The following is a 139,048-nucleotide window of genomic DNA, read 5'->3' as shown; positions in this document are numbered from 1 at the left end:
GTCAAACTTACTGGATAGCATTCTTTTGGTAGTTTTAATGATTTCATTATTACTAGCCAGAATGATCATATCATCCACATAGAGGCAAATAATGACATAGGCTTGGCTATCATTTTTGACATAAACATATTTATCACATTCATTGATTTTAAATCCATTTGTGATCATGTGCTTGTCAAATTTCTCATGCCATTGCTTCGGTGCTTGTTTTAATCCATACAGGGATTTAATAAGTTTGCACACTTTCTTCTCTTGTCCTAGAACAATGGTACCTTCAGGTTGTTCCATATAAATCTCCTCATTTAAATCACCATTTAGGAAAGCTGTTTTAACATTCATTTGATGTATTTTAAGGTTATACAATGCTGCAATAGCAATTAGCATACGAATGGATGTTATTCTCGTAACAGGCGAGTAGGTATCGAAATAATCAATACCTTTCTTTTGCTTGTAACCCTTTGCCACAAGTCTAGCCTTGTATTTATCAATTGATCCATTAGCTTTCATTTTTCTCTTGAAAATCCATTTACTACCCAAAGGTTTACTTCCAGGTGGAAGATCTACCAATTCCCAGGTGTGATTTTGCATAATGGATTCAATTTCACTATTAACAGTTTCTTTCCAAAAGGTGCTTCAGGAGTGGACATCGCTTTCTTGAAGCTTTGAGGCTCATTTTCTAATAAATATGTTAGAAAATCAGGACAAAATGACTTTGCAGTCTTTGCCCTCTTACTGCGTCTAATTTTATTGCCTCTTTCTTTTTCAATGGACTCATGATCCATATCACTAGTTGCAACATCATAAGTTCTTTTATGAGAACTTGTATCACTTGTATTTTTGCATGGAAAAATATTCTCAAAAAATAATGCATTTCTAGATTCAATAATTGTATTGACATGTATTTCAGAAATATTAGATTTATGCACAAGAAATCTATAAGCACTACTATTATTTGCATATCCAATAAATATGCAATCAATAGTTTTAGGTCCTATTTTGCTCTTTTTGGGAGTAGGAATCAATACCTTAGCCAAACACCCCCACACTTTTAAATATTTGTAGGAAGGTCTTCTACTTTTCCATGCTTCATAAGAGATTTTGTTTGTTTTCTTATGGGGTAACTTGTTAAGTATGTAATTTGCAGAAAGCAAAGCTTCCCCCCACAAGTTTTGAGGTAATCCTGAACTTATCAACATAGCATTTATCATCTCTTTTAGAGTTCTTTTCTTTCTTTCAGCAACACCGTTTTGCTGAGGTGAATAAGGCGCAGTAGTTTGGTGAATAATGCCATAATCTTGACAGAACTTATTAAGCGGTGCATCATATTCACCACCTCTATCACTTCTAATTGCCTTAATTCTTTTGCTAAGTTGATTTTCAACTTCATCCTTGTATTGGACAAACATATCTAATGCCTCATCTTTGCTTCTAAGTAAATACACATAGCAATACCTTGTGCAATCATCAATAAAAGTAATGAAATACTTTTTTCCTCCTCTAGTTTGAACATTTTTCAAATCACATATGTCAGTATGTATCAATTCTAAAGGTTCAGTACTTCTTTCAATTGAATGAAAAGAGCGTATTGTTAGTTTTGATTCTATACAAGTCTCACATTTATTACTAGTATCAATATCAAATTTAGGCAATAAATCTAAACTTACCAATCTACGCATAGTATCCAAATTAACATGTCCTAATCTACTATGCCACACATTTGAGGACTCAATAATATAAGAAGAAGATAAATTCTTATTATTAATAGATAGTACAATAGTCATTACATTCATCTTAAAGAGCTCTTTGCTCACGTACCCTTTGCCTAAATAAATCCCACCTTTTGTGAGTACAAATTTGTCAGACTCAAAAACCAACTTAAAACCATTTTTGATCAACAATGACCCAGACACGAGGTTCTTTCTAATATCAGGCATGTGTAGCACTTCGTTTAGAGTAAGTTCTTTTTCCAAAGTCATCTTCAATATAACCTTGTCTTTGCCTTCAACTTTTGAAGTAGCAGAATTACCCATGAACAGATTTTCACCACTAACTGTTTCATAGGAGGTGAACATGTTCTTGTCAGAACATATGTGTCGAGTAGCCCCAGTGTCTACCCACCATGTCTTGGTATTGAAAACCAAATTTGCTTCAGATATGACAGCAGAAAAACTCAATTCTGCAACATTCGAAGCTAGCTTATCCACCTCGGTTATATTAGCTTGTGGAGACTTTTTCTTGAAATTCTCGTGTGCCTTTTGGTGGCGACAATCCTTAGCACGATAGCCGGGTTTGTTGCACACATAGCAATTTCCCTTGAACCTCTTTCTGTTGCCACTCTTGGTATCTTGTTGATCATTATTCTTTCTTTTCCTTTTGTTGGTCTTTTGTCCCTCTTCCCATATAAGCCTTGGACTCCATGAAATGGTTTCCAACTTTTTTCTCAGAATTTCAATTGTCTTCTTCAATTCTCAATCTAACAATCAAGTCTTCAAGTTTCATCTCCTTGCACTTATGCTTGAGATAATTTTTGAAATCCTTCCAAAGTGGTCGTAATTTTTCAATAATTGCAGCCACTTGAAAAGACTCACTTAGTATCATCCCTTCAACATGAATGTCATAGATGATCACTTGGAGATCTTGAACTTGACTTATGACATCCTTGGAGTCGACCATTTTGTAGTCTAAGAATTTGCCCACAATGAACTTTTTTGTTCCAACATCTTCCGTTTTGTACTTCTTGTCCACGGATTTCCATAGTTCCTTTGCCGACTTGAGAGGACTATGCACATTATATAATGTGTTGTCCAATCCATTGAGAATGTAGTTCTTGCATAGAAAGTCAGAATGCTTCCATGCTTCTACAACAGCTATAGTTTGAGCATACTCTTCACCCTCGGCAAGAATAGGAACCTCTTCACGAAGAACCTTCACAAGATTCAATGTAGTGAGATAGAACAACATTTTTTGTTACCATCTCTTGAAATCGTTCCCATTAAACTTTTCGGGCTTCTCTCCATGGCTCATATGTGAGGCAATGGGAATGGCGGTAGGCACCATATTACTTGAACTTAAAGCCATCTCTAATTACTAAATAAATGAATAATCTCAAATTAGAATGAGTAATATCAAAATTTAGTTTGTCAAGTTAATGCAAACCAACAATGAACAAATTTTGCAAACAAAATTATAAAGTGTATATATAAAACTATTTGCAAAAAATTAAATAAATACAAAATCACAATATACACAATATAAAAAGTGAAAATCTGTCTTAAGATTGTTGGTTGTATGTATTGTGAATTTGTAAAATAAATTAAGTAATAAATCGATGAATAAATAAATCTGACCTCAAATGAAGATTTATCACAACTATGTAAGATCAAAGCTAGTGTTTGACACTATGTCCTTAAGACAGATTTGGCCCTCCACATAGGTGCTTTGGATCTCTTGAGCGTCTGCCTCCCAAGATACAATGATCTTCACAAACAAAAGGAGCACACCAATTTGTTTGTACGGCGAACCAAAAACTGAGTTTTTGTACTCTCTTTGAATAAACTTACTAATGCTCTCTAAGAACTCTAGAATGAGAGAACTAGATGAATTGGAAAAATTCGGTGTCTTGAATGGTTGGAGGAAAGCTCTATTTATAGAGTTCATGGTGACTTTTTAGAAGAGACACCAAGTGAAGAGACATGTCTTTTTTATTCAAATGAATAGACACATCCCTATGAATAGTCATGTCATTTAAATGAAAAGATGCAATGAAAAGATGCATCCATTTAAATGAATAGATGCATCTCTTTTTATGCAACTCTTTTGAAAAGACACACCTCTTCTAAGAAGCACCCTTTCAAGTGGGTCATTTTGTAACCTATTTTCTCATTCACCTATTATAGTCTAACAAGAACACCTAGGTGCAGTTCAGAGACTTTCTTGAGGAAAAAACCAACTTCAAGAAGAATAAACCTCACCTTCATTTCTTTATAAGAATCAAAGTGCTGGCTTCAATAAAACTCATTGTTTGATAATTTGCGTCAAAAAATGAATAATCTCAGACGTTGAAGATGAGCTTGAGCTTCCACATCAAGTAGGTTGATGGCATCACAAGGGCAAGTAGAACTAGGAGTTATTTTCCATCAAGACCTCTAGAGCACCACTAATGGTTGTTTGTGTCAAACTGCTTGTAAAACTTTTCATCTGTAGTCGTCCTGCTGACATCTTGTAATCCAACAAATTCTTTCCTTTCTTCTTGTTTTATAAGATTTTTTCTAAAGCATCCAACAAGCATATGCCAACACTGGTTTCCTACATCCTATAACCAAGATGTTCTCCATTTTCTTACATTCCATAAGGCTCATAAACATTTTGTTTCATTGGTACTACTTGAATTTTTAACTATTTGGAGATGTCTGCCCAAGCTTCCTTGCATAGATATGTTCTCCCAAGTGCGTTGATCTGAATAATTTTCTAGTTATTACTTTCAAATTGTTGATGGTGCCTATGGGGGCCATTTCTTGAGCTTTCGCGTTCAGTTTGGATGCTGGTATTCTAATAAAAATGATCTGTAAAATCAACCCAATTTGATTCGTTTGGCCCAAACTAGACATAAATGAAATTCCAGTCCTTCTAACCTAGTCTAAGAATACCTAACAGAACCATTTCTAATGGATAAAATTCACACAAGTTAGACTCAGCCTGTAATATTGTACTATGAACTTTATACATGTTAGGCCTGAGCCTAGCTTCTTGACCCATCCCAAAAATTATCTGAAACAAAAGTATATTACTAAGGTATCTACAACATTTTATGAAAAAAGAAAGGTATCTAGAACATTGATAATTGGTGTCAAACAAAAAAGGCTAACTCAAGCCATTATTCTCTGCAACTTTATAATAACTAGCAACCATGGTGTCCAAGAGAAGTCACAAAAATGACCATCCACTCAGATACATAAGCCAACAAAATTAAGGACGAGTTTTCAAGCTCTTCCTCATCCATTTCAGGGAACTTTGCCTTTGTTTCATGCGAAATCAAAGAATTCTGACATAGAGGGCATGTCGACCTCTGGTGCTCGAGCCATTGATTGAAGCAACTTCTATGGAAGAGATGCCTGCATCTTAGTTCTATTATCTCTTCACCTTCCTCGATATCAGACAGGCAGAAGATACACTCTACTTGTTCATTTGATCCTGCTGATTGACACTTGTATTGAGCAATACCAAGTTTTATAACACATAAGGGCAATGCCTGATCCAAAGTTGTAGCATGGCTGGAAGGTTCAAGACGTCGACTGATAAATGGATAGCCCGAATGCCTCATGGAATTGGCTCTTTCTTGGAGATGGATGAACTTCATGATGAGTAGGAGAATGGCAAAAATGATGAGCACTAGCATGCTCAAACAAGATAGTAGGATGGTGAACATGAATAGAAATATCATCAAGTTTGCTAATTCCATATTTGTAGGACCCAAAAGAGGGAGGACGGTATCATGTAGGAGGCTGCTGTAGGCCCCGTCAAAGATGTCCCATTAATGCAGCAACCACTCTTGGTTTATCCACTTCGTATGATGGATGGCAAAGTTGTTGACATGGATATCTTGGACATACAAAAGAGTCCCACATCCGAATACCAACCCACCTTTCTTCATTAATGTCATCCGTTGCATCTTGGAAGAAGTCACACAACGTAGCTCTACAATTAATTGGGTCAATGCATGTGAAAGCCATATGAGCATATTACTCTAAAGTCAGACAACATAAATGGCTATTGTCCACATTTTGGACATAGAGTTCAGATCCTCTGCAGTGCAACTTTTGCACCGTAGAGTGCGGTACTTTTGCGGATTGTCGCCACATCATCCATCTTGGAGATGGATGACTCTCAAGAAATAGGACGAGGCATCGTTAGTATTATACGCAGCACATCGTGGTGATGAAGATATTATTCTCTGAACCAAAAGCATGATAGACATTGCATGCGTGCAGGCGAACCATACAAGCATGCAAGGTTATTGATTAAGTCATAATAACTTTAGAGCAATAATAATAATTCTTCAATCCTCAAATATTAATTTAGGAAGGATCCAATCAAATCATTCTCATAAACAAATATCATAAAATAACAAGAGTCATAATGTTTCAACCAATTATTATCCTCCAAATAAAAAAATTAATATCTAAAACTAAATTAAACAAAGCTAAACTAACTAAACTAGAAGTTTGGATGATACAAATATCTCAAAGCAATCTAGTGCACTCCCTAAGTTTCAAACAATTATGATTCAGAATTTAAAAATAGAAGAAGGAAGAATAATGAGCTACACTAACCTAGTAAGCAATATAACACATCAAAGTGGTGTCTAAACATGCCAAATAAATATATAATCAAATAGCAACCCAAAACATAATATTGACTAGGAAGAAATCAAATCTTGAAGAATACACAATTTTTTTTTTCAAAATTTATTCTTCATAAACTGATATTAGACCCAATATCAAGCAATGGTCATGTAACCTAATAGCATCCTCTAAAAAAAAATAATATCCAAAACTAAATTAAACTAAGCTAAACTAAACTAAACTAGAAGTTCATATGATACAAATATCTCAAAGCAATCTAGTGCACTCTCTCAAGTTTCAAATAGTTATGATTCAGAATCTAAAAATATAAGAAAAAATAATAATAAGCTACACAAGCCTAATAAGCAATATAACACATCAAAGTGGTGTCTAAGCATGCCAAATAAATAAAAAATCAGATAGCAATCCAAAATATAATATTGACTAGGAAGAAATTAAATCTTGAAGAATACATAATTTTTTTCAAAATTTATTGTTCATAAATTGATATTAGACCCAACATTAGGCTATGGTCACGTAACCTAATTGCATGGATTAGACAACAAATACAGGATACACCCAATGCTAGATAATAGATAACAGATACTACTATTCTAATCATTGATGGCTTGGTGTCGAAACTAATTTCTCATATTAAAAGTTGACAGGGCCGACATATAATTCCTATTGGCATGGCCAGATTGCCGAGCATACATAGACATAGAAATAATTTCATAAATCACCCAGTCAACTTTTCAAATCCGATGCTTAGAATAGATTAGGTGCTAAAAAATAAATCATTTATAAAAGTACCAAATATATACCATATTCTTGTTTCATTTTCAAAAACAAAACAACCCATTTTATCAAAAAAGAAAGCATAGATTATAAAACAAATTTAATGAACTATTTGTAATTTTCACGTAGTCATTTCTTACAATAAATTTTGAAGGAAAACACTATGAAGTGTTAAGTTACTTACCTCTTCGCACTTCAGATTTTCACTTCAACTAAATATGTAAGCTTTACCTATTCTAATTAATTTTTATCATCATCTTAGAGGCCCAACAAATAAGAAACCCTGAAAAATCCAAATAGGTTAAAATTGGGGTATTGCTGAGGATATGGCTTTATGCCTAAACTAAGATGGAGGAATGGTGGGATTGACTAAGCAAGGGTGTCTGATGGCTTAGGTCAGTCTAATCAAAATAACTAAATCAGATTTAGGGACCAGGCTTAGATACTAGCTTAATAAGGACCAAATCCTATGGTATTACATAGAGAACAAAAAAGAGACTAGCACGCTATCCAACTACCAAGGCAGTTCAAGGCCCATCTACTAGGGTGGACCAAGGTCACAAAGATGGTCTCTCTGTTAGGTTCCCGGACCAGGTAGAGAGAGAAAAAGGTGCTAGAGAGAGAGAGAAAGGGGTTTTAGGTGTTGGATAATAGTGATCGGAGGGGTTTTAGGTGCTGGATAATAGTGATCGGAGGCCAAGATCGGCGGCCACAATGGACAATAGAATTAGGCTGATAGCTAGCAACAAAAGACTGAACAAAGAAAGCTAGAATAAGAATCACAACAGGGCATAATAAGAGTATTTGATTGGTAATTAGAAGAAGGGGCATCCTAAGGTAGAGAGAGGCAAGTGGTGGCCGGAGGACCGACAATAGGTGTCGGGTGGTGGCATTTGAGATCATAGTCGGCATGTGGTCAGAAGCGAAGAAGAGAAGCAGAATAAGGTCAAATCACATCCTCTCTTTTTTTTAGTAGAAATTAGAGAGGAACAAAAAGAGAGATAAAATGAGAGATAAGAATAGAGAAGAAGACAGGAGGAAGAAGAAGAAGAAGAGAAGGACTGTGGCTAGTGGCCTAGGTGGTGACCAATAGTCAGAGGGCCGCCGATAGGGGGCCACCGGCGACAGTGACAAGGCAGTGAGAGATTAAAGTAAAAAAGAGGAAAAAGCAAGGGTTTTGGACCTATTCATAGATTACAGGAGGCTAGGCTCCAGCGACGACCATGAACTGACAAGGGGGAGTGATCACAATCTCTGGCGACAAACACCAGTGGTGAGGATGGCTAGAAAAAGAAGCAAAAGAAAGAAAACAAGGACAAAACTCAATCCAAAAATAGGGGAACCAACCAAGCATCCCCTTCTCGATAAAATCTGGCAATTTTGCAGGAGAAACCATGATGTAAAAACTAGAAAATATTTTAAAAAAGATGAACTAAAGGTTTAGAGGGTTAATACCTTATCCTGGTGCTGTTCGGTCTCGGCGATGGCAAACAACATTAGGGATGAATGAAGAGGCAATGCTAGCGAATCTCTAACTCAAGACTCAGGTTTTCGATAGGGGATCGAAGGAAAAATGGGACGGGAATTAGATAGGAAGGAGGGAGGTACCAAAATCCCTCTTTCCGTTGGACTCCCTTTGGCAAATTCTAGAAGAAGGCAACTCCCAAGTTTGCCTCCTTCACAACACGTGCGACGTATGTACATCTTATACTCCTCACCTTAGCACGTTCCGAGCATGTGCTAGGAAAAAATCAATATTTTCTTTTTTTTGTTGTTGTTGTTTTGGGCTGGATTATGCTTCAACATTGGTCAGTTGGACTAGGCCTAGTTCACTAAAAGGTCGGGTATTACATACTTCCTCCCTAGAAATTTTGAGAAGTTCTTATCTGTGCTTTCAAAAGGCTGGGTATTCATAGTTCTGGTCTCATCCATAAAGCACTAGATATTCTAATTATCAATGCAGTTCCATCATTAAATCGTATCATAAAGAAAAGGTCCAAGACCTCAAGACTTGATGCTTCTTGTTGATAATCTAAATTAGATATACCTCATCTGTTATAAATGAAATCCACTTCTTAATTTCAAATAAGAATGCCAAGTTTCAAAGACATCAGTTGCTCTTAAATAATTGATCTATCACAGGAATATAAACAACTCCGATCTATTCTCAATAGAAGAACATTTGTGCAGAGAATATTTTCCAAGATTGAAAAATAATCTCAAATTCTTTCAAATAGATAGAGGAATATAAGCTTTAGATCAAGAACTGATGATCCACTAACCCAAGCCTAAAGATGCAAAAAATTCCTTAACATAATATAAGATAGGAGCCTACTTGTGAAAATTGTACAACAACATCCAAATTAGCCAAGAATCAAAAATGTTGCCCTTTCTTTTATCAATAAAATTCTCTATAAGAAAAATCAAATTAGGTCATCCATATAAACTCTCCAAATCAAAGAGTTAATATTACTGATCAGCTAAAAAATAATTCGAACCACCACAATTTTGCTATGCACTTTGATTTTAAACCACCAAAATTATCTAGATTACAAAATAATTTTCAACCAAAGTACAACTCTATATTATAAACTAAAAGCATCCAAAACTTCAAATTCTAGGTAAAGCTAAAGAGGAACTTTTGAATCTCATCTCCGATGTACCTCGAGCATACCCATCTTGACTTACCCTTGAGTCAATTGCCACATGCAAAATCATCATATGAGCTAGTTACTTCAACCTAGATATGAGTTAAATATTAATTCTCATGTAAGCTCAATTAGACAATTCTGAATCAAACTCCAACAAAAGAAATCGATTAGAAAAATTTATCGATGCTTCACCAAGTTAGAAATCTCTAAATCCATATATATATGTGTTGGGGGAAAAATATAAATCGTCACGCTTGCATGAACATCCGAGCAGACCCCCTCCGACCTGGAGGCGACCGAGCAGATCCTTCGACCAGGAGACCCGGAGGCGCCCGAATGGCCTCTCCGACCCGGAGGCGCCCGAGTGGCCTCTCCGACCTGGAAGCGTCCGAGCGGACCCTCCGACCTAGAGGTGCCCGAGTGGCCTCTCCGACCTGGAAGCGTCCGAGCAGCCCTACCGACCCAAAGACGCCCGACTCGCGCGCTGTGGTCACATCCCTCCGCAGCGCGACCGAAAAACTACGCCTTGCCTTCGTCAACAATCAATGCGTATGGCCCCTACAGGCACTCAGCTTACTCAACAATTAAAGTATATGGCTTCTGTTGTCTACGGACATCAAGCCCCCTACGGCAAATCTGCTTGGCTACGAATGATGGCATGACTCCACGATGATTTGAGAGCTTCGGCCTAATCTCCTACAATAACAGCATTGATTCACACGATCGAGTATTAATTTCTACTGCATGCCCAATCGTACGACAGACCGTTTGCCCCGTCACATCACAGGTAACCCAGCCCCCCTCTATAAAAGGAGAACTTCTCCATTTTAAAGGGGGCTGGGAGATGGAAACTCTAAATATTCACTACTCCTCCCGTTCATACACTTGCCCCCTCTGACTTAAGCATCAGAGGGCCGGTGCCGGAAACCCCGGCCACCGGCTTCTTGCAGGTCTCCCGGAGGACGTCGCGCGCCGCCAGACCGCCGCTCGCCGATTCTAACCGGAGCTCCTCCTTCCTAGCCCAGTGGTCGCCCCCGGGTCTAAATTCCAGCAACAGTTGATGCTAGAGGAAGGGCCCGAGTCGCGGCCATGAAGCTGAGAAGCAAAGGAGCTTCTAATGCCTTCCGACGTCTTCCACCTAGCCCTGAACACTCTGTCCAGAACTCACCACCTCCGGCCGATTCGACTCCTCAAGTTCGGCCGGAACAGTTTGATGCCCTGGTGCAGCAGGTTCAGGTCTTAGCTGCTGCTGTCCAAAGCCTGCAAGCTATGGGCATCCCGACAGCACCGTTTCCTCAGGCCCCGGTCCAACTGGTAACCCCTTCAAGTAGATCGGCCCCCCAAGGCCGAGATCTCCACGCCTCTTCAAAGGCCAACGGTGAGGAGCGGTGCCGCTGCCAGGGTTCAGCCCGAGCATCCTCCTGGAGAGAACCCCAGTGAGGGGTCCAGGCGACTGGCCGCAACCGTCAGAGGTCGAGTCAGTCCCAGGGCAACCTACGCCCGAGCAGACCACCGTGGCGATCCCCCAGAGCGACGAACTTAACAAGAAAGTCGAGAAGCTGGAGCGCCATATCGAGGCGCTCCACGACAGGAGGGTGAGACGCGAGGGTGACTTCGAGTTTACCACGAAGTCCCCTTTCTCCCAAAGAATCGAGGATGAGCCGGTCCCGCCGAGGTTCAAGATGCCCTAGGTGGAGCCCTACAACGGCATGACCGACCCCCTCGATCACCTGGAGAGTTACCGGGCCTTGATGGCACTGCAAGGATCCTCGGAGGCCATGCTCTGCAAGGCCTTCCTAGCAACGCTTCGAGGAGCAGCTCGGCTTTGGTTCACCGGGCTGAAACCTAGCACAGTCTCCTCTTTCAAGCAGCTCGGCAGGCAGTTTGCTGCCAACTTTGCTGCCAGCCGACCCCAGCGGCGGACTTCAGACTCCCTCCTCGACATAAAGCAAAGGGAGGGAGAGTCGCTCAGGGAATATCTGGACCGTTTCACTGCCGCAACTTGGGAGGTCCGCGAGCTTGACCAGTCAATAGCCATATCGGCACTCAAGACTGGAGCTCGGTCTTATAGGTTTCTCTTCTCTATCGAGAAGAATTTTCCAGCTGACTTCAACGAGATGCTAGTTCGGGCACGGAAGTACGCAAAAGCCGAGGAAGCCGTTGCTTCTAGACGGGGTGGGGCCGAGCAGACCTCCAAAAAGCAAAAGAGGCGTCATGAGGAGCGCGGCCGTCCCAGAAGCCCGTCTCCGCGCCGAGCTAAGAACCCGCCTCATCTGAAGAGTCCACCCCGGCTGCGGGGACCGCTCCGACCAAGGTCCCCACCTCATCCGAGATCTCCACCGCGGTCCCGCATACCCAACGGGAGGTACGAAAATTACACTCCCCTTAATGCTCCTCGGACTGAGATCCTCATGGAGATCGAGGGTCGGGATTATTTTCGGCCTCCACCCCCGATGCGGGATCCCGGAGCTTGGCGCAATCCCAAAAAGTACTGCCGCTTCCATCGGGACCACGGCCATGATACGGAGGACTGCTTCCAGCTCTGAGATGAGATCGAGGCACTCATCCGCCGAGGAGTGCTCAACCGGTTCGTGCGCAACCGGTGTGAAGAGAAAAGACCAGTGGAGGACGCCGTGCAGCATGGAGAGCCGAATGCTAATAAACCCATCGCTGGCACTATCAACACCATAGATAAGGGGGGCCCAGCCGGAGAACTAGCTGCAAAAAGGCTTCTTCCAAAGTGCCCCCGCACCTCTGAAGTCATCTCTTTCTCGAATGAGGACCTGGAGGGAGTTGAAACTCCCCACGATGATGCTGTGGTCATCTCTATGGTCGTAAACAAATTTGATGTAAAATGCATCCTAGTGGATAATGGAAGTTCGGCGAATATTTTGTACTTTGATGCCTATTCTAGAATGGGGATGACAGAAAAGCAGTTAAGGAGGATGAATGCCCCACTGGTCGGATTTACTGGAGACTCGGTTCCAGTGGAGGGCGAGGTTGATCTCCTTGTTACGGTCGGACTCGCCCTCCGAGAGAGTACCGTGAGGATGGATTTCCTCGTGGTGCGCTTGCCCTCGGCCTATAACGCCATCCTCGGACGACCAGGGCTCAACGCTCTTCGAGCCGTGGTCTCAACCTGCCACCTACTTATGTGGTTCCCCACCAGCCAAGGAGTCGGCGAAGTCTGTGGGGACCAGGCGGTAGCAAGGCGATGCTACATGGCGACCCACGAGGCGAAGCAACCGGCCAAGGTGTCAACTTCGACACCAGATGACAAGCTCTCAGCTGAAACTTTAGAGACACGGGTCGGCCCTCAGAAAAAGCGGGTAGAGCCTGGTGAGCTACTCACCCGAATTTCCTTACGAGAAAATTATCCCGAGCTAACCGTGCAGGTCGGCTCCGGCCATGATGCTCGCAAGAGAGGTCGCCTTGTCAGCTCTTGCGGGCCAACATGGACATCTTCGCCTGGTCGTCCGCTGATATGTCGAGGATAGATCCGGAGGTCACGGTCCACCGACTCCAAGTGAAGCCGACCTGCAAGCCCGTGCGGCAAAAGAAACGAAGTGCCACCCCGAAACAACAATGAGCAGTGGCCGAGAAAGTCGACAAACTCCTCAAGGTCGGCTTCATCCGGAAGATATCCTATCCGGAGTGGCTCGCCAATGTGGTCCTTGTCAGAAAAGCTAGCAGAAAATGGCGCATATGCGTGGACTACACCGACCTGAACAAGGCCTGCCCGAAGGACAGCTTTCCACTCCCTAGTATCGACCAGCTCGTGGACTCCACCTCGGGACATGAGTTGCTGACATTCATGGACGCCTTCTCAAGGTACAACCATATCCAGATGGCACCGGAGGATGAAGAAAAGACGGCCTTCATTACTAACGGGGGCACCTATTGCTACAAAGTGATGCCTTTCGGCTTAAAGAATGCTGGAGCAACTTATCAAAGGCTGGTCAGCCAAATCTTTAAAGACCAAATAGGCCTAAACATGGAGGTCTATATCGATGACATGTTGGTGAAGAGCCGAATGGCGAAGGATCATGTGGCTGACCTCGACGAAGCATTCTCCACGCTTCGAAGGTACCGGATGAAGCTCAATCCTGCAAAATGTGCATTCGGAATCACCTCGGACAAGTTTCTTGGCATCGTGATTACCCAACGGGGAATTGAAGCCAATCCCGAGAAGATCCGAGCGCTCCAAAAGATGGTGCCCCCGAGGACAGTTAAAGAGGTACAGCGGCTCACGGGATGGGTTGCAGCTCTCGAAAGATTTGTTTCTCGGTCGGCCGAGCGCTGTCTCCCGTTCTTCGCAGCTCTCAAGCGGACGAAGAACTTCTTGTGGTCGGCAGAATGCCAGCAAGCCTTTGAAGAGCTTAAGCATTTTCTCGCTTCTCCTCCTTTGCTCACGAAGCCTCAGCAGGGTGAGCTCATTTATCTGTACCTGGCTGTTTTTCCAATTGCAGTAAGCTCGGTCCTGGTCCGAGAGGAGAACAAACTTCAGAGACCGGTATACTACACTAGCCGGGTCTTAAGGGATGCTGAGACCCGATACTCCAAACTGGAAAAGACCATCTTTGCCCTGGTCGTCTCAGCACGGAGACTCCGGCCCTATTTCCAAGCTCACACGGTGGCCGTGTTGACCGACCAGCCGATGAAGCAAATCCTGCAACGATCAGATCGTGCTGGTCGAATTACAAAGTGGGCAGTCGAGCTCGGAAAGTTTGATCTTGAATATCATCCGAGGCCAGCAATTAAAGCTCAGGCGCTCGGCAACTTTATCGTGGAATGTACTGTGCCCGACGAGCCCGAGCCCATACCTATAGCGGAGGAGCCCTCGGAACAGCCGTGGACCTTGCATATGGACGGCTCCTCGACCTCGGGGGGTAGCGGAGCAAGCCTCATCCTCACCAATCCGGATGGGGTGGTTGCGGAACAAGCTCTGCGCTTCGAATTCCCTGCCTCGAACAATGCGGTGGAGTACGAGGCACTTATTGCCGGACTCAAGCTGGCTAAGGAGCTGAAGGTCGAGAACCTGAAGGTTTTCAGTGATTCCCAACTGGTTGTAAGCCAAATTTTGGAAGACTTCGAAGCCAGAAAACCATCAATGCAGAAATATCTCTAGAAAGTGCGATACCTCATCTCGACTCTGAGCTCTTTCCACATCCAACATATTGCCAGGTCGGAGACTCTCAGAGCAGATCAATTGTCGAAGTTAGCATCCTTCCGTATGAGCGAATTTCCCAAAGCAGCAGCGCTGGAGTATCTCCAAATGCCCAGCATGGAGGAACCTGAGCCGGCCCTTTGCATCGAGGTTGAGCCGAGCTGGATGAACAAGCTCATTAGCTACCTGCAGGATGAAATCCTCCCCAGTGATGAGCGCGAGGCTCGCCGAGTCAAGTGTCTAGCCGCTCGGTACATATTGTATGAAGGCAAGCTTTACCGACGATCTTTTATCTCTCCCCTTCTTAGATGCCTCCGCCCGACAGAGGCGGATTATGCAATGCGTGAAGTCTATGAAAGGATTTGCGGAAATCATTTGGGAGGCCGAACACTGGCGCATAAGATTCTACGCCAGGGATATTACTGGCCGACACTCCAGAAGGATACGCTAGACTTCGCCCGGAGATGCGACCGATGCTAGAGGAATGCCAATATTCAACGCCGACCCTCGACCCCGTTGACCTCGATCAGTTCTCCCTGGCCATTCGCCCAATGGGGAATTGATATCCTGGGACCATTCCCCCTAGCAACTGGGCAAAAAAAATTTTTGGTCGTCTCTATTGACTATTTTACTAAATAGGTTGAGGCCGAGCCAGTAGTCCGGATCACCGAGCAGAAGATGCGGAATTTCATTTGGAAGTCAATAATCTGGAGGTTCGGACTTCCCCGCATCCTCATATCAGACAACAGCCGCCAGTTTGACAATGCTCGCTTTAGAGAGTTCTGCTCCGAGCTCGGCATCGACCACCGCTTCATCTCGGTCGTGCATCCTCAGACGAATGGAGAAACCGAGGTAACGAATCGTACTATTTTGCAGGAACTCAAAGCCAAGCTCGACCAGTCCAAGGGACAGTGGGTCGAAAATCTATACAACGTCCTATGGGCTTATCGGGCCACATTCCGTGTACCCACCGGCGAAACTCCCTTCAATTTGACGTATGGAACGGAAGCCGTCATTCCATTGGAGATCGGGCTCCCTTCTCCGAGGGTAGAGCATTATGACGCCAACTCTAGCTCTTCGCAGCTCAGAAACAACCTGCACCTAATCGAGGAGACAAGGAAAGCCGCCCGAGTCCGCATGGCGAGGTACCAACAAAAGATCGCACAATACTACAACGCCAGAGTCAAAGCCAAATCCTTCAAAGTGGGAGACCTCGTCCTCAGAAGAGCTGAAGCCTCTCAGCCGACTGAGAAAGGAAAGTTGGCTCCGAATTGGGAAGGACCTTACCGGATCGCGCGTGTCCAGCGACCCGGGGCGTACAAGCTGGAGTCTCTCGAGGGGACTCCTATTCCACGAAGCTGGAGTTCTGAAAACCTCCGGGTGTATTACCAGTAGGACCCCAAGGGGTTCTCTCTGATCGGAGCATGAGTCTCACCTTTTACAATAATTTATCTGCAATCGTTTAATCGTGTTGCGTTTCTTCTGATGTCTAAATGTTTCGTGATTCTCAGACGACCCGGCCCAGCTCATATATACGACCTCGCTCGGATACTAGAATTAACACCGGGCAACACCGAGCGCCTTAGCCAGAAGTCTGAAGTGCCAATGTCGAGCTTGGTCTCGATTTCCCTCAAATACCTCGGCAAAGGTCAGATGCCCCGAGGTCGACAGTGCGTGCCCAGATCCCTCGGCCTCGGAAAGCGTTGCAGGTCGATAGTGTGTGCCCAGACCCCTCGACCTCGCGTACGATCCCCTGATAATTCGGGATACCCCGAGTGTCGACAACGCATGCCCAGACCCCTCGACACTTCGGGTAGACGGGGTAATACCTTCGTGGTCCTCCGTGGCGCTCAACACCAACAACGGAGTAGTACCTTCGCGGCCCCTCGTAGCGCCTCCTCGACTAAAGTCGAGATGCCCCGACGAGTCGACAGTGAGCTCGAGCTCCCTCGACCTCGGGATGACAGGATAGTACCTTCGCGGCCCTCCTAAACGTTCGTAATTAACAACAAAGCACCCTCAAAATGTTCATGGATGACAACAAAGCAACGCCCACACAGATCTCCAATGGAAACTATTTCTCCTAATGTGCCGGCGTCCCCAAAAAGTGGACCCCGAGCAAAAGAGCGTCCTCAAAAGTTAGCCGGGGAGCAAAGCTGCCGACCTCGGCGTGAGACGCTCGACTCCGACAGTACAAAAGGTACATTTTAATCAGTACTTACATTGTTTCATTCGTTCCTACACCGATTGAATGCTTAAATAAAGTCCCGACCAGCGTCGAGGTGCTTTGCCGGGTCAATCACAGACTGACCTCATTGACCCCGCGCGCACTACTCGTCAGTGAACCCTAGTTCGATTTATACCGGCAGCTCGACGAAATTTGATCCTGAGCTTGGGGACTTGTATCGGGCCTGTACCTAGACCTGTTTAAGTCGAGGGGGCCCGACAATCTGCTTCGGCAACTAGAGGTCCGAGCTCACGGAGTCGATGAAATTTGAGTCAGGTTAGCGACCTCAGGTTCTAGGGCTCAGCAGGATTCAGTGTCGATCTCGGAGGCTTGACGAGCCCGAGGACAAGCGAGTGTCTCCCGGACCTAAATACAGCGATATCGCTGGTCGAGGGTCCGAGCAGCGGAAACTTAGGACCCGAATCCAGGGACTTGGCAAATATGCCAAACCTAAGTCTGACTACATAACGAATGTGGTTGAAACCGCAGAGCCCAAGTCCATGAACTTGAGTGAACCCGAAGAAACTTAGATCTACTGAGAAACGAGACTTAAATCAATTACACAAATTTAGAAAAGAAAGTTCATTTAGAAGAAAAGCCCGAAGGCTGAGTACAAAATTAAGGCTCGGCCGTATAACAGACGTAAAGGCCATCCTCCTTTACAAAAATAACAAAAGAAAAAGAAAACCAAAGAAAAAGAAAACCCTAGGGGACGAGCGCGGCACCAGCAGCCGGGATCCCTTCAGCCCGACTGTCCTCGGTAGCTTCGGGGGCAGCTTCAGGAACTCCCGCCAAGCCCTTGGCAGCGACCGGTTCCTCTGTGGCGAAGGTCTCGGCCCGGCCGTCCTCAGCAACCTCAGGAGCAGCCTCGGATGCTCCCGCCGGGCCTTCCCCGGCAGCGGCCTCTTGAGCGGCTTCTTCAACCGCCCGAGCCTCTGCCTCGACCGACTCATCTGCCTCGGACTCCTCGACTCCTGCTCTCGGTTGAAGCAGGTTGAGGTTGAAATCGGGGCAGAGCCGCCTCAGTTGATTGCGGAAATCGTTGAAGCCCTGGATGAGCCCGTTCACGGCTTCCTCTTCGAGCAGGTCGCGGAACTCTTCTGATTCACGGGAGAGTTGAACGGCGCTCTGGGCCTGCTCTCGGGCCTCCTTTTTCTGAGCTTCAAGTTGCTCGGCCTTCAGCCCCATATTCTTTATTTCCTGCTCGCGGACGATGAGCAGGGACTGCGCCTCGGCCAAACGAGCCTCGGCGGCCCGCACCTCTGATCTAGTTAGAGTGTGAGTGGTCCTTTCTTCCTCGAGCTCCGCGGCCAGGATTTGGACCTCGTCCTCGCTGGCCCCCACTCTAAGCAAAAGCTCCTTCTGTTGGAGCTCGGCCTCGATCAGCTTTTTCTCGGCCTCTTCCTGTGCCCGTAAACACCGACGAGCTCGTTCTTTGTAGTCTGCACCGATCGAGATCAGTGTATCGATCTCGTGGAGGTGCTGTAAGCAAGGCAAAGAGAAATTAGGCCGAGGATAAAATTAGGGCATGAAAGCTAAAAGCTAAAAGCGCAAAGAATAAATAATAGTAAATAATGAATAGACTTACCCGAACAGCAGAGAGGCGAGTTGAGTCCAAGAAATTGTTCAGGCTCATGGCCTGAATTTTCGCCCTGTCAGCTGGGAGAAGTGCGATGCGGAAGATCTGCCGCGCCGTCTCGACATTCTCGAGAGCTGAGTCACCCTCGAACACCGCCCATTCTGGAATATAGGGCCGCCTCTCTTGTTGGCCCTCGTCGTCCAGTGGACCGGGGAGGCTGGGCCTTGTCGCCTTCGGCAAAAGTGGCCTCGCAGCCCCTCGGCTGCTGCCCGGCTCGGACGCCGGGCGCTCGGGTCGGACGGGCGGCCGACCAGGGATCTGCGAGATTGACGCCGGGCATGCGAGCGCCATAGTAGCTCCTGCTAAGCTCGAGCTCCTGGGCTCGGAGCTCGAGCCCCCCCTCCGAGCAGCTTCGGAGGGCCCAGCTCGGGGAGCGCTCCTCTCAGCGGCCCCACCAGCCGAGATCTTGGCCTTCTTCGGCTCGGACAGGACTCCTCTAGTCTCGGCCGCCTTCTTTCGGAACCGAGCGTACATAGCTCTGCTCTTGGTCACCATTTTCGCAATGTCTGCAAGGACGAGCAAAAGAAGTTTGTAAAATATTGTGAGAGGAAAAAGAAGAGAGGAAAATTTTTTAAGTTACTACCTTTACCCTGAGGGCACGCCGAGCTCAGACCAACATTGATTAGAGCATCCTCGCTCACGAGGCCGCTCAGAAGAATATCATCCCCGAGGCCGTGAACGGCGTCAAGGATCCGCTGCTCGCGCGTGGAAAGCCTGGGGAGTTTGTTGGCGGTCTTGAGCCGGCTCTGCCTCCACCTAGGGTCGAACCCCCATGACCGCTCGGAAGCCAAAAAGAAAATTTTTTCTTCCATTCATGAATGGACGTCGGAGCGCCCCGGAAGAGTGGCCGACCCCCCCGAAGGGCGATATAGAGCTACTCTCCATCTTCCGGGTTGGACTTCAACATGAAAAGCCGCCGGAAGACATTCATAGAAGACGGGATCCCGTACGCTATGCACAAGGACAAAAATCCGATAATCGTCCTCCATGCGTTCAGAGCAAGTTGCGCCGGGACGAATTGGTACTCTCCAAGCAACTTATTCACAAACCCATGGAGGGAAAATCGCAGGCCGGCCCAGAGTGCCTCCATATACACTCCGATCCGACCTATAAGGGGGTTCGTTACCTGATCCCCCAACCCAGCGGGTTCCAAACGGAACCCTCGTCGAGGAAAAAACCACTTCTTGGCCATTTCAACCTCCTCCTCACTTATTGTGGACCCGATTTCATCCGGACCAAGACCCATTAGAAAAAAAAAGAAAGAAGAAAAGAGGAGAGGGGAGGAAGAGAGGGTTCCGAGCAGACGAAGAGGAGGACACCTTTGGGAGTTCGCCGGAGGTAATGGAGGATCGGCCGCTTCGGACTGGGAAGGAGAAAGGCTATGGGAAAGAAGTCAGAGACGGCCAAGTAAGGATTTATATAAATCCCTCTGACGGTCCAAATCTGCGAGGCGGAGCACTGCTCCCCGTCCAGATCATAACACGTGTCGACCCCAAAAATTAAAGCGCTGCATTCAATTCGAGCTGACGCTTCGAATATGGAAGCGCCTCGTTAGATCGTGTGGCCCCATCATGAGCCCACGACGCGAGGACGCTTCGAAAAATGAAAAGGTACCCCCCTGATGAAACGTTTCCGAAAAAAGGAGACGCCGCCCATTAAAAGCGCCTTGAAGCGCGCTATAATTCAAAATTCTCCTAATCCATATTAACACGACCAAAGCTACTTCCCGCGCTCGAGCCTATGAGCAGCTCGAGCTTGGAAGTCGGGGGGTAGTATTGGGGAAAAAATATAAGTCGTCACGCTTGCATGAACATCCGAGCAGACCCCCTCCGACCTGGAGGCGACCGAGCAGATCCTTCGACCAGGAGACCCGGAGGCGCCCGAGTGGCGTCTCCGACCCGGAGGCGCCCGAGTGGCCTCTCCGACCTGGAAGCGTCCGAGCGGACCCTTCGACCTGGAGGTGCCCGAGTGGCCTCTCCGACCTGGAAGCGTCCGAGCAGCCTTACCGACCCAAAGACGCCCGACTCGCGCGCTGTGGTCACATCCCCCCGCAGCGCGACCGAAAAACTACGCCTTGCCTTCGTCAACAATCAATGCGTATGGCCCCTACAGGCACTCAGCTTACTCAATAATTAAAGCGTATGGATTCTGCTGTCTACGGACATCAAGCCCCTTACGGCAAACCTGCTTGGCTACGAATGATGGCATGACTCCACGATGATTTGAGAGCTTCGGCCTAATCTCCTACAGTAACAGCATTGATTCACATGATCGAGCATTAATTTCTACTGCATGCCCAATCGTACGACAGACCGTTTGTCCCGTCACATCACAGGTAACCCAGCCCCTCTCTATAAAAGGGGAACTTCTCCATTTTAAAGGAGGCTGGGAGATGGAAACTCTGAATATTCACTACTCCTCCCGGTCATACACTTGCCCCCTCTGACTTAAGCATCGGAGGGCCGGCGCCGGAAATCCCGGCCACTGGCTTCTTGCAGATCTCCCGGAGGGCGTCACGCGCCGCCAGACCGCCTGATGCAGAACAAAATGCAGAAAATTCTATTCCTTTTTAAATTAAGAAAATATGGACCGGTGTCGATTAAGAAATCGACACAAAATTAAGGCACCTCGATCTAACTTTTAAATTATACCGGGTTAAGCATAAAATAGGGCTTTTTGTCACATGATTACCAATAACGATCTACTCCTGATAAAAGTGGAAAGATTCTCACCGACACGACGCTTGGAATCCTAGAAGAGGGAGGAAGGCCCTGAGATCCGGGATCGTCGAACGGGCCGCCTTTCGTCTCGGCACACGGTGGACTCCGAGTAGATCTGAAAACAAGATTTTTTTTAAGGGATTATTTTTTTGTGTGGACTGAAATGGAACAAGACAAATTTAAAATACAAGATAACTAATCCGGACGACGGATCGTCGAATCGGGAAAGAAATCCGGAAGGAGAACAAGAGCCGGTGGATGCGTCGCCTGCGCTAGAAGAACTCGCGGAAGACAGGGAGAAGCCGCGTTCACTTAGGAGAGAAAGATTTTAGAGAAGGAAGAAAGGTAGGTTCTTGGGTTTGGAAACCAAACTCTCTCAGGCAATTTGTCAAACAGCTTCTGTTCTTCATTCATAATATCAAGCCCTTTTTATAGGCATAACAAGGACTCATTCTCGATTTTTACAGCATTCATTCGGGATTCAATTCCTAGATTACTCTTTGGTTTTCAAAGCACAGTTGGCAACGTTGCATGGGAGAACTCGATGGGGATGGGTGACTTGCTGGAAGTGCCTCGGAAAGGGGAAGAGTAGTCCTTGGAATCAGCTTGCTTTGAAGTGTTGGAAGAACCACCTGTGGGAAGAATACCTTGGGAAGAAGCCGGTTGCACATCTTGTGATGGGATTTTAATGAAGACGTGGCTGACTTTGGAATGTTGGGAAGAGCCACCTGGGGAAAAGACTTGGAGCTTGAAATGCTTTGGGAAGAAGAACGGGATGCCTTTTGGGATTCTTCAAGGAACGGCTGGAGGGCTTGGAACCGGGTGGGTTTTCTTCGGTTTGGGAGCTTCTGCGGGAAGGGAAGAACCTGGGAGAAGAACCGGCTGGGTTCTTGCTTCGGGAAAGGAGGAAAAAGGCTGAACTTCCTCTTCATCTTCTTCGGCTGTAACTGCAAGGGAAATCCCGATGGGAAATGGGGACTCTTCACAGCATCATTTCGAATATCCTTCGTTGGCTGAATCGGGGAGAACCGGCTGCAGGCTGGAATGTCTTCAATTGCTTCGGTTGGGCTGTATTGGAGTCCTTTTCGGGAAGAGGAGAACCGGGCTGGGATGCTTTGTTGGGATGAGGAATTCACGATGGAGCTCTTAAATGATGTGAAACCGGGCTGAGGTGCGATAGAGGATACCGTGGGATCCACATGATGGGTGTTCTTTGATGGACACATCGAGATGGGATGGTAGGATCCATAGGGTTGCTGGCATTGGGTTCTTTGGGCTGGTTTCATTATGTAACCCATGTGAACATGACTTAGTCTAGGCTTGACACAAATTCAAACCAAAATTGGACTGGGCTGACATAACTTGAACTGAACTTCAAATTAAAATACTGGATATAAATTAAAAACTCAAGACTCCAAGAAAATAACAGACAAACTACAATTAAATGGCAGACAGGCTGGTGTCCCCACCAATTCTCCCAGGCTGAAAAAAATTCGACTCCGTCGAATGAAATATGGTTTGGACCTGGTAGAATATTAGGGAAAACTGGTGCAGCTCTTCTCGGGTTACTCAGTGTCAAAGATTTTAGCTGACCTTACCAACGAACCAGGTACCTCTGGTATCCATTCCTCCTGGTAGAAATATTTTGCTCGTCCAGAATTCTCAATGCTATCGTGTTTCTTCAAAATTTCTGGCCGTGGACACTCTGGTAAGGGTTCACTCTCAAAGGAAGGATTAGGCTCAAATCTCGCTGGGTATCGTTATTGGCTTTATGCATAACCAGATTAGAAATATTAAAAGGTAGAGATGATGCCATAATTTAATCCACTTTCTTTTTTTTTAAAAAAAAGAAACTCGATTGATATGCATGCAATGGATCTGACTCTAATAACCCTAAATGCAAAGTTACTCTACTGGACTCTTAAAATGCTAACCATCGGTCTGTGGAAGGTATGCAGATGAAAATTTCCATTTTACCCCTAATAAATGCCACAAAGTTTTCTTGACATATTTGGCAAATCGGATATGCTTCCATGGATAGTCAGATAAAGGTATTGGCGAATACAGTCCAGGGTCATATTTTTTTCCACTGAATTTTAAATGGTCATTTCCATTAGCATTTTGATTATACCTTCCTAGGGTTATACTGGCAACATTCCTAGGAGGTACGTCATGCGGCACGTCTTCCTCATATGATTGGAAATAAACTCGTTTAAAGGAGTGGTGCCTAGGTATTAATGCTGTCTCTAGCCAGGTTATCGTGTATGGGCTCGGGTGGTCAACAGCTATTAGCCCATCTTTTAAAATAGCAGAGACTACATGGGTGAAGCTACCTCTATCAATAAAAATTCGGCGAAGATCAATTTCTAAACCTATGAAGGTATTAGAGATAATGATACTCGGCCAATTTATATTTTCTTTTGGTTGGGCCGGGGTGCATTCCAAATTAATTACCTTCGGTTCTAGCTGAACTTCCTTAATTGGACTCGGTTCATCATAGGCTTCAGTTAGGTCTAGGTCCGCTATGTAAATTTCCTCAGGATGTTCTTTTTCGGTTACTCCAAGGTTTAGAAGCTCGGAGGGGCATTGACTTGCAAAGTGACCTTCTCCGGTGCAGTTGAGACATCTAACTTTGGAGCTACATATTTTAGGCTTCTCGACCAGGGTGCTATAATTCTTAGATTTCTCTCGGGGTTGAGAACTCACTGGTGGAGGACAGTTGGGTGCGGCTAAAACAGTTCTGGGTCTGGAAGTCTGACGGAATTCAGATCTAAGGCTCGAGAAGCTCAGACTCGGTGTTTCATGTGGACGGGTCATATGATGTCTATTGAACCCGAGGTGGTATGGCTTTTCCTGATAACCACGTGGGTAAGCCCTATCATAACTGAAATGATGATATCTATTTCTGAGGTTATTTGATATGGAGGGACTGTTCATATCCTCATGTTTTTCAAGGGAATCGAATCGAACACATATCTTGCCTAATTTGTCATTGATCTCCTCAAGAGCTGAAAGAACTGGGGATTTCATTTTTTTTTTTTGAATGCAACTAATGCAGAAAATAAAACTGGTGCCCTAACAGACTGGCTCTGATACCAAACTGATGCGGAACAAAATGCAGAAAATTCTATTCCTTTTTAAATTAAGAAAATATGGACCGGTGTCGATTAAGAAATCGACACAAAATTAAGGCACCTCGATCTAACTTTTAAATTATACCGGGTTAAGCATAAAATAGGGCTTTTTGTCACATGATTACCAATAACGATCTACTCCTGATAAAAGTGGAAAGATTCTCACCGACACGACGCTTGGAATCCTGGAAGAGGGAGGAAGGCCCTGAGATCCGGGATCGTCGAACGGGCCGCCTTTCGTCTCGGCACACGGTGGACTCCGAGTAGATCTGAAAACAAGATTTTTTTTAAGGGATTATTTTTTTGTGTGGACTGAAATGGAACAAGACAAATTTAAAATACAAGATAACTAATCCGGACGACGGATCGTCGGATCGGGAAAGAAATCCGGAAGGAGAACAGGAGCCGGTGGATGCGTCGCCTGCGCTAGAAGAACTCGCGGAAGACAGGGAGAAGCCGCGTTCACTTAGGAGAGAAAGATTTTAGAGAAGGAAGAAAGGTAGGTTCTTGGGTTTGGAAACCAAACTCTCTCAGGCAATTTGTCAAACAGCTTCTGTTCTTCATTCATAATATCAAGCCCTTTTTATAGGCATAACAAGGACTCATTCTCGATTTTTACAGCATTCATTCGGGATTCAATTCCTAGATTACTCTTTGGTTTTCAAAGCACAGTTGGCAACGTTGCATGGGAGAACTCGATGGGGATGGGTGACTTGCTGGAAGTGCCTCGGAAAGGGGAAGAGTAGTCCTTGGAATCAGCTTGCTTTGAAGTGTTGGAAGAACCACCTGTGGGAAGAATACCTTGGGAAGAAGCCGGTTGCACATCTTGTGATGGGATTTTAATGAAGACGTGGCTGACTTTGGAATGTTGGGAAGAGCCACCTGGGGAGAAGACTTGGAGCTTGAAATGCTTTGGGAAGAAGAACGGGATGCCTTTTGGGATTCTTCAAGGAACGGCTGGAGGGCTTGGAACCGGGTGGGTTTTCTTCGGTTTGGGAGCTTCTGCGGGAAGGGAAGAACCTGGGAGAAGAACCGGCTGGGTTCTTGCTTCGGGAAAGGAGGAAAAAGGCTGAACTTCCTCTTCATCTTCTTCGGCTGTAACTGCAAGGGAAATCCCGATGGAAAATGGGGACTCTTCACAGCATCATTTCGAATATCCTTCGTTGGCTGAATCGGGGAGAACCGGCTGCAGGCTGGAATGTCTTCAATTGCTTCGGTTGGGCTGTATTGGAGTCCTTTTCGGGAAGAGGAGAACCGGGCTGGGATGCTTTGTTGGGATGAGGAATTCACGATGGAGCTCTTAAATGATGTGAAACCGGGCTGAGGTGCGATAGAGGATACCGTGGGATCCACATGATGGGTGTTCTTTGATGGACACATCGAGATGGGGTGGTAGGATCCATAGGGTTGCTGGCATTGGGTTCTTTGGGCTGGTTTCATTATGTAACCCATGTGAACATGACTTAGTCTAGGCTTGACACAAATTCAAACCAAAATTGGACTGGGCTGACATAACTTGAACTGAACTTCAAATTAAAATACTGGATGTAAATTAAAAACTCAAGACTCCAAGAAAATAACAGACAAACTACAATTAAATGGCAGACAGGCTGGTGTCCCCACCACCGCCGCTCGCCGATTCTCACCGGAGTTCCTCCTTCCTAGCCCAGTGGTCGCCCTCGGGTCCAAATTCCAGCAACAATATAAGTCAAATCAGCTTAGCTATCGCTCCCTGAATTTTCTTCATCAAGATCCTTGGCATCTATCACAAATTTTCCACGACAATTGTTGTAAGCCTCTAAAAATTAAATTCTACATGCAATACTAAATTTTACCAACGACTTCAACAACAATGACAAAAGAACCCAAGATCAGCTTATAATCCTAGACTTTGAATTTAAGTTTTACACATACCCTATAGTCTCCAACAGACACAAATAAGGTCTATTTCTTTGTTCCAAAAATGGTAATTGAAATTACCAAGGATTCCACCAATTTGAATACTCTAGGACCTCAAAATAAAATCATCTCTTTCAACTACTGGGATAAGCCTGTTTGCAATATCCGCAAACATATTCTCCATCTACATGCCGAGTTCATTATGATCTACATACAGATTCAAACCTCAAAGAATATTCCAATTAGAAATCATAAAAAATCTTGTTTAGCCTATACGTTAAACAACTTCTTATGAATGTATACCCCCATATCAAATTGAGTTTTCAAATTTATTAATGAACAAATAATTACAATGCATGATAATACTCCGTGCCCAATCCTCTTGTGTTTATTGTTTTTGTCAAAATCGTATTAATAACCTAACATACAAATTGCTCCACCTTAAGAACTCCTAACTAGCTCATTTATACTTCACCAATGGGCATGACAGGGTGACATTCAAATTTTATTAAAAATAAAACAAGCATTAAAAATAATATTTAGAAAAGATAATATGAAATTATCAACAAAAAAAAATGCAAACAAAGATGCCTTATAACCTAATTCTATCCAACTCTCAACCTTTTCAATGAGTCCTAAGAATCCTTGTACCTAGGCATTTATGCCACCATTCATAATATTAAATAGCCTCAATATAGTACCCAATAACCATGCGTGTCCAGGCTACCAAATTGCAAGAATGCATCCTCTCAAAAACCTTAGATACCTTTTTATGGCATCCAAACTTATTCTAAATTCCATTATTTTATTTTATTTTATTTTTTACAACAGCGCCTTACACAACATGTGCATGAGTGCGATCAACAAAATTTAAAAAAAAGAAGCTGACAGAAAGACTTTTTTTTTGGTACATCGACGCCTCACACAACATAACACATGCATGAGTGCGACCAATAAATTTTTTTTAAAAAAAAATTGATGGAAAGAATAAAAAACGTCCGCTTGATTTTTCTACGAAAAATCACCAGAGTGATGAGCTGCAAAGAAGGCCATCCAGCCGGTACTGTTTGTGGCTTCGAGAAAACGGGCGGCAAGCCGAAACGGACCTTAATCGGCTCGGATCGAGTTCCATGGCCCAACGAAGACCTGATCCGACCTGACAATAATCGACCTAGGGACAGAGGAATAATTTCATCTCTCCTCCGATCTCCTCTCCTTTCCGCACTCCTCTGCGGCTTCGCCTCCCACTCGCCCCTCTCTTCAGGAAGCACCCTTCGTCTCCGGCAACCACATCCTCCGGCGACCTTCTCCAGCGACGAACACGCCCATTCTGCCCGCGTATCCACCTTCCACTCCTCCGGCCGCTACCTCCTCTGGCTTCGTCGAGCAAGGGAAGGATTTGAAGTAACGGCAAGAGAAGGTACACCAGCCCAATCCTCCTCCTCACAATGTGGTTTTTGTGATTAAATTCTTCTATGACAAGGTAAATGTGGGTGGTTATTTAATTGGTATGGTGGGTGGTGGTTTAATTGGTATGCCGTAAGAAGGATTCGAAGTGTGTTTCTTCTTGTGATTTTGACAAGAATGCTGGGATTTTTTACAATGCCTCGCGGTATAGGTCAGATTTTTGAAAAGGAAATGGATTCAATTAATTAAATGGACTTGGGATTTCTCGCGATGCTCGTATTTTATTTCTATGAGTTCAATCTGTATGCTGTAAGAAGGATTTGAAGTTTATTTCTTTTGTGATTTTGAGAAGAGTGTTGCGATTTTTCACAATACCTTGTGAAATAGGTCAAATTTTTGAAAGCAAATCTATAATTTGAATTAATTGAATCTCATCGGATTTTTCATAATGCTGGTATTTGTTTTTATGAATTTATGCATTAATCGCACAATAAACATGTACTCAGAATACTGAAGTTATGCATGAATAATCTACTGGTTGGATGTTAATCAAATCCAGTGGTCCATGCAGAAGATATCTATAATGGCTTTATAACAAAAGATTGAAAAAAAGAAACTTTAATATTGAAACACTTCTTAACAAGCAATGGCAAGTGAGAATCTTCTTTGGGAAAGTTATTGGAGCAAGGTGTCTCCAATCACCACATGCTATTTGGCAGGTAAGAGTTTTCTTTGTGAAAGTAATTCATGTTGCCACCAGTGGCGATTGCAATTGAGGTTGGAGAGGCATGGATCAGATCAAGACGTCATGCGTCCTCGTGATATGATCTGTTTCCCTCTCATCACTTTTCAAACTTGGACTGCTGTTGCCACCGGGGGCCACAGCACTGCTCCACTTCCAAAGATGGGAATCTTTTGCCAAATGCTGAAGTCCCAATCAGATATAAGAAAGCTTCCCAAACCCTACTGCCCAGTCATGACTTGCCCTGCTATTCCTTATCCTATTTCTCATCCCCTTCACCACCATTGCCACTGCAGCTCTGTTGCCTCTGCTTGTATTTTTCCCTGGAGATAAGATTTCTCTACTTCCTATCTGGCAAAGACTTCTTTTTCTTTCTCCATTTGGTCAGTATGAGGGAGTTTGAGGGATGAATGCATTTCCGATGCTGTTTGTGTTTTAAGAATCTTAGTTACAATGATAATGGTTCATAGGATAATGGTTCTTGTACCCCTTTTTCTTCAACCTTATTTTTTGAGGTATGCTTGAATGCGGGTGATTTGTTGTCATTTGGGATCATTTCTGTCCAAATCATTGGTCATAAATTAATGAAAGAAACTATGAGTCACTTAGAAAGTGTTTTGTCTTTCATCTTCTCGTGAGTCCGTTTAGGAAGCTTCTGATTTTTTGGTTAGCCACAATTTAAGTATGGCTGCTGTTTGACTGTTCTCTTTGGAGGCCCACGAATAGTGGGTGGCTTCATTTGCTGCTGCTCCGTTCCTACTGATTATCAAACTGATAATGAAAGAGCCTTATGTCATCTGTTTGGGATTGGCTTGGAGGGATGAATGTATGATCTGACAAAGTTTAAATGTTGTAACTACTGCAACCTGACATTGACCCTCCTAATTTGTGTTAAATTCCTAGCTGAGGTAGCACTAGACAAAACAAGATCATGCCATGAAACCAAGAGCACAAGTATGTGGGTAGAATCCTAACTTGTTGGTTTTGTAGTTTGTATATGCTACTAAGAGGAAATGGCTCAGCTATTTGTGTTTGCTCATTTTCTGGGTGAACAATTGGGTGTTTATATAAAACCAAGGAAGGCAAACTGGAAACTTGACAACATTATCGCTTATAATCTCAATATAGAGATAGATGCATGAAATGACAAAAAATAAGAAGTCTTATCTTTATTCAAGGAATTGGGTTCTTGAAATCTACAGGTCTTTTGAATGGTCTATTTGTGGATTTATCTTAAAAAATGGGTGAAACTGATCTTTGCCTGTATTTTCTCCATGGAAGGTTGGGATAACTCATCCTCGGTAACTTGTTTCTATTTAGAAAGGTTTTTTGTATAATAGTTGACTTCACATTGTAATTTTGATCATTTATAGAAATTCTGTTAAATTTTCCCGTGTCACATAATTTGAAAGTTCTGAGTGGTGTAACTGAGAACAAATTTTTTTTCTTTGATGCAGTCAATATGGCCACCCTTAGAAATCTGAAAATTAAGACGGCTACTTGCAGACGCATCCTTAAGGAGCTTCATTCTTATGAGAAAGAAGTTCAGAAAGAAGCTGCAAAAACTGCAGACATGAAGGAGAAAGGTGCTGACCCTCACGATCTTAAGCAGCAGGTAGCTGAAATCATGATTTTTTATTTTTGTTTTACGTTTTATTATGAGTAACGTATTTATTCTTTACCTTACATCAGGATCTTGAACCTTAAGCTAACATAGGTTTTGTGGAAGTAGTGATTCATGCATTTGTATTAGCTCTCCCATTTGTTCACCTGCCACTTACATATGGTTATGCACTAAGCTAGAAACCATCCTTTTGATGTAAGATTTATTTAACTAGTCACTAGTTTAGATTTCCTTATTGAGTTGGCAATTGTAACATTCTTTTTATGGCTATTATTAGTGAATAGTTAAATGTGTATTTGCTGACATTTGCATCACATAATTTATGCTTTTTTTAAATAAAAAAAAATTTGACAATCCCCCTTATGTGCCAGCATAGAGTATCTCTCCATGTCCTTTAGTTGTGCCCTCTATCATTTTGTACAGTTTTCTGCTTCTGAGTGTACTCAACGCTTGAGCCTACTTAAGATAAGTCCACATTTTAGTTTAAAGGAAATGTTTAATGGTTGGCATATAAGTGGAAATATAAGTGGATTAGGTGATGTGGCCTTGTTGAGACTTGAAAAGTATACATAATATGATTCTGATGCCACTTTTTGGGTTCAGATCTGATATAGGAGGATTATTGGAACACCAAACAGATGCTAAGATGATCCCTGCAGCAGATTTAACAAATCTGTTTGCCAGCTTTGATAGAACAAGCCAATAGTCTGCTGCATAACAGCATTAATAAATTTCTGAAGAGGAATACAATAGGTAGAAATGAAAATGGGGGGACAATATTAATAGAATTAGTGCAATAAGAAGTAGAAGAGAAAGCAGAAAGAAGAGAGGAAGTGACCTGCAGCTTCATATTTCTTTCAAAGGAACTCAAGTAAAATATAAAAAACACACCATAAGCATCTGATCATAACAGCCTTTTATTTAGTTTAATCAGCTATCTATCCTACTACAGATAGGACTATCCAATTCTGAAATGAAACTAAAGGATCGTCCACTCCTACCTCGCTTAGCATGTTTTGGAAAACATGGGTCTAATTCTAAGGATTTGCTTCCCATATTTTCCTTAGATGTCCCAAAACCTGCCTTTTTCAATATCTAATTGTCATCCAGCACAGACAGATCAAGTAAATGGCTGCAAGAAAATTCTGGAACCACTTAAATTTGCATGCTTCTTTCCAAATTGTAAACCTCAAGTGCCAAGGCTGCCCTCTTTTGGATCTCCAAAATCCAGATCCACTTACAAAGTGGATGTCGGACCTATTTGTGAACTTCCATAGTATTATAGATCCTTACTGAGAATATGGAAGCAGGAGGTCTAGAATGCTTGAATATTTGCAACTTTGATTTTATTAGTTCGACTATGCCAATTAAATGAAGGGAAATAGCAAATATCAAATTCAATCTAAATTCATTTGCTACAGGGAAAGAGTCATGGACAATCAAGCTCCTATGAGCAATCAGAATCCTCAGACATTTGATAAGAAGATGGCTTTCACCAATATCCAAGTAGTTAGACGGAATATACATCAAATGATATGGAGTACTTGCAAAATGAATAGTTCATTTTTCGCCTTACCATAAAATGTGTTGGATCTGAAGCTATCGTCTAGGGAACATTTTCAAGAGTCAATATCAGGCTTAGATCAACCACTAGAGAACATCAGAAAGTCAATGGTGAAGATTTGATATCTTACCAATAAGTTAAAAGCTCTGACAAGCTCCTGAGCAACGATCATGAAGTAACAATGGTTCTACACTTGATAAATCCAGCTTGATTGAATATGATCAATTACCTAATTTATTTTGAATTTTTAAGCAAATTACTGAATTGCATCCCAACATTTCTTTTAACCAAATCTAGAAAAATTGAAATAAAGCCTCATTGAAACGCTCATGCTTAAAAGCTTTATCATGGTTGGTAGAAAAAACCACATTCTCAATTTCTTTAAAACTTACTAATCTAGATAGTCATAGACGGGCTTTAAAACATGGAAATCGAATGCACTTCTTGAAAACTGGGTGGAATGTGGGACTGATTAAAGAGTTTGCTGAAAAATTCAGTTGCTTTACCTTGAACACTCTCTAGCATGCTCCATTATCAAGCCAAATCAGCCGTTAGGGTTCCATAAAGAATCAGCTGCTTTGCCTGCCTTTAGGGTTCCATAAAGAATTTCGTCTTCCAGACTTGGACACTCAAGCCGTACTCTGCCTTAATTGACTTTTCTCCATAGCCAACCAAGATCTATTCATTTGTGTTTGTAGCATGCCTGCTCTTAAAGCTCCATATGGAATTTGAGTTTTTTGTCACCCAAATATAGCTTACCAAGCACTATTGCATATGCAATGGAGCTTAATTCCGACTTAACTTGCTCAATTTTTTAAGCAGGAAAATCTAGCTGATTCTTTTTTTAAGTTTGTTTCTAACTTAACAGCATTCTGCTTCTACATTAACCATGATTGTTTGACTATGTGTTCGTAAATCTTTAAGGTTATTTAGTGTGTACTTGTATACTTGCTTGTGCTAAATTTATATCTTTTATCAACAAAAGCTCTTTATCAAATATTTTTGTTTAAAATTTAATACTTAGTATCCATTTTCTGGTATTTAAGATAATAAATGCTCGTTGCCACATATGTCATACCACTGTGCTTGTCTGCAGCATAAGTGCATGACAGTGTGTAAGCTCTTTGAATTCTATGACCAACATAAAAAATATCATTAAGCCATGAAACTGATGTAGGACCAATTAGGGATGCCTTACAAGGGCCTAAGTGGAACTAATGTAGGGATTTGATAAAGGTTTAGGCCAAGAAACCACCCTGCTGTCCTGTTATGTTCCTAGAAACAAGATAGAAACAATTTCTTTTTGGTGATTGTAAAACTTAAGATGGTTTTTAAATCTACTTTTAGATCGTTAGAGCATGCATAGGTCCAATGAACAAGTTTGTAAAAAAAAGGGAAACTTGTCAAATGGTAGTGGCTCGTGTTAGACATTTGACAGAAATTAAGATCACAGGTTTTAAATTCATGGAAAAAATGATTAAGGTGAGATTTAGAAGAGCAAATATGAAGATGACATTAGTAGAATTGAAAATAATAGAAGATAGATGAAGAGAGAGGAGGAAGAGAAATAGAGAGATAAGAAGGGCCAAACCCAGCCTAAAGTAATTCTACCACTCTCTCAAAACATCTCATGTACAATGCTTTTGCATCCTGCCCTGATAGACCCTTTTATAGACTTGACTCTAGTTTTACAAGTAAACTAGGACTCCTAACCAAGTAAGCTTCTCCAAAATCTTTTCTAAAAAGCAAAACTGGGAATACTAGATAACCCCATATAGAACACCTAAAACAGTTCAAAATCAAAATTTAAAGGTTTATGACTTGTCCAGCCAAGTATATACTTAAAGTGGGACTCTTTCACACCAATCCTACTAAAAGTAGAACTCTAAAACCCACTCTAAATGTCACCTAAATAAGAATTCCGAAAATACAACAAAGTCTTAAGCTAAGCTTTTATTATGCACCATCTGAAATTTTTAGCTTAATGTTGGAAGTCACTGTAACCACTTTTAAATTGTTATCTTAAAATAATTCAATTGGGCAAAGCATAGTGGGATGATGAGATTTAACCAACGTCGGCCGAACCGGACCGAACCGCCCGGTTTGGACCGTACCAAGTGGCCCCAGTGGGGGACTAGGCCGGTTCAGCTATTAAAATCGGGACCGGTCCCAAACTGGCCGAAACTGGTCCCAAATCGGCCGGAAAGGGCCAGAACCGGATCGAACCGACTAGACCTGGTCGGAACCATTTGAAACCGGCCGATTTTGTTCAAACTCAGTGGATCTGGTTCGCACTGAGTCGGGTTGGTTCTAAATCGGCCCTACTCCCCCTTTCCTTCTTTTGTTATAAGAGAATGTTGGAAAATTCCGAGAAGTTTTTCAAGCCTTCCCAACGTTTATTCTCTTCTTTAATCGTCTCCTCTTTTTCCTACAGCGAAAATCACACTGATTCAGTACGATTGAATAAAGATCCAAGCCTAAATAAGGTGTGCTTCCTCTTTCTTATCTCATTTTCTCTTTTTTTGGGGGGGGCTCTAAAAAATAGCTCAAAATTTGCAAAATAAGGGAGATTATGCCAGAATTTTAATTTTGGCTTGATTTTATGATATGTTGTAGATCTATAGATGATCTACATGATAACATAAAATTTTTTAATTTTCAGATGATATATAATTTTTAGATATCAGTAGGTATGTTGTACTTTAAATATGTCTAATTGATTGTATTATTTTATATTTTTTACCTCACTAGCTGATTTTAGAATATTTCACGTTTGTAGCATGCAATATCTTACTAATCTTTTTATATTTTGTATCACTTTAAAACAACATGATGGATCATTTAGATTAAACCGAGATCATAGAAACATCAAAAAATATTAAAATAACATCAAATTAAACTTAAAATTATTCAAAAAGTTGAAAAAGATTGATTACCAATTAATTAAACTTGAAAAACTAGAAAAAAAATTAGGCGTATTAGTTTGAAATTGGCGTGCCCAAGCGTACCGTGTGTCAGTACAATATCGAACCGGTACCGTACCGACCCACCCGCCAACCAGTACAGGTCCCGATACCGCTTCGGCAGACCTTAGATTTATCTCAAACTAATAACTACTTATTTTATTTTATCCAATGCGTAAAGGACCTATTTGAATTTTGAAGCTAAAATCATAATGCTTCTTACCTATCTAAACTTGCCACCTTGTTGCATGGCTATTTTGTCAATTTTGTTAAAATATTCTTTGTTTGGAAGGGGAAATTTCAAACCTTGAATATTAAGGCTAAATTTTATAATTTAGGCATTATCAAATTGTTCTGATGGAATTATGCCAAGGCCGTATATTGTTAAAAAGTAGGCTCATGGTTTATTCCTAGAAACATCAATGACTTTGTTAAAAGGAATATGCAAATTCAACTCATTGTAGTAAGACTCAAGCATGTGGAATAAAATTGATAGTTTGAAACAAAATTGCTTCGACCATACTACCATTCCAAATTCTTCAGTTATGCTGAATGGATATTTCGACTTTATGGCAACTTCCTCTTTGGCCTAATAAATTAGTAGTATATTTCCACCAAACCTTGCCGTATCGGTTAGTACCAGTGTGTACTGACCGTACCATACTATACTGATATTGAATTGATATGCAATACAAGGGACGTATCAATACTCGGTACGTCGAACCGACCCTCATATTAGGTGTACTGACACTATAATAGGATGGTACTATTATGGGGCTCGGTACCAAGATGGCGAATTTTTTCCACCATTAAGATCATGCACATTTGTCAACTATGAATTATGCCTATTACGACCGTATCTATAATAAAGAGCATTGCCTTAAGTAATGTTGTTGAAATCAGTATTTGGTTTCAATTTTCATATATCTTTTTCAATTTGTTCGTCTTCTTTCTCATTAATATTATGCTGATGAATCATAATCTTCTATTTAATCATGCTAGATGGTAGATAAAGCTAACCAATCTTAGGCCATGTTTGGTTACTAGGAATGGAAGTTCAGAATGGTTTCCATTTCATTGGGAAATCCATTATTGGAAATAATCAGAATGATTGATACCGTTCCTATGATTGGATAAGTCTAGGTAATCTCAAGGGAATAATATTACTATAAGTATGCAATTATTAATATAAATTTAATATGTTAATATTAATTATAATGTTATATCTAGATTTATTCAAATTGTGATCATGATTATCAAAATAATGTAGTATATAAATCTATAATGTAATATATACTACATATAATGTTATTTAATTTATGATTGTACAAACTATATAATTAGAGTAGTATTATTATAACATCAATATTATTAACATAGTAGTGTTAGTTTTGATGCTTCAATAATATATTAATGTTATATTATAAATCATATAATTAAAACGATTAATATTAATATTATATTGTATTATGTAATTAATAATTTTGATATTCATATATAATACAATATATTGTGAATAATGATATTGTTAGTTATATAAGATATTTGTAGTAAATTATTAATATAATACTATATAATAATTAATATGAATAATAAATAATAATATAATATTGATATAATAATAATTATAAGGTTATATAATCAATAGAACTAAAATATTATAATATATATCATTATATTATCTAATGGATAATAAATTACTATAATATATTATCGATATACAGTTAATATTAACAATAAAATATATAAAAAAGCTCTTCATCATTACTCATGTATCTAGGATTATGGAAAATGATACCTAAGCCACCCTCCCTGCCAAGAATGGTTTTCTCCCTTTTTATGGGAGTTCAATACCTGCTAGAATAGTATTCCCATGTCCAAATGAGTTACTAGCACATGGGAGGAGGGTGGATAGAAAACTGATTCCCATTCCACCTCCCAATTCCTGATTACCAAATGTGGCCTTAAAATTAGGCAGTGGCTTATGGCTATTTCCATCACATGAAATTGCTATACATTCGATCAGAGATATGGGATGATGCAAAAATGATGTTGAATATAAATTTGATGGGCTATCGGGCTCTAGTGAGGTCACAAAAATGGACAAACCATTTTTAGTTGACCATCTACTAAAAGTAGGCAACTGGAAAATGAAAGGTTGCAGAAGCACCTCTTCATCAATATACCAACAAGTTCACCATGACAAGTTCTTTAAGGCCCAAGCTTTAAAGAAATCAGATAGTGATATTATCTTTTAGTCAGGAAATTATGTTTCAGCCCCCAGCTCACTTTGACAAGAGCTTCAAAAATCAAAACCTTATGTTTTGTATTGATTCTTGAATGTAATCTGGCGGATAACAGTGCTTAAATTTCCCAGATTTCAGTAATGCCTCTGCTAAGAAATTAAACAATGATAGGAGCATGAAGAGGACAACACAAACTTCAATATGATGATAGTAAACTTTAAATGTTCTAATGATGGCAGACTAAATGGTTTGGAAGGGGCCCTGATATGATCTTATTTGGATTCAAGAGGTAGTAGTGGGCCATTCTCATTCAGAAATAGTAGGCATTAAAGCAACATATACTGATTGATGGGATAGCCTAGCACATGTTCTAGGGGTGGTATGGTACCAAGGAAAATAAAATACAATATCAATTTTGCACAATTTATTGAAAGAAATTTGACTAACTTGATAAAACTATTTGATTAAATTATTTAATGTCATACAATATTGCTTGAGTATGATTTCATCTATTATTGATTAAACTAGGAAAAACAAAAAAAGAAAGTTTTTCCCCAACCTGCATAATGTTAATTAAACATAAGAAAGGGGCTCATCCTTGAAGCATCATAGTATATGTGATCAATAATACTCATTATTTTTAATAAATCATGAATTGAGTTCCAATTTTGGAGCAGGAGAACGTGTTGGCAGAGTCAAGGATGATGGTTCCTGATTGCTACAAACGATTGGAAGCTGCACTTGCAGAGTTAAAAGGAACACTGGTATATATACTTTGCCACAGACAAATACCATGACATCGTGAATTAAATCTTACTGATATTATTCTATTGCAGGCTGAAATGAAGGAGTCCAACCTGCAATGTGTTGAAATCGAAGAAGCTGATAGTGTGATTACAGAAGTTGAAGCATCATTTCCAACATCAGAGGATTAGAAGTTAAACGAATTGAGCATTATGACATTCAAAGTTCTGATATATGGGCTGCCCCACATGTACTTATATTTTATGTGGCTTATCATGAATGCTAGTTCCTTCGGGTGTTGGATCTTTGTATTTGTCTAATTTTACCAGGATTGCATTCACTGATAAGTAACTTCCCTTCAAGATCTTTTTATGTTAGTTTTACATTATCCAAATCTTTTTTCATCCTCCTATCTTGCTTCCACTCTAACCCTAACAAGAAGCGGTGGCATCTCACCATCCTTGTGCGCAATCGCTGGATCAAAGACCTACGTGCTGAGTTTGTTTTGCAGGATGCCGGTTGTCATTACTCATTAATATGTCTTCTAATTTTTGATTGTTAGACCATTCCTTCCCTCCAGCATTTTGGCAGCTATATTGCACTGCAGGATATCACTATTTACCTCCCTTTTCTATGCAGATCAAATTTAGGCACTTTCATTCATCATATATCTCGATTCGCCTCAAATATGCTGTTGAAAGGAGTCCATGGTTGGAATTACTTGCTTTTGTTTTGTTCTTGTCAAGCCAGATCCCATATGAGGGATGAGTATATTTGAATTCTATGTCAGACCTGGGTTGAACATTTAGATTTAGACAGCAGGGTACATATTAGATTGTCTGGATGGATGACTTAACCATCATTATAACATGACCTTTTATCAACTTTGAGTAAACTATGCTTTTGTATGTGTGCGTGTGTGCATGTGATGCGAGTTTCGTAATGACAATATATCTCCCATATTTTCTGTTCAAGTTAATATCAGCATTTCATGACTCTTTTGATTGCAAAAATAGTGCCTTCCTAACAACAAAATGACCACCTCTAAAGGGTTTTTTAGTTACTAATAACTAATTATACAAGTAAGCATATTCCACCAACATAATAGTAGAATCTTTATTGTGTATTTATGTCTAAAATGTACAACCATATCAAGTTTATAGATAAATGTCATTTTCAGGTAAGTTGAAATGTATATACAACTAGTATTCATAATAAATCCTCAGAATGTTAATTTTTCATTATTCACGAAATTATCCAAACAAGTACAGCTCGAGCTGTAAGTGTCTTTAACAGCACCGCTGCAAAAGAGAACGCAAATAAAAAAGAAGAGAATTGGGTTGCAGACTGGGTGGCCACCTATATGGCCAACCACACCGGCAGTACCATTTGGATAGGGGTCGAGGAGTTGCCTCGGAAGCTTCATGATATTTTGTTTTCTGATTTTATTTGGTGTATTCGTGCACGTATGTATGAATTATCCATTATAATAAAAATAAAAAATAAAAAAAGAAAGAAAGAGGAGAAACGTTATCCTTTTCACACCGTCATCACCTACGTCAAACCATCAGAGTAGAATATTGAGGAAATGAAGAAATTTGATAACTAACTTTGTTACAAGGTATTAAGTTTATTAGAATTACATCCTATTCTAAATGCAAAAGTTTAAAGTGTCCCCATCTTAACTCAATGACCAAATGACACTTCCTAACATCATATTAGAGGCTAAATTCTAATTATTGGCATCTCAACATAACTTCCCTAAGAGGTTTCAAATCCCAATGCCATGTATATGGTTGCATCCTTAGTAGGAAGCATGGTGCCACTAGGTAATGGGGCTTCCTCTCAGAGGCTTTCTAACACAAGCCAACCCAATCGAAGGTTAATGTGGCTCGTTTATAAGTCAAGCTTGGAATAAGTTTGGTAGGAGATAGGAAACTTTGGTTCCTGAGTAAATTGTTGAATAAATTAGAAGTTTGTTTTGTTTGTTAGATCAAACGATAAGTCCAATTAAGCATATTATGATTGCTCGGCGGAAAAAGCATATTACCAAGTTGATCCCGGGCGTGATAACAATTTCGCTTGCATCCTAGAAATAACATTTTCCTCCAAGAAAAGAAGAAAAATGGACTTGCAACATCTAAAATAAGAAAAAAGAAAACATGTAAAATAAAAAAAAATATGGTCTAAATAATTGCATGATGGCTAGTCTCATTTAGTCATCTTATATTACCTTTCTGCACATCAACCCGTGATTTATAAGACAATTCCATTCAAGCACTTGATTAACAAATGTAGAATTTAAAACACCGCTTCAAGTTGCATGGTGATTGATGACTATATAAATATGAGATGCTATAATAATTTAAATTAATAGCAATAGAATAACTTAAGTAAAGATGGTCCAAGTCAATTCTTACAAATCCTTGCTTGCATGTGTCAATCCATATTTTAAACATTAAAATACTTGAACTTTTAAGCACTTTTATTGACAATTATATCAATAATAGAAAATTTAGGATTAAAGACGAAAAACTTTGTGTCACATATGAACCACATTCAAGATGGAAATACAATTACTTGGTGCCTATTAGCGATCTAATAACCAGATGTTGAATTCAATCATGCTAGATGCCTAAACCAAAATGGTTGGTAGATCGGTCGAGAGGGGAGAAGGGCTACCTGATTTGTACCTGAATCTAAGTAACAATTTATACACATATCAATGGTAGTTGAAGAAAAATGGGTTTCATACTTTCATACCAGTGTCTATCACTTCATGCCAATTCATATCAGCCGATGTTGGTCCATATGTTTGCATTCCGGTTCATAGTAGTTAGCACTATACATGAATTGGAAATTGACATTGTTTTCAAATTAATGACAAGTTGATGAAAATGTTATCATGGTAACAAGGGCATGTCAAGGGCATCCACTTAATCTTTGTTATATTTGACATCATTAATCATTGAAATATGTTGTCTTCTGTAAAGAATTGTAATATCTATAATCCCTCTTTATAAGCAAATAATTATTACAAATAATTATTCATACAAATTCAGTTCCTTTTCCAAATATACTTGATTTTTTTCAAAACAATATTTTACTATGCTTGATTAATTAAAAGGGTTTCACCTTTTTTTTTATTTTTAGAATTACTTTAGTTCTAATTATTGCTCACACTATACAGGTTTGATATCATTTTATAAATAATTAGAAGTACCATGATGTACATGATAAGAAGCATCTCACTCTAAGGCTTTCCTGTTAAAGTATCAATTAATTAAAAAACTAAAATATCTTAAAAATATCATCAAAATTATCCAACTAACTTCTGGTTATAGAATCATACAAAACTTCCCTCAGTCACCAAACTAAAACCTTGCAACGACAATATAAGATCTCCAATATCTTAATCCATTAAATGGAAATTAATTAGCCTTTTAATATTTCATATATGATCCTAATTAAGCATGAGAACACTTGATAGAATTTTCAATTTTGAAGTTGGTTTTCTTCCTATTTTGTAGTGAAGTTACTTAGCAAGACTGCAAAAGTAATCTCAAATACAATTTTGCTTAGCCATGGACGTTGTGAAGAATCTTTGCAAATTTTACCAAAAAAGAAAAATCTTTACACTCCAGGATAGTGGCAGCGGGTGACTGATAGTTATTTGACACATCAGTTCTGGGGGCGGAGTTGCGAGTTGCCTGGGCAGGTCTTCGCCATGCGCAGCAGGTGCTGCAGGCCGGTTCGATCATCCTGAAGGCGACTCGGCCACGGTCATTGGGTGGATTCGGAGGGGGCCGAATGGTGAGAGCACGGACCATCCCCTGATCCGGGACATAAGGATGATGATGAGGGATGGGATGGCCTTCGAGGCCAAGCATGTATTCAGACAGGCTAACAGGACGGCTGACTGGGTGGCTGCCTATGCAGCCCACCACTCAGGACACACCCTGTGGTCAGGAGAGGGGGAGCTGCCACTGACACTCCGCAAGCTTGTGTTTTTTGATTTTCTTGGGTGTATTCGTACGCGCATTGTATGAAAAACCCGTCAAAGCAAAAAAAAAAAAAGGAAAAGAAAAATCTTTGCAACTATTCATTTGCTTGCAAGTCATTTGCAACTTGCAATTCAATTTGCAAAAAAGACCTTGGTAGTTGCATAGGGGATTGAAGTGAAAGATTATAACAATTATTTTTGCAACTTAAGGGGCAAATCTTATCCCACAATCTTGGATCCGATCACTCTCTCACCTTCTTATGTTGCAACTCAAATTTTGAGAAGACAAAATTACAAATACCAATTAACTCCTTTGAAATACTTGACACTAGTTTATCTTTCACATATATTAGAAAGTACTTGATATTTTCTTATAGTAAAATACCACCAGCATCAGATTATTTATTTTTACGAAATAACAGAAACTACAAACTTGAATAAAGAAAAAATAGGCCTCTGGCCTCACACCTGTTGATCATAAGCATTACAAGTTATAACACCCAGGTTTTAGACCCTTGTTTCGTATGCTGTCAAACTCCCTTACCACATAAGGTTCGGAGAAGTTTATACATTCATCTACCTCCAAAGAAAGAGAATTAGTGCAGAGGAAAATCCTCTAATTATAAATTTGAGGCATTAGATTGATTGATTGTTGAAGGGTCTCTTTACAAATTATAAGTTTTACTTATTCATACTAACCGACAATAACTGTACGCTCTGATGGTTGTTCTCCCATCTAGCCTCTACTCTTGGTAGTTGCAGTAACCGACATCAATTATCCCCTACCATGCATGTTCGTTAGCATGGTTTCTTTACGATTGTCAAATTGATCATCATGTCGTTTTTGCCTAACCTGTAGTTTTGTATTTGGACTATCCCTAAGACTGCTTCAGTCATCTTAGTCTATTTCTGCATATGCAGTTGATCACGGTCAAGTCTAGGCTTTTGGCCTGCATTTGACTAAATTCTTCTTCATTGGTCTATGCCTCTATACTTGATGAAATTTATCATAGTTGAACTCTCCGTGGTTTGGCAAGGGTCACATGATTCTCACATGTTCTGATTTCATCACACTTGATCCATGTGGCACTTGATCTTGACTGCCCGCTGGATTGTTGAGACGGAGTGCTGTAAACAGCAGGGATGGGGATTAGACATAAAATACCCATTGATGGGGGAAACATTTGATACCTTGACCTCGGACAGATAGACCTCGGCAACCTTGGTACAAACAAGGTAGGCAACTTCGGCTCCAGCCAAGGAGCCAATAGATCGAGGTGAATAACTTTGCCTTCGACCAAGGAGCCTATCGACACGTACCAATAGGGATTGACAGTCTTGGCAATCGGTTGTCGTGACAGCGACTGGCTATTACGACAGCTCTGCATCTGGCGCACGGTCAGTACTGTACATCGCTATACCGAGATCATACTACTGACTGCTACCTGACCACTGGTTTACGCCGACCTAGATAACGACCAAACCGACTCCCCTATGTAAAAAAAAAGTTTGGGGGACCTCAGATATGGCATGCATAATACAATATCATTCATAAAGAACCACCCTCTGGTGAAATTTCTCTCTTCCATACAATTGTCTCTCTATTCTGACTTAGGCATCGGAGAGTCTCCCGTCAGAAACTCGCCGGCAAGCGAACTTCTTACAGGACACCCTCCGGAGAAAGCCAGCTCGACCACTCCTCGGCCACTTCATTTGCTTGGTTCTTGCCAACCTCAAGCCAGCCAAGCAGCGCTCCGACCTTGATCTAGAATTCAGTGACAACAGATTGGCTCTAGAAGGAGATCCCCCAGCTACATCAACATCAATCAAAGGAAGAGAAAGCCAGCATGTGGTCACGAGGAGCACACGGTGTGTCTCATGTTTTGCAATGCCATGCTCCAACCTCCCGAGGGTCGTTGTAGAGCACGGAACCTGCTCCGCTAGATGAACCCACCGTGCCTATGGGCAATGAGCAGTTCAACTACTCATTCAATAGGTGCAGGAGCTGACCACAGCGGTCTAGGACCTGCAGCAAGTAGTGGCACTACCGGAGCCAGTCCAGCCAAAATTCATTCAGCCCAGCCACAACTCTCTGTCGTCGGTGCACTGCATGCGTCTGGTCAGCCACCACCCTTGAGGCCAAGACTCAAAGTGGTCTCGCTAGAGTCGACACACTTAGAAGAGCAGCCCTGGTCGGGATGGGAAACAACGACTCTAAGCCTCCATTCCGGCAAAAACTCTACTTTGAGCCTCTCACCTCCTCGCCATGTGGAGGCTTCACCCTAGTGGGACGCCTACCTCGATAGGAGAATCGAGGAGATGGGCCGACAGATTCAGGCTCCAAAGGACAGACTCTGAGGGCGATCAATGACCTCAACTTCTTCTCAGAGAGCCCCACTTCAATTCAAGATGCCCAAAGTAGAGCCATACAATGGCATCTCAGATCCGGCACATGGATGGGTCATCAAGCCAGGGGGCAGTGGGGCTGGACTCATACTCACCAGCCCGGATGGATGATCATAGAGTATGCTTTATGGTTTGAATTTTCGAACTTAAATAATGAGGCTGAATACGAAAATAGGGGCTTGATCCCTTAAATCACGAAATCCATGGTATCTAGGTGACTGGAACTTCGGCCATGGATTCAAGCTGTTGTAGGAAATCGAAGAAAGATCCGGACGACGAGTGCCGATGGTAAAAACAACTAGAACAAGAAGAAAAAGAGCTGATTTACCAAAATAGGGGAAATAAGGCATCGCCCTTCTTAGCCAAAATTTGGTGATCACAACTGGAATTAAGGCTCTAAGGAAAACAAAAGAAGGAGAGGAGGATCAACTAAGGGATGTCGAGTTCTTACCTAACTTCTAATGGCGATTAGCCATGGACACGGCTGGTAATGGCCGACAATTGGGGAAGAAAACCAAGAACATCCAACGGTGAGAAGTCCGATCAGCACTGAGGTCACTGGTGGGTTGGAAGAGAGGTTGGGTGGGCATTAAATAGAGCTCAGACAAGGCAGGAATCCGCTCCAAGGTCAGATTCCGTCCAACGAACTTGAGAGGAAGAAGACTCCTACCGAGAGTCCTCTCCCTCTTCGTACATGCCAAACACATGCGCCTCTCTTTTTTTTGGGGGGGGGGCGTTAATGTTTACTGGACTGGTCAAGTGGATCAGGCTCCGCTCTCTAATAGGACTGGGTGTTACAATATATTATCACATAATGAAGTTATGACAAGAAAAAGATAGAGATAATGACAAACTAGTTGTCTTTTTACACATCTCATATCCTTGCACACCTCTTTGCCAACCTTGGTGGTCGGATATTGGAGTCAAGGTTGGTCAGATATTGGAGTCAAGCTGAGCTTCTAGGAAATCTCACCTTGAATTCCATCATAAGTCCCATAAGAACTCTACTAGAGCAGAGGGTATCTTATAAACTCTCATCAGAGTTGTTGGTACAAAAGTCTAGAAAAATGGATTTCCATTGGATTAATCTCCTTATCAAACACTAAAGGAGCCATCAATCAGTCAAGTTATAAAGTTGAGAAAAAGGGAAGGCAACATTAAGGAATTGTCTCTTAGAGCCGTATCATCCGTATGTAAAAGATTGAGATTTTAAAACAATAAGAAAAAGGAGACACTATTTTACATTTCCAATCTTTATAGTTCCTTATAAAAGGTAGCTCCTCTTTCTTTCCATTTTTATTATTTCATAGGAACCCCATTTCATTTATTTCTTTTGCTTTTACAAGCTATGTAGGTGGACCTCCTGCACTTTTGAAGGAGTAAGTGGAATGTAGGCAAGGTCAAAAAAGAATGTCATGGCTTTAGCTGAAGAATGAGAAGAGTGTTGGCATCCGTTCAATTCAAAACTGTAAAAAGTTAGTGGGTGTTATTAGTCATTTATTGTTGGCATCCGTTCAAAACTAATGGGTGATATTAGTCATTAGTATATAGAAGAGAAAGGGTCATCCACTTCCTTCTATTTTATGGCTGAAGGTGGACATTAGTTACCCACTTTGTTTGTTTTAATTGCATTAAATTTAGAGAGGCTTTTCAGCTAGTCCTTGTACCCTATAAAAGAGTGCTTTGTATCTTTGAATTTTATTAAGAAAAATTTGAAGAAAGAAAATTAGTAGAATTCCCATTCTCTTCCTCCTCTTTATATTCTTGAGTGCCTGTTCATCATCTATCAATTCTCTTCTCCACTTTGAAATAGTGAGATTGATTGAGTGCTTCTTTCTTCTTATTTTTATCAGGTATCAGAGTGGGATGAATTCCTTCCAGCAACAAGTTCCTAAGTTATCAAAGGATAACTATGGTTCATGGTGTATCCAAATGAAAGCCTTGTTTGGATCTCAAGATCTTTGGGAGTTAATGGTTTTGTGGAATCCACTGACGAGCAAGAGGCTGCATATACAGCAGATGAGAAGAAGGCTATTAGGGAGCAGAGGAAGAAGGATAAAAAAGCTTTGTTTATACTCTATCAAGGGTTGGACGAAGCTACCTTCGAAAAGGTTGCTGAAGCAACAACAAGCAAAGAAGCATGGGAGATTCTAGTTTCCATCTTCAAAGGAGATGATCGAGTGAAGCGGATTCGCCTCCAAGCATTGCAAGGCGAGTTTGAAGCTCTCCACATGAAGGATGGCGAATCAGTGTCCGATTATTTTTCACAGTTGCTAATAATTGTGAATGGCTTGAAGAGAAATGGTGAGAAGCTAGATGACATTCGTGTCGTCGAGAAGGTACTTCAATCCCTTTCCTCTAACTTTGAGCATGTAGTTGTAGCTATCGAAGAGTCTAAGGACTTAGAGATAGTTACAATTAAAGAATTATTGGGTTCACTACAAGTACATGAGCAAAGGATGTAGAAGAAATCCAATCCAGCTATATTGGAACAAGCATTAGAGTCAAAACTGACTCTAAATGATCAAAGAAAATCTACCTCCAACCGTGGTCGAGGCAGAGGCCAAGGGCGTGGTACTCCTCAACAATCAAGCCAAAGTTAGCAGGGGAATCAAAGCTTTAGAGGTCGAGGACGAGGACGAGGCCGTAACCATGGTAGAGGAAGATCCTATGGACATGGAGCCAATAGGAATGTCCAATGTTATAATTGCAATAATTTTGGACACTACGCCTCCGATTGTCGGTCCAAAATTGATGAACAAGCCAATGTTGCAGAGGCATCACATGATGTAGGTAATGAATCTATCCTACTTCTTGCACATGATGATTCACATACTTCATATGAAAATTGGTATCTTGATTCTGGGGCAAGTAATCATATGTGTGGCAAGAAAGAATTGTTTGTAAAACTCATGAAAGAAGTCCACGGAAAGGTGAACTTGGGAGATTCCTCCAAACTATCAGTTGAAGGCAAAGAAAAAATAAAAATCTATCAGAAGGATGGTAAGAATGGGTATATCTCTGATGTGTATTATGTACCTAATATGAAAAGCAATATTCTTAACATTGGACAGCTTGTAGAAAAGGGACATAACATACAAATGAGAGACAACTCTCTCATTTTGAAAGATACAAGTGGAAGAATCATCGCATATATTCCGATGACCCAAAATCGTATGTTCCCACTTCATCTCAACACAAAGTCAGAGAAATGCTTCTATGGACTCAAAGAAAGTGAGTCATGGAAGTGGCATCATCGTCTTGGGCATCTTCACTTTAGCGGTCTAAAACTGCTATCTTCATCAAGCATGGTGCATGGGTTACCAATGATCAAGCTGCCAAGTAACACTTGTGATGTATGTATACTTGGCAAACAAGCACGGCTTCCTTTTTCCAGCGGCAAATCATGGAGAGCAATGGCACCACTTCAATTGATCCACACTGACATATGTGGACCTATTGAACCTGAGTCTCTAGGAGGTAATAGATACTTTATTACTTTCATTGACGACTTCAGCAGAAAATTATGGGTTTATTTTCTTAAAGAAAAGTCAGCTGCTTTTGTTGTATTCAAAAACTATAAAGCCCATGTAGAAAAAGAAAGTGGTCACAAAATTGTAACTCTCCATTCTGATCGAGGTGGAGAATACACCTCAAAAGTATTTAATGAGTATTGCAAGAAAGAAGGCATAAAACATCAATATACAGTGGCATACACCCCACAGCAAAATGGGATCGCTGAAAGAAAGAATCACACGATTCTTAATATGACAAGAACTATGCTCAAGGAGAAAGAATTGCCACAGCAATTCTGGGCGGAAGCTGTGGCGTGCTCAACATATGTGCTGAACCGATGTCCTACCAAAAGTGTGAAGCACATGACACCTCAAAAGGCGTGGAGCGGCTACAAACCAACTATTGCACACCTAAGAATTTTTGGGTGTATTGCATATTCTCAAGTTCCCAAGCCCAACAGAAAAAAGCTGGATAATCGTGGTGAGAAATGCATCTTTCTTGGCTATAGTGAAGAATCGAAAGCATACAAGCTCTATAATCCACTAACAAAGAAATTAGTGGTTAGTAGAGATGTTATCTTTGATGAAGATAAAGCATGGAGCTGGAATGATGATGAGAAAGCCAAAGAGCAGCAAGTGTTTGAAGAACTTGAAGAACCTCCAACACAAGTTCCACCAAGTATACCACCATCTCCTCAACATGACACACCTTCTCCTAGAAGAAACTCACCATCTTCAACAGAAAGCAGTAGCAACAGATCTTCCATACACCAGAGTCCCATCAAAATGAGAAGTCTCGTGGAGATTTATAATCAAAGAGAAGAAGACGAAGAGACCAACCTCTTCTGTTTATATACTGATCATAAACCTCTCACTTTTCAAGAAGCTGTAGAAGAAGAATGTTGGCAATCAGCAATGGAGGAGGAGATTCATGCTATTCAGAAGAATGACACTTGGGAGTTGACAACACTTCCAATAAATCAAAAAGCTATTGGTGTTAAGATCAAACGTACTGCTGAGGGAGAAGTTTCTCGTTACAAGGCGAGACTAGTTGCTAAAGGCTACAAGCAGAAGTACGACATCGACTACGAAGAGGTTTTTGCACCAGTTGCAAGACTTGACACGGTGAGATTATTGATTGCACTTGCCGCTCATCATAATTTGAAAATATATCAGCTTGATGTCAAATCAGCTTTTCTATATGGCATTCTTGAAGAAGAAGTGTATGTTCACCAGCCAGAAGGCTTTATAATTGAAGGAGAAGAAAGCAAGGTGTACCACCTGAAAAAGGCATTATATGGTTTAAAGTAGGCGCCAAGAGCTTGGAATGCATGTATTGATAGCTATCTTCATCTGAATGGCTTCACCAAATGTCCATATGAGCATGCAGTCTACATGAAGAAAAATCATCAAGGTGAATTTTTGATTATTTGCCTATATATTGATGACCTGTTGTACACAGGAACTAGCAGTGAAATGCTTATGGAATTCAAACTATCAATGTTCAAAGAGTTTGAGATGATAGACAACGGACTGATGACCTATTTCCTTGGGATTGAAGTAAAGCAACAGCAAGATGGGATATTTATATCTCAAACAAAGTACATGAAGGAAATTTTGGAGAAATTCAAGATGAGTAATTGCAACACTGTAAACACTCCAGTACCTACAGGTATGAAACTATCAAGAGAAGGAAATGGAGGATTTGTGGACTCAACTCTTTTCAAAAGTCTGGTTGGAAGCCTAAGGTACTTGACAATTACAAGGCCCGATATTATGTATGGCGTCGGACTTATGAGTCGTTACATGGAGACACCAAAGGAGTCACATTGGCTAGCTGCGAAGAGAATACTAAGGTATATCAAAGGCTCACTTAATCTTGGTCTCTTTTATACTTATGGTGAAAATGCAAAATTAGTAGGATATTCATATAGTGATTGGGGAGGGGACCAAGATGAGAGAAAAAGCACCACTGGCTATGTGTTCTATCTTGGCACAACTGCATTTTCTTGGACCTCCAAGAAACAAAAATTGTGGCTCTATCTTTTTGTGAGGCAGATTATATAGCAGCTTCATCTACTGTTTATGAAGCAATATGGGTACAGAATATTTTGAAGGAGCTGGATCATCTACAAGAGGAGCCAACTGTGATATATGTGGACAACAAGTCAGCTATCCAGCTTGCAAAGAACCCAGTCCATCATGGAAGGAGCAAACACATTGATACTCAGTTTCATTTTCTACGAGATCATGTGAAACAGAAGACTGTAGAGCTCCAGCATTGCAACACTACTGGACAAGTAGCAGATATATTTACTAAGCCACTATCAGGTGAAATTTTCATGAAGCTAAGAGACATGCTGGAAGCAGTTTTGATTTGAGGGGGCAATTGTTGGCATCCGTTCAATTGGCATCCGTTCAATTCAAAACTGTAGAAAGTTAGTGGGTGTTATTAGTCATTTATTGTTGGCATCCGTTCAAAACTAATGGGTGTTATTAATCATTAGTTTATGGAAGAGAAAGGGTCACCCACTCCCTTCTATTTTATGGCTGAAGGTGGGCATTAGTTACCCACTTTGTTTGTTTTAATTGCATTAAATTTAGAGAGGCTTTTCAGCTGATCCTTGTATATTCTTGAGTGCCTGTTCATCCTCTATCAATTCTCTTCTCCACTTTGAAATAGTGAGATTGATTGAGTGCTTCTTTCTTCTTATTTTTATCAAAGAGGCCTGTGATAGCAAAGGATCTTAATGGAAGGTGGATGTTGGTGGCTACTCAAATTCTTAGGATCTTATTATGATTGTCTGAAGTGGAATTTAGCATTTGATCTGGACAATTCCTTGGGCTTTAGAGAGAAGGTGAGTAGAGGAATTCGGGGAAGAGACAAGAGAAGAGAACCTTTAAGACTGTATGGGTCTGCAGAGCCTTATTTAGCTTTGATTCTTCTGGAGAAGTAGATTTTTTTCTATGGTTGCAATATCTTATTTGCCTTTTCAGGATAAAAAATGCCCCATCAAAGAAAGTTATCTTAAACTTGTATCAAAAGAAAGAAAGTTAATTTAATCTGTATTTTTTAGTGAATTGTTTATTCCTTCATTCAGTCATGAATTGTAAATTACCTTTACTTATATATATACAATATTATAATATTCATTTAGCTATACATTTATCGATGATGAATGATTGATGATATTATATAACATGAAGCACAGACATGTATGGCGCATGTGCTTTACTAGTAGTTAACTAGATTGATCCCTGTGTTTATTTGTTGCTTCTTCCTTTATATCTAACCAAAAGGAGCGTAAAATACCATACACTTCTAAAGTTGGAGAAAGCATGCAAGCAACAAATATACAAATTCTGTATCAATTGGTTTCCAAGACTATGGTCCAATGCAAGCAACAAACCAGCAAGTTTGACCAAATCCCATACGCTTCTAAAGTTGGAGAAAGCAGGATAATGGAGTTTGCAATACCAGATCAACAACTAGCTTAGAAACCCATAAACAGATGAATGGAGGAAAATCTTTGGGCAGCCAGGTTAGACCTCGAGCAAAGTGACAAGCCCACTCCCCAGACACAAGCTTTGGAAGAGATGGAGCACAAAGGGGACATTTTAGGTTCTTTTCACAATCCTCGTATTCCCCTACTATCTCCTTTATGACATCTCCAACAGTACACCTCTCACATTGCACCACCTAGGTCCAAAGTCTGCCTCTGAATAACCCCTCCCTAGTTTCAATACGGCAAACTCCTGCCATTATATGAAAGTGGTTTGGCTCATCAGATATCCACCAATGCGGTGGAGAAAATTTTGGGCTGGTGAAGGAAGAAGCAGGATGGTGGGAGTTATTGTTCCTTGCACCTGAATCTTCTTGTCATTTTTCGGGTTTAGACTCGCCTTGTTTTTCAATATTTATTTGTTGTTGTACATTGCATGGCATTTAAAATCTCTTAAAGCCGGATCGGTGCTAACAACTTTATATATCTTATGTGTCCTCTAAGTAAAACCAAATGATATATAATGATACAAGGACCACTGGAATACATCACAATTCCTGAAAGCAGGACCATTCTTCCATTGTTAACAGCATTCCTTTAGGTTGAACCATTCTGAGGTTCTCCTCGATTGAAGAAGAAACAATACCATGGCTGCCGAAACTCTTTATATGAAAACCTGTCAAATGATGATTGACAAACTGACCACAAGTAGTTGGAAAAAGACTTTTTGCTTATAATGATGCTTTGGAGAGAATACAAGGGCGCATGAGCTAGCATCTTGTGTCATGAAGTCTGGATGTTTCTGAATTTTCCCTTTATTCTTTCAAGTGAAGGATGCCTTGGAAATTGCCTTCCGGTTGTGTGCTACATTTGTTTTATAACTGGAAGTTTCTTAAGACTTGTATATAGATGCCTTGAGTTGACGGTGGGTTCTCAAGAGTATGTATCATGATGTTGAAATCAACTTCAACAACATATTCAAGTCATCTTTTGTTCCTCTTTCTTCATGTCCTTGTCCAAGACCATAAACATCCAATTGTATGCATTCTACTGTTCATTAATTATTTCTCCATCTCAGACTTGGCTAGAAGGAATATAACACAAATCCAATTGTCCTCTCCGGCCGGCTTGGCTTGTGCAAGAAAAACCTTGTTTTAAAAACATATAACTTACGGGCCAGCTTTTCAAAGACCGCAATTCAATAGATTGCAACCTACTAGGCTTGAAGTTCAATCAGACGCCATCTGCTTTCAAAGTTCACCAAATCTTGATGATGGAGTGTGCAGCAGGATGCATGCTTGGCAGCCATGTTTGACACCATGCCCAGGGACAAATACATTCCCTATAATTTGCCGTTTAATGCTTGGACGTATCCAACAAGCAGAAGCTTTGGAAGAGACGGACCAAGAAGAGAAATTTCAGCTTCATTTTTGTTTTGCATGACCATATGCTCTTCTTGTCTTCTACAAGTCCTACAACACCTCTTCACATTCCTCTAAGCTGAACCATTCTGGGGCTCTTCTGTTGGATCGAGGGAGAAAGGAAACTATGGCCGCAGAAGCAGTTCTTTCTGCCTTCTTCCAAGTGCTCTTTGACAAATTGGCCACTCCCATGTTAAAGGAATTTGAATCTCTTCTGGGGATCAAGAGAGAGCTAGCTAAGTTACCCATAACTCTTGCAAAGGTTCAAGCAGTCCTCAATGATGCAGAGGAGAAGCAGAACCATGATGAGGCAGTGAAGATATGGCTCAAGGAATTAAAAGACGTGGCTTACGATATGGATGACATCTTGGATGAGCTAACAACTGAATTAGCTCTTCATGCAAATGTGGAATCCGACCCAGGTCAGAGTGGAAGAAACACGGTATGCACTCTCTTCTCTTCTCTTACCATGAATTTATATCAACATGAAGTTGCAAGTAGGATAAATGACATACACAGAAGGTTAGATGAGATTGTTAAGGAAAAAGAAGACCTCAATCTAAGGGGTTTGGGTGGGGCAAGCCAGTCTGACCCATCTCAAGGGCGCGAGTCTACTTCTCTGGTTGATGAGTCAACAGTAATTGGAAGAGGCAGTGCCGTAGAGAAGATTGTGGAGTCACTGGTTTCAGATGAATTTGGTGGAACAACGGTCTCTGTCTTCCCCATTGTTGGCATGGCGGGGATAGGGAAGACAACAGTTGCACAGCTTGTCTTCAACGATGAGAGGGTAAAAAGCTATTTTGAGCCAAGAATATGGATTCATGTATCTGAGATATTTGATGTGAAGAGACTCACAAAAGCAATAATAGAGTCAGCTACAGGAAAGATATTTGAGCTTATGGATTTGAATTCACTTCATCTAAGTCTCAGGGAAAAGTTGAAGGGTAAGAGATTCTTACTTGTCCTCGACGATGTATGGAATGAAAGTCGTAGTGCATGGGAGAGCCTCCGCAAGCCCTTAACGAGTGGTGCGAGAGGGAGTAAGGTCCTGTTGACCACCCAAAGCGAAACAGTTTCAAGAATAATGGGTACATCACCATCTTACTGCTTGACAAGTTTATCCAATGAAGATTGTTGGGTTTTATTCAAAAAAATTGCATTTGCAGAAGGAAATTCTGATGCCCATCCAAGACTAGAAACAGTAGGCAAAGAGATAGCAAAGAAGTTGAAAGGTTTACCTTTAGCAGCGAAGACTCTTGGAGGCCTCTTGTATTCTAAGAAACATGAAGATGACTGGAAAGTTATCTTGAAAAGTGAGATATGGGAATTACCTGCAAATGGAAATGACATTCTGCCAGCCCTACAGTTGAGTTATCGCCATTTGCCTGCACATCTGAAGCAGTGCTTTGTATATTGCTCAGTGTTCACTAAAGGCTCAACCTTTGATAAGACGAAGCTAGTTCAGCACTGGATCGCACAAGGGTACGTAAGACCTTCAAGAATGCGAGAAATGGAAGATATTGGAGGACAGTACTTCGATGATCTGATTTGTAGATCTCTCTTCCAGCACTACAGACTCGACAAATCAAGGTTCACCATGCATGACCTAATCCATGACCTAGCACAGTCTATTTCTGTTGGTGAATCTGTAATAGTGAAAGATGATGAGCAATGCAAGAGCTCCAAATTAACCCGTCACTGTTCAGTTACCTGTGATAATTTGAGCTCATGGGAGTCGCAGTCCTCCCACAACCTTAAGAGCCTAAGGACACTTATACTACGATGTGTACACAGGACTTGCACCAGTCGTATTCCGCATGATTTGGTCTTGAAGTCTACAAATCTACGCGTTCTGGACCTGAGCAAGTCTTGCATCACAGAGTTACCAGATTCTATACATCATCTGAAGCAACTAAGGCTGCTTGACCTCTCGTATTGTAATATTATAATGTTGCCTGAATCAGTGTGCAATCTCTACAATCTGCAGACACTGAAGCTCAAGTCTTGTGATAAGCTCCAAGTTTTGCCCAAAGATATGAATAAGTTGATCAATCTGCGTCATCTTGAGGAAGAACGTGGATTGGTCTGCACCATAAAAGGAATTGGGAGACTGACTAGTCTCCAAGAACTCTATTTGTTCAAGGTGGTCAGGGAGATAGGATACAAATTGGAGGAACTGAAGGATCTGACAGGGCTTAGAGGAAAACTACGCATTTCAAAGCTGGAGATGGTGGTAGATGTGCATGAGGCCAGCGAGGCCAAGCTAAACAACAAGCAAAAGCTCCAGGAATTGGAGCTGGCATGGACTGCTGATAGGCATATCAATTCAATAGATCAAGGAAAAGATGAACATGTACTTCAGGAGCTCCAACCACATGCCAACCTCGAAGTGCTGGTCGTAAGAGGGTATGGAGGACTGAATTTTCCAAGCTGGTTCCAAAGTCCTCCATTGCTTCCTAATTTGGTGAGGATTTCCTTATTTAACTGCAAAAGATGTGAGGTCCTGCCACCTCTTGGGCAGCTACCTTTCCTCAATCATGTAATCATTCGTAAGATGCCTAGACTGAGGAGGTTGGGTCATGAATTTTGTGGCAGTGGTAAGGTCAGTGGGTTCCCATCCCTTGAGAAGTTGCAAATATGCAAGGTACCCGAGCTTGAGGAATGGACTGGGGTTGAGATTGGTGAATTCCCTTGCCTCCATCTACTTTTACTTTCAGAGTGCCCCAAGCTAAAGGTATTACCCAATCTCTCTCCTGCTCTTAGGAAACTGACAGTAATCAAGTGTCCCCAGTTGATGGACTTTGCAGGAAGCTTTCCATCTCTTCACCTATTGAACTTAACAGGATGCAATGAGAGGATATTGAGCTCAGCACGCCTACTTCATCTTAAATCTCTTACGATGCTACAGATTTCTGGGTTCAGAAAGCTCACATCCCTGCAGAATGAATGGCTTCAACACCTTACTGCACTCAAGGATTTGACTATCCGGAATCTTGATGAGCTTGTTTCATTGGAAGAGGTAGGATTTGAGTTCCTTGTCTCTCTCAGACGTTTGAAGGTTGAAAGTTGTCCAAAGCTCAAGTCCCTTCTAGATGGGGCTGCTCCCCAAGCTCTGGAAGAGCTAGAGGTAGACTCATGTCAAGATCTCAAGACATTGATCGAAGGAGTGACGCTACAAGACCTCACTTCCATCCGGCGTCTTCAGATTGTTGGCTGCCACAGCCTCGAGTGCCTGCCGACGGAGCTAAAAAACCTCACCTCCCTCAGTCACTTGTACATCAAAAACTGTCGCCGGATCAGGTCATTGCCAGAACTGCCTAACTCAGTGAAACGTCTAGTTATCTCCCATTGTCAATTGTTGAAGGAATGCTGTCAAAAGGAAATAGGGGAAGATTGGCACAAGATATCTCACATCCCAAACATCTGGATTGATGATCAACAAATTCTAAACACAAGCTCCTCTACCCTATAAATTGAATAACAACATCCTATAGTAAAGCAAATGAAGTTGTAAATCTCTATGTAAAGCCATCAATAGCATGCAATTGTTTGAGAGGTGCTTTTCCATCAAAACCTCCACATTGCCCTCGTTTGTTTGTTGTTTATGGATACAATAAATTATTTTCTCAGCTGAAGAGCTAGTCATGAATGATCCATTGGCCAATCTTATGCCCATATGTTAATTCATACCCCTAATACCTCTGTCAAAAGAATCCAATGCAATGATTCTTGAGACCACATCTTCTGAGGAAGTGAATCAAATTAATAAGACACCAAGCAGGACCAGAACCAACGTAAAGCAGAGCAAAAGAGGGAAGATACCATGACTACTGTTGTTTCTACATGCATTTTTTGTGTCTCAGCCCTGGCAGCAGATGCCAAAAATACTGACTGATATTAGAAGGCAGAAGGGTGTCAATTCAGATTCTAATTCTTTTTATTTTCGTCCAAGAGCATCAATGGGAGCAAGCATATGGAGGTTGGTGACATAATGGAAGAACAACAAAAAGCAATATATGACCGGCCCAATTTTTGGACCTGACCCAGCCCTACGGGTGACGGGTCTAGCCTAAATAGGTCGGTTTAGGTCGGGTCATGAGTAAACCCGACCTATATACAGCCTTAGGTATTTTGATAATTTTTTCTATAAAAATTTATTTTATCTTTTTTTTTTGTTTGTTTTAGAATGCAATGGCCATTCACCACTCACCAGTTAAGGTATTAATGACGAAGATATGTTTGACCATTATTAATTTACCGGTCATGGTCCTAGGTCATTTTCTGTGTGCAGGTATCCAGATTCCGAGCGTATTTGTCTAAGCCTACGTGGTGGATAGCCCACCCCACCAGAATTCCACCATCGAGACACGTTTGCTGCCGGCATCCCCAAAAAACCACCGGCGCCGGCCGCTTCCCGAAACACGGGCTTCTTTCCGTGCCTTCTCCAGCAAGACCAGCGGAGGCCAAACCATCAAACCGAAACAAAGAAAGGCATCAAACAAAACCATGGGCTTGCAGATAAATACCACAAATACCACCCACCCACCATTTCAACCTCTCTGCCCACCTTTTCTATTCACCGAAACCACCTCCCTCTACCGCCATCTTATCCCAATATAATCCTTCAATCATCACATCATTTTTCCAATTGGCTTCTTCTCTTTTCTATCCATCATCAATCCAGTATATTGGAAATCTTCTCTTTGTTCGCATGGCTTCTCTTGTTCTTCTCTTATCCGAGCTTCTTCTTCCGAAGAGAGCTCAGCTTCTCGCCGCCGACTACTCGACGACTGCTCGCTCTTCTTCTGCCGCCATCGCCGCCGCTGCCGCCTCCTTTCGGAATGCGAAGGTCGAAAGCAAATCGTCGAAATCTTCGGAGAGCGACGGCTTGGATGCTATGGAGAATCTAGCGGAGGCGAAGATCTCGGTGGAAGCGATTTGGCCTTAGATCGCGTTGTTACCATGGAATTCATTCATTGAAAGTTATGTGAATATGAACGATACCTTCTCTCTGTTTATGTCACGGATTGGAACAAATTACTATAATTCATCCGCACCTAAGGATCAGCCGATATTTTTCACAAATTTTACGGATAGAGATCTTATTTTCATATTTCTTATTCCTTACCTTAATTCTGGATCCGAGGTACATAAAATACAAATATGAAAAAGAGCAAAACAAAAAAAAAATCCTACGACGAATCTATTTGCACATGTGTACCAGAAGATTATCACCTATGCTGCCCAACATTTTGAAAAAATTCTCTAGGCGCCCCTCCATTACTTTGCCATTTTTCTCTCCTGATTCTACTCTCTTGTTTCTACTCGCTGCGCTTACGCGTGGGCAGCCGTTGTCCAAGAAAAAAAAAAAAAAAACTTTGTTAATATTTCCTTTTTATTAATTTCGATGAAATAGAGCTTTGAGGTTAAATATTGTGGTAATAATTTCACGTGGATTGCACGTGCACTATTAAAAATATTGCATCAACATCTAGACTTGTACGCTTGAAATCGATAACCTATTGATCAATTTAGATGACCTGGAGCTGAGAAGCACAACACAGATGTTGTCAAGAGATCCAAAACCTAAGGGAAAAGGGATTTTGTGGTTAGAATATACTAATTACGAACTATTTTTGGACTTTTGCACTTAAAGTTGGTGAACAAGCTTTCAATAAAAGGCACGAATTGACACAATGCTCTATGGAATAAAAACGGTGACATGTTCACTTCTAAATACAGCAACAAATATTGTGCAATGTCTTATTTCTTGACGCAAACTCATCTTCATCTAGAATAATCAGCTCTTGAGAAATCTGAATCATATTATCATGTATGGTTGGTATTGTTCTATTGCCTACATCTAAAAGAAATTGCGCGTAATCCAGATCATTTTTTGCTCGCATATTTATGGGTAATCTAACTTGTTCTATCTGATTCCACAAACTCGGTTTTATTAGACAGGTTTTAAATTACAATCCATAATGTCCTGTAAACTCCAACGAAGTGCTTCAAATGCCATCTCTTAGCCACCGTAGCTTTATTCTCATAAGAACACTAGCGTTCTGTAACAGTTATGCACAATTTGTTAGATATTGTGCAAGTGTTTGCATCATCTAAATTCAATGGAATTCTTTCGCATTATCTTTCTAGTATTTTCTGATAAGCTCTTTTTTGATCAACATTGTTCAATCTTTTCGCATGATTGTTGGCAGTTCCACGGGGGCACAAATTGGAAATTTGATTCCGGCACCATGCCACAACTATCCTAATGTTCAGGCACTAAAAATTGGCATTGGAAGTATCTGGATTGGAGCCTCAACAATTTCTCTGGAGTTCACGTCCCAAAAATTCATCACTTTCCTTGTGCACTTGGAATATCTTAATTCGGAATATCTTAACCTTTCCAATGCCGAGTTCAGCAGATCTATTCAGCCTGAGCTAAGAAATCCCTCCAGATTGCAATTCCTTGATCTTAATTTGGAATAGATCATCATCATCATCATCATCAGTTACATCCTCGACCCGAGTTCACGCACCGACGGTCGGTGTCAACTGCCGCATACTCATAGAGAACCCTCCCCATAAGCATGCAAGGCACCTCAACATGATAGTATAAATATACAGCGGAACAATTTAAATAATAATATGTAAACTTTATTCCGAAAACTAGCTCAATATTTAAATATTTCATGATTCTAACAATATTTTAGGGTAATAAATCAATTTAAATGAACTATATTTTAAGATAATCTATGCCAAAATTATGTTAATCGCTCTTCCATATTGAAAATCCGATCGGGCTCATTTTTTGAATTTATAAAATAATAAAAAATCATATAATGAGCTAGACAGCCCACTAAGCAATGATCACTTTAGCTAAACAAATCAGACAATCAAATAGATAATAATTTGTAGAAAATAAGCATATATGTAGTATTAATATACAAATCAAATCTTTCTTGAAATATTAAATTTTGTTCATGGATTCAAATTCTTTCAAATATTCAATTCATTTTATCGATCATGAGCTATAACTACATCATCATGTAGCATGATCATAACACCGACTAAACTTCTTGCGGTGAGCTGCGCATCATCTTGCAGCAAACTTCTTTAGGATCGCTGGTCTATTGGCGGTATGTCGTTAATCATCTTGGACACAACCTTTAAGACAAATCAGTGCCAACATATTAGCCTCCATTGGTGGGGTCCTCAACATAGCCAGGTCGAAATTCAAATAGCTCTAGGTTTCATATTTCAATTCTAAAATCATATGGAGTTAAAATCAATCAATCATATCCATAATAAGATCATATATTGTCATAATATTTCAAAATAACAGTTTCTGTAATAATATACTATCCGTCAAATTCATGCATAATGAATAATACCAGTCAAAAGTCATGACTAAAATAATTTAATGATTGCTGATAAATTTAGAAAAAGTGAAACATTACTTACCTTGCAAATGCAGATCCAATTAATCTCGAAAATCTTTCTCAGAGCCTAATATCAAAAAATTATATTTTTCATTAAGTTTTCATCATAATTATTTTGTTAAAAAAAATAACAATCTTAAATTCCAACACCCACACAAGGCTGATCAAGCGAGAGTGCCCAACATCCCGGTCGATCCGATCAAAGTGAAATTCATCGAATCATGCTTGAGCTAGGGTATAGATGGTTCAACAAAGATCGGAGCGATCAAATCTAACAGTATTTGGCAGGGGCCAAGGTGAGGGCTCACATACTGTCTGACAACCCTAGATCATGACCCTTCAATTAGATCGATCCAGAAATCACTAAGAGTCGTGCTTACGAGGTCCAATCAAAGTGAATTCATCTGATCATGCTCGCACTAGGATACAGAGGTTTCGATAGAGATCAAGGTGACCAATTCTAACAATATCTAGGAAGGGCCAAGATGGGGGTTAGCACGCCGCCTGCCGGCTATAGATCAAGGCCCTTCACCAAGGTAGATCCAAAATCATGAAGAGAGGTGTTATGGTAGACCTAACATCTTTATAGAGAGAGTAGAGAGAAAATCAAAGGAGAGAAAAAATGAAAAAGAGAGAGAAAGAGAGAGAACAAGTTTCTCTCGCTAACCAAAGAAGAGGAAGGGAAGGGAGTGGCTGCAGGTGGTGCCCAAGGTCAGAGACCCACAACCGGCCAACAGGCAGTCGACAGCAACTAGCGGTTGGCGGCGACTAAAACTATAAGAAATAGGGGTTCTGCCCCTCCCCCCTAACCAATGAACAGAGGCATCCCGACGGCAGGGACTCTGGCCATGGCTTCCAGCCACTGTGAGGAATTGGAGGAAGGCCCCAATGACAGGCGCCAACAGCGGAACCAGCTGGAAACAAGTGAAGTAAGTGTCAGCTTACTAAAACAAGAAAAACAGGGCATCATCCTTTTTCCACCAAAAATCTAGTGATCACCGGCCGAAATCTTTGATCCATAAATTCAAAAAGAAGTAGAAGAAGGATTAATCAAAGGATTTTGGCTCTCACCTAGCCTCCGGCAATGCTTGGCCATGGCAATGGTGCCAATAACGATCGACGATCGCAGAAAGAATCGGAGAAGAATCCACTGATTAAACTCCGATTGGGACTGGATCTCCGATGCGGGAGGATGGGACGGATAGGAGCTCTAAATAGAGCTCGGCCACGACCAGAATCCGACTCAAAGTCAAATTCTATCCGACGAACTCAGGAGGAAGAAAACTCCCATCGCAAGTCCTCTTCCCTTCTTCACATGTGTGCAGCACGTGCGTTCTCTCTTTTTTGGGGGGGCACAGGGCGGGGGAGGGGGTGTGGAGGGGCGAAGTATACTTCTAAGCCAGTCAAATGGACCTGGCCCAGTACATAATCAGGCTCTAAAAGGGCCTGGGTATCCCATTATCATTTTGATCTTTCTCAAAATGACCACATCAAAACTATTGTATCCCTCTTGCTGTTTAACATTAGCAGCAGCCTCATGCACCTCAATCTAAGAGGATGTGATTTGCTCGATAAACTACCTGTTGCTGTAAGGGATCTATGCAACTTGAAGCATTTAGATTTCTTTTATAATCAAATAATTGGAGAGATTTTTTAGAAGCTGGAAAACCTCAACCACTTGGAATATTTATATTTGTCTAATAATGAAATCACTGCAGATATTCTGAAAATGCTAGAAAACTTGGAGTACTTAGATTTGTCTATGAATAACATCGATGGAGAGATTCCAGAACACCTGTGAAACCTCACCTACTTGGAGAATTTACTTACGGAATGTAATAGAATCAGCAGTGAGATATCAAAGAGCATTGGGACCCTTCTCAACTTGGTGGCATTGGATTTGTTGGAAAATAATTATATAAGTGGTGAGATACCAGATGTTTTCCACATGCTTCGCAACCTACAAGTTTTGATGTTCTCAAGAAATCGCACAAGATGTTTTCCACTTGTCGGCTCCAACTTCTTTACAGGTCGTTTGATTGAAGCCTAATTTGCCGTCCTTATGACATTAGAAGGCTTGGATCTATCTCACAACTCATTTGTCGTGATCCTAAATCATGATTGGGTTCCTCCTTTTAATACCTGATGGATTAGTATATGCTCGCCATTTGAGTTTTCCTACGTTAACTTTGAACCCAAAGAAATTTGGGCAAACTACGACTTCTGAGATATAGCAATTCAGATGACTTTCCTTCTTGGGATCTAATTATGATTTAATTCATCTCCTAATAGGATGACAAGAAAACTTTCATGGTCTAGTACCTGAACTGCATACTTCCCTATGTAGCATAAATCTATCCAACAACTCAGTTTTTGGACCTATTCACTTTGAGCTTTGCTAGAGCCATCGAATTTAACTCCTTTCTTTATCCAAGGATTACATCAATGGTAGCATACGCCCGTTCATTTCTAATATAACTTATCCGGTCATTCTCGACCTTCCAATAATAACTTGTTCAGAGGACATCCAAACTACTGGCACAAATTGCAGCTATGGATCGTTGACTTACAAAAACACAGCATGGTGGCATTCTCAAAGCTCGGGAGAAATAATAGTCTCTCTAGAGATTTTCCTTTATTCCTGAGATATTGTAGATAATCGGCCATTCTTGATAAATAAGTTCTCATCCTACCAATGTGGATAGAAGAAAGCCTCATATCATTGGGAGTTCTTTTTCAATGGTAATATACCAGAACAACTATCATATCTTCTCTTCAAGTTTTGGACCATTTTGCAGATGCTTTGCCTCAATTTTTTGGAAACTTTAGCGCAATGATGGCAATAGAGAATGTGGATAAACCAATGGTTCGAGAAAACTAGACTTAAAGAGCTTGTGCATAACCACAAAGTAAATAGAAATTGAATACACTGGTGTGTTGTCACTTATTAAGTATAGAACTCTCACAAGAAGTTTTTGGAATGATACCTCAAGAAACGATACATCTTCATTTGACTTTTTTTCTTCAACCTCTCTAATAATCACTTTACAAGAAAGATCCTAGAAAATACTGGTGCCTTCAAGCAATGAGAATCTTACCATAAACAATCACTCAAGCATGATTGCCTCAAATATGCCCATGTATTCCTTATGTCAATTGAACTTGTCCAATATCAATTTCTCACGAAGAATTCCATGGGGAAACTAATTGTAAACATTCTACAATTGCTCTATCTACAATCACAATCCTGATCTTTATGGTTGGCCATTGACATGGTGCTTTAATAATGCCCCTTGAAAAAGACCATTTCAAACAAGAGGTCAAGAAGAGGAGCCCAGACGAGTCTAACATGATATGGCTTTACATGAGCTTTGCACCAGGATTTGTTGTGGGTCTCTTGGGGCTCATCTATACACTCATGATCAAATAAGCTACAAGGGTTGCTTATTTCCAATTGATCGACAAGATATTTAATTACAACTACATGCAAGTAGCAACGTACTTTACTAAATTGGAGCTCATTTTGATGAATATCCGAGTTTGAGGCCAAAACTTCATGGAGATTGTATTTGGATTGATATATCCACATAAAAGTTTTTAGTTTGGATGTTTTTTCCCTATGTTTGAATGGTGGATCAATATTTGTAGCAACAACTTAAAAGAGAACTGCCCACTTATGGCATATAATCTAAGCACTCAAGAGTATTACAATTATAAAAAATTTGCAATGCTTTTTGGTTAGTTTTGACATCTTATTCTCGTTATTCGCCTTAAGGGATACCCAAGATCATTTTTGCTCTTGAATTGGTTAGATATTCCTTTTACATTTAGATTTGTGTTAACATATTGGCAGGGGAAATCAGAAACGTCCATCTCGAAATACAAGGATTTCTCAACAAAAAAAAAAGAACAAAAAAGAATCACAATTTTGCTCACATATAGCCCACTAAATACTGGGGGTATACCTATGGCTCTTGCCTTTTTCCTTTTTTAATTGCACATGTTTGCATTTTACATTAGCGCCATAAGAAACCCTAGTTACCATGGAAAAGTGATGCAGGACAGAAGTACGGATTGAAATACAGAGAGGAAGAGGGGAAGAAGAAGGGAAAGAGGAAAAGAGGAGGAGGAAGAAGAAGACCAATTGTTCATTCATTAATTCATTAAACCCTAAACATCAGGATGGACCCATATATATAGGGTCACAAAATAACAAATAACCCCTACAAATAAAATAATTCCAAAAAGCTCCTAAAATGACAATATGCAAATAAACCCAAATAACAATATGCAAATAAACCCAATCAACATAAAATAAATCAATCTAAAATAAAATCAGGCTGGCTGAATCGGCTGGAACCCGCTGAGCTGGCTGGATCCTGTGGCGACCGGCTGACCTGGCACTGGTGTCCGCACCAACTCTCCTCGGGTGGAAAGAAGTCGACCTCGACGAAAGCGGCTTGGTAAAGCCCCGGTAGTACTCCAACAAGTTCGGGTCAATCGGCGGTATCTCCTCACGCTGGATCCAAGTGTAGCCGGACCTTGGTCGTCCTCGCCAACGAACCAGAAAATGTTGGATGCCTCCATCACTGGTAAAAACTATTTGCTCGGCTAAAATAGAATCAATATACTCTTTTTGTGCTCGATGGAGGGTAAAAGGAAACGAAGATCGCATGGAATCAATAATAGGATAAACATCAGGCGCAGGAGAGTGTGCAGCAAAAGAGTCATCAGGGATTGCAACCAAATCTTTAATATTAATAGTAAGGCTATGACCGAAATCAAATGGAAAGTCAATGGCATAGGCGTCAGTGCCATCCTTGTGCAACACCCTGAATGGTCCAATACTAAGAGACTGCAATTCCTTAAGATGGATCATTACGTAACCCCAAGTTTGAAATTCTTTAGCACGGAAATCAGCTTGCATCTTATACTGAGCAGTACATGCATGAATGCCCTTATGGATTTCCTGATACAACTTATGAATGTGTTGTGTAAATGCATATGCAGGCTCAGAAATCCTAACATCAATTTTGATGGGTTGTGCGAGGGCATATCCAACTACACTCATGGTAGACTGGTCAGACTCGTTATCTGACTGTGCAAGCGAGCTAGGTGGAGTGTGGGTGCATCCTAGGGTTTCAGGTTTGTCATCACACTCTTCCTCAATGTCCTGAATGTCATCGAGGTTTGGTTCATAGATTTGCTCCTCTAAGTCATCTATGTCACCTCCCTGCTCTTGCTGAGCAATAACGAAAAATTTGTTCGCACATTGGGAGGTAACGTGACCAAAACCTTGGCATTTGTAACACCGAATTTTGGAATGTGGTTTGGGAGGCTCACCAAGCATTCCCTTGCCATTAGTGTCTCGGCCTGTGACATGGGCAATAGGAGGGGGCCTATGAGTAGTGGACCCTACAGAAGGTTTGGACCCTAAGGAATTAAGGCCGGTGGGAGTGCTCCGTGTGTCAGGGCGCCTTACAAATGTGGACTTAGTATTCCATCGGTTTAGGAGATCGTCTTGGTAGTTAAGGGGCAGGTATTTTTCTTTAAGTCTCTCTTTCATCTCTACCCAATCAGTTATTTCATGTTGATGTCTCCTAGCTAATAGTTGTTCAGTGTTTTGCCAAAACAGCTTAGCTCGACCAAGGAGTTTCATTCTAGCGAATCGAACTTTTTTGTTCTCAGACAGATTGTACCACTCAAAGAAGTGGTCCATTTCGTGTAACCAATCGGAGAAGACTTTCGGGTCAAGACGACCGTCAAAAGTGGGGGCTTCCACCCTAATGCCTCTCATTACGTCTTCATCAGGGTCACGAAGAGCTCTGGGTTCTACGTTATGTCGGTAACCTCTATTCATATTAGGAAAGGGACCTGGTCCTCTAAGGCGAGGGTAGGCATAATGGTGACCTGGAACATGCCTATTATCAAAGTTGTTTGCTTGGACTTGGGCATTGGTATTTTGGACTTGAGCATTAGGTTTTTGGACTTGGGCATTAGTGTTTTGGACTTGAGCATTAGTGTCTTGGATAGCTTTTAATAGGGCTTCGATTTTGGAATCCATGCCTAATTGGGACTCAGGATGAGATGCGTCACGACCACTACGTAGATGCATAAAATGAATGTCAAAATGTATGATCCGACCAACTATAAATGTTCCTAAGTAGACCTAATGCATGAAATGAATTCAAAATTGCAAAGTAGATACTTAATATAATCGGAAGCTAACTCAAGCAATTGAAATTGGCTTTGAATTACATAACAAATTCAGATAAGTAGTTGCGGTCAAATAGTACTAGTTTTCAGCGTGTTGCAGGATTGCACAGAGCCTCAAAGAACTTCCAAAGATTAGGTAGCCCTACAATTAATAACAAAGACAGGCCACTACTAGGGTTTTGGGGTTGTTTGGAGTGGATGTGTTGAATTTTAGGAAGCAATATCAATAGAGCACATAAGAGTTAATTAATTCTAAATTTAGACAAACAAATAAAATTTGCAGTAAGGAAGAAACCTGACCTGGGTTGGGGCGACGATCAGATGCAAATAGCGCGAATCGGGTCTGAGCACAGCAACTCGGTGGACTTGATATCAGCAACTTGGGGGCCAGAGCTGATTGAGGCCTGTGCTTGCCGAAGATGTTCCAGCTGAGATGATGCTGGGAAGAAGGTCACGGCGTTGCAGGGTCCGGTGGTGGTGGTCGGAGCAACTGTTGGCAGGGAGGAGCTGATGCAGGACGGTTGGAGCGGTCTGCGGTGATGACTGTCAGAGCCGACAGTGGTGGTGCAGCAGTCGACGGCGGCGACGGCAACGCGGCGGCGCGGCGGTGAGAGCAACCCGGCGGCGCGGCGGTGCGGCAGCAACTTAGCAGCGGCGAGCGGCAGTAAAGAGTTGCAGGGGCAGCGCGCAGTGCAGGGGTGCAGCAGCAGGCGTGGCAGCGGCGGTGGGGAGCGAGCGGGGAGCGCTGACAGCAGTGGAAGGCCTAAGTTGACGGTGGTGGGAGGGCTGAAAACGGTGGTGGTGGTGGACTCGGCCGGGCCGATGAATGCCGGCGGAGTGACACAACTATAGTAGAGGAAAGAGACGGGAGATGTGGTGACGCGGAAGAATTGACGGCGGCAGCGGTGGCGGTGGGCGGAGGTGTTGACGGCGGAGAGGAAACAGTGTGGGGTTGACGGGGGACGGTGGTCGGAAGAGAAGAAGAAAACGAAACCAGGGAATCGGGAAAATAAAAAAGGAAGGAGGAAACCTCCCGCACGTGCGCGACTTACGCGTCACGTGCGTCAACCAGTTTTTTTTTTTTTTTTTTTTTAACTCAAGTCGGGTTGTCGGGTTATCGGGTTAACAGACCCAACCCACTAGGACAGTCCGACCCGCATTTTTTTTTTTTTGAAATGACTCGGGTTAATGGATAATGGGTTAACGGGCTAACGGGTGCAGACCTTACCCGTACTGTAGATCATCTTCAACCTTCAACCGTCCGCTCGCTTCCGCCAGATCTCGCCTGATTTTGCGGCGGTGGTTGCGGGGAGGTGTTGCGCCGGCGGAAGAGGGTGCTGGTGCAGCAGTGATCGGGGCGGCGACGTCCTTCACTTGGATCCGGCCACGGTCGGTGGCAGCAAAATGCTTTCGAGACCTCCGGGAAGCACGGCGGCGACCGAAGGCGAATCGGCGGCGATCAAAGGTAAATCGGCGGCGCGGCGAAACGGTGGCGGTGGATGATGCTTTCACAGTGATAGGAGGCCGGCTTATTTGCCTCTCGGGCTGCCTTGGGGGTTTCCGGCGACCGAGCCTTCCTTCTCTGCGTGAGATCCGACAGAGGAGGACGGCCAAGAAAGGGTGAGAGCGTCGGAGGCAGCGGCGGAGGGAAATGAAGGCGGCGACGGCGTCTTGCGAAGGAGCTCTGTGGATCGACGCCGGGTAGCAGCCGACCGACGGGAGGGTTTCACTTCTTTTTTTCTTCACAGCGGGTGAGGTGATGAATAGGGAAGAGAATAAGGAAGAAATGGAGTGACCCTTCTTCTTCGGGGTGCGTGCCGTGCGACGACCTTCCGTGCGTTCCGGCGTTTGCGGTGCAAATGATCTAGCAAAATACAGGTGAGGAAAAGGCCGAAAAGAAATCGGCGGGGGTCCGTCCATAAACCGGATCCTTCGACTTCAGCAACAGAGGCAACGTCAGCCCTGCTCTAATACCAAAGCTGATGCAGGACAGAAGTACGGATTGAAATACAGAGAGAAAGAGGAGAGGAAGAGGGGAAGAAGAAGGGAAAGAGGAAAAGAGGAGGAGGAAGAAGAAGACTAATTGTTCATTCATTAATTCATTAAACCCTAAACATCAGGATGGACCCATATATATAGGGTCACAAAATAACAAATAACCCCTACAAATAAAATAATTCCAAAAAGCTCCTAAAATGACAATATGCAAATAAACCCAAATAACAATATGCAAATAAACCCAATCAACATAAAATAAATCAATCTAAAATAAAATCAGGCTGGCTGAATCGGCTGGAACCCGCTGAGCTGGCTGGATCCTGTGGCGACCGGCTGACCTGGCACCGGTGTCCGCACCAACTTTACCAAAGCTGATGCAGGACAGAAGTACGGATTGAAATACAGAGAGAAAGAGGAGAGGAAGAGGGGAAGAAGAAGGGAAAGAGGAAAAGAGGAGGAGGAAGAAGAAGACCAATTGTTCATTCATTAATTCATTAAACCCTAAACATCAGGATGGACCCATATATATAGGGTCACAAAATAACAAATAACCCCTACAAATAAAATAATTCCAAAAAGCTCCTAAAATGACAATATGTAAATAAACCCAAATAACAATATGCAAATAAACCCAATCAACATAAAATAAATCAATCTAAAATAAAATCAGGCTGGCTGAATCGGCTGGAACCCGCTGAGCTGGCTGGATCCTGTGGCGACCGGCTGACCTGGCACTGGTGTCCGCACCAAAAAGTACCTTGCTTTTCCATGGAAACTTAAGATCTTTCTAACAAAATTTTGGCTTTCCATTATCAACATTTTTAAGAGTAACAGAGATGGAGATCTCAAGGTATATAACCATTAACAACATTTTTTAGAGTAACAGAGATGGAGATGTCAAGGTACTTCGACCCCACACCATTTGTAGGACCAACTGCTCTAAATATTTGACCACTACATTACATTTGATGCACAAATATTGTATCTATACGTAAAGACAATCATGCTAAGTTATTTCTGAAGCAGTAGCTGTGCTTCATGCATGGTTGAAATTCATCATGCCAGATTAAACTTTTGATCCTCAAAGACAGAATGTAGATCATTCAACTAGCATGCATCATGCCTTGGCCACCTTCAACATAATGAACTTCTCAATTAAATAAGGACTTGATGAGACATTTGCATGAGCATGAGTTTTCCAATTCAAAAGACACTGGCACCAGAGCAATTATGAACTAGACCCAGAGGAAAGCCTAGAAGAGAAGCTCAGCCCATGATGCTAATGCTATGGTACCCATTCCATCAACGCTCAATTTGAGTTCTAAATAGTTTACTTTTTACTCTTGCTTCAACTTGTCCTGGACCCCATTGATTAGTAGCTGATGGGAACAGTATTGTGTCATCATCTTTGAGAACTTAAAAAATTAGTATGCCACCTACAAGCTTAGGAGGCCTCATGCCAAAAAGGAAATTTAATAAGAATATGGTTTCCCTGATGCCATGGCAAGCTCAAACCTTGCACCATGCCTACAGATCATGGACCATCGAGCTAGACGATATGGCATCATATGTGAACTCTACTCTAGGTTGCCAACGAGGGTATCAAAGCCTTGATTCATGCAAGAAATAAGGAGAACACCCTTCGGAAGCTCTCAAGTATCTCAGAATTCTCTGTTTTGTGTTGTAAAAACTTTAAAGGGACAGAACAAGGAACAAAAATTTAACCTAGTCACTGGAGGAATCAATAGAGAGAAGAATATAGTACATGAACAAGAAACACTTTAAGTACATAACAAAGAGAGGTTACTACAAAAAGTTTAACCCCAGCTATGCTATATCAGAAGCTTATGTCTCAGATGTCATGCGCTACCAAAAGACTAAGTTCAAGCGACGATGAAATGGACAACGGGTCTCACTCTAGTGTTTTTTCAATCAATGCATACTTCTCTTAAAGAGGATAGATCACAAAGGATAGAACATTAGAAATGAACAAAGAGATGAGAGGGAACCAGGAAGTCATTCGTTTTCAAATTAAAAATTAAGCTATAAGAGAATTGTTTGGAGAGTCCTTCAGAAGATTGGGTCACACTCTGTACTCATTAACAGACAGACAATGCTCCACCAGAACCAAAACTTAAAGGATGTCTGCACTTTGTTACCATGGCATGACTAGCAGAATGGCAAGTCCATGTCCCTCTAATTTATCCAGAGATCAGTCTCAGCAGGGACTCATCTACTGAAGCATTTGTGCAAGTTCAGTGGATTGAAACCTCCCCTTTTCCCTATCATTCAGAAGATTCAATAGAAAGAACACAAATTACAATGGATGTCTCAGATAATTCAGTAAATTGTCAGGGAACAATATCTTCACAGGAGGGTAGGAGTTTAAGAGCTGCTAAAGACAGTGGCTTGTTTAGTATGTCGTAAAATTCCAATATGAAGAAGTGTAGAAAATTGTGACTAACCGTTGTCCCATCAAAGAATTTAAGCATGTGCTTTCTCTGCGGATTATCTTCCTGTCTAGTATAAATAACTCTTGGTGACTTTGAAAGAAACTGAGGGGTGCTTGGACATGCATGAGCTTAACTTTGAGATGCTCAATACTCGGATGGAAAAGTTGCAAAGGAACCTCCCTGTCACAAAGAGCAAGGGAGTGCCCAATGATGTCAAGAAGGGGAAACCTGTTGTTCATGCGACTGATGCTAGCAAGCAAAAGAAAATTTCTTGTTGGGACTGTGGTGCCTAACCCATCCTCACTTGGTGTTGAAACAAGCAGAAGAGGAGTTAGGCTTGGAGAAAGATGGAGCACTTGTCTTCTCCTGCTACCCTAAAGATCTCCATAAAATCTTGTAATAGCAGGAGAATAATGGGGCTCATGGTGGTGGGATCATTGGAAAAAAGCATCGCAGTTGTATGAAGTATTCACAGCAATCAAACATAACAAACCACCAATAGTGCAATTTTTTAAGGTTGGTATCAGGATATATAGCAATTATGTTATTCTTTTTGCTTTATTTTTTCTTCTGTTTTCTACCACTTTTTCTATCATTTCATTTCTTCATCCTAATGATTTATTTCATTTTCTTTTCCTTATTTTTCCCTTCTCCCTCCACTGACCATTTTGTTCTTTTTCTTTTTCTTTTCATTGTAACTCTTCTTCTTCTTGTCTTTAAACTAAAGTCATGACGATGAACATCTGTTATGAACTTCAAATATGTTTGCTTTTCATGTTTCTCAAACATAATTCCTATAATAAGCAATAACAAAATTCAAATTTAATGCCATCACCAGTTTTCTATGATTGGTTTGTTAACTAACTAGCAAGTAGAGGCTATACTTGAAGTGGGTAAGATCATCTGCTATTGATATACTACTTTTATTTATATTTATTCCACCATCATGATATCTAATTGTGAATTACGAAGTATGCCTTCCAATATTTTAATTTTTTCCAGGATCATAAATTTTTAATTCATTTCTACACTCCTTGGTCGATAGTACATTGTACTCAAAGTACTCTAGTTTCCTCAACAATGTGTTAAAACAAGATGCTTAAAATTAATTCTTTAGATACACATTATATCATTATTTCATAAAATTTTAGTTTCATGATCAATATAATTTTCCTTAAAACATTTGCTTAAGAAAAATAAAAGGACTTCCTGAGTTACAAGTCAGCCTGCCTAGGCTCCTCTCTAGGTTTTTAGAGATTCTCTTCGTCCTGAGTGCCTTGGCAACATTGCATGTCATAGCAACAAATTAAGAGATTTATGTCTAGCGAGATTTAATATTAATCCCCTATTTATATAAATAGAAAGCTCATGGGTGGTGCAGATGGAGAAAGAATGGGACACAAGAAAGCGAACCATGTGCAGTAATGAGAGGTGAATAGGACTACGTAGTATAGTTCATGCATGACACTTGCTAGGGAATATGGCTTTGAGAAGATATTGATGCCTTTCCATAATCAAACACAATGCTCCAAGGCTATGGAATACAGGTCAAAACAAAGCTTGCATCAGCCATTCAAATAAATGTTTAAAACCAACAAAGTTCAAGCAAAGAAGTCAGAATTATGCGAAAATGAGCATCTAAAACTCCATCAGGCATAGGTTAGGCTCTGGAAATGGTAAATCAAGTTCAAGGGAACTCTTTCAGTAAAAAGGATAACTACACCTATTAGTGGCAATTCCATGCTTTAAGCTAGAATGAAACAGCTGACTGACAGACAAAATTGATAGCCTGGTTGGCAGTTACAGATCTAGTGTAGACTAAGACTCATGTTAAGGTGAGAAACTAGTGATCAGATATCATGTGAAGTGTTTGGCACTATAATATTTTATAGTCTTATATTCAGCAATAGTGTGACGCAGTCATACACCAGGTAGTACGAACCCTTGAACTGTTATCATGACAATTGTTTCACAAAGTGTGCCTGCATCTGTGTATGGATATGTACATATATTTAAGATTTTAAACTTTGTAAGACTCACTACTATCTTTTTGATGAAAATGTAAGTCCAAAACAAGTTTTCTCTATTTTCTTCCTTTTCCCTATTGTGCTAATTCTTTCTCTATCATGCTACTTCAAACTGACCTCTCATCCCTCTTTTAATATGGTAGCAAGACATCTAGACAAATACACTAAGTACATGTAAAAAGTGTGCCAACTGCAGCCACTAGGGTCCAATTATATATAATCAATATACAATCGAAACTCTTGAGGATCCATCACCAGTCAGTTGGATGTTCAGTGGTCTCACCTGAAATCAGTGAGAAAAGACACTAGAAAAGTATATTGCAAGCCTCACACTTCCCTAAAACTTAGCAATTCATCCAACTTTCTCTCTTTTAAATCTTTAGAAAATTCGAGAGTTTAAATAAATATTTGATACTTCAAGAAATGAGGACTCTCAAGTTCTACTTCACAAATACAACAGAATCTAAGATCATAACCATCAATTTCATGTGAAAAGAGGAGAAGTGAGGACTCTGAAATAAAAGAGAGATTAATAGGGGGAAAAATGCTTACTGCCACCTTTTAACTTGACAAGAAAAATTAGGAATTTGAAGAGAGAGTGACGTTAGGATAGAAGATGAACTTGGACTAAAAGCTCAAAGAAGAAAGGTATGTCGATGCAACCGATTGTGGCGAGGCAAAAACCCCACGACACAATACAAGGAGGTCGTAACCTAAGCGGCAACAGTGACTTGTAAACCAATAGGCTCTCAACAAGGGCGGACGATAGTTAGAGGAGGAGTAGGGGCTGATACAGCTCCAAGGATAAAAGCACCACCTTGGCCAGCCACTCCAAAGATACAGCTCTCACACACTCACTCGCAAGCTCTAGAAATCTACCAAAAGGAAGGAAAGAGAGAGAATAGAGAGAAGGCAATAACAATTTCCGCAAGATAATTCTTACTAATAATAACTCAAATATGATTACAAAAGAAGCTCCAAGAGGACTCTTTTCTTCTCCTTTCTAATGGTGGATTCCAAATTCTATTCTAACTTGAAGAACCCTAACTACTAGCTTTCCTAATATCTTCAAAAATTTACAAAAATCAAAATTCTGTAGAATTAACTAACATCAAAAACTAACAAGTGTCCTGAGACCCGTGGGCACATGAACCATGACCCATGTGGCCGGCACGTGCGTCCTGCACAGTCCCATGGCCCGTGTGCATTCTAGTCTCACATCCAGGTTGGCTCAAACTCACTCACCTAGCAAGTGAGCCTTAGATGCTCCGACATCAGAGAGAATCTCAAAAAGCAAGAAATTAATTAAAAATAGTGATGCATGTGAATTTCTTGAGGCCTACAATCTTCTTGGACCCCACAAGCATTGCACATGCCAAATCCAGGACTAAATGCCAAGTTAGTTCATGATGACTTTCAAGTGTGTGGCCATGGATCTAATGTCATAGTTGCAGTGAATGAGGCAGATACATTGAACAGGTTGTTATTATAGTGGCGAGTGATATTCTTGTTGGGTAAACAAAAGGAAGCCATACAATTTTTAAGTTCTAATATGGAGGAAAGGTATAAATGTCATCCCAGGTAATTCAATTCTAAAGTTGCCAATGGAAGAATCCAAAGACAGGTCCATTGGATATGTAAGGGCTAGTTACATAAAAGTACAAGATATAGTAAAATTTTACATACACAAGACTCATAGATAGTAGAGGATTAGATAATTGATCATAAGCCTGTATTAGTACAACCTAGTGATTTAGCAAGATCTATTGTAGCTGCCAGGTATAAATTTCTGATGGTTGTTCTGTATATATATCAAGAATTTCACAATTGGTTCTGCTACACGTAAATGGCTGACAGAATACATACAATAGTATGTGCCATACTCACACAGGGTATGATCAGCATAATTGTGGTAGGCTAGCATGCCCTGTCACACAGCCATTTGACTGCAAATTTATTTTTTTTCTTTTTTGCAATTTGTATTGTTTCATTGATTTTTCTAGATAGGTGGAGAATAGTTGATGCACTAATGTTATTTAATGTAGACATTTGGGTTCACTCAACTGTGTGTATGTTTGAATGAGTCTAAACATTTATAAAAGACAAATATTAATGGAATTGCAAGTCAAGCACTATTAGAAAAGACATTTTCATTGGGACTTAATGCACACCAGTTGCACTTTGTCCTCACCTCACTGCCACATCGGGTCTGTAGATGTCCTCGTCAGTTATCAGGTTCACATCAGGTACCTAGTAGAGGCAGTTCCAATATTGTTAGAGCAACATGTAAGGCCTTTTCGGTGGCCGCATTATTCATTGGATAAAGCCCAATTAGAATTTAAAGTAAGAAGGGTAGAAAATGTATGGGCAAGAGAAATTACTGGGATCAAAACCATCCAAAGACCAGATCCCTGAAAATCACGATATGGTAATTTTCCTTATGCAGACAAATAAAAGTTGTTCATCATGGTTCAATACTCCCTCCTCATTGCATAACTTCTCAAAATCCTAACTTTTAGACCATGTATAGATTTAAACACATCTTATTGCCAGATAAGATGCCTTGATGTTCAGCAAGGGTTGTAGTTGCGGTACCATCCATGCATATGTATATACATGCATACATATATTGAAAATATTTTTTAGGTGATTATTTTCATGAATATTAATTTTAAAAACTATATAGCTTGAATTGAAAAAATTAGCCCTTACTCGAGAATGTATCTCTAATCCATGCTCTAGGACACAAATCCAGAGTTCCTACGACAAGAAATCAATCTAACAACTTGTCTTTGCTCATGAATTTAGAAACATATGATTTTGCCATGCAATCTAAAATGAACCATCAATAATAAGTGGAGGGGACCATTACGTAGCTAGAAATGATCCAGTGGCCACTACACAGATGAAAATTCCACCTGCCTGTCAACCTCCCTGCACACAAACAGGGGTTACTGGATGCTGGATCCTAGTCAGTTCAGATTGTACCAGCCAGTACAGGTCAATATGCATTTTGGTATACATTACTTTTTTTTTCACATGCTACAATTTTGAAGCAGTTGGTAGAGACAGCAAGCCAAATTTGAAAAAACAAGGAAATATTTTAATGGCAAGTTCTTGCACCAACTAGGTGTTTCTATTGCTTCATATACCCAACATCACATAGTAATATTTCATACTTTGAATTCCACCTTTGACTTCATGGGCAAAAATTTCACAGACAGAAGAGTACCTTACTTTACATCAGAGCAGTTATTTGGTCCCACAGGTTCTCTCAGGCAATTTGAAATTGCAATTACAGCAGCTTCAACTGATGCATCCTCCCCCTGTTCAACCAGAATTAAGAAAATACAACTTACACAAGATTAGAAGATTATCAGAGTAAATAAAAAATAGATAAACAATAAGGATAATTGTTCTAGAGAGAGGATCATGTAACCCAACTATGATGACTGTATTCAACTCTTTTAAATTATTTTTAGCTTCCAACATGGATACACATGTTACAACTAATTCAACTATCCTTTATGCACATCATTTTTAGTTAACACAAAAGATTATTGAATGTGTAGGGAAGTGGGTGCTCGGCATAGTAGGAAAGAAACCCACGATTGTCACTGGTATCAAATTCTCTGAACCTGATCGGTGTCAATATCTACTCTAGACCTCAAAAGCCGATTCCAGATGCTGCACCATCCCCAAAATCCACTTTTATCTCCAAAAGTGCAAGTTCAGGGACTCACTAAGCCAGGTTATTGCAGTATTTGTGTTACCATATGACTATTATACTGGCATCATGAACGCGGAAAAAAAAAGAGAGAGAGAGGAAGAGGAGGAAGAAGAAAAAGAAGAAGAATAAGCCACTGGAATGAAATTTTAGACATTGGGTTTCACAAAATCTGGCCATTGAAATTAAGGATTAAAGTGTCATTCATCATATCTGTGCAGGTTAAATGCTGGCATAACACATTTATCATATCATATCTTGCCAACACTTGGTGCTACCAAAGAAAAATATGCAAGTCTGTAACACATATTCACAACCAGAATGCTTCTTAGCAAAGGCCATATCCATCTCTTTATATTGGACAAACAAATGTTTTTAACAAAAATAAATTTCTAATTAACAGATATACAATATGTGCTATTCACATATTCAATTAATTTCTTATACAAATCAACATTACCCAGTTATCTAACAATTACTAGCACAAATCCAAATTCATGATGAAATACTCGGGACTAAGTAATGATCCTTGCAATCAAACATATTTGCACCATTATGTGGATATTGCTAAAACTATGAGAAGCTCATATACTTGCACTGGGAAGCTTATATATTATTATATATCATTACATTTATCAATTGTTTTGATCTAAAATAATGATTTTTTATCATTTTAATGTGTGATTTGATCTATAAATGGCCTTCAGTTCATCATAAAAGAAAGAAAAATCACTAGTAAGAGTTATCAAACAACATTCGACTCAACTCAATTAAGCCTTAACCAAACTAGTTGGGGCCCCATCTATTTAGGCTCACACTTTCTAAAAGATTTAATGTTATCAAGTCCTTCCTTACTACTTCATCTAATGGCATTTTCGGTCTATCTCTATCCCTCTTTTCTTCTACATTTATCAAATCACTTCTTAGTATTGGTGTCTTTCTTAGCCTACATTGCACATGTCCAAACCATCTAAGTAGTCATTCCTTCTTTCAATTTGTCCTCAATTGGTGTGACCTCTACATTTTTATGAATGACTTAATTTCTTATTCTATCTCTTATTGTATTACTACACATCCATCTAAAAATTCTCATTTCAACCACACTTATCTTGTGCGCTTGTTGTTTTCTAACTACCCAACATTATGTATTTAAAGATAGTTGGTCATATGATTATCCTATAAAATTTTCTCTTCATCTTGGCAAGTATCTTATGATCATATAATATCCCAGTGGCACTTCTCTATTTTAGCCATGCTGCTTTAATTCTATAGACAACATCCTCTTCAATCTCCCCTTCCATATGAATAATAGATTCTAAATATTGAAAATAACTACTCCTAAGGCCTGTTTGGGAAATCCAACAGGATTGGGCTGGATTTCCTATAGAAATCGGACTTGTTAGCTTGCCCAGCCCTCTTTTTTTAAAAAAAGCTCGCTACAGTCTTGATCTAAATCCCATCTATGGCCTGTTGGACTACAAGAATAAAAAAATAAAAAAAGACCTGTAAAGATCTTTTTTTCCTCTCACAAGATTTGGGCTGGAGAGGGATTGGGTTGCTATGGACCATAGTTAAATAGACCGTCCAGTCCATGATCCTATAGGAAATCCAGCCTAATCCTTTTGGATTTCCTAAACAGACCCTTAGGAACTTCATGATTCTCAGTTTTCACTCCACCTTTATCTCTGTTTATAATTTTTACTAAAACTATATTTCATGTATTTCTTCTTAGTCCTACAAGGTATTTAAGATGCTTGAGTACATGTTCATAATAGGAAAGTAGGGCATAAGCCCATAGCCACTAACAGCTCATGTTGCTGTGTATCAGAGCAGTAAAATTGAGACACATTGATATGCATTAATACAAGTTGGAATATCCAATACAAAGGCATGTGTCCCTGTATCATGCTGATAACTTGCAAGTATGGTATTTATCCAAGATGCAGTAAGGTATGGTTGAGCACTTCAATCCTTGATGGAAATATAGGAGTATCAAGAAGAATGTGCTAATAAATGTCTGAAACTAGTAAAAAAGCCAATGCAGGAACCCATACACAATGAAGGTTACCCCCAAATAAGCAATAATTCTTCCTAGCCAATCAATTGAAGAAGATAAAAGCTGTTCAATATATTTTTGCAAGAATTCGTGATGCTGAGTGAGACATTGTAACTTAAATTGTCTCATGCATTGGTATAACAAGCCTACTCAATTATGAGTTATTATCGAAAAAATACCTTTTCTTTCCAGTAAAACATGTTCCCATACTTCCCTGATAAGCGACTCCAGAAACTTCGAGGTATGTCCAAATCAACCGATGCACCAACATTGAAATTCAAGATATTGCCTGACATATACACCAAGATACACACATTTGGAGGCAATATTTGAAAAATCAAAGTTTGTAAAATTAGAAAAAGCATACGCAAAGTGAATATAGTTTGATTTACCTGCAATCTCTTGGAGTCAAATTGGATGTTATTGAAGATTCTACTTTCAAACATTTCACTACCAAGTACTAATTACAAAAGATGGTAAGAGATATCTTAGAATCTTCTGATGCTAAGATCAAATAGAGCCATAACTTGCAGAGTAAACTCCACACTTCTATATATTTAAGAAGAAAAAAAGAGGATACAACCAAATCAAATTATGTATTTAAATCTCATGTACTCTTGGGATGAATTTATTGCATATGGTCTACAAGGTTTAACTAGTCATGGGAATCTATCAACAATAAATATGAGTCATTTATTTGATTATAGTTCTTTTGTTGATCATCTTATGTCAATCCAGAATAAATGAGTCATAAAGTTTAAATTTCCAATAATTAATAAGATGTCATCTCCCAAACAACTATATGATTGTCATTCATGACAATCAAACAGATATGATATGTTTAGGAGAACTTGATGCACTTATAACTTTTAATACTTAAAAATAAGATAGAAATAATAAGCTTATTTGTGGTAACTTTTTTATGTACAAGGTTTTTGACAAAACTACACTTTCTGATCTTTGACTTCATGACAAAAGTTTCAAGCTGAATGTTTCTAGATCTTACCAAAGGTTGGATCAGCAACAAAAACAATAGTTCTATCATCAACTTGCCAGAAGTCTTTAATAGCCAATCCTGCAAAATAAATAGTCAAATATGAACAAATAGATAAATAAATAAGTCATGAATCAAACAAGGGGGAATCTGCAGTACAGGAAAAAAGAAAAGCAAAAGCAGGAGTCTGCTTGGTCATCTCTCTGTGGAGGTTCATAAAAGATTGTATTGAAACTGTCTACTGGAGAAAGAAATTTTCCAAACATTGGCGATGTCATAAAGAACATTTGGAAAAGAAAAGCGCTAATGCAAATTGACCAAGTATCCTAAAGATGTGCTTTTGTTTGAGGACCCTGGACTTAACTATTTATAAGTAGTGCATCAGTTTAAATTTCAAAGAACTATATCCTGCAGTTTTTAGACTAACTACTGGTAAGGTGTCAAGATCAGCCACGTTGATTGCCTGTGTTAGAAAATGGAAGGCAGTATACTAGAATCCTGTCACAATGCATTCAACATATAACAAACTTAATGATTGTTTATAGTTTACCTGGAGTGTCAGGATAATTCTGTGCGAGAATTCTTAGTTTAAATCCTGTATCCTTCTCAAGATCTTCTATCTCTTGCAAGAGCCGTTTCTCCTAGGAATATTCTAAGACATATCAGAATTTTGTTATTATTAACAACACCAGAAAAATATGAATCTGTCACAAGATTAAAAATGTGCCATATCATCACCTAGAAATATATTTAGAATTTTAGATTGTAATAATTTCTGCAGGTAGACTCCAATAGATGTATTTAATTTTAGAAATGATAAAGAAGAACATGCTATAAACTTTCACATCATACAGCTTAACCCCTTCAGTGCAAATTCAACCACCCAACAATAAATGTGTTGTATTATATCAACTATACACATTATACAGTTCCTTTTTTCCAACCTTTCAGCCTTTAGTAGAGCCTTAATCCTCCTATTAAGTAAATAAAAGAGAACCTACAGCCTAAAGTAGGCACAGGAGAGGATGGAGGAGAAGAACAGTAAGAAAGATGAGGATAGAATAGAAGAATCAAGGATAATTTTGAGCATCCCAAGAGAAGGAAGTATCTTCTCTGAACTATTATTGGAACACCCCTTCAGCCAATCAGCTAAGAAAAGACTGGCATTAGCGATGGCCTGAAGAGAGCTAGTATAAAGAAGATTTGTTCATATCAAATAAAATAGACCAGAACATAAAGGCAATTAGAGCATTCCAATGTGAACTGCATGTCATGAACTCTGCAAAATCCTCCATGCCCCCAAACAAGCCAATCAAAGCATGTACGCCATCCAGCCTACTGTTCCAGGGATAAGGCCGCAAGGATCACTGAAAAGAACATGATGGAGGAACATGGTGACCAGGCAGACACCAGACAAAGCAAAAGAGAGGCCAAGGTTGCAATGAGAGCATAGAAAGGAAAAGTAGCTGGCCTCCATCCACAATAATTGATTGCGAGCCAAAATGATCAAAGATTTCCCCCTAGAAACTCAGAGAGAAAGAAAAGGGGAAACCAACTTGGATGATCTTACCAATTTTTGGGTCCGGCTCGCAACTTATATGTAAAAGATCATCATCATGCACTATTTCCTTTTGTATTTTCTAAATCTATTATTTTTCCCAAAATTTTCTATTTTTCTTACTTCTATGAGGTCCGATTTTGGCCTTAGACTAAAACAAGAGTGGATGAAAATTCTTGAACCTTGTCCATACTTAGACCTGAATCCATAACTTGTTCATATTTGAATCTAGTGAAACTTGACCAATCAATCCAAAATAAAATGTTCAATAAGTAGGTGAGACCCATAAGTTATGAAATCATCATAGACTTAAACCAAAACAAAATTGAACAAATTAAAAATTTGGCTTTGAACACAAAATGTTAATCATGAAAGATTCTATTGCTGCATGTTTTGCTACAGTGGTAGTCAGAATATGAATACAAGCAGTACCCATGAAAGCTAACAACTGTTGGACCTAGAAGTCTCAAAACTTTTAAACAAACTTTGTCATCAATCTCTGACAAACTCATGTTATTGGTGCTAATAATACAATCAGCTGATCACCTTCTTTAACATGGGCTAAATTTCATCATTGGATGTGTTTCCGATTTTGACATAGGATGAAGGGTTCATGCACCAAACCTATTAAAACTGGATGAAGATTATTGCTGATGGTTAAACTCTGGTCAGTCCTGTCTTCTTTTCATATAATCAAAGAAGAAAGCACATGATATCAGACTCACTGTTTTATTTAGTTACAGACTGTACTCCAACAACTCCAAGTCCCAAAAAAAAAAGAACCAGGAATTACGTACCATCTGCTAAAGTGCCTATATTTAAGCAAACATTTATTTGATTGACTTACTAAGCCAAGTCAAAGAAGAAAAATAGAGAAAAGAACACATTAGCAAACCAATATCTTGGCTTTTCAAACCTACCATGATTGACAGCTTGAAATGTGTCAGCACACCTACCAACTTTATGAACCAATATGTTAGCATAACTACCAACTTTATGAATATGGCAAGGTTTGAAATGTTGAGAACGAGAGCATACTGAACCCAGAGGTGGGTAGAGTGTGCATTGTGCCGATGATTGTGCCGACAAACAGTATAGATGGGTATGCATAGATATGGCTAGAATGGCTTGGTATGGCCTTCTTTAGAATAAAAACTTTGCATGTGCACAATTTTTGAGTATAGCTGTATAGGTTTTGGGTTTCAACTCACAATCCCCAAAATCATTGATTTTGAGCCTAGATTCATGCTCTACGTCATGAATTCAATGATCAGTGATCATTCAATCCATATTTGACAAAATTACTCCAACGGTTTTTTTTTTCAATTAAACACAATTTCACTTAGATTTTTGAAGAATAAGAGAAGGGAGGAGGGAGAATACCTAGCTAGAATGAAATTTAGAGTCTTGAAACTCAAAATCCAAGCTTCAATCCTGCAAGCAAATCTCACTCTTCCCTTCTCCCTCATTTCGTTCCCAAATTCAAATGGTGGTAAATGATTGCAAAAAGGTTTGTTTTAGTCATCCCAAGCTGTATCACTCGGTTTAGAGCTGATATGCATTCAATTTAGGGTGAATTGACCACGATCCATGCCAAACTACTCAATCCAGGTTCAGTTCGAGCAGTTCCAGTGTGGTTTAGGCGATATTTGCCCGTACCAATGCCCCCTTGCATCAGAGCCAGTATGGTACTTGTCGATGAGCATGCACTGGATTTATTAGTATTTTAAAATTTGAACCTTGCTTCTCAGCTGTTCAAGTTCACTGCTTCCCAATACATATATCACTACAAATTGCAAACATCAATGCTAAAAGAAGGTAAAAACTAACTTTGCAACAAGGAATTACTCACACCTGGCCTGCAGAGAGAAACCCAGCAACATCAATGACAGGACTAAATTCTTTAGGAAGCAATTCTGGCTTGTTGACCCCAACTTTGGCATCAGCTGCACTAAGTCCTAGACAACCCAATCTTATATCAGAGATAAAACTAAAATGGGCCATGAATTTGCATCATGCATTAAAGAATTATAAGGTGATCACAACAAACAACCTGCTGCCAATGCTTTGCAACAAACTTGAGTAGTTGGAGAAAAGAAGAAAAATATGAAATATAAAATGCAGGGGAAAAATTATCCAAGATTAGATGAATTTGATCAATTTATCATTTTTATGGAGCTTAATGATATAAATTTCATATTTTTTGTACACTAATCAAAATATTGAAATTTATAGAAATATAGATTATAGAGAATCACAAGCTACAAAATTCTATCACAAATTGTTTAATTGTGTAACAGATTAAATTAAGCAAATGACAATTGAAAGCACAAAAATAGCAACATGCAAAATCATATTTAAAACATGGTCTTAAATCGTGTGGAATGGGGGTGTCCCAGTTTCTCCATGGATTTGAATGCCCTGCTGTCATGTCCCATCCCAGCAGCAATCTCGATCATGCATCCCGATAAATACCCTCCGTCTCTCTCCCCTTCTTCTCTCCTTTCTTTTTTTTTATTTCTTTCTTTCTTTCTTTTTTCTTCTTTCTTTCCTTCATTCTTTTCTTTATTTTTCTTCCACCTTCCTTTCTTTCTTTCTTTTTCTCTTATCCCTTCCTTTATTTCTTTTTTCCCTTTTCTTCTTCTTTTTCTTTACTTTCTTCCTTCTTTCCTTTCTTTCTTTTTCTTCTCGCTTCCTCTAATTCATTTCTTCTTCTTCCTCTTTCCTTTTCTTTTTTTCTTTTCTTCATCTTTCCTTTCTTTCTTTCCTCTTTCTTCTTTTCTCCTCACGTGGTTGGGTTTCAGAGTCCCAACCCCGTCCTAGTCCCATTTTCTCACAGGAACGAGAACGAGACAGGACAGTCAGGATGCCTCTCGTCCCGCCAGGAGTTAAAACCTTGATTAAAAGTAGGAAATTGTTTTATAGTTAATGCTAATATGATCATGATGCTAGATAAAAATGTTATGCATAAGAATAGTAATTAAGCATCTATTTCTAAACAGAATCCTTAAGTTCAGACGCATCAATTATAAATAACAACTAGAGCAAGAAGCTTAGTAATTATAATGTCAATGCAGGAGCACATGGACAAGATATAAATCCATTCTAAATGCTGTGCTACAACAGATATGAGTGAAGGATTATGTTTGATGGCCATGGTTCAAAAGTATTCGACACACATGAGTTGCATATTTTCCTTTTAATGGCATGCATTAAATTGGGCAGACTAGCATATTATAAATAAAATCTTTGTCAGTAGAGTTGATTATATAGACAAAATCAAATGGTGGAGATATGCACAAATAGGCATAGATGGGGTACTACATGCAATTGTAAATATTTGATTAGGAGCTTTCTTGGATGCCATCCATCCAATAAGCTAAATAAGATATTCTGGACAGGGCTTCAGTGTCAAAAGTATGCTGAAAAGCTTGAAGCAAAACATAAAGAGATCATGGCAGGCAAGCCAACAGCTAATCCATTTTTCTTAGGGATGAAAAATAACCTTAGCAAAGGAATTAATAGTCCCCGAAAAGTAGTATTAGCTATCGATCTGGCTACCAGATCTCTTTTCCATTTTTTTATAAAAAGGTCCGTACACAATGGGCTATACAATAGGGGGTAGCCCTCCTCCAGACAACCTTAGCCCCAAAACCCTAGTAAAGGCAAGATTTGGCCCCAGACAAGGACTGTCAAACCATCTCAAATTGGGCAATTTGGGACGTACCAAATAGAACCAGCCATAACTGGGATAGTTTGCCTACCCAATTCAGTCCCAGCTGAGAATTAGCCTAAATTGGGCTGAATCATCTGGTTCCACCCAAGTTCAAGCCATTTCAGGCTGTTTTTGACCAAATTGGATAGTTTGATGGTTTATAATTTGAGTAGCGAGTCACGACTCCTCCCAATCCTTCTCCCCCCTTTTTCTAGTCTTCTTTTCCTTTATCCTATCTCCCTCTCTCCAGATCCTGCTCTCCCCTGTACCCTCTCCCCCTCTTTCCTGCTCTCCCCTCTCTCCCAATCATCCTTGCCTCTTGCCAGTCGCGATCCCTTGCTAGGATTAGGGTTCCATTGCCATCATCATTGCCGCTGCCACCACAAATGATAATAATGACGAGGTGCCAAGACAACAATGACGTCAGAGATACATCATCCCCTTCCTTCCTTCCTCACTATAATAAATGCATTTGGGCATTTGGGGGATGGGGCCTTAGGCGACCGTCGCCTAAGGGTTGAGTTGGCCGTGCGTGCAAGGCTATTCTTTCGCAAGCCTTCTTCTCTATAGAGGTAGTCCTGCTACTAGTAAGGAACCTTCTTATAACAGTAAACCATGTGTACAATTTAGACATATAATTTGTTTTAGTGGCATGAAGCTAAAAGATCCAGAGTTTTCCAAGGTCCAAACAACAAGACATAGCAGACACAACAACATCTATGCCTTTACTGAAAAATAAGGGTTAAAAAACCGAAAACTACGGGCAGAGCAGGTGCATACCAGAAAGAGAAATTCCGAGAGCGAAAGTGCCGGCGAGTACGAATTTCAGCGACTTGGACCTAAAATCGTGAGCCCAAGTCTTCAAATCCGGTGGTTTTGGATTCGAAGCGGCGGTTGGAGGGGAAAAAGTTCGTTTGGGGATTTTTGGAGTTGTGGATAGCGCTGCTGGAAAGGGAAGAGGAAAAGGTTGAAGGAGAAACCCCATTTTTTTTATTGATGTTGCTTCTTTAGCTTCTTTCCCCTCTTTATCCTTTAACTCCGTTATATGGCTCTTAAAAAGTATGGGGCTTGCGAACTTTTAGTTCGCATGCGACGGCTTTCGCAGGAAAAGAGACGCAAAAAGGGTGCCCCTCATTCTTTCCACCGGCTCTTCCAGTTTCTGCAACAAACGAGCAGTCCCCCTTCATCCCATTCATGCCCCGTTCTCCTCGGTTACCACCGGCACAGTGGATGGATGTGGTCGATGAGGGTGCCGGCGAGAGGGAGGCGGAGAGGGGAAGAGGGTGGAGACGACGATGTGAGTGCGGCGGAGCCAGACGGGGTAGAACTAGCGGCCTGATCTCGGACTGACGGCGAGGAGGGCGTCGGAACTTGGACAAAAAGGGAGAGCGACAGAGTCGAACATGCTCGAGACGGACACCGGCATCCACGGTGGCGGAGATGAGGAGCAGGAGGAGGTGGAGAGAACGGAGCGGCACAAGACGCTGGGTCGGTGGAGAGGTTGGATGACCCGGGACGTGTTCGATAAGGTCCACATTGTGTGCAACTTCACCGCCGGCGATGGCTACCGGCGAGGGGGAAGAGTGGATCGGGGAGGAGGAGGCAGCCCGGGCGGTCCAGGAGACCGGATGTGTCGGGCGAACGGGGTTCTGTTTTGTTTCAGACAGGTCCGTGAGACACGTGTCTTCTTCATACTGGTTCCTGTCTGTCTGCGAAAGCCGGAACCGGCGAGGATTACAAGTCCCGTGGAGAAGAGGAAGAGGAGAACATCGCCTGCATAAATAATGCTCAAACTTTATACATACGCACACGCACACGTCCAAGAAATGATATCCGAATGATGTGCAGAAAAATAATAAAAGCCAAAATATAATTTAATAATAATAGAAGGACAGCAACAACTTGAAAAAATAAAATAAAAAATATATTTTAAGTAAAATATAATTAATAATTATTGATAATTTCAGTGCCAACAACTCCTAATAAAAAATTCAGCAGAAATAAAAAAATAAATTATTCAACATAACAGTTGAATATTTGTAGAAGAATAAGAAAATGTGTCCTCGTACAGAGACACTTGAATCTTTTTGATTTGATGTAAAAGATTTCAATTCATTCTCTTATAAACTTAAAAAATTATTTTTATTTTAGTTGGAGCATTCATCTTGCAATTGTTTTAACCTATAAAAAAATATAGAAGAAAAAATAGTAATGTGCATAAGATTTAAATAAATAAGTAGAAAACAGTATAGTTAAAATATTTTGTTATATTGACCATACCAGGCAATAAGCTGCAAAAGGGAATGACTTTCTTCAACGGGATTTATTTGAAATATGTCTAACACTGCAAACGGGTTGGGTTGACCCGTAATCCGACCCGACCCAACCCAATTAGACCCGATCCAATCCATTTTAAAGAACCATGGGGCCAAGTTGGGTTCTAAAATTGGACCCCTTCCATTTTCGAGTTTAAGTTTGGATTTTCTGAATTTAGACCTAACCAGACCCAATCCGCTTAAAATTTAAACAATTTTGGATTTCCAACCCTACGACCCAACCCAAATTCGCTAAGCCATTTGGGCCTACGGGCCACAGACGTGCAAGCCTAGCCCCCTAGTGGTGCTTATGGCCTGACGCGAAATCTTAACTCTCTATTCCTAATCGCTGTTCTGAAGTTGACATAGAGCAGAAATGTGGAATAATATAATGATATCGAGCTTCGTGATAGTCTAAAAATGTAGGGTTGCAGTTTTTCATAAAGGTAGGTGGGTTGGGTAGAGATTAGTGCTCGTTAGAAGTATGAATGCGTTCATTGATTACATTTTGCTGGGACAAAATCAAAAGAAAAGAAAACAAAAATATGTATGGAAGAATTTATTTTTTTAAAAAGAAGAGAAAGCAACAAACATAGTAACATGTAGTGGAATTAGTGTTGCAGATCAAATCGACTTTAAAAAAAATAGCAAATGTTATTGATACTGAAAATAGGTGAATGTCCATAAGTTTATTCTATTTGTTTAGCAATGTAGACTTAATCTTTAATGTCATTGGGTTGAGGCTTTGTTTGGTGTTAGCTTCAGTGGTAATGGGGCTTTTGCAAACAGCTTGAGCCTCGTGAGTCTTTGTTCTAAATAAATAATTTCTGGACTCAGTCATGTCAGCTTGTGTTAATAATATCTCAAGCATGTTCTACATATTAAAAATGATAAACATTAACCCATTTTCAAGCAAAACAAATATTTATTCGTTATCTTTATACAACGGTATCTGATTTTTATATCTCTATCAATCTTATTCTGAGAAAGTAATTTTTTTTTAAATACAGTTTATTTGCGGTGTAAGCAAAGTCATTAAAGTATTGGCTTATATTTTTATCTAGATCTGAACCGGACTCAACTCGAACTCGAATTTTTTAGATTAGGGCCGAATTATACATGGACCGAACGCGACTTAAATGACCTGTTGAATCAAAAATTGTAGGCGTGGGCTGATCTAACCCGACCCGATCTTCTGTTGGTTGGGTCTGGGTCCAACATTAGGACCCGAATAAGGAATCAAGTTGCATCGAGGTCACTTAAGAGAAAATTGATACTTAGCAGATAAGCATAGCGGTGTTTTTTTAATTCCCTTTTGGGCCGTGATTGAGAAAGCATTATATTTTAAATATCTGAAAGATGAAAATTATCATTGCTTTTTTTGGAGAAGCTCAAAAATGGAGCTTCTCTCAAAAAGTTATTTTAGCTTTTTAGAAAGGCTAAAATAGTTTTTCAAAAATTTTATCAAACATCTCTATTTTATCTAAAAGTACTTTTGGAGAATTTGAAAATACTTTTTTGCCCTTGAAAATTTCTTCCAAACGGGCCATAATTTGATACGGTTCTTTCTATTGACCAAGATTTGGCCATCATTGAGAAAGCATTATATTTTAAATATCTTAAAGGTGAAAATTATCACTGAGCAATATATTTTAAATTACCTGTTATGATTGACCATTGACTAAATATAACTCTTTTACATGTCTATTATATTTATAAAAAGTATTGCTAGATATATAATTGATTAGAGAGCATTATACGTTCCCAATGCCAGTTGATATAAGGGAAAAAGATTGTATATTTTATAGCTAGGCAAGACTGCTATGTATAATTAGTTTTTGATATGTATAAAATGGTCTTTATGAAGAAAACTTTATGTAAGGAAGAAAATAGTAAGGCAATTCAAATTCAAAACTTTGCTCTATTAAAAAGAGAATCAGAGAAGATTGCTGTTGTCTAAAATGAAACGTTATTGTAGTATAAAAGATTGAAGCTATTAACACTTTTCGTCACATAAATGCAATTTATCCATGGTTGTAAACTTACAATGGCTATCCATAAAGTGTAAAATACTCAGGTCATGTAAATAATAAAAAACATAAAATTCACAGGCATGAATCAGCTATAGTTTGCATAGAAACTCGTTCATGATGGTGGATGGTCCGGATTAATCTTTAAAATTTCTACCAAGAGAGGGCATATAAGTAAATTGATTGAAATAATAGGGTAATTGTGCTGCTCTCTCACACAGTACACCCACCGAGGGGGTGGTTCTATATACACCCCCCCTATTGCTCAGGACACCCCCCAAAAATTAAAAAAAAATTAAATACTCTCTACACCCCCATTTGCTAAGGACACCCCTAAAAAATTAAAAATTCCTAAATTACCCCCCACCCTCCCCACCCCCTCACCTAAATTGCTCTCTACACCCCCCAAACCCCCCCCCCACCCCGCTCTTCCCCTCCAAAACACCTCGCCAACGCCCAAAACCCCCCGTTCCCCCTTCTCCCTCTCGTCGCCGGCATTCTCCCGATCTCCGACCACCTCGCCGGCTTCTCCCGGAACCACCTCGCCGGCTTCTCCCGAAATTTTTTTTTTCACGGTTCGTGCTCCGTTCGGCACTGGATCGCCGAACAAAAGGCTTCTGTTCGGCTGAACAGTGCCGGACAGAAGCCTTCTGTTCGGCACTGTGCAGCGGAACAGATCTGTTCGGCTGCACAGTGCCGAACAGAAGGCTTCTGTCCGGCACTGTTCAGCCGAACAGAAGCCTTTTGTTCGGCGATCCAGTGCCGAACGGAGCACGAACCGTGAAAAAAAAAATTTCGGGAGAAGCCGGCGAGGTGGTTCCGGGAGAAGCCGGCGAGGTGGTCGGAGATCGGGAGAATGCCGGCGACGAGAGGGAGAAGGGGGAACGGGGGAGGAGGGGTTTAAGGGGGGTTTGAGGGGTGTTTTTTTTTTTTCTTTTCAAAACGAAACGGAGGAGGAGGAGGGGGGTGTATGAGAAAATTTCAAGGGCAATATGGTAATTACACTAAAGGTTAGTTTGGATATTTTCTTTTTGGTTTTTGGGGGGTGTCCTGAGCAATAGGGGGGGTGTATATAGAACTACCCCCACCGAGGCGGTCTTCTGGCCCTCACTTTTTTTCAAATCTCTCTCGGGAAAATTTTTTCTCCGTCGTCGCAAAAGCCGAGAGAAAACAGCCGATATTTTCTAGCGAAGGTAGATTCCTTGCAATTAAAGATTTTTATTGAAAATTCCTTGAATTTTAGAATTCAATAATTCCCCAAAGCCCCCAAGAATTTGAAGAGCAGCTTCACTGTAACTTTTTTTTTTGCTTGCCTTTCTCTGCTAGCTTCCATATCCAAACCCAAATTTCCGACATCGTAGAGTAGTTAGAGGGAATTGAATGGTTGTTATCTGGGTAACATTCACAGTTAATTTTGTTATTTTTTTAAATTTAGTTTCTTGTTTCTACTTGCTGTTTCTAAATGGGAAGATAGTAATTCTTGATGTTTTGCGAAAATTTCGGCTTTTCTTTATGTTGGTTTTGCTGCGTTGATTCGTCTTCCATTATTTTGGGTTTACGAATGCCAAATTTTCAGGGTTTTTTCGGTTGCTGTTTTCCATTTTCTTGTCTTAGCAAAAAATTGGGATGCTTTGGTTGTTAATTTTATGTTACAGAAATCTTTCCTAAAGTAGAAGATTAGGGTTTGTAGCCAGTGAGAACTGCTTTCCTTCAAATTTCATGAATTTGGTTTCACTTTGTAGAGGATGCTGTCTCTGAATGAGGATCGGTAAATGTCGATTTGGTTATTAACGATGCCAATTGCTTAAAGGAATAAAATTTCCTGCTTTTCTTTTTGATAGGAATTTCTTGCTAGTTTTTGTTCTGCATGTAATGATTGCAAACGATATTTGTGCGGATGTCAGATTCTCCTTGTTTCCTCTAGTAGATAAAATGTTGGCTGAGATCCCCCCCTCTCTCATTTCCGCTTATCTCTCTGTTGCATTATTCTTTTGCAGTTCAAATTTGAAGCAGGTAGATGAGAACCTCGTTCGATTTTTAGCTCTTTCTTTAGTTTTGTTCTGGATAAAGATAGGCAAGTACTTGGATACCTCAACTCAGCTTTATATTTTAGTCATGTCTTGAAGATTTGCTTGCTTTATTTTGGTTTGAGATTTCTGAGCATGTTCATTCTCTGAACAATCTATTTGAGTATTTCTGTGACCTAAGTTTTATTGTTCACTTGTATGATTTGCATTTACTTCTTTTATGCATCATGCTCGTCCTTTTCATCTCTGTTCAGGAATTATTCTTTTTTAGTGATTTTATACACTATCAAGATAGTTCTGTTGCCATTCTGCAATTTTTATGTGACCTCATGTCTGATTTAGGTTAAGGGTTCTTTGGAAGGCCTACATCTTGGAACTTAAGCCGATACTGAATGCTTAAGAGAGGTTTTCTTGCTTTTGAGCCGAATATCTTATTTGAATATGCTTGTAGGGTTTTTGAAGCTTTTTATACTCATTACGTTCTTTCCTGAGGTTATTCAATGTATGGTAAAGCTTATTCTTTTTGGATTAAGGCTATTAAGAGCCTCCAGATTGGGCAAAGCTTGACGATAAGGTTTTACTAAGGCTGCAAAGATGATTTACATCTCTGATGAGAAGACTTGTATAATGCTTTACAGATGAGGAGGTTCTTTTCCTTAGGATCTTCGATATCCAGCACTGGGAATAGCAATACAACTCCAGCACCTAGAAACAAGAAGAAGGGTGCCAATCCTGCAGGTGAAAAGGTCCATGATGGCTCTCGGAATCCCAAGGGTTCAGTTCTCAAATCGCGAAACCACTACCCACAAAGTGAAGACTCATCCAATTCACATCTCAGAAGGAGCCTTTCATTTTCCTCTCCATCCACTTACAGTGGTTTGGAGGAAGAGAATTTGAATTTTTCAAGTGACATCAATAGATTACCATCCAGCTATGGCAACAGACTACATGATGCAGGCGAATGCCCTATCCAGTAAGTGCTCACAATCTGCAGATCTGTTCAATGATGTTCATCCTGTGATGCTCTAATTTTGCTTAAAGTTCTTTACCCTCCCTTTTATAGATCTTCTAGGTTGTACTGCAGTGATAGCCTACTTCTGAAAGGCCTTTCCATGCTTTTACCAGATTTTTTCTTTCATCTTCATTGCAGTATTTTTTTTCATTAATTGGTTTTTTTCCCAATAATTAGTTAAAACATAAATCTTGTGTTTAGTTTCATTTTAACAATTGGAATCGCATTAAGTGGATCTCTCCAATATAAGCAGTTGTATCAGCTGATGAGTTGGGCTACTAAGATAAATTAATGTTTTCCTTTTAATTTTGTTTAAATAAACTCTTATAGCAAAAAAAAATCAGCAAATTTATATGTTCATCTTTTAAATCTTCTATTGCATATATACTTCAATCAGCTTGCTACCTGATCTCTGCTTTCTTCTAGAACTACATTTTGTTTAGATACATAATAGAGTAGAGAAAAAAAGAAGAGAAAGGAGAGAAGGAAAGAGGAAAGAAAAAAAATGAGCAAGAAATTCTCTTCTCCTGTTTTTTGGATGTAAAAGGAATTGAAGACAAGAAACTTGGACTTGGGAAAAAGTAGAAAATACATATGGGGCAATTCCTTTCCCTTTCTCTTCAAATCTCTTCACTTTAAAATAGATCAGAAATGACTGTTTCTCTTTAAAACATATGAGGAATCTCTTTTCTGTTTCTCTTATATTCTCTCGCTATACCCAAATGAGAGATCTTGAGTTTTGCTCCATGGTTTTTCTTTTTTTCTTTTCTTAGATTTCAATCCAAACAGAGTGCAGATGTGCATCTCTTTCTCTCTCTCTCTCTACACTTAGCATCTTGGAACTAAGGAGCTAGTTTAACCACTGAAGTTCTGGTAGACATCTCTATGCATCCATGTACAACTAACTTAGCTCACTTCATCTAAAATATTGAGATTAAGCTTATATTGTTTTTCTTTATGCAATTCATGTATAGTGTCCTGTTAATCTGTTGAGAAGTGATCCTGCATCGAAAGTTCCATGTAGTAACTCAACAAGAAGGCATATCAACATTGCCATGCATCCACACTATAGATGCGCACAACTAGCACATTGACAGAAGTTTTTTCATGCTGCTTGCATTGTTTCTGATCAATAAGTTAAACTCCTCCATTAGTAATTAGATAAGTGTTAATTCCTTAACTTAGAGGTGGTTGAGTCGTTATGCTTTCAGTCTTAAACTTACATGCTTTTCTTATTCTTCTGGATTCTTTCCTGATATCAAAGAGATTGTTTCCTTTCATGGTCAGTCTGAGCCCCTCCAACAGTCTGGCACTATTCAAATTTCATAGTAGTTCATGAATTAATAGAACTGAGCAAATGTTTAAATCTCAGTACCGGTTCCTCTCTCAGTTTCTCCTGGGATGGTATGAAACCGTGGCAGGAATGAAAAAGTTATTAACAACAGGAATAAAAATGAAGAAAACAAATGCATCGCGATCTGTCCCAATATGTCTTAAGTGTCGAGATGCTACCAGGATGGTCGGGATAGATCATGTTGGTCGGGGATTCTCAGTTCAATGGAGAACCAGTGTCTCCCACCTGTCCAGAGTGCTGTTTTCTTCCTGGAATGGCGTGGTACCAGTGAGAAATGCCAGTACTGTTGAGATATCAGACATGAATCCTTCGAACTGAGCTTCAATGAAGTTGCAGGAAGATATTGAGCTATTGCAAGAATAACCCATCTGATTCAACTTGAAAAGTGTTGATAATTATCAACTTGCATATTGGATGCATTTTCTGATTTTCATTTGTCATTTCATATTGGCACATTCCTTCAATATTCTCATTTCCCATATCATTAGACTTGCTTTTAAAAACTACAACATATGTTCAGTTCTATATACAACATGCCAAGCTAATTTGCAATATCTGTGAGTGCTGCTTCATTTTTTTCCTTGCAGAACTGGCTTGTTTTCTCTATTTTTATGTATGAATGAGCTGTTTGCATGCCAATGCACAATACGGATTGTAGGGGCAGCAATGCATCCATCCATCCATCCATCTATCGATCTATCTATTTCTATATGTATCTTGGTACAGTTATAATACGGGTTGTGAAATTGAGGACTTCAGACCCACTGCAGAATTCGATGTTGGGAGTTTAAACATCCATATTTAAGCCATTGGATTTGATCTATTAAGGCTGAAGTGCTAGTATAGAAAAATTTACATGTTTTGACACCCCCCCCCCCCCCCCCCCCCCCGCGTCTATGCATCAAGTCCTTCCAAAATCAATACACAGTATTGTGCTACTAAAATTATATAAAAGAAAGGTCTTTATGTGTAACCAAGAGGCCTCCAAAACATGTAATTTTTTATGCGTAGGCGTTTTAGGACTTGTAGAACACATTCAATGGTTTATATTTGCATTTTTCAACCCCCAACATTGAAATTCTAGTGATTGTGACCATCTTTACACTCTATGTGTGTTATAACTGTACCATCCATTTTATTATATTATAAAAAAGAAACTATTATGTAGCCTTAAAATTACTCCATTGATAAATAAATAAGTTTTTGCATTGCAATGTCAACTTCTATCTGGAGACTAGTATTTTCAGCCAGAGAAAAAAAAATATATGGAAAATTGAACACATGTTAGTTTTGAACTTCTCAAGTCACTTTTAGCCAATGCTATTAGATGTACGAATCCTGAAAATTCTACTTCATTGATTATCATATCAGCAAGTTTCTATGGGCCCTCTTGCCATATTTTATGCATCCAATGGAAAATAGAATGAATATGTTTGAACAGCTATAAGACATGCGTCCTTGACCTTTCATTTTAACTAATTTTAATTGGATTTTAGTATTTTGGAAAAAAACAAGTCCATTTTAAAGTAATAAGTTATGGCAGGTTGTTAAATTAGAGCTCCCAAAATTGTGTGAGGTACAGAAGTTTGAGATGATGAATATGCAACTGAGGAAGAGGGAAATTGTACAATTCAGTGTTCATTAGTGAAATTCTTTAGCTTCTGTTCTGTGTTTTCATTTTCTAGATTCCTTAGTAATCATCATGGATTCATTTAAGTATTACTAGTGATAGGCTGGTAAGACTCTTACTTTATGATACTAATTGCTATAATTTTTTAAATACGACATGCATTTTTCTGTTTCATTGTTTGCTTCTGCATGAACATTTCACCATTTTATCTCCATTGATGTCTCTGCTCACCATTTATGATCTTCATTTATGAATCCTTTCTTTCTTTAATGACTCTGTGCATAAATGATATGCTCTAGAGCTCTACATGGGTAAAATAGGTGCAATCCTAAGTGCGGTTTTGCACTCAAAGGTGTTTAGCTTATATGTGTGGATTTGTGCTCCAATGAGATGTGAATACACTCCAGCGAATTTCAGTAGCTAATCTTGTACATCGTTTGCCAATTTAGTAAGTGCATTTGTTCAGCTGTCATGATAGTGAAGATTGCTCTGAGCAAGCCTCTTCTTACAGCTAGCTCCTTAAAGTTATGCTGGTTTTGGCTGTACAAACTCATTAACCTATGGTCCTTAGTCTATACTTATATTTCAGTAAGATGTTATCTTCTACACAAGCAGTTTCCTCCACATTACTGTTTTTTAATCAATATGAAATACCACTTCTGTTAGCAGCTTTGCTTGCTTAGTGTTTTTTCCTGACATGTCTCAACTGTTCAACTTATCTTTGTCAAAAGTGAATCAGACTACTTTTAATTTTGATTCCTTGTAGCTGCCATACATTGACCCCAGAAAGGTATAGGAGAAGAAAAGAAGGCGACCAGTCTGTGATTCAAAAGTCAAATGAAGTTGAAGATTTTGACTCTCCAGGTTTAAAATGTGATCACTGTTCATCAGGAAATTCATCTTACAGTTCTATTCCATTAAGATCCAGGGCTACCTGCCTAATAGATACTTCAAATAAGGGAAACATCCTAGACCTTTACATTGATGGAGAGCATCAGGTAGTCAAACCCCACAAAGACTATCATAAGAACTCCTCAGATATTGGAGATGATGGTAGCTTACAAGAGAAAACTGCATTTCCAAGTTCAGGAAGGCCACCACAAGCTCAGTCTACAGCACCATCTTCACCAACTTGTAAGAAAGAGAACCTTAGGAGCTTCTCATTTAGGGAGGCAAAAAGTATCCATCATCACCATTCTGCTCGAGCTTGGACAGCAGATTATCTCAGGCTAGCATCCCTTCAAGGATACACAGGAAGATATGGTGAGAAGCCCTCTCATGCATTTCCTGGAAAATCTTTGAAATCACAAGATTATGACTCTGAAACCACGACCACAATAGAAGATGTTTATGAGGATTCATCGGATGCACAGCCATCTTTGAATTTACATGATGTTCCCAAAGCACATTCTTTTGAGCTTACTTCATCCTCTGAGAATACAAATGACCATTGCCTGGATAAAATAATGGGTATTCAAAGAAATGTTTCTTTTCCTGTAAATGGACCTTTAGGCATTCAGCTTGGTGAGTTGATGAGTTCTGGGCTACACGAACAGGACACAGATGAAGAATTATTTATGAAGCTTAAAGAGGTAGAAGAGAAGAGTATGCTTCTGTCGGAAGAAAATCTTGAGTTGGAGAAGCTTAGGGATCAAAATTTAAGCTTAACAACATTGCAACAGATGATTCAGAACATCAGAGAAGATAGGAAATACCTGGCACTCGAACTCTCTTCACAAATTAAGTGCCGACTTGCAGAGAGGTTTTGTGCTAAAGAGCAGCTGAAAAAATCAAGGGTAGACTTAGATACCCGAATGAGGAGGCTGGAAAAGGAGAAGCATGAACTGCAGTCGACTTTGGAGAAAGAGTTGGACAGAAGGACAAATGACTGGTCATTGAAACTTGGGAAGTTTCAGACTGAAGAGCAGAGGCTACGTGAACGGGTAAGAGAACTGGCAGAGCAGAATGTCTCTCTTCAAAGAGAAGTATGTTCACTTAAAGCAAATGGAGAGGAGACTCAAAGTAGGATAATGAACTCAGAAATGCATTTGAGGGATCTTACAGCTTGTCTAGAAGAAGCAAAAACAGAAAACCACAGTCTCCATGAATCCCTATCAAAGTTGCAAGATTGCTTTAATGGGGTAGAAGAGGACCGTGATAATCTTCAAAGAAGCTACAAGGAGAAAGAGAAGGAAAATAAGGAGTTGCAGAAAGTGGTTGTGAAACTGCAGAGGATATGCAGTGAACAAGAGAAGTCCATTAGTGGATTGAGACAGGGATACAGCGATGAAATTGGTAAGACATCAATGGAGGGAAGTGGAAGTGTCAGTAGGTTGCAAATGGAGCAACTAAGACTTACTGGCGTGGAACAAATGCTGAGGAGGGAGATTGAGTCTTGCAGGCTTGAGCTGGAGTGCCTTAGGCATGAGAACATGTCCCTCTTGGACCGTTTGCAAGGCACTGGAAGTGGATATGGGTTCTTAACAGGGAAGCTTGATCAGCCGCTTCATGCCCGAGTAGAATGCTTGCAGACTCAAGGATTGTCATTACTTGATGACAACAGTCAACTCTGTGGTGTCCTATTAGAATATATAAAACGGAAGCAGTATGAGCATAATCAAGAAGCTAGCAGTGACTTAGGTGGTTATGCAATTCTTGAACACACTTTGAAGCACCAGAGTTTAAAGAGAGGAATTGACAATTTCAGAAGAAGTTTGCAGACAACGTTGGCAATATTGAATGAGAAGTCCAGTATAGAAGCATTGGAACAACAGTTGCAGACAACAAAAGATTGTAGGCTAAGGCAATTAAAGGTTCAGGAATCAGAGGTAATATCTACTTATTTAATTGTTTAAAAAGGGATATAAGTTAATTTCAATATCTGATCTTTGTATTTACATCCCATATATGATACTACATCGAGGCCATAGACATTCCTACATGACATGGATTGGAGATGGCTTTGAATTTGGAAACCATTGGGAAATCTGCATGGCTATTTCTGGGGTAATGAGACAAAAGTACATTAGAGAAGCATATATAGATTTCTAGTTATTAAGAGGTCCTTATTTTCGTCTTCTTTTACTTGTTCTCCTTCTAGAACTAAATCATGCATTAGGTGCTTATTTTGAAGGTAAAATGCTTCTATTAGAAGTCATAATTTGAAAAAAAATTTATATAGAAACAACATAAACATAGTTAAAAAACCTTATCCATGAAATGGAGATGCCTTTTTAGATCCTCCCCTTATTTATCCCTGTCAATAGACACATAGTTAAAAACCCTTATGTTATAAAATTGAGTTGCCTTTTTAGATCCTCCCCTTATTTGTCCCTGTCTAAGTTTGTAGCTTCATGAAAATGCATGATATATGAACACATATGCATTTATCATGTCCGATGCATGTGCCATTCCACAAAAAGACGGAAAAAGAAAAAGAGAGAGATGGGAGGAAACAAAAGGCAAAAGGTAGGGGAGGAACATAAAGGTGAGATGTGCGGGTAGTCACGCTTTCCTTGGAAAATTCAGAGAGAGCAGGAATTGTTTGGAAGATCGTGATTATGGGAAAAAAATGATAAGTGTCCTGTTACATAAGATGAAATGTGTAAATTTAGGAGCCTCTTTACAATCAACCAAGAAAGTTCTCTATATAAAGAACTTTCATAGATTATTGTAAAAGAGGTTCATAAATATACACGTTTCATCTGCTTTATTAGGCTTGTTTTCTTCACTGACATTATTTTTGTATGCTACCTGTTTAGGGAGATATGGAACTCAAATTGAGGACAGAAGCTATGCTAACTAGAGTATTAAGAGAGAAGTTGTGCTCTAGGGAATTGGAATTTGAGCAAGTACAAGCAGACTTAGCATCTTCAATAAGGGCCCGTGATATCCTGCAAACCGAGATTCAGAGGCAGCAGGATGAACTTTCTTGTCTCACCCACAAGATGAAGAATATGGAGCATCAGGTGAACATAAAATTTAAGCACTGTCCAATAAGTAAATTCTGTGAAGTACTATGTTTTAGTTAATCCAAATATTCGATGTATGAGAATACTTCCGTGTCTCTACAACGGGAGATACACTCTATGTTATTGTGGTAAAATTGATATTTGTATATCTAATTGTTATGTTCTGTAATGAAGTATCAACACAAATAGGTGCTGGTTCTTATGCATAAATGTCATTCAATTTAGGCAGTGTCTGCTGTGTACATGTATCCCTATAACTGTCGGGATGTAAAAAAAAAAAAAAACATGTGAACATGAAGATTGTGCTTGAGGTGCTTGTGTGCAGTTGTATTCATGCCAATGAACCAAACCTGAAGAACTAGTGTTTGTAACGACACCTACTTTTGGTTCTCTATTACTATTCAATTTCATAGTAGATACCATTCTATCATTGTCCAGCTGCTTGTCCACATTATGCCTATGTAAACACTGAAGCAGCCGGTTCAAAGTATACTATGCTAGTCTTTTATGTAAGAAAAAATGCTTAAAATCCAGATCTCCAGTGTTATATTGGAATAAAAGGGTTGTCCTCATACTATTCTAGATCTGTGAAGTCCAGATCTAAGATGCAGGCAAACATCATTCAAAGTTTATTCACATTAGTAATCTATTTCAAAGAATTTGTTACCATAAAGTCTTAGTCAGTTAAATAATACAAAAAATAGCAGAACAATTTTTTCCTGTTATCTATTTTTTTTCGGAACTTCATGTTCAAACCACATGCATGGCGTATTGCTATTAACTTGTAATTTAGTTCTTAATTTCTTGTTCTCATAATTATATCTGAGTTGTTATACTTTCTCCACTCTAGTACTAAGTGTTTTATTTTTGAAAAGGGCAATTGTTAGTTATCAGCTTATTCTGTTCTTCCATGAGTAGTACTTGTTACAAATTAGAATTATAATTCAACTCTGTTATTTGCAAAAATATTGTCATTTAATTCTTTTCTGTTTGTTTATATCAACTGACTGTCTTGATAGCTAGAGTGCCTAATATTGTTAAGGGGACAGGGCATGCATGTGCTTCCTAATTGCTTCTAAGATAAGGATTCTTTGCATGGGGAAAGTTGATGGAACATCCTAAATGATGATTCTTTCCTCATATATAAGCGAAAATATGCTGGAATTCCCTTTGTCTCAATAGATATTTTGTTTGATTGGCAACCAGCTATTGGGTATCTGTGTTCATGCCTTTCTGCTTATCTTGCATACTTGCTCTTTTTTCTTTTTTCTCATGACTCTGCCATCTTTTATATTGAATAATTCAGATTTCCATTGCTTGCCATAAGAAATGTCTAGAATGCCTAGAGGATCCATATGCCTATAGTCTAGCGAGCAACAGTTAATTAGCCATAGCAAGAGCGCATCTATTGGAAAACGAGGTATAGATGCCAATCCCAATGCCCAGTAATGTGCAAGTTAAGATGATCCCTTTTTTATTTCAATATGAATATAAAGCTTTGGACTCAATGCAAAAAGAGATTATCTTTAACTACCAATGATCTGAGCTCTATTGGATTGAACTGGTAAATTCTAGGCTTTGAATGTTATTATCTGCCAGCAAAACATTTCTACAATATTCTGGCAAACACCAGTCATCATGTAGCTGGTGACCGGGGTTCTCATTTGGTGTTTTTTGAACACTGAATAAAGGTGGATATAGGTGCATTGGTTGCTAATTAGTAACTAACTTTATTTTATATCCTGTTAGTACTTTGTGTTTGGGATCTAGCTAATGATAGAAGTGTTGGTGATGATAAAGCAGATAGTGAAAAAGGATGAGATCATCAACCAGCTCCAGCAAAACCTTCAAGACCCCATGAAGGAACTAGCAATTCTCCAGGGTATACTTACAAAGGTCTCTGAGGAGAGAGATCAAAAGAGGGAGGAAGTGAAGCAGTTGAGAAAGAGTAACATGCTGATAAATGATGAAGTTAAAACTCTCAGGAAGAAGGTTGAAACCCTCAATGAAGACATACTACTTAAGGAGGGGCAGCTCTCTATACTGAAAAACAGCTTGGACAGGCCATTTGACATCATCAACAGTTTTAATCTGAGGAAAGAATTTTCCCTTGAATGAGCTAGTAATTGTATTGTTAATCTTTTATGATTTTGATCTTCTATCCTTTTATAATGTCTCTCTTTTTGTATCTCAAATGAGGTGAAGGCTCCGATTATTTTTCCTGATTTTCTTTTTTCGTGTACTACTCAACTTGTTCTTTGTTCATTCTCTGTAATGGGTTTAAAGTAAGTTTCAGGAGGCATTTGTCTGAGAAGATACTCCCTTCCTCTCTGTTTGCTCTCTCTCTCTCTCTCTCTCTCTCTCTCTCTCTCTCTCACATACACAAAACATTTGCATTTCTTTAGCTTATCATACTGACAGGTGCTATAAGACTATAAGAGTTGCATTTGATCAATATCATGAGGTTGAAATGCACTTAATAAGATAGGGCTTCTAAAAGACAATTGTTTGGACAAGTTAATTGGCAAAAACTTTAGATGAGGTTTCCAACTGCTTGAGTTGGCAAAGTTTCTTGGTGTGGATATAATAGGGAACCTGAGGTCGTTGCCACTTTCATCCAATGTTTGGCTGGGCTTCAACCTTTCCTACTTCTCAGAAAAAGACAAAGTTCATCACTCTAAGGTATATTTGGAACATTTTGATAAAATTATCCAATTGTACTGCATTTGTAATAAATGGGAAAATAAAAGGCTCATTTAGTTGCCTTTCCTTCCTTGTCACCAAAATATGATCTTCAATATCCGATTGTACTCCTCTGTTTATTGTCTATGATATATTGCTTTTTACCTTGTGCTATCTTCGCTTGCTTTTTCAATAACTTCCAGTACCACTCAAGGAAAAGATTCGAACGAGGTTCATGGTGAATAATTTTTAGTTTTGGAGTGATTTGATGGTTGGATAATTAACTTTATATTGCTGCACTTTTTCAAAAATTTTATAATGCTACATAGTTTGATCAAGCTGAGAAAAGCTCCCTAGACATCATGATCCTATTTAAATAACATGCAGTTTGGGGCTATAGAAATTGTGAAAGCGCCTAAACTATTATATGAATATCCAGATGAAGAGAACCATGCATAAAACTTCAAATCAAAAGATCACCAAACCAGTCAGTATTAAAGAGTGATAGACACTGTGCTCCAAGACATGATAACTTTTTTTCTCTACGAGGGAAATGGGTTGGTTCCTGATTGGCTCCACCATGAAGCATCATGGCTCCATCTCATAAAGTTGCAAGTTAGGTTCCCATACATAAATAGATTTGTTGTAATCTCCTGCCAATGAAACTCGCTATTATGCATTACATTGTGTAGATAACCTCTTTGGTTCTTTGCCATATTTCATTTTAATCATGATGTTTCATGGAAATAAACTAGTTCTATTCTAGATACTGATTCAAGCTTGCATCTGCAGGCTATATATGTTTCAGTGTTGTTCAACCAGTTTCTGTCAGCTTTTTGAAGAAATGTTATTGAAGGATAGCCGATTGCTCTATATCCTATCTAGTATCCGATCTGTATCCTATCTAATTTTAGCCTTATTCTATGTTCATGCTTTTGTATTCTTTTACATACGATGACTGCATACTGGTTGTCAGGTAGGATGTTACTGGGATATAAAATTTGCTTGCTTCCATGCACAGAAAGTTGTCAGGTTATGTGTAATTAAACAAGTACTATATTACTTAGTTCCTAGTTCCTCAGCAGTTTTTGATATATGATTAAATAGGGGATGATTCAACGGCCCGACGTTGCTAATTATTCACGATCGCTTTAGTTTTCACACCGGTCTTCCACAACTGCCTTTTACAGCATTAGTACAAGCATCTTCTTCATCTCACCAATCTGCGCAACTCCGATGTAATGTCTTTGATATTACTCCTACATTTCCTAATAGAATCTTTTCATTTTTCTGTTTTCTGTTTTTTTTTTTTTTCCTGTGGTACCATTGACTGCAAAAAGCCCTTTGTTTGGGTGGTGGAAGCTATCTTATCAGAGTGGTGCTGTCGTACATACATCCATACATACATAGATACATATATCTGCGTGTTACATTTGTGTGTGTATATAACTTGATTGAAATATGTGGATAGTTTTCTGTGTTTAGATTGCCAGATAACTATCAGGAAGCTTGAGGTGTGGACTTGGGTGGAAGCATTATGAAATGGTTTTATTTTGGTTGTCGTGTTCTCAATTCGAGATTGCGAGTTAGAAGCCGCGGCAACCATTGTATATTTATAAAAAAATTTTCTCACAAGTATGCAAGATATCTCAATATGATATCATAAATAAATAGCAGAATAAACCTAAATAATTAACATTCAAATTTTAATTTAAATAATAAAATAAAAAATTGAATGTTTCATAAAATCAATAATATTTTAAAATTTTACATCAGTTCTAATAAAATCTAGGCAAAATAAAGATTCACAAAAAAAGCCCAGCGGGCCGACGCCCAGCGGACCAAACCCAAGTTCTTTCAAAAAGCCCAGCGACATCCCAAAGGGGCGAATGATCGAGTGTGCGTCATCGGCTTCGTGCCGGCCCTTGCTCCCGGAAGCATTTGGTCCGGCAACATCCCGCCCGATGCGAAGGGGGGAAGGGGACCACCGGCGAAGCCGCAGCTCGCCTCCACCTTTGGCGTTAACAGGTGTCCGCCGGACTGGACATGGAAGGCAGCTGTGGACACCCAAGGAGCCGTGGAGGGGTGTGTATCGGGCAGCGCTGGCAGCGGCAGGGTGGCGGAAGAGGACTGCGACGAGGCAGAACTCCGGCGAGTTAGACGAATCCATGGCTGGCCAGGGGAGGTCGACAACGCTGGGTGAAGGAAATGAAGAACCAGGAGTGGGAGAAGGGGATGGTCTTGTTGGGGGTCCGGTGGGCAAGGCGTGCCGGCTGGCACGCTCTAACAGTGATGGAGCTGGGGGAGGGCCTGGGGAGGTAGATGAGGTCCGGCGGCTACTTCTCTTCCCTTCACCGGCTACAGGAACAAATGAGCTTCCCGATCCTGTAGCGTGCCATTTGGCACGGGTAACAGTGAAGGGAGATATTTCTATGGAAGGCACGGTGCAGAGAGGTGAGTCTAGTTGCAGTGACAGGAAGAAGAATGGTAGAGGGCAGCGGGGGGAAGCTGGGTGCTGTGAGGAAGGACCTGTAGACATGGCGTGCCATTTGGCACATGTCAACAGTGAAGGAAGGCACCTTCAGCTGCTACTCCATATGATGAATTCAGTGGGAGCGAATCACAATGGTGTGGTGAGTGAAGGGGGGAGGAATGTGGAGGAAGCTTGTGGTAATGAGTCCGGGGGAGTGGGCCATGCCACATCATCGAGTGCATTATGAAGGTGATCCTATGGAATTGCCGGAGAGCGGGGAAGCCCTCCTTTGCCCCGGTCTTCCGCAGGTTGGTGCATCAGCACAATCTGGACATTTGTATTTTACTAGAGACGCGGTTGTCGGGGAATAGCCTACAGAAGGCTAGGAGGACGGTGCCGAGGTCTTGGGGGTTCTATGCAGTGGAATCGCAAGGCCTATCGGGAGGCATTATCGTTACTTGGGCTCAGAGCAAATGCAGAGTTGACATCTTCAATGTTTGCACTCAAGAGGTGATCATGGTGATCTCGGAGGGTAGTGGTGATCCATGGATCTTTGCGGCTATGTATGCTAGCACAGATTTCAGGGAGAGGAGGATTTTGTGGGAGGAGGCTTCCCAATTGATCAGTCAGGGTCACCCGATGTTGGTGGCGGGTGACTTTAACTGTATTGTCGGCCCCCAGGAGAAGATGGGCGGGAAACCCTTCACTTACACAAGGAAAATCAAGGAGTTTCAGGATTTTCTTGACTCAAATGGATTGGTTGATTTGGGCTTCTTGGGCCCGCAGTTCACGTGGTGCAATAATCAACTGGGACGGACCCGAGTATGGGAGAGACTAGACAGAGTTTGTGCCACTGGTGGGTGGGTCCAGTGTTTTCCAGATCATCGTGTTAGACACCTGCCGAGGATAGCATCGGACCACTGCCCATTACTGGTGAGTACTGAGGCACTTATCCCTGTATCTTCCCCCTTCAGATTTGAGAAGTTTTGGCTTTGCTACCCGAGGTCCTGGGAGATGGTTAGGGAGGCATGGAGAGTACCAGTCCAGGGGGATGCGATGTACCGGATATCCCGGAGGTTGGAACTGACGAGAAGAAGGCTAAGAAGGTGGAACCGTGAGGAGGTAGGGAACATCTTCAGGGGGATTGAGGAGTCAGAGGAGGCCATTACTAGACTACAAGCTCGGGAGGTCCAGAGTGGAGGGTTATTGGAGGAGGAGGTGGGGGAGCTCAGATCGCATTTGGCATTGCATGACTCTCTTCTTAGGCAGCAGGAGATATTTTGGAGACAGAAATCGAGGGTACAGTGGATTCTAGAGGGGGACCGGAACACTAGATTCTTCCATCAGGCGACAGTGATCAGGAGGCATCAGAACAGAATCAGAGTCATCAGAGATGAGGATGGACAGCTGTCAGAGGATCTGGATAGGATTCCGAGGATCTTGGAGAGCTTCTTTAGGGCTAGATGGACTGAGGAGACAGGGGATTTTGGCCTAGTAGACATTCCGATGCCTCTGGCAGGGGTGACGGAGGAGGAGACTGCGGCATTGATCAGGCCAGTATCAGAGAGGGAGATTAGGGAGACAATCTGGTCCCTTGAGGGGGACAAGGCTCCAGGGCCGGATGGTTTTCCTCCGTTGTTCTTTCGGAGGTATTGGACTATTGTGGGACAGGATGTGATAGCCGGATGGTTTCATCTCACCAATCTGCGCAACTCCGATGTAATGTCTTTGATATTACTCCTACATTTCCTAATAGAATCTTTCCATTTTTCTGTTTTCTGTTTTTTTTTTTTTTTCCGTGGTACCATTGACTGCAAAAAGCCCTTTGTTTGGGTGGTGGAAGCTATCTTATCAGAGTGGTGCTGTCGTACATACATCCATACATACATAGATACATATATCTGCGTGTTACATTTGTGTGTGTATATAACTTGATTGAAATATGTGGATAGTTTTCTGTGTTTAGATTGCCAGATAACTATCAGGAAGCTTGAGGTGTGGACTTGGGTGGAAGCATTATGAAATGGTTTTATTTTGGCTGTCATGTCCTCAATTCAAGGTCGCGAGTTAGAAGTCGCGGCAACCATTGTATATTTATAAAATTTTTTTTTCACAAGTATGCAAGATATCTCAATATGATATCATAAACAAGTAGCAGAATAAATCTAAATAATTAACATTCAAATTTTAATTTAAATAATAAAATAAAAAATTGAATGTTTTATAAAATCAATAATATTTTAAAATTTTACATCAGTTCTAATAAAATCTAGGCAAAATAAAGATTCACAATTTTCTCTAGTCGCTCTCTCATATAAATTTCTGGATCAAGCAACTCTCTGAATCTGTAAAAATAATAGAATATAGAATAATGCGATAGACAACTCAGTAAGCAATGAATATTTTAGGTATATAAATTAAGTAATAAAATAATTAATAATATGTTGAAAATAAGTGTGCAAAGTACATCAATTCAAAACCAAATATAAACACTATCCAGTTATTTGAAAATTTAAATTTTGTTTATAAATCATTTTTTTTTCAAAATATCAAGTTTATCTAGATAGTTATTAACTATGATCATATCAAAGTGCCACCTTATAACTGCCAATGACAGAATATCAAAGTGCCAATATACAACCCCCACTAGCAGGGTATCAAAGTGCTAATGTATAACCTGCACTAGCAAGATGTCAAAGTGCCAATATACAACCTCTACTGGTAGGATATCCAAATGCCAACGTACAATCTCCATTGGTAAGATATCGAAATGCCAACATACAACCCCTAATGGCAAAGTATCAAATATACTTTAGTTGCTAGTCCAAATTCGTTTCGAATCAAAACTCTTTTTCTTCAAAATATATATCATGCTCTAAATTGAAAATTCATAAAATTATATGATATCAAAATCAATCGGACATAATCGATATTAAAATTAATGTTTTAGATCATGAGTTATTTAATAGTTAGAAAAAAGACATATTCAATAACTAAAAATACTATACATCAATTTCATAAATTATGAATAATTTTATTTAGGAAATATTTTATAATTTATCGATAAATTTAGGAAAAAGTTATATTACTTATATTGCAAGCGAAACCAACCGACAGATGCAACTAATTTTGAAAATCTCTTTTAAAGTCTAATTTTCAAAAATTATATTTTTATCAAAATTTCACTATAATTATTTTCAAAATAAAATTCTAAATTCCAATACATTTAGAGAGCTGACTAAATAGGTGTGTTGGACATCTTGGTCGGTCCGTTCTAAGTCATCCAATTAATTAACAACTAATTAAGAGTCATGTTAAGATATAAATAACAATATAGAAAGTGTTGATGGTGCAATCTAGCGGTGCCCGATCTAGGCTGGGGTGGAGGGCTGGTATGCTATTCGACGGCATAGACCAGGACCACCTTCTCTAGGATTTAGCAAATCCTAATAGAGAGAATCTAGTAGAGAGAGAAATGAGAGAGAAAAAAAAAAAAAAAAGAAGAGGAGAGAAATCCTTCTCTCTCTCTCTCTCCCTCTCTCTCTCTTTTTTTTTTTTTTTTTTTTTTTGCCTTGTTCCTCTTTGACGAAACAGCGGAGCTCCCCCTAGAATCGAGGAACCTAATGCCGGTGGCTGTGGTGGTGACTGTTGGCCGGAGGACCAATGGCCAGGCTACCATGAATGGCGGCCGGCGGCAATAGACGACCGACGATAAGAAATCAACCGAAAGAATGACCAAAACTAGGCAGATCTCTTTCTCAGCCTAAATCCGGCGATCACCGGCCGGAATCGGGACTCCAAGGACTACGGAAGATAGAGAAGAAGGTAGATCTAATGATTCCGGATCCTTACCTGGTTTCCGACAGCGATTGGCTGCGGCCACGGTGTAGATGACGGCCGATAATTGGAGAGAAAATAAAAAAAAAAATCCGGTAATGAACTCAGATCAGAGTTGGTTACTCCAGTGGGGTGGACGGGAGGTGGGAGAAGTTCTAAATAGAGCTCAAAGGACACCGGAATCCGATCTAGAGTCGGATTCCGTCCGACAAACTTAGGAGGAAGAAGACTCTATCGAGAGTCCTCCCTCCTCGTACGTGCCAAGTGCCATCTCGCTTTACGACTCTGGATTCAAATATCCCAAAAAGAAGTTCTTAAAAATAAATTGTGTACCCCAAGAATCAAACCAATAATATTTAGTTGAATGACAGGTCATCAGCTACAACATGCATTTCTACTTCATACAAAAACTTAATTTTACTTACGTGTATTCAGGTTGTTAAATGATCATTTGATGTGTATTATATTTTAATCATTATTTTTATAATTTTTTTCTAAAAATGAAAAAAATAGTATGCTTTATTTTATTTGTTATGATATTTTCAAAATTTTGTTGCTAAAATATTTGAAAATTAACTTCTATATATTTTTATACTCATATACAATTTTTCTTACAAGCTCTCATAGAACAAACAATTCATGGTTATTTTTACTTATGCTATAAATAAAGAGTAATGATAATATTCGATGAAAACTATTAATATTTTTATATTATATTTTTATTCTTAAATAATCTTTAACTTTTAATATTTTAATACAAATTTGGTCGAACTAGTGACCTAGACCCTTGATTATGTTGGTCTTTGTGTCTATTTAATAACGATGCTCTAAATCTTTAATTACCTGTGTGTTGTGTGTAATTTACATTGCGAATTCTATTCTTATCCTTTATGATTATTTAATTAATATTAATTTTTATCACTAAATTTTGCTGAAAAATTGGTTTCTATCCAAATAATATTTAACTTATATTCATACTCGTTCAATACTAATATGGATATGCTCAAATCCGATTTATATCCGTATCCATTTAGAACAAATATGGATACTAATTTTGGTATCTGTTTAATATTTGTATCCACTTAATATTCATATCCATAACTATATTTATTGAAAAATATGGATATACCATTTTCTGATCTATATCTAATTTGTTTTTAACTCTAATAATGATCTTGTTGGGGGAATAAGATTTTTCCCCCAAGTGACACGAATGCCCCCAAGAAGCCGCACAATCGCCGACCCTGAACAGCCGAAGTCGGCGTCCGACCTCGGAACGCCCGACCTCAAGACATCCGACCTAGAAAAATCTTGATGCTCAAGGTCTACCCTTGTCAGCCACCTACTACGGCCGTACTCCTCCGAGGTCCAACTGAGGACCATACCCTGCCACTGCTTCAGCATTTATTGCGCATGGCCGCTGTAACCCTCCGGTTTACTCTACAATTAATGTGGATCTACTCCTCCGAGGTCCAACTGAGGACCATACCCTGCCACTGCTTCAGCATTTATTGCGCATGGCCGCTGTAACCCTCCGGTTCACTCTACAATTAATGTGGATCTCCGGCTTACTCCACCATTAATGTGGATCTCCGGCTTACTCCACCATTAATGCGGATCTCCGGCTTACTCGACAATTAATGCGGATCTCCGGCTTACTCCCCAATTAATACGCATGGCTCCTGACATCTACGGATCCTCGGCTCTCCACGGCAAGTTAGCCCAGCAGAGTCTAGTCAACCATGATAAGTCCCCGATCTCGGCCATACCTCCGACACCGATGCAATAATTCGCCTGGCAGCGCCCCAATTCAGGTCGTACGACGACCTCACCGCCGACATCGATGCAATAATTCGCCTGGCAGCGCCCCAATTCAGGTCGTACGACGACCTCACCGCCGACATCGATGTAATAATTCGCCTGACCGTGCGCCGACCTGGACAACATGCCAAGCCGTACTACGGCCTCGCCCCGTTACATCACAGGTACACCGACCCCCGCCTATAAAAGGGAACCTTGGCTTCTCAGGCGGGGGGGTGGAAAAATTACACGCTCTACAAACACTTTATCTCCTCTTCAACACTATTTGCCCCCTCCCTGACTTGAGCGTCGGAGGGCCGGCGCCGGAAGACCCGGCCACCGGCTTGTTTGCAGGCACACCAGACGGAGGACGCCGCTCGCCGACGGATCGTCGCCCCGCCGTGAGGACCTCCAGCTCCTTCTCTCCGGCCACTCCAAGCGGAGGACGCCGCCCGCCGACTGGTCGCCGCCCCGCCGTGGTGACCCGCTGCTCCCTCTCACTCGACCGAAGATTGCCCCCGGGTCCAATTTCCAGCAACAGTTGGCGCTAGAGGAAGGGCCCGAGTAGCAGTCATGAAGTTGAGAAGTAAGGGAGCCTCCAACGTCTCCCGGCGTCCCCCGCAAAGTCCTGGACGCTCCGTCCAGAATTCTCCAACTCCGGCTGACCCAATTCCTCAGGTCCAGCCGGAACAGTTCAACGCCTTAGTACAGCAAGTCCAGGCCCTGGCCGCCGCCGTTCAGGGCCTGCGACGCGAGGAAGCTTTACCAACGCTTCCCTCGCGGGCCCAGTTCCCGCCGGAATTTCCTCCCAACGGCCCGGTTCTCCCCGGCCAGAATTTACATGGCTCCTCCAGAGCCAATAACGAGGAGCGGACTTCCCCCCAGGGAGAGCTGCCGGGGGAAGATCTCGACAGAAGACTCCAGCCTTCTGAGGCTGAGTCAGCTCCGGACCGCCGTGAGCCGGTGCAAACCACGGCAACAATTCCGCAGGCAGGGGAGCTCGACCGAAAAGTTGAGCATCTGGAGCGCCAGATCGCGGCACTCCACAGCAAGAAGGCGAGGCAAGAGGGAGACTTTGAGTTCACTACCAAGTCCCCCTTCTCCAGCCAGATCGAGGATGAGCCGGTTCCCGCGAGGTTCAGAATGCCTCAGATGGAGCCCTACAGCGGAATCACCGACCCTCTCGACCACTTGGAGAGCTATCGGGCCCTCATGGCCCTACAAGGGTCCTCGGAGGCCATACTTTGCAAGGCCTTCCCAGCAACCCTCCGAGGGACCGCTCGGCTTTGGTTTTCTGGACTGAAGCCGAACACGGTGTCCTCTTTTGAGCAACTCGGCAGGCAGTTCGCCACCAACTTTGCTGCCAGCCGGCGCCAGCGACGGACGTCAGACTCCCTCCTCGACATCAAACAGAAAGAGGGGGAGTCCCTCAAGGAATACCTGGACCGCTTCACCGCCGCCACATGGGAGGTTCGCGAGCTAGACCAGTCGATAGCCATGTCGGCTCTGAAGACTGGGGTTCGCTCCTACCGATTCCTCTTCTCCATCGAGAAGAGCTTCCCGGCCGACTTCACCGAAATGTTGGCCCGGGCCCGGAAGTATGCCAAGGCCGAGGAGGCAGTTGCCTCTAGGCGGGGAGCAATTGAGCCCGCCTCTAAGAAGCAGAAGAAGCGCCGCGAGGAGCGCGACCGACAAAGGAGCCGATCCCCCCGTCGAAAGAAGAATCTCCCCAGACTGAGGAGCCCGCCCCGTCAGCAGGGGCGACCTCAGCAGAGGACCCCTCCTCGACCGAGGTCCCCGCCACGGCCTCGGACGTACCCGGGGAGATACGAGAACTATACACCCGTCAACGCCCCCCGGGCCGAGATCCTGATGGAAATCGAGGGTCGGGACTTCTTCCGACCCCCGCCGCCTATGCGAGACGCGGGATTTTTCCGTAATCCCAGGAAGTACTGTCGCTTCCACCGAGACCGTGGGCACGACACGGAGGACTGCTTCCAGCTCCGGGACGAGATAGAAGCACTCATCCGTCGAGGAGTACTCAACCGGTTTGTGAGAAACCGGTGCGAGGAAAGGAGGCCGGCGGAGGATGTCGTACCAACCAAAAATCCGGACGACAACAGGCCCATTGCCGGCACCATCAACATGATTGGAAGGGCCTCAGTAGGAGCAGCCGCCCCGGGAGCACCCCCGAAACGCCCACGCACTGATGAAGTCATCTCGTTCTCGGACGAGGACTTAGAAGGGGTCGAGACCCCTCACGATGACGCTGTGGTCATCTCAATGATTGTAAATAAGTTTGATGTAAAGCGTGTCCTAGTTGACAATGGAAGCTCAGCCAACATTTTGTATTATCATGCCTACCAAAAAATGGGGTTGACAGAAGGACATCTCCGGAGGATCAACGCCCCACTGGTCGGGTTCACCGGAGATTCGGTCCCGGTCGAAGGTGAGACCAGCTTCCTTGTCACAGTTGGCCTCGCCCCCCGGGAGAGCACTGTGAGGACGGACTTCCTGGTGGTCCGTCTGCCCTCGGTCTACAACGCCATCCTTGGGCGGCCAGGGCTGAATGCCCTTCGAGCGGTAGTTTCAACCCACCATCTGCTCATGCGGTTCCCCACCGGCCAAGGAGTAGGCGAGGTCCGAGGAGACCAGCTGGTCGCCAAGCAATGCTACACGGCGGCCCACGGAGTAAAGCAACCGACCGAGGCGACAATTCAGCCAACGGGCCCTTCATTGCCCATAGAAACCCTCGATGCGAGGGACACTCTCTGGAAGAAGCAAGTAGAGCCCGGTGAGCTTCTTGTTCAAGTTCCACTAAAAGAAAATTTCTCCGAGCTAACCGTGCAGGTCGGCTCCGGCCTCGGCGCCCGCGAGAGGGATCGCCTCGTCAGCTTCCTGCGGGACAATGCTGACGTCTTCGCCTGGTCGCCTGCGGACGTGCCGGAAATTGACCCTGAGGTCATGGTTCACCGACTCCAGGTGAGGCCAACCAGCAGGCCTGTAAAGCAGAAGAAAAGGGGCTCCGTCCCGGAACGGCAACGTGCTGCGGCCGAGGAGGTGGACAAACTCCTCGGAGCCGGCTTCATCCGGGAGGTCTCCTACCCAGACTGGCTCACCAACGTAGTCCTCGTAAAGAAGGCCAACGGGAAATGGCGTATGTGCGTGGACTACACCGACCTGAACAAGGCCTGCCCGAAAGACAGCTTTCCCCTTCCAAGCATCGACCAGCTCGTCGACTCTACTTCAGGGCACCAACTGCTAACTTTTATGGACGCCTTTTCAGGGTACAATCAAATCTGAATGGCGCCAGAAGACGAGGAGAAGACGGCCTTCATCACCGACAAGGGCACCTACTGCTACAAGGTGATGCCCTTTGGCCTGAAAAACGCTGGGGCCACCTATCAGAGACTGGTCAGCCAAATTTTCAAAGACCAGATCGGCCGAAATATGGAAGTCTACGTGGACGACATGCTGGTGAAAAGCCGAGCGGCGGAGCACCACATAGCCGATCTCGACGAGACATTCGCCAAGCTCAGAAGATACAAAATGAAGCTCAATCCGGCGAAATGTGCGTTCGGGGTCACCTCGGACAAGTTTCTGGGTTTCATAGTGACCCAGCGCGGAATTGAAGCCAACCCGGAGAAAATCCGGGCACTGCAAGAGATGTCGCCTCCGAAGACAGTTAAGGAGGTGCAGCGGCTCGCAGGGCGAGTTGTCGCCTTGGGAAGGTTCGTCTCTCGATCAGCCGAGCGCTGCCTTCCTTTCTTTAAGAGCCTCAAACGGCCGAAAGACTTCCGGTGGTCAGAAGAATGCCAGCGAGCCTTTGAAGAGCTCCGGAGCCTTCTGGCCTCTCCCCCGCTGCTCACCAAGCCCCAGAAGGGCGAGGTCCTTTATTTATACTTGTCCGTCTCCCCAGCTGCAGTGAGCTCAGTCCTCGTCCGGGAAGAGGACAAGCTCCAAAAGCCGGTCTATTACACCAACCGGGTTCTCAGGGATGCTGAGACCCGATATTCTAAACTTGAGAAGACCATCTTCGCTCTCATCATCTCGGCTCGGAGACTCAGGCCTTACTTCCAAGCCCACACAATAGCTATATTGACCGACCAGCCTATGAAGCAAATATTGCAAAGGTCGGATCGTGCGGGGAGGATCGCCAAATGGGCGGTTGAGCTCGGGAAATTTGACCTCGAGTATCGGCCCAGGCCGGCTATCAAGGCCCAAATACTCGCCGACTTCATCGTGGAGTGTACTCTGCCGGACGACCCCGAGTTGCCACCCGTATCCGCGGAGGAAGCCCTGAGGCAGCCATGGGTCCTGCACTCGGACGGGTCTTCAACCTCGGGGGGTAGCGGAGCCGGACTCATCCTCACCAGTCCAGACGGAGTAGTGGCCGAGCAAGCCTTGCGCCTCGAATTCCCGGCCTCGAACAATGAGGCCGAGTATGAGGCTCTCATCGCCGGGCTCAAGCTGGCGAAAGAACTGAAAGTGGAAGACCTGATGGCCTTCAGCGACTCCCAGCTGGTAGTGAACCAGATCCAAGGAGACTTTGAAGCTAAAGAGCCATCCATGCAAAAGTATCTCCAAAAGGTGCGGGAACTTACGTCTGCCCTGAATTCTTTCAATATTCAGTACATTCCCAGGGCGGAAAACTTCAGGGCAGACCAGCTGTCCAAATTGGCAACCTCCCGCATGAGCGAGCTTCCCAAGGGAACAACGCTCGAGTATCTTCAGATCCCCAGCACGGAGGAACCCGAGCCCACCATGTGCATCGACTCCGAGCCAAGCTGGATCGATGGGCTCGTCTGCTACCTCCAAGACGGGACCCTACCTCATGACGAGACGGAGGCTCGCCGAATCAAGCTCCAAGCCCCCCGGTATGTCCTGTACGAGAATAGACTTTATCGTCGATCGTTCACTTCTCCCCTTCTCAGATGCCTCCGCCCCTCCGAGGCGGACTATGCCCTCCGAGAGGTCCATGAAGGGATCTGCGGAAATCACATGGGGAGTCGGGCACTGGCCCACAAGATCCTGCGGCAAGGATATTACTGGCCCACACTCCAGAAGGATGCGACGGATTTCGTCCGAAAATGCGATCGGTGCCAGCGAAACGCCAATATCCAGCGCCGACCTTCGGCCCTGCTGACTTCTATCATCGCCCCCTGGCCATTTGCCCAATGGGGGATCGACATCCTGGGGCCCTTTCTCCTAGCCTCCGGACAAAGAAAGTTCCTGATCGTCTCCATCGACTACTTCACCAAATGGGTCGAGGCCGAACCCGTCGCCCGGATCACCGAGCAAAAGATGCAGGACTTCGTGTGGAAGTCCATAATCTGCAGATTCGGACTACCCCGTATCCTTATATCCGACAATGGTCGACAATTTGACAATGTTCATTTCAGGGAATTTTGCTCCGAGCTCGGCATTGATCACCGCTTCACCTCGGTTGCTCACCCCCAGACAAACGGAGAAACTGAGGTAACTAACCGCACTATTTTGCAGGGACCCAAGGCTAGGCTTGATCGGTCCAAAGGACAGTGGGTCGAGGACTTGTACAATGTCCTTTGGACGTACCGGACCACGTTCCGACTGCCCACGGGAGAGACCCCCTTCAACCTAGCATACGGCACTGAGGCCGTCATCCCGTTGGAGATCGGCCTGCCTTCTCCAAGGGTGGAGCATTATGACCCCGACACCAATTCCTCCCAGCTCAGGAGCAACTTGGACCTCGTCGAAGAGACACGAGAGGTCGCCCGGGTCCGCATGGCAAGATACCAACAGCGAACGGCCCAATACTACAACTCCAGAGTCAAGCCCAAGCTCTTCAAAGTAGGGGACCTCGTCCTCAGGAGAGCCGAGGCTTCTCAACCGACCGAGCAAGAAAAGCTCGCCCCGAATTGGGAAGGGCCGTATAGAATTGCCCGGGTACAATGACCAGGGGCGTACAAATTGAAGTCCCTGGAGGGGACTCTGATCCCGCGAAGCTGGAACTCCGAGAATCTACGAATGTACCACCAATGAAATCCCTAGGGGTTCAAGACAATTAGGACAATGGATTCAGCTTCCTTTTTGCAAATAATTCTCTCATTTTGATGACTGTAATTCTCTTCTAATGTTGGGTCGTCTGTGATCCTCAGATTCTCCGGCCAAAATCGGGATGCCCCGAGGCTCGACCGTAGAGTCCCAAACTCCCTCGACCTCGAGAAGTATCGCAGGACGACGAAACGTCAACCGGCGCAAGATTCCCTCGACTAAGGTCGGGATGCCCCCAGGGTCGACCGTAGAGTCCCAAACTCCCTCGACCTCGGGACGAAGCCGTGAGGGGTGGAAAGGGTGGTTCCACCCGGGGCGCCACAAAGTGGACCCCCGGGAGCGGTCGACGATCCCCGATCCCCTGACGAACGGTTCCTCGACTAAGGTCGGGATGCCTCGAGTGTCGACCGTAGAGAACCAGACTCCCTCGACCTCGGAAAGCGTCGCAGGTTGGTAGAGCGTGCCCAGACCCACCGACCTGACGAACGATCCCTCGACTAAGGTCGGGATGCCCCGAGTGTCGACCGTAGAGAACCAGACTCCCTCGACCTCGGGAAGCGTCGCAGGTTGGTAGAGCGTGCCCAGACCCACCGACCTGACGAACGATCCCTCGACTAAGGTCGGGATGCCCCGAGGGTCGACCGTAGAGTCTCAAACTCTCTCGATCTCGGGACGAAGCCGTGAGGGGTGGAAAGGGTGGTTCCACCCGGGGCGCCACAAAGTGGACCCCCGGGAGCGGTCGACGATCCCCGATCCCCTGACAAACGATTCCTCGACTAAGGTCGGGATGCCCCGAGTGTCGACCGTAGAGAACCAGACTCCCTCGACCTCGAGAAGCGTCGCAGGTCGGTAGAGCGTGCCCAGACCCACCGACCTGACGAACGATCCCTCGACTAAGGTCGGGATGCCCCGAGGGTCGACCGCTGAGTTCCAAACTCCCTCGACCTCGGGACGAAGCCGTGAGGGGTGGAAAGGGTGGTTCCACCCGGGGCGCCACAAAGTGGACCTCCGGGAGCGGTCGACGATCCCCGATCCCCGAAGCGGACAATACTTTCTGAAGCAGAGCCCTGCCATTGAACTAGCGCGCACCCTACTTCGGTAGAGCGCCCACAGGCCCGCCGACCTGACACAAGACTCCTCGACTAAGGTTGGGGCGCCCCGGGGTCCGACCAGAGGGTCTCAAGCTCCCTCGACCTCGAAAAGAACTGTAAATCAATAAAGCCTCCCCAGATCCTCTTAACTTCGGTGGGTGTCGTCGGGTCCGTGAGAAGCCCGAGCCCCCTTACAAGTCAAAAATGACTCCAGAGGACGACGAGGAAGGGAAGCAACCTACTCCGCCATGTGAAACACAACTCCGAGAATACAAGAGGTACATCTAATTCGATGCCCTCCTTGTCAAATTTTATCTACATACCGCTAATCATCTAACGTTGGAGTCCTATCTCGCCCCAAAGTCGGGCTACTCCAATGGGTCGGCTTAAGACCGATCTCCTAACTACATTATGCATGCTCCGTTCGACAAGTCTCCACTCGTCAAGTCTCAACTTGAACAAAGTCTTCATAAGTTAGGGCCCAACTCGGCCCCCATACATAGACTCCGATGTCTAGTTGAGAAAGCGGTCCCGGCCGCAAGTGCACCAGCCGAACACAGATACTAAGGCGATCTTCAGAGATTCCAGCCTTACTTACTGAAATCTCGGCAGAGTCCGAGAACAATAACTATGAAAACCTTCGGCGATAATTCGACTATTAGCCCGCGCTCCCTACAAAGGACCCGGAAGTCAAGTTTGGAAACCCGACTAGACTCCCCCGAATAGCGGCACGAACAGACCTAGCCCGGTCCTACTGGAAGGGCTAAGGCCCGACCTCAATGCCTTGGAATTTCTCTAAAGGCCGAACGTGACGACTTTCGCGATTCTAAGATCCGAGTTATAGGACTTAGAAAAATTTTCTGGAAACCTAAGCTCGGAGCTCCCTTTGCTCGGAATGACTAAGATCCGAGAAGGCTAAGGTATAACTCAGAAAAAGGGCAACTTCGTTAAGTAGCCCGAGAACTAAAATACAGAGTTAGAGGTCGTCGAGGCGGTTAGCTAAGACTCTAGCCTCATTCACGACAAGAAAGGGAAAGACGAGCACAAAATGACAAAAGTATTTTTTATTGACAAAGGGCCGTAAGGCCAATTACAAAATTGGAGGTCGGCCACTCAAGAGCCGACCTCGGATACGATGAAAATGAAAAAATGCGCCAAGCCTCAAGCGGCGGCAGCAACATCCGGGGGATCATCTGGCACTGTGATGACCTCGGGACCTTCAGCCGGCACAGGCTCGGGGTCGGGGGCAGGGGCCTCGGGTGCCGCCTCCAGGACGCCGTCCGTCTCGGCCGCCGGTGCCGCCTCCGGGACGCCGTCCGCCTCGGCTGCCCTCGTCGAAGGCTCGGTGGGGTCTTGTTCGTACAATCCCGCCTCGGATGTCAAAACGGCAGGAATGTCTTCCGTGTCGGACCCGTAGCCCAGGTTCATCTTCGGACGGATCGTCGAAAAATCGTACTGGGGGCAATACCGGATCCATGATCCAGTAATACGAGATCGGAAGCGTCCGATCCTAGGTCATGCCGCGTGTCCGTTTTGAACCCCGTAACGGCACGCTCATTGATGAGCGGGGAATTCCGATTACGGGATCGAGGCGTCGCCTCGTTGAGCCCGAGGACCCTCATCATGGGTCCGCCGCACGAAGCGGTCTTGGCGATCCAAGAGACGCCACCCCCGTTACATCCGCTCCGAGAAACGTAAGGATACGGGCTCCACCATAAGTTCGCTGAATAAAGCAACCTCGAAACGCCCAAGGGCGCGGGTCTCGCCATAAACACTCCGAGAAACACGAGGGCGCGGACGAGATTCGCCCCCTAACTCTAATGACAGACTTTACTTCCCACGTCCGAGCCCGCAAGCCGCTCGAACTCGGAAGTCGGGGGGTAGTGTTGGGGGAATAAGATTTTTCCCCCAAGTGACACGAATGCCCCCAAGAAGCCGCACAATCGCCGACCCTGAACAGCCGAAGTCGGCGTCCGACCTCGGAACGCCCGACCTCAAGACATCCGACCTAGGAAAATCTTGATGCTCAAGGTCTACCCTTGTCAGCCACCTACTACGGCCGTACTCCTCCGAGGTCCAACTGAGGACCATACCCTGCCACTGCTTCAGTATTTATTGCGCATGGCCGCTGTAACCCTCCGGTTCACTCTACAATTAATGTGGATCTACTCCTCCGAGGTCCAACTGAGGACCATACCCTGCCACTGCTTCAGCATTTATTGCGCATGGCCGCTGTAACCCTCCGGTTCACTCTACAATTAATGTGGATCTCCGGCTTACTCCACCATTAATGTGGATCTCCGGCTTACTCCACCATTAATGCGGATCTCCGGCTTACTCGACAATTAATGCGGATCTCCGGCTTACTCCATAATTAATGCGCATGGCTCCTGACATCTACGGATCCTCGGCTCTCCACGGCAAGTTAGCCCAGCAGAGTCTAGTCAACCATGATAAGTCCCCGATCTCGGCCATACCTCCGACACCGATGCAATAATTCGCCTGGCAGCGCCCCAATTCAGGTCGTACGACGACCTCACCGCCGACATCGATGCAATAATTCGCCTGGCAGCGCCCCAATTCAGGTCGTACGACGACCTCACCGCCGACATCGATGTAATAATTCGCCTGACCGTGCACCGACCTGGACAACATGCCAAGCCGTACTACGGCCTCGCCCCGTTACATCACAGGTACACCGACCCCCGCCTATAAAAGGGAACCTTGGCTTCTCAGGCGGGGGGGTGGAAAAATTACACGCTCTACAAACACTTTATCTCCTCTTCAACACTATTTGCCCCCTTCCTGACTTGAGCGTCAGAGGGCCGGCGCCGGAAGATCCGGCCACCGGCTTGTTTGCAGGCACACCAGACGGAGGACGCCGCTCGCCGACGGATCGCCGCCCCGCCGTGAGGACCCCCAGCTCCTTCTCTCCGGCCACCCCAAGCGGAGGACGCCGCCCGCCGACTGGTCGCCGCCCCGCCGTGGTGACCCGCTGCTCCCTCTCACTCGACCGAAGATTGCCCCCGGGTCCAATTTCCAGCAACAGATCTAAACAGCTCATAAGAAGAATATCAAATCCAAAGGAAATGAATTTGTGCATACAGAGGGTTGGGTGTCATTCTGATCTCAAAATCCTTCTACCAAATCTAATAATGATAGGTATTGCATTATCTATCTAATCCAATGGTTGAGATTGACAAAGATTTCATTATTTACAAGGCCATCAAATCCAATGGGGATGGGCTTATCTACCTCAAATCTAAAAGCTGATGTCGATCTAAACTTTATAGCACTAAAACAAACTAGCAAATCCAATTGTGGTACTTCTATAATATCAGATTTGATGAACACTATTATATCTGACCCATCTAACTTCACATAAAGCAATGTACAAGGTATCCCTCTTATCCGCTGGTGTAACAACCTCCTTTTATAGAGTAGGAGGTTGGAAACAAACATAAACAACCAGCTCTTATCCGCTGGAGATTAGGAGTTTGAGATAAATCAAACTCAAACTTTAAACAAAGACTCGCTAACAACTCAACTTTTGAATGAAACAAGCAAACAAACAAAGCCAAACAACGACAGAAAAAAATGTGACTCCAAGTTGGCTTATGCACGCCCCTGGTTCCCGTCAATCCTAAATTCAAACTTTGAATGAGTTAAACAAAAGACTCGCTAACAAATTCAGACTTTGAATGAGTCAACAAATGAAGCAAAATAAAAAGGACTCTCTAACTTCATGGTAGAAAAAGACATGACTCCTAGTTGGCTTCATGCACGCCCTTGGTTGGGCTTTAGCACGCTTGATTCCCATAAAAAACGTGACTCTTGGTTAGCTTCACGTACACCCCTGGTGGGGCTCCACGCATGCCCCTGATTGGGCTCCAGCTGGCTTCACACACGCCCTCTAGTTGGGCTTCATACACACCCCTGTTTGGGCTCCACACACGCCTGATTCCCATCACTCGACCCCTAAATGATCCTAAATCAAAGATGGAGAGCGGCATTGTTCAGTTTGTTGGAGGTCAACTCATGAAGATAACGAGTCGACCCCTGTCAATAGATGAGTCAATTCTTAAATCAAAAGAGTCGACTCCTCAATGGTCATAGGAGAAACATAGAGTGCAGCAAAAACAACAGCTAGTCCTAGTCGACTCCTAAAGATCATGAGTTGACTTCTGAAGATCATGAGTTGATCTTTAAATTTTTGAAAAGCCCAATTAAGTTTTAGTCCGCTGCATTTTAAATCGACTCGCTTGACTCCATTTTAAATAACTCATAGTTATGTACAAGCATATTGATTTTAGATTCTTTAACCTGGTTAGTGCCTTCGTGAATTACTTTTAGCCTATCCCAATCTTTTTTAGTAGATGAGCAAGTTAATATACAATTAAATTTATTTGCATCTAATGAACAATATAAAATGCTCATGGTTTTAACGTTTAGCTGTGCCATCTTCTTGTCTAGTTTATCTCATTTTCCTTCGAGTTTCACACCATTAATGATCTTTGTGGGTGTCTGTGGTCCATTAACTATGACTCTCCACATGTCATAGTCTAGTGCTTGAATAAAAATATGCATGCAAGCTTTCCAAAAAGTATAGTTGGTGCCATTAAGCAGAGAAGGTTTGTTCATGGACTGACTCTCGAGGAGGGAGGTACCAATAGGAACTGCCATAGATGTTTAACTCTTGACTTTTAGTTCAAAGATAGGCTTGAGTACCAAGCTCTGATACCACTTATTGCCTAGCTATGCAGCCCAAGAGGAGGGATGAATTGAAAATTTTAAAATTGAAAGGCAGTGGAATTAAATACTTGATGAAAGAAGATAAACTTTAGCAGTAAACTAATAAGTAGATATGCTAAAGATAAATGCAAGAAAAACAAACGATGCAAGCACAAAAAATTTATATTAGTTCGGTGCCAATCCTGTACTTACATCCACTCTTCAAGACTTTTTGAGAATTTTACTATAATCTATAACCTAAATTATAGCTTAGTTGTTTTTTGGGTTCATAACCAAACCCAGTTGATTTTCTCAGATAATCAACCAAAGCCTTAACTGATTGTTTTTCGTGTTCACAATCAACCCAATTGCTTTTTCAAAAAATCAACCAAAACTTTCTCCGAGTCTATCCTAGGCTCAACACAATTTAATTCAAGGTTTGAAAGGACTTTTTTTTCTAAGTTTCAATTCTTGAAACTTGTTGTAGCAAAGAATATATAGAATTAAATATTGTTACAATGAATGCAACTCCAAAATCGTAAATTCTTTGGAGAAGTATGTTTAGGATGATAGAAATCTAATTATATTGACCCAAAGATTGATTTTGATGATCAAAAAATCTTGAAGTATAATTACTAATGTTTGTTGATGCAAAAATAAAATTGTTCTCCCAAGTGCAGGAGAATCGCACAAGTAGTAAAATCTCGGGAGTCCGAGGTCGAATCCTCAGGGAACGATCTATAGATTATTAGCGTAATTTTTAGATATAATTTTTAGTTGAATAAATATATGGATTAAGATGATGTTTTGATTTTCAGAAATTAAAAACAGAGAATAATAGATCAATGAACAAAGTTCAATCAAATAGAAATGGTTAGGGATCCGGAATCCCCCTTGATAATATTGCATTCAAGAATAAATCCTGCGATTCTTGATTAAGGATGTAAGAGTAGAATAGGTCAAAATATGAAATATATTTTATGGACATATGAACTCTATTTGTAAGCATTCATCGTGCCTATTACATCAACGACAAATCAGTCCATGTACCAATAAACATAAACCATTAAAAATCTATCTACAAAATAGTTATGCAAGAACCCATAACACATCAAAAATATAAATCAATAAGAGCAAAGGTTCAGAATTTACTTCAAAGAAAGCAATACATCAAAGGTTCCTCCATCACCCTTCACCTAAGGAATCAGCCACTCATTTTACAAATTAGTCCCCCTTCCATTTTTTTTCTTTTCTTTGGCCCGAAACAGAGTATCTCTTCTTTATTTCTTTTTTTCTTTTCTAATGGCTCATCCTCTGTTTCTACCGAATGGGAGTGGCTCTGTTTTTTTTTTTCCTTTGAATCTCGCAGAGGGCCTCCTCTTCTCACTCAGCCGAGAGGTCTATTTCAAGCTGGGGTCGATCCCCTTCTCACACGCGGTGGAGATGAGCGGACCCGATGGATCTGGGGCGTGGATCGCGGGATCATGGTTGCTGGGATTCGGATGGAGGTTTGGAGCTGGGATCACGGACGCCTGCGGGATCTGGGAAGGGCTGAAACGTGGAGATGCTGGCGAACGGAAGAGCTGGGAGCTGAACGCGAGAGATTCGCAAACGGACGCGATGGAGAGATTCGTGGATGACTGCTGAATCATATGCAGAGAAGATTGCACGCGGGAGAAGCGGAAGGAAGCTGAGATCTTTGCTGGAATCTTGGATGCGATCTCAGATGGCTGAAATGTAGATGAGATGCTAATCCGAAAGCAGTGGACGCTCGCAAACGGAATGCGGAGATGGAGCCAGCTCTCGGACGGTTGAGGATGACACGCTGGTGGGGAGAAAGATCGCGTGAGAGTGGATCTTGGATGCGGACGGCTGGTCGCAGGAGGATCGGACTGCTGGCGCTTGGATGGAGTTGCTCGCGAACGGACGCTGGGAGGATCCAACGCTGAGAGGAATCTGGAAGATGCGCAGATGGGCGCGGAGATGACGGACGCGGTGGATGCTTCGCAATTCTTCCACGCGGGCGGATGGGCTTCACACGGCTCAGATGCTTGGGCTCACACAGAAGATTGAAGCTGCGATGAAGTGGACGGCTGAACTTGACCTCCTTCTAGTGTGCAACTGGGGTTGACACATGCGGTTGGCTGGTCACCTGCAGTGATGCATATTTTTGAACCCAATGTGCATTTTAGCTTGATTTCCGATCACCTGCACCCCACAAAAATATAATATTAATGCAGCACGTTTATCATTTTTTTGTTAGCAATAATACTAATTTAAGTGATGTGTAGATCGCACTTTTGTGCTCTCATCACACCCCCCAACTAGCTTATTGCTAGTCTCTAGCAATTAACGAGCAGATAATAATATGAGAGTGCAAAACATGTTGGTTGATCCTTTGATGTTTTATTTGAACTAATTGCATAAAATTAAGATAAGCACCCACTTTCGTAGGAATCACGATTGCACTTAGCATGTGCAACAAGCCGTTAAACCTCTAGGTTACCCTAGTGGACGAGTGTTGTCTCGTGAGGGTTTTCAGGGATGTTACCCACAAACATCATGAATTATATGACATGAGATTCTAATAAAAATATGAATTAAATCCTAAGCTAATACACATATAATTAATTGATATATATTTTCAAGCATGGCAACTGTCAAAGCAAGGAAATATAAAAGTGCAGTGTGCATCAAATCGCATGATTTTCTTAGAGTACTAATACCTCCACCACAACCGGGCACCGCCTGAGTTTTAGGTGCACTACTCAAGCTCACAAATATTTTTTTACAATTTGTTAGAACCTGATCCATCAAATTTTCAGAATATCACATGTTGTCTAAATTTGCCAAGAATGGTTCGCATGTAAAGAAAGAGCTATCAATCCCAACTAAACAACCCGGGTACACAGAGGTCCAACACAATGGAGTCAAACCAGTCATTACCACATGTCACTAGGTTCAGCCTAACCAACTCATTCATGCTTATTTTTATTTCATTTCATATATATATATATTTTTTTAATACACATGACAACTACAGCTATCCAACCCCATTAGGCTCTAGTAAGGTCCATGTAGCGAGCTTTCAGTCAATGACCCCCGATCCAGTTGGCTCAAGACATTAGGTGAAACACCCCTCGGACTTAATTACTCGAACCAGACTACGCCACGAGGCCAGACTTGTCATCATAAGTATATTTATTTATTTATTTATTTATTTATTTATTTTTTTGAATAATAATTATGCAAGAAAAGAAATGGTAGACTGAACCATATAAATATTTTTATTATATATGTGACTGCATCGTGACTATAGGTCAACCAAAGTCAGATCATAAGGCACCTAAGTAATCTAGTCGGGATATTCAACCTCTATCTTTATGTGAAAACCAAATCCTGAATCTTATGGTACGAACAAGGATACTCATACTTCTTTTATGGATAAGGCTAACAAAAATGTAGTTAACAAATATGAACTCCTGAGGCCTTCCTATTGTCATTAAGTACACGTGTAGGATCTAATAATAGGTCTCTGATCAGTCATAGTATGTATGTGTTCCTTGCCTTAATAGTTGCACACACTCAATATGAAAATACATGTGCATTTGCTCAGAAAAGAAAGTAATAGAATAAATCAAATGCAAAAACAAGTTTTTTTTTAATATATATATATATATATATATTTTTTCAAAATATTTTCCTCCCCCCAACTTAAACATTGCATTGTCCTCAATGTAAAAAAAATGCAAGAAAATTATATATTAGAGACAATAGAGAAAATAATAGAGAGAAGAAGAATACCTTGAGCTGTTGATTTCCAGAAAAGAAGACCTACAAAATAAGAAGAAAACTAGAAATAAAAGAAAAAATTTAATTCTAACTAATATACACATACCTTGGCCGTCATGCTCAGTCATAAGAAGGCTCCTCCAAGGGAAAGGAGTCCTCTTCATCTGCAAAATTCTCAAGAAAAGGTTTTAATCTTTGTCCATTTACCTTAAAAATTGTGCCATCCTGTGGATTTTCAATTTCAACTGCCCCGTGTGGAAAAACAGTTTTGACAATGAAAGGACTTGTCCATCTTGATCGTAACTTACCAGGAAACAGATGTAAGCGAGAGTCATAACAAAGAACTTTTTGTGCAGGTTCAAAAGATTTTCTTAGAATTAATTTATCATGCCTAATTTTCATTCGTTCTTTACAAAGTCTAGCATTGTCATATGCATCCCGTCGAATTTCATTCAACTCACTTAGTTGTATTTTTCTGGCTAAACCAGCATCTGACAGTTCAAAGTTTAATTTTCTAATGGCCCAATACGATTTATGCTCTATTTCAACAGGTAGATGACATGCTTTTCCATAGACTAGCCGATACGGGGACATACCAAGAATAGTTTTATAAGCAGTACGGTAAGCCCACAATGCGTCAGAAAGTTTTAAAGACCAGTCTTTGCGTGATGGATTCACCGTTTTCTCTAAAATTCGTTTAATCTCCCGATTGGCTAACTCTACTTGGCCACTAGTCTGCGGGTGATAAGGAGTTGCAATTCTATGGATGATACCGTACTTTCGTAACAGAATCTCAAAAGGTTTATTACAGAAATGTTTTTCCCCATCACTAATTATAACCTTGGGCATCCCAAATCTAGAAAATATGTTTTCTTTAAGAAATTTTAAAACTGGTTTGTGGTCATTTGTTCGACAAGGCACAGCTTCTACCCATTTGGACACATACTCAACACCAACTAAAATGTACTCATATCCAAAAGACGGTGGGAATGGGCCCATGAAATCGATGCCCCACATGTCAAAAATTTCAATAGCAGTAATGGGCTGAAGAGGCATCATTTGCCTACGAGTTAGACTTCCAACACGTTGACATGGGTCACATGTCCTACAGAACTCGTGGGCATCTTTAAATAGTGTAGGCCAATAAAAACCACATTGCAACACTTTAGCTGCCGTTTTCTTAGATGCAAAGTGTCCTCCGCAAGCATTGGCATGACAGAAAGAGAGTACACTTTGTATCTCATGATCCGGAATGCATCTTCTAAAGATTTGATCATTGCAATACTTGAACAAATAAGGGGCATCATAATAATAACTCCTTACTTCACGCAAGAAATTATTCTTATCATTCGATCCCCAATGCCCCGGCATCCGGTTCGTGACAAGAAAGTTTACAATATCAGCATACCATGGCATAGTAGAAAGTGTAAACAATTGCTCTTCAGAGAACGAGTCCTTGATGGGCAACTGTGGCACCAAATCATGAACAACTAGCCGTGATAAATGGTCAGCAACCACATTCTCTACTCCCTTTTTATCTTTGATAGTGATGTCAAATTTCTGGAGTAGAAGTATCCATCGTATTAAGCATGGTTTGGCATCTTGCTTATCCAATAAATATTTTAGCGCTGCATGATCTGTAAAGATAACAATAGGAGCACCAAGGATATAAGAGCGAAATTTGTCTAATGCAAATACTACTGCAAGCAATTCCTTCTCGGTGGTGGTGTAATTCATTTGAGCATCATTTAAGGTTTTGCTTGCATAGTAGATGACATATGGCTTATTATCCTTGCGTTGTCCTAGGACAGCTCCTATCGCATAGTCACTAGCATCGCACATGATCTCAAAAGGTAATGACCAATCAGGTGGTCGCACGATGGGTGCAGTGCTAAGTATAGCCTTCAATTTTTCGAATGCCTCTTGACATGTTTCAGTCCAATTGAACGGTGTAAAGGGACAGGAGGTTACATAATGGTCGGGCTATGACACTAAAGTCCTTGATGAACCTCCTATAAAATCCTACGTGACCCAAAAATGATCTAACATCTCTAACCATTTTGGGTGCAGGTAGCTTGGCGATTAAGTCAATCTTGGCTCTATCAACTTTCCTGCCCTTCGATGAAACAATATGTCCTAGGACAATTCCCTTTGGCACCATAAAGTGGCATTTCTCCCAATTTAGTATGAGATTCTTTTCCATGCATCGAGCTAAGACTGCTTGTAAATGTAATAAACAATCATCAAAAGAATCGCCAAAAATAGAGAAATCATCCATAAACACTTCTAAAAATTTCTCGTTCATTTCTTCAAAAATGCTAAGCATACACCTTTGGAATGTTGCAGGTGCATTACACAACCCGAATGGCATCCGACGGAAAGCGAATGTGCCAAAAGGACAAGTGAAGGTAGTCTTCTCTTGATCCTCAGGTGAAATTTCGATTTGGTAGTACCCGGAATAGCCATCGAGAAAATAATAGAATCTGTGTCCTGCAACTCTTTTCAAAACTTGGTCTAGGAAGGGTAGGGGAAAGTGATCTTTCCTAGTAACCAAATTCAATTTTCGGTAGTCAACACACATGCGCCAACTCGTCGGAACACGAGTTGGAACTAGTTCACCCTGATCATTTTTTACTACCGTCAGTCCTGCTTTCTTGGGCACGACTTGAGTAGGACTCACCCACTTGCTATCGGAAATTGGGTAGATAATACCCACGTCAAGCAACTTGAGGACTTCTGCTTTAACCACATCTCTCATCGTAGGATTCAACCTACGTTGCATTTGCCTTGTGGTTTTGGCATTGTCTTCCAAATATATCCGGTGCGTGCAAATTAAAGGGCTAATCCCCTTCAAGTCGGCAATAGACCATCCTAAAGCTCCCTTATGATTCTTTAGAACACCAAGTAATTTTCTTTCTTGGGCATGATCCAGATCAGATGAGATGATTATAGGAAATGTGTCATCGGATCCAAGAAAGGCGTACTTGAGTTCCTTCGGTAAAGGTTTCAACTCGAGCTTAGGTGTTTGTTCATGGGATGGTACTATCTTTGCTTTTCGAGGTGGCAACTGTTCAAATTCCTCTATTCGCGGTCTCCACCCATTGACCATCATAACATCCGAATTATCTAAACCAGGTGGGACCACATCATTAGCAGTACCTTTAGAACACCTATATTAAACCATTGTCGGTCGATTCAGTAAATGTTTCTTTTAACAAATATTCTTCCGCAATGGTTTCAACCCATTCAACTTCTTTACTTTCTTCATGATCACTGGGTTGTTTACCTATACTAAAGACGTTCAGTTCCAAGGTCATATTCCCAAAAGAAAGCTTCATGACACCATTCCTACAATTGATCAATGCATTAGAAGTTGCAAGAAATGGGCGTCCTAAGATGACCGGAATCTGAGATGGTGAATTGGAAGCCGGATGTGTGTCCAGTACGATAAAATCAACAGAAAAATAGAACTTGTCTACTTGGACCAACACATCTTCGATAATCCCTCTAGGAACCTTCACTGACCTGTCAGCTAATTGTAAGGTCACAGTTGTTGGCTTCAACTCACCCAAACCGAGTTGCTCACATACCGTATATGGCAACAAGTTCACACTCGCTCCTAAATCTAGTAATGCTCGCTCAATCCTAAAATTGCCAATGATGCACGAGATAGTTGGGCAACCTGGATCTTTATATTTAGGAAGAATGTTATGCTGTAAAATTGCACTCACATTTTCAGCCAGAAATGCCTTCTTCTTGACATTTAAACGACGCTTGACAGTGCACAAATCTTTTAAAAATTTTGCATAGGAAGGCACTTGTTTTATTGCATCAAGAAGAGGTACATCGATTTTTACTTGCTTAAAAAGCTCAAGAATTTCAGAGTTTGGTTCAAGCTTTTGCAAGGGCTTTAATCTTTGTGGAAATAGTGCAGGAAAAGGACATTCAATTTTTTCAGTAGATGTTGGTGCTTCAGTTTCTTCATTATCCTTTTCTTTTGTCTTGGGAGGGTCAGAATCCGGTATGACTTGTGTTTGTTCTGGGACTGGTCGGTTAATAATCTTTCCACTTCGCAATGTTATTATACTCTTTGCTTGCTCTTTATGCGAAGTTGAAGATGATGCATTGCTACCGCCGTAGACTTGAGGGTTAGGTTGTGGTTGAGCTGGTAGCTTACCCTTCTCTTGAGCACTTAAAGCAGTGGTCAGTGTTGTCAGTTGATTTCTTAATTCATCATTGATTTTAGCTTGACCTTGCATGAAAGATTGCAAAGTTTGTTCGAGACTGGATTTTTGAGGGGGTGCATGTGCATAATGAGGGTGCGGAGGTGGAGGAGTTGGGTTATATACTTGTTGAGGTTGGTCATTCCTCCACCTGAAATTTGGATGGTTCTTCCATCCAGGGTTGTAAGTACCCGAAAAAGAATTATTGAAAGATTTTTGATAGGTATTCATAACATTGGCCTGATCGTGCAAGACTTCCTTGAATGCGGGTATTGTGGGGCAATCAGTGATGAGATGGCCAGGCATCTCGCAAATCCTACAACACTCGCTGTTATGTTCTACGGTCTTGACGGGTTCAATCCTTCTAAGTTCAATTTCCTCTACCTTCCTAGTAAGGGCTGCCATTTTAGCCTGAATATCATCCTAAGTATTAAGGTTGTAAAGGCCCCCGTGTGGAATGCTAGTAGGCTTAGGCAAAGGTTTATTCACTCTATCCCCTGTATCCCATAATTGTGCAGTCTCTGCGAGAGAGTCTAAATAGTCCCATGCCTCATCGGGTTGCTTTTCCAAAAATAGACCATTGCACATAGTCTCTATAAATTGTTTTAACTGTGGAGACAATCCTTCGTAAAAGAAACTAATGGTTCTCCATGTTTCAAACCCATGATGAGGACAAGAGAGAAGCAAATCTTTAAATCTCTCCCAGCATTCATAAAATGTTTCATGGTCTTTTTGCTGGAAATTACTAATGTGCCTTTTCAAAAAGTTAGTCCTTTGTGCGGGAAAGAATTTTTTCAAGAATTCTCTTTGCATATCATGCCATGTTCCTAGCGATCTAGGTCTCAAGGAGTTCAGCCATGTTTTGGCTTTATCCTTTAAGGAAAAAGGAAACAAGGTCAATTTAAGGACATCTTCAAATACATTTGGCACTCTAAATGTGATGCTAATTTTCTCAAAATCCTTAAGGTGAAGATAAGGGTTCTCGGATTCCATCCCATGATACTTGGGCAGCAATTGAATTACTCCTGGTTTGATTTCAAAGTGTCCTACATTTTCAGGAATAATCATGCATGAAGGTTGACTAGTCCTAGTGGGATGTAAGTATTGTCGAAGTGTCATAACTGGGGGTCTACCTTCATCTCCATGGTGACTTCCTACATCATCAGGAAAATTTGTCATCTCACAAGGTGTGAGATACTGCGAAGGAATTTCAAGGGTGTGTCCTAAGGGATGATCTAAAGTTGTACGACTTAATCGACCCGTGTCGTCCCTATCCCAACCTAGCATACAAAATTTAATTAATTTAATTTTTTTAAATAAATATAAATATAAGTACCAACTAAAGATACCCTAAAACTACACCCTAAGACAAAAATCTATTAACAATCAAACATGCAACTAAACATTACACCTCAATTTCTAATATTTTTTTTAAATTTCTAGACAGCTCCTAACTGGTTTGAAGAGGACACCTAAGCCTCCAATCCGATCTAATGAACCGAGTTGACCAGGTAAGCTCCCAGGTAAGTGGAGGGGTCACGATGCGTTCGCAAAGGTCCCACTTAAAATCCACTTGCCTCGAACAGATGAACTGTCTCCCTTATAGGGACAAAGCTTGCCTAGACATCAACTAAGCCACAGAGCGAAATTGGTGCAACTTTCGGTGATCTTCATCCTATTGAGCTCGAATGTCCTTAGGGGCCAAAGTCTAGTTGATTTTAGTTAAGCTTAGGATATTTATGCAATGGGGTGATTTTTGGGCTAAGGACGAGTGATGAAATCCCGACCTTATCTTTTTAAATGGGTTCAGCCCTTAGAGTATTTTATGCTGATGCCATATACTATATGCAACAATCAAGAGATATTTTTTTTTAATATTTTATGATATGACATTAAATTTCATTGAATAGGTGATCAAGCAAATTATTTATATTTTTTTTTTAAATTTTTAATTAGCAACAAGGGTTAATGAGATATGATAACAATAAAATTCTAATCTAAAACAATTAAATGCAGAAACTTCAAAACAGACAGCAGCAAGTTTTCGTATTAATCGGATAGTCTTAAAAGTTTCAGAATGTCAATCAGACCGTTCAGATGAAAGAAACACAGGTCCTGCACCTGACGACCAAATTTGAGTTCAATCAGACAGTTAATTTCTTTGATATCAGAGTTTGATGCAGACTATGCAGGGAATAAAAAAACAGCAGTAAAGATTTTTTTTTTTCCGAAAGAAAAAGACTAACTACTAAAGTACTAATTAAATCTAAAAATTATACTAATAAATCAGCCGTTAGCCGGCAACGGCGCCAAAAACTTAATGCAAAAATAAAATTGTTCTCCCAAGTGCAGGAGAATCGCACAAGTAGTAAAATCTCGAGAGTCCGAGGTCGAATCCTCAGGGAACGATCTATAGATTATTAGCGTAATTTTTATATATAATTTTCAGTTGAATAAATATGTGGATTAAGATGATGTTTTGATTTTCAGAAATTAAAAACAGAGAATAATAGATCAATGAACAAAGTTCAATCAAATAGAAATGGTTAGGGATCCGGAATCCCCCTTGATAATATTGCATTCAAGAATAAATCCTGCGATTCTTGATTAAGGATGTAAGAGTAGAATAGGTCAAAATATGAAATATATTTTATGGACATATGAACTCTATTTCTAAGCATTCATCGTGCCTATTACATCAACGACAAATAAAATACTAAAGCAGTCCATGTACCAATAAACATAAACCATTAAAAATCTATCTACAAAATAGTTATGCAAGAACCCATAACACATTAAAAATATAAATCAATAAGAGCAAAGGTTCAGAATTTACTTCAAAGAAAGCAATACATCAAAGGTTCCTCCATCACCCTTCACCTAAGGAATCAGCCACTCATTTTACAAATTAGTCCCCCTTCCATTTTTTTTCTTTTCTTTGGCCCGAAACAGAGTATCTCTTCTTTATTTCTTTTTTTCTTTTCTAATGGCTCATCCTCTGTTTCTACCGAATGGGAGTGGCTCTATTTTTTTTTTCCTTTGAATCTCGCAGAGCGCCTCCTCTTCTCACTCAGCCGAGAGGTTTATTTCAAGCTGGGATCGATCCCCTTCTCACACGCGGTGGAGATGAGCGGACCCGATGGATCTGGGGCGTGGATCGCGGGATCATGGTTGCTGGGATTCGGATGGAGGTTTGGAGCTGGGATCACGGACGCCTGCGGGATCTGGGAAGGGCTGAAACGTGGAGATGCTGGCGAACGGAAGAGTTGGGAGTTGAACGCGAGAGATTCGCAAACGGACGCGATGGAGAGATTCGCGGATGACTGCTGAATCATATGCAGAGAAGATTGCACGCGGGAGAAGCGGAAGGAAGCTGAGATCTTTGCTGGAATCTTGGATGCGATCTCAGATGGCTGAAATGTAGATGAGATGCTAATCCGGAAGCAGTGGACGCTCGCAAACGGAATGCGGAGATGGAGCTAGCTCTCGGACGGTTGAGGATGACACGCTGGTGGGGAGAAAGATCGCGTGAGAGTGGATCTTGGATGCGGACGGCTGGTCGCAGGAGGATCGGACTGCTGGCGCTTGGATGGAGTTGCTCGCGAACGGACGCTGGGAGGATCCAACGCTGAGAGGAATCTGGAAGATGCGCAGATGGGTGCGGAGATGACGGACGCGGTGGATGCTTCGCAATTCTTCCACGCGGGCGGATGGGCTTCACACGGCTCAGATGCTTGGGCTCACACAGAAGATTGAAGCTGCGATGAAGTGGACGGCTGAACTTGACCTCCTTCTAGTGTGCAACTGGGGTTGACACATGCGGTTGGCTGGTCACCTGCAGTGATGCATATTTTTGAACCTAATGTGCATTTTAGCTTGATTTCCGATCACCTGCACCCCACAAAAATATAATATTAATGCAGCACATTTATCATTTTTTTGTTAGCAATAATACTAATTTAAGTGATGTGTAGATCGCACTTTTGTGCTCTCATCATTTGTATTGCAAGAAGAAAGATAATTTGTTTTGTTAGGAGCATAGCAAGTGGGAAGAATACAAGAAGGGCTCAAAAGTTCTTAAGAAAGCCCCACTTTATTAGGCCAAGTTACAAGTTCAAAGGATTCAAGTTGGGGGGGCAATTCTAAGAAAAATTTAAAAGAACAGTTCTTGAGTCAACTCCTGGAAGCTTGGAGTCGATTCTGGCATTTTGGAGTCCCATGGCATAGAGCTCAAGTCAAATCCTACTTTACTCGAGCCGTCTCTCTCAGTCAAGACTGAAAGATGATTTTTCAGGAACAGTGCTCGAGTCGACTCCAGCTCGAGCCAACTCCAGCTCTACTGGAGCTGACTCCAATTCTGCAGGAGCTGACTCCACTGCGACTGACAGGCATAACAATTACTTTTTTACGGCTCCAATGGCTAGTTTTTCACTCCCAACAGCTCTATTTCCTCTCTAACGGCTAGGAGAAGTTTTTCACATGTTCTTAAGACTATAAATTCATAGAAACACCATCAAACAATATAGAGAGAGCTCCACAAGATCAAATCTTTCTTGAACCCTAAAAAAGAGAGTATAACGCCAAAATCCACAAAAAGGCCAAATATTTAAGCAAGAAGTGAGCTATTCAAGTTAGGATCAATCAGAGCATACACTAAGAGCCTCAAGATCACATTCTCAACCTCAACAAATTGGTGAAGAGCTTCAAAGATCAACCACTTCACCAATCAAAGTTTTGCTCTTTTTCATTTGTGTTTTATATCTTGAGCTTAATTCTAGTGTGCTTTAATTTCTTCAATTCTTGCACTTGTAAAGGTTCTTCCAAACCTAAATTGGAAGTTGTTGAATCAGAGAGATTCAACAAGAAAAAAAATTTTGGTTGGTGTGCCTTGGAACAAACTAACTGGATTGTTCGTGAGCTCGAAAAATAAATGGTGTAAAGGTTTTAGTTGGTAAGCCTTTGAAAAAATCAACTGGGTTGATTGTGAACCCGAAAAATAATTGGTATAGGTTTTGGTTGGTGAGCCTGTGAAAACCAACTTGGGTTAGTTGTGATCTCGGAAAAATAACGAGTTGGGTTGTGAACTCGGAAAACAACCACACTGCAATCAGGAAGATTATAGTGGAATTCCTAAGAGAGCTTGGGGATGGATGTAGGTGCAGTTGGCACTGAATTACTATACTTCTGGTATATTTGTAATGCTTTGTTTCTTCTTTAGCTTACTTGCATATTCATTCAGTTGCAATTCTAGTTAAAGTCGTTTAGCTAGTTCTAACTTGCTTCATCTTCATCTAGCTGACTTTGATTAGAACTGTACTCTTAATGTATTAAGTTAGTTCCTTTGTTTAGATTATCCCTTCGCTATACTTAACTCTTATTTGCACATTCTTTAGGTGCAAGTATATTTAAATTGTTTAACGAAGTTTCACTTGATAAATTTGCATCAAGATTCATTGTATTAAGTTAGACTAATCTTTTATTGAGATCATTTATCCGCTACTTAATAGTTTTAATCTTGATTAGATTAATCTGTTGCTAAGTTTAAATTCCACTGTGCATCCATATAACTTAGCTAAATTAACTCAAAAATTTAGAAGTAATTAAAAGTTTTGAAAAGCCCAATTCACCCCTCCCTCTTGGGCTGCATCTACTGGGCAACAAATTACATTAAAGAATTACATTGTAGAGGAAGTGATGATATTCTTGCTAGAAGTTTGAAATCAACAAGAGAAAAAGAAAGATATAGAATAAAAATGTCACTTGAAAGATTATTTTTCTGGTTCAGATGACAAAGATGATAATGATGCTGAAGGATCCTCATGATTGAATCTTGTCAAGTTATTACTTCTAATGCTGGTAAAAGCAAAAGTCATAATGAAGGCGGCTCTAAAAAATCATTTGAATGTAACTATGAGATGTTATCAGACCCTGAACCTGAACTCCATTATTTTTTTTTATGAGATGAGAAATTGCTTTAAAGGCAAGAAACCACAAGCTTCCCGGTCTTGTAGATGTCATCATCTTCAAATAATGCCAGACTTACAAGAAAAATAAAAAGATAGAAAAGTACAATAAGGAGTTATCAGAGAATCAATAATTTGGACTCTGCTGCTTCAAACTGACAAAGTACAACTGTTTGTTACCAGCAATAACCAAACCAGTTGGGCAGTGAGTTTCTTAGGCGTAGATTGAGAATTGGATTAAGTTTGAGTCAGCACAGAGTATTAGAAGTATGCCCTAGAAACCAATATAGCAGACGCATTGTATTAATTCTAGGACATAACAATTATACTTGATCATTTTATTCATCAATTAAATTAGGTCTTCTTTTTATTCATGTTATTATGTGTCCATGAATCGTCCTAGGAATTAATGAGATAATAACACATATTTTCAAGAGTTGAGAATTTAAGACATGTGTCATTAGGTAATTTCTGAACTGCTCCTGATCGAAGGATCATCATGAAGGACGGTGATCGATCCGATAAGATTAGTGCATAGATCACTTTTCTTGATGGACAAGTCTTAAGTCCACAGTATAGCGACACTGGGGTGATTGTGCAAGTGTTTGTTAGAGAACAAGGGTACTGAGTGTGACCAAAGCAAGAAGTCACTTGGATGTCTATCCACTCGTCAGTGACTTACTTGATGCTGCAGTTGTATGACTAGTATTTAGACCTGCGATGCCTCAGCTAATCACGGTGAGATTGCTGTAGTTTGACGAGCACATAAACATTGGCCCTAAGGATCCTTGTGGTGCAGATTGGCTGTGGTAGGTTCACTGTCGGATTAGAGCTGCATCTAGATGGGATCTATCAACCTTGACAGATTAGGAGAGATCCTATGTGATTTATGAGACTAAGTTCGAAAGACCTTGGCCATGGCAGTTCTGGAAAAAGAGTTTTCTAATCTCAAATTTGAGTCAAATAAATCCAACATAAGACAGACGATGGAGTTTGACGAGTTATCCATAACCTCCATCATGTCGGGATCCATGATAGAGGCACTGTATCATACACTAACTGCACCTAGAGGTTCATCCCTTCCGTTCTACTGGGTTGTCACTATATGCTGCTAGGTGTTACTAGTGGATTGTGAGACTTGAAGGCATTCACTTGGTGATCAGTGAACCTTAAGAGTAGAGTTGAAATCATTTCAACCCATTGAAAGAAATTTCGATGATATTATGATAGAGATCATAATATATCTCACTACCAGTCAGAATAGAACCTACGAGATCACACATATTAGAGATTTTGATCGTTCCGAAGGTTGGATTACGATTTGGAATCGAAATTAAAATTGATTGTCAATTTGATTGACAATTGGTTTAACTCGCTAAGAGTTAGTGAGTTAAAGAAGAAGGAATTGCAATTGGATTATAATTTAATTGATTTAATTGGACCTAATTAAATTAGGTTTAACCTTATTGGATAAGGATGGAAAGGCCTAATTAATTAGAACTCCTTATTAGATAAGGAACTTGATTCATGAAGTCCAATTCAAGTCCTAATTGGATTAGGATTCATATAAATCAATTTGGAGGACACATTGGGTTCTAAGTGGATTAAAATTCAATTGGTCAGGTGGGACCATGTAAATCCTACTTGGATTAGGAGACCCATGTATGGAAGGAAGGGAGAGAACCTTTTCTCCATGCGTGAGGAGCAAAGAAGGAAAGAGGGAGGGGCGTCCGCCCCTCCTCCTTCTCACACGCACCAAGAAAGGAGGGGTGTCCGCCCCTCCTTTCCTTTCATGGTCTCCACGCCAAGTGGAGGGGTGGATCTCCTCCTCCTCCTGGTTCACGCGGATTGCCACATGGTATAACCACATCCCTTGGATTCTCTTCAAACTCTTTTAAGTAAGGGTTATGATAGAATTAAGTAAGGGGTGTTGCAGATTTTGGAGGGATGAATCAAGGAGTGATTGATCTCTAAAATTATTCCTTGTTTGTATGGGCATGAGATGCCTATTTAAAAGGGCTCTAGCATGAAGCATAAAAAAATGAGAAGCCCTCTGCTGCCGCCACCCTCTCCCTCTTTCTTCCCTTTGGCGTGAGCAAGAAAGAAAGAAGAAGAGCCACCGTCTTCTTCCTCCTCCCCTTCGACGTTCGTCGTCTTCCTTCTTCTTCCTCTCAAAGTAATCAAGGAGTTGATTAAAGAAGAGGAATTCAGCCATCAAAGATGATCTCTGCAAGGGAGCTAGCACCCCGGTGAGATCTTGGAGCGATCTGTACCTCGTGTGGATACCTATAGAGGTCGGACGCTTGTGCGGCTTCAAGGAAACTAGAAATCCTACGATCATCAGATGCGGTGAAGTTCTACCCGCTCAAAGGTAAACATTAGATCTTTATAAATTCTATACAATTAGAAATTGTAGTAGATCTGAAATTAATCTAGTCTTTTAATTTTAATCTTTTCTTTAGATTTCATAAATCTGAGTTAGAGAATTCTAGAAATTTTTGAAATCTACGTTTCCTAGAACATTCATGAGATGAACAACCCCGTACGTGTCTTTCCGCTGCGATCGTCGCAATGCGTGCGGGGGTAATCCGATAGTGATATCAGAGCCGCGTTTAAGGAATTTAGATTAAGATTAATAGGCATGATTAGGATTTAATTTAGATATGAAATTTTTATATGCTTGCTGAAATTTTAGCATACAGATTTTCGTTATAAAATCTTTATCTTGCATGTTGTTTTAATTAAAACAATGAGATTGCAAATAATTAAAACATGTCTTGCCAATGCCCTTCTACGTGGCAGTACATTACAGCACCACCATGCTATGCTTCGATTGCTGGCCCTCGACAGTTGAAGGATGTCACCATGACTACTCCGGCCATACCCTGTTGTGACTGTCAACACCTTACCGTTCTCGAGAACGGACAGCACCACATGCCACCAACCAGCCTAAGCTGCGCGCCATTCGGCTCAGAGCCACGTCTCCTCATGACGAGGGCAAATAGTGCCTCTGCCACCTGGCTTCTCCACCGGGACTATAAATAGCCCGGTCAGGTAACTTCTAAGAAACTTTTTGGTTGGACCAAATTTATCCCACTCTAACTTGATCGTCGGAGGGGCCTCATCGGAAATATCGGTGAGGCTTTGTGCAGGTCCGCCGCCGTCGCGTAGGAGGTGGCCCCCG

The 139,048-nt window shown here is 41.3% G+C and overlaps 5 protein-coding genes and 1 pseudogene across 17 annotated transcripts; 5 read left to right on the top strand and 1 right to left on the bottom strand.

Annotated features, from left to right (window-relative positions):
• The first annotated feature begins 30,187 nt into the window (after window positions 1-30,187).
• LOC103720351 (tubulin-folding cofactor A-like) lies at window positions 30,188-38,243 on the top strand. The gene is made up of 3 exons (XM_008810011.5): window positions 30,188-30,340; window positions 37,800-37,886; window positions 37,959-38,243. Exons 1-3 carry the CDS (start codon window positions 30,188-30,190, stop codon window positions 38,055-38,057), a joined length of 339 nt encoding a protein of 112 aa, XP_008808233.4. The 3' UTR covers window positions 38,058-38,243.
• On the bottom strand, window positions 30,338-86,671 carry LOC103720352 (thylakoid lumen 15.0 kDa protein). Of its 12 annotated transcripts, none has more exons than XM_088713379.2 (9): window positions 85,681-86,298; window positions 83,040-83,143; window positions 80,178-80,268; window positions 79,640-79,708; window positions 78,813-78,922; window positions 76,088-76,176; window positions 75,042-75,100; window positions 70,836-71,003; window positions 68,828-70,652 (listed from the first exon to the last, which is right to left on the bottom strand). In XM_088713379.2, exons 1-7 carry the CDS (start codon window positions 85,883-85,885, stop codon window positions 75,088-75,090), a joined length of 681 nt encoding a protein of 226 aa, XP_088569505.1. In that variant the 5' UTR covers window positions 85,886-86,298; the 3' UTR covers window positions 68,828-70,652; window positions 70,836-71,003; window positions 75,042-75,087. The 12 variants fall into 12 exon arrangements, with proteins under 12 accessions (XP_088569511.1, XP_088569502.1, XP_088569503.1 ...); XM_088713381.2 differs by having other exon boundaries at window positions 76,083-76,176; window positions 85,681-86,296; XM_026809714.4 differs by lacking the exon at window positions 70,836-71,003 and having other exon boundaries at window positions 68,828-69,127.
• Window positions 52,842-56,393, top strand: LOC108511758 (putative disease resistance protein RGA3). Its single transcript, XM_026809709.3, has one exon. The coding sequence runs from the start codon at window positions 52,842-52,844 to the stop codon at window positions 56,184-56,186; it is 3,345 nt and encodes a 1,114-aa protein (XP_026665510.1). The 3' UTR covers window positions 56,187-56,393.
• A 3,657-nt stretch (window positions 86,672-90,328) lies between the features above and the next one.
• Window positions 90,329-101,553, top strand: LOC120105192 (uncharacterized). Of its 2 annotated transcripts, XM_088713453.2 has the most exons (6): window positions 90,329-90,438; window positions 91,243-91,319; window positions 91,911-92,245; window positions 96,035-98,096; window positions 99,030-99,236; window positions 101,043-101,553. In XM_088713453.2, exons 3-6 carry the CDS (start codon window positions 91,911-91,913, stop codon window positions 101,355-101,357), a joined length of 2,919 nt encoding a protein of 972 aa, XP_088569579.1. In that variant the 5' UTR covers window positions 90,329-90,438; window positions 91,243-91,319; the 3' UTR covers window positions 101,358-101,553. The 2 variants fall into 2 exon arrangements, with proteins under 2 accessions (XP_088569579.1, XP_038973361.1); XM_039117433.2 differs by lacking the exon at window positions 91,243-91,319 and having other exon boundaries at window positions 90,332-90,438.
• Window positions 101,554-104,637: 3,084 nt separating this feature from the next.
• Window positions 104,638-106,388, top strand: LOC103717291 (uncharacterized). Its single transcript, XM_088713790.1, has 2 exons — window positions 104,638-106,043; window positions 106,361-106,388. Exons 1-2 carry the CDS (start codon window positions 104,638-104,640, stop codon window positions 106,386-106,388), a joined length of 1,434 nt encoding a protein of 477 aa, XP_088569916.1.
• Window positions 106,389-130,559: 24,171 nt separating this feature from the next.
• LOC120105195 (small nucleolar RNA R71) lies at window positions 130,560-130,657 on the top strand (annotated as a pseudogene).
• The last annotated feature ends 8,391 nt before the right edge of the window (window positions 130,658-139,048 follow it).

This window comes from Phoenix dactylifera, chromosome 17 (genome assembly GCF_051530095.1).
Source record: "Phoenix dactylifera cultivar Ajwa chromosome 17, Ajwa_hap1_PhDact_Kaust_v1.1, whole genome shotgun sequence".
NCBI classification, from domain to species: Eukaryota; Viridiplantae; Streptophyta; class Magnoliopsida; order Arecales; family Arecaceae; genus Phoenix; species Phoenix dactylifera.
This window is presented reverse-complemented; position numbering and strand designations above follow the sequence as displayed.

Excerpts from the sequence above, each read along its gene's own strand:
- LOC108511758 (XM_026809709.3), top strand. The coding sequence starts at position 52,842 with ATGGCCGCAGAAGCAGTTCTTTCTGCCTTCTTCCAAGTGCTCTTTGAC.
- LOC120105192 (XM_088713453.2), top strand. The coding sequence starts at position 91,911 with ATGAGGAGGTTCTTTTCCTTAGGATCTTCGATATCCAGCACTGGGAAT. Across the intron at positions 92,246-96,034 it reads GCAGGCGAATGCCCTATCCA|CTGCCATACATTGACCCCAG; the intron begins GTAAGTGCTCAC and ends GATTCCTTGTAG. Across the intron at positions 99,237-101,042 it reads TGAAGAATATGGAGCATCAG|ATAGTGAAAAAGGATGAGAT; the intron begins GTGAACATAAAA and ends ATGATAAAGCAG.
- LOC103720352 (XM_088713376.2), bottom strand. The coding sequence starts at position 66,271 with ATGCATCTACGTAGTGGTCGTGACGCATCTCATCCTGAGTCCCAATTA.
- LOC103720351 (XM_008810011.5), top strand. The coding sequence starts at position 30,188 with ATGGCCACCCTTAGAAATCTGAAAATTAAGACGGCTACTTGCAGACGC. Across the intron at positions 30,341-37,799 it reads CTCACGATCTTAAGCAGCAG|GAGAACGTGTTGGCAGAGTC; the intron begins GTAGCTGAAATC and ends ATTTTGGAGCAG. Across the intron at positions 37,887-37,958 it reads CAGAGTTAAAAGGAACACTG|GCTGAAATGAAGGAGTCCAA; the intron begins GTATATATACTT and ends ATTCTATTGCAG.
- LOC103717291 (XM_088713790.1), top strand. The coding sequence starts at position 104,638 with ATGAAGGTGATCCTATGGAATTGCCGGAGAGCGGGGAAGCCCTCCTTT. Across the intron at positions 106,044-106,360 it reads CCTCCGTTGTTCTTTCGGAG|ATTGCCAGATAACTATCAGG; the intron begins GTATTGGACTAT and ends TTCTGTGTTTAG.